At 38.9% G+C, this 115,594-nt stretch overlaps 1 protein-coding gene and 1 pseudogene across 2 annotated transcripts in view; both read right to left on the bottom strand.

The window, feature by feature from the left end:
- LOC146004502 (trypsin-1) overlaps window positions 1-21,193 on the bottom strand; it is a 105,328-nt gene extending 84,135 nt beyond the window's left edge. The window contains exon 1 of the mRNA XM_083143365.1: window positions 20,442-21,193. The gene's annotated coding sequence lies outside the window, so the exon portion shown is untranslated. The remainder of the gene's footprint in view (window positions 1-20,441) is intronic.
- Window positions 21,194-49,174: 27,981 nt separating this feature from the next.
- Window positions 49,175-102,492, bottom strand: LOC146004473 (cullin-1-like; annotated as a pseudogene). The gene is made up of 7 exons (XR_014443929.1): window positions 102,178-102,492; window positions 93,136-93,405; window positions 90,066-90,245; window positions 83,943-84,092; window positions 61,043-61,156; window positions 58,388-58,606; window positions 49,175-49,529 (listed from the first exon to the last, which is right to left on the bottom strand). The product of XR_014443929.1 is annotated as a cullin-1-like (transcript).
- Window positions 102,493-115,594: the final 13,102 nt, after the last annotated feature.

Genomic DNA, 115,594 nt, shown 5'->3' with positions numbered 1-115,594 from the left:
CTGTCTGCCGTTCCTCTCCTCTCACTCCCTCTCTCTATCTCTGTGCATTCTCTTGTATTTCTTCCTTCTCTTCCCCCCTCTCTCTCTCTTTTTATCTGTGCCTTCTCTCCTATTTTTTCACTCTCTCAACCTCTGTCTTTATTCTTTCTACTTCTATCTTTCCCCTTCTTTCTCTCTCTCTCTCTCTCTGTGTGTGTGTGTGTGTGTTTGTGTGTTTTGTCTTTCTCTTTCCTTTTCTCCCCCATCTCTCTACTTGCCTTTACTTTTTCTATTTCTTTCTTCTCTCTAAGCCTTCACTCTATTTTTCTCTCTGCCTTCTGTCTATAGCTTTCTTCTCTGTTAGCCTTCCCTCTATTTTTCTCTCTGACTTCTGTCTATTGCTTTCTTCTCTCTTAGCCTTCCCTCTATTTTTCTCTCTGCCTTCTGTTTATCCCTCTCTTGCATCTCTCTATTTTCTCTTCCTTCTTTTTTCTTTTCCTTCTCTTTGCTTTCTTCTCTTTCTCCTCTCTTCGTTTCTCTCTCTCTGCATTTCTTCCCTTAACTTTATTTTCCTTCTCCCTTGCACTGTCCATTTTCAAAAAAAAAGAAAGCAAAGAAAAATCTTGGTGGCACAATAGCCCTCTGTGGACAAGTCCTGTCAAATGGCTTTTTACTCGGTTACACGTGGACAGTTTATCGAATACCACCTCCTTTGTTTTCTTGCTTTCAAAGTTTTGGGGGGGAGTGAGGCAAGCTCCTTCTCCTACTTCATGCTTAGATAGAGTGATCGGCAGTAGTTGAAAGTGGAACTCGAACCGGTTTGTAACGTTGCCGCTTAGTAATCAAGGAGTCCTGGGTTTGATACCCGGAGGAACATTACACAATGGTTTGAGTCCAACTTTGAACTGGATGTCCTGTTCCGATTAGCCTATCTGTGCATAAAGTGGGCTTAAGACGAAAATTCATAGTTCGAGCCTGTTTCTGCCCCACCGGGACTCGAACTCAGGACCCCTTACTTACAAGGACACAATATTATCCACCCCCAAATAATCACCATTCAGGACACGCTCTCAACGAATTAGACCTTCTGAATAATTGCGTGGGCCACAGATCAATTAATCGAACATATAACGAGTTATCATGGGGAATGTCGTGTCACGTGACATTTGCCAATTGGAAACAGGTTATTGAATGGTAAAATTAGAGATTCTAAAGATTATTTACATTGGTGGCTTACAACACAGCTCCAACACCCCCCTCATTCCATTGTTGCTGACCCACAATTCCTCACTGCACAAGTTTTTACCCTCCATGTATTCCATTAGGGCAGAACAAGAGAAAAGTGGATAGAACAAGCACATGTAATTGGATGATATCATAAAAAAAATAATAAAAAGCTGTACTCGAACAGCAAATTCGGTCAAGCAAGCACATATATGTTTTGGAATGTCTCTTTTTACCCCCTTGCGAGTGTCCTGCTGCGTATGTTGGATGACGTCATGTTTACGCTCTGATGCAGCTCAAGTGACGTGTTGCACACTCGGCGACAGGTCGTAAAGAAATATGATCGACTGTTTCTTGCGCTGTGAAGCAGGGAAGCTGTTCTGTATATTTCATCGGGTTAGACCAATGCCTTCTTACGTAACAAGGGCTTTGCAGTCTCTCCTCGCTCATAGCAACGTCATCATTGGTAGGTCATGGATCGCAACGCGATATCAGCGCCACCGATACAAATGCGTGTCGAATAGGCGAACAATTGCAGTGTCGTGATATCGTGCGACTGTAATGCTAATATCGTGTTGTGAACCATAACCTACTAATGATGACGTTAAATGTAAACAAGAAGTTGCGCAGGCTTTGTTTTTAAGTCGGCGGTGAATCGGTAAGGTCATGGATGCAGTAACGCAGCAAATATTCAATGCAGTTGCGAAGAATCTAATAAGTTTGGGGAACAAGATTGATCTAAACGATATGTGCACAATTCAGGAATTCCCCTAAGATTTGCGCCTATGATTCATTGCTTTAAAATACAATGGACGATATACGTATAGAAACGGCAAATTTCACATCTACAATAATTCTTTTGTTGTTGTACAGTCACGCCAATAAAAATGAGACACCTTCAGAGGCGTATTCTAGGCGTCAATTGTGGGAAACTAATTACTACTTTCTATCACTTTAGATTCAAGAAATGTAATATAAGCTTATTTGAGTGCCCTCGTGTAAAATAAATACTTCTCCTATATGAAGAAATTAGAATGTAGAAATGCTCATTAATGTTGTCGCAAAGCAAGCTGTCGCTTCTTCCCTCCCCTCTCCGCTTCTTCCCCCTCACAATGCGTGAATATCGCGTTGGCTGCATGCGATGAGGTGACAGCTACAGAGAAGAGTAAGCTTGTTGTTTCGTTAAACAAAACGCAGTGGCAGCGATTGATTTTTCTCCTTGGAGATACAGTGCAATGCAAATTTAGTTTAAAGTTTGGGTTATTTTTATCTCTGGGCCCCTTTCAAAGTTCAACATGACTTAGTGCTGTATTTTCGCGAAATATTTAAAAAATGACGGAAAATGAAACAGAGGGTGTGATACAGGACCTAATTAAAAAACCATTCAACTTTCGCTCTTTCTCGGAAAAACAAGAAATCGTTAAAAATGATAGACCTTGCCCTTCTTTAACCCACCTGTGCAGTAATCATAAGGATAAGAAACAGGAGTATGTAAGAAATTTTCAAACTGCGCAATACAAGAAAACTAGCTGGTTAGCAGGTTGTGACATTACAGAGAGGTTGTTCTGTTGGCCTTTTCTATTGTTTAGTGTTGATAGAACAAGGTGTGCACTAAGGATGGATTTAGCAATTTAAATGTACTATCGGTTTCTATTTCAAGACGTGAAAAAACTCTCGGTCATATTGCGAATCTCCAATGTAAATATAAACTGTTTATAAAAAGCGATTTTATAATTTTATGAAGACTTTCACATGAGACATCAAAATGGTGAGTTTTAATCTTTTATTATCCATATTTCATTACTTTATACGTTATGCAATATTTAGTAATGTTAGCATGCCCTTTATGAAAATCCAGGATACGCCACTGGACACTTTGATACTAAAATGCTGGCTTCCCTCAAGACATGTGTGTGTCGCCTAACTTGAGGACGATAAGTGGGTATTAATAGCATTTTCAACGTCGACTTGTACCAACGCCGTAGAGTTATGCAACAAATATAACGCCTTACGGGGAAGCAAGTATTTCAGAATCTAAGCGTCCCATTATTATTGCTGCTGACTGTACGTTCTGTGTTGATTTAAGGAATGAATGTCTGTTGATACGAAGCAGATGTCCTTCGCTTGTGGACGTTTTAATTTCAAATCATGATCATCACATTGTGAATGAAAATTATTAAGGACAATTCGCCTAGTATCACTTTTGCCATTGGGTGTACATGTAGTCAAATGAACACTACATTTCTAAACAGTAGCGTGTCCAGAAATTTGGTAAAACGACGCAATGTCTCTTGCTATTGAGTTTCGTTTTTTTTTTTTTTAGTTTTCAGTTCACTTTAGTTACAGAGAGGCTATTTGGAACTGACCCTGAAGTTTACGGTAGGATCCGAACCATTGCGTATTGAGCCCGGGACCCCTTGATTACAAGGCGACGACGTTACCAACACCAGGGTTGATAAAGGTCCAGGAATTTAAAAAAAAATTAATTCCGGTCCAGTACAGGAAATCAGCAAGTGTAAATGGCTTCTGGACCGTCAAGAACCTTTGCATCTGTAAAATATTTCAATTCGGTCCAGGAACCTTTTTTCTGGATGAATTTAAATACGGTTTAGGAACTTTTCTCCGGATCAATTTAAATCCGGTCCAGGAACCTTTTCCCGGATCAATTAAATTTAAATCCGGTCCAGGAACCTTTTCCCGGATCAATTAAATTTAAATCCGGTCCAGGAACCTTTTCCCGGATCAATTACATTTAAATCCGGTCCAGGAACCTTTTCCCGGATCAATTAAATTTAAATCCGGTCCAGGAACCTTTTCCCGGATCAATTAAATTTAAATCCGGTCCAGGAACCTTTTCCCGGATCAATTAAATTTAAATCCGGTCCAGGATCCTTTTCCCGGATCAATTACATTTAAATCCGGTCCAGGAACCTTTTCCCGGATCAATTAAATTTAAATCCGGTCCAGGAACCTTTTCCCGGATCAATTACATTTAAATCCGGTCCAGGAACCTTTTCCCGGATCAATTAAATTTAAATCCGGTCCAGGAACCTTTTCCCGGATCAATTAAATTTAAATCCGGTCCAGGAACCTTTTCCCGGATCAATTACATTTAAATCCGGTCCAGGAACCTTTTCCCGGATCAATTAAATTTAAATCCGGTCCAGGAACCTTTTCCCGGATCAATTAAATTTAAATCCGGTCCAGGAACCTTTTCCCGGATCAATTACATTTAAATCCGGTCCAGGAACCTTTTCCCGGATCAATTAAATTTAAATCCGGTCCAGGAACCTTTTCCCGGATCAATTAAATTTAAATCCGGTCCAGGAACCTTTTCCCGGATCAATTAAATTTAAATCCGGTCCAGGATCCTTTTCCCGGATCAATTAAATTTAAATCCGGTCCAGGATCCTTTTCCCGGATCAATTAAATTTAAATCCGGTCCAGGAACCTTTTCCCGGATCAATTAAATTTAAATCCGGTCCAGGATCCTTTTCCCGGATCAATTAAATTTAAATCCGGTCCAGGAACCTTTTCCCGGATCAATTAAATTTAAATCCGGTCCAGGAACCTTTTCCCGGATCAATTAAATTTAAATCCGGTGCAGGAACCTTTTTCCGGAATTTGTGCCGAATATAAATTGTGCGAGAAAAAAGGTTCCGGTCCCGTTTCTGAACCCAACTGAACCCATTAGAATTTGCGAGTTCCTGGAACTTCAACAACCCTAACCAATACGCCATCGGGTAGGTCATTTGTGGCTTGTTGTGTAGTAGTGTATGGATCTAATGTTATTTTTCCTATGAAAATATCTTGACCAGGGAGACATGAACCCACCTTTGGACACGCAACTGCCCCTATGCCATTCTATTTAAGCCATTTCACATCGCTGTTCTGTCTTTGCAGGATGATCGCGACGATGAGATGGTTGAAGGGACACAACCGTGCCTTGCCTACTATTCGAACCAAGGAACTACAAGGATGGTACGAAAACCTCTCTGCCACACGGGCTGGGTACAGGAACAAGGAAGATGAAATTATGCATGCCTAGTAATGAGAGGAATATAAGTATAGTGAGCCTCATTTGAGAGAGTAAACGGAAGTGAGCAATTTCCTTGCAACTCCCTTGAGCTTAAGGAGCGAAGTCCACGGTATATAACGGAGACCTAAATCTGAATCAGCACGCACATCGTCACACAATGCGTAACCACGCCTAAAGAGTGTTAGTTTGTTTCGATGGTTGCGTTATGTAATGGTGACGATTGTTTAGCCATGATCAGAAGATGGGGCACTCGGCAGTCGTTAAAATTGGTCGATGTTTATAATAGTTCAGCATTCTCCGTGTATATGTTGTTCTCATTGTATTTCCTTTCTTCTTCATTCCCTGCTTATCCTTTTCTTACTTCCTGCGTTAGGGAAATTTCAGCATAGTTGTTAAAGGTAAAGGACCGGAACGATTTTTTTAGCACAATTTAAATTCGGTCCAATTGCGTATTGTTTCATTGAAATAAGGTTCCTGGACCGAATTCAAATTGATCCAGAAAAATGTTTCCTGGACCGTATTTAAATTCATCCGGGGAAAAGGTTTCTGGACCGAATTTAAATTCAATCTGAAAAAAGGTCCCTGGACCGTATTTAAATTCATCCGGGGAAAAGGTTTCTGGACCGAATTTAAATTCAATCTGAAAAAGTTTCTGGACCGTATTTAAATTCATCCGGGGAAAAGGTTACTGGACCGAATTTAAATTCAATCTGAAAAAGTTTCTGGACCGTATTTAAATTCATCCGGGGAAAAGGTTCCTGGACCGAATTTAAATTCAATCTGAAAAAAGGTCCCTGGACCGTATTTAAATTCATCCGGGGAAAAGGTTACTGGACCGAATTTAAATTCAATCTGAAAAAGTTTCCTGGACCGTATTTAAATTCATCCGGGGAAAAGGTTACTGGACCGAATTTAAATTCAATCTGAAAAAAGGTCCCTGGACCGTATTTAAATTCATCCGGGGAAAAGGTTACTGGACCGAATTTAAATTCAATCTGAAAAAGTTTCCTGGACCGTATTTAAATTCATCCGGGGAAAAGGTTTCTGGACCGAATTTAAATTCAATCTGAAAAAAGGTCCCTGGACCGTATTTAAATTCATCCGGGGAAAAGGTTACTGGACCGAATTTAAATTCAATCTGAAAAAGTTTCCTGGACCGTATTTAAATTCATCCGGGGAAAAGGTTCCTGGACCGAATTTAAATTCAATCTGAAAAAGTTTCTGGACCGTATTTAAATTCATCCGGGGAAAAGGTTTCTGGACCGAATTTAAATTGATCTGGTAAAAAGGTTCCTGGACCGAATTGAAACACTTTACAGATGAAAAGGTTTTTTACGGTCCAGAAACCGTTTACGCTTACTGATTTTCTCTCCTGGACCGGAATTGACTTTATTTAAAATTCCTGAACCTTAAACAACCCTGGGTTTCATATCAACGTGACAGTCGACAAGCGACACGTGTCACTTTGGGAAACAATCTTAAAAAATAAATTTAACATTTCACACCAAAGCGATAATCCAAGCTGTTCAGACTGGTTGCAATAACTATTGAAAACGGACAAGAAATGAATCAATATTATTCCAAATTATTATTATTATTTAAAATATATTATTATTATCATGTACAATCAACAGCAATAAAAATGAGAGACCTATATCCTGAAATACTCGCTTCTCTGCAAGGCGTTATGTGTGTTGCCTAACTCTACGGGGCTGGTAGAAGTTGTCATTGGCAATTTGCTATTAAAATCCACTCATCGCCGTAGAGGTTAGGGAACAGCAACACACACAATGCCTTTCAGGGCGAATATTTCAGGATCTATGTGTCCGATTTTCTTTGCCTCTGACTGTACCTGAAAACTATTTTACTCAAGCCACCAGACGAATGAATAAATAACACACCTGTTTTTCTTTCAATTTTTTTATATTTTATACAGTCAGTGTACGGAAATACATAGTTATTCTTTTTTGTTACTAACATATTCACACAAAATTAGGGCAAAATTTTATTCATAAAGTTTATGCCATGTGGACTTACATAAAAAGTCTTTTGGTGGGTAGAGAAATTTTGAAAACTGTGGATCTATTTAATCCTAAGTTAAATTCCATGGAAACAGAACCTGGTTCCTGTATTGTTAACTCAGCTTTTTCAATCTAATGCAGTTTTTACCCTGCTTAATCTGTTCGAATAGTAATTAATTCAACCTTATTTCTGTTCTTAAGAATAAAAATAACAAGCTTTCTTATTTCTTTTGTAACTTTAACTGAACGATGCAAAATTTCCAGGGGCGTCGGCGGACCTGTTCGACCCTCTCCCCTCCCGACGCCCACGTATTGTACAGTCACGGACACTTCTGGGATGTAACAATCTCATTGAAAAGCAATAGAATTGTTACAACCCAGAAGTGTCCGTGACTGTATATGGCATCCCTCGATCTGTTGGTCTGTGAGTCCTTTCAGAAACATTGGATTGGTCCGTGTCGCTTGCGTGTGTTCCGAATCCAATGTGAAATCAGGGAGTTTGAAGAAGCTGGAAGAATAATTCGTACACAGTTTATTTGTTTCTGAAAGGTTCGTTTTCAAGTGACGTGTCGTTTGTCGCCTGCAAAGCGAAGCAGGCAGACCTAAGCATAATAATAATACAGTGGCGTGCCCAAAGAGGGGTTGGTGGGAGTCATAAACAGGGTTGTTGAAGGTCCAGGAAACCTGTTTTCCGCTGCAGGACAGAACCTTTTATCTCGCACAATTTAAAATCGATACAAGTTGCGTATTGTTTCATTTCAATACAGAACTTTGACCCTATTTAAATTGATCCCGAAAAAAAGTCCCTGGACCGTATTTAAATTCATCCCGAAAAAAGTCCCTGGACCGTATTGAAATTCATCCCGAAAAAAGTCCCTAGACCGTATTTAAATTCATCCTGAAAAAAGTCCCTGGACCGTATTGAAATTCATCCTGAAAAAAGTCCCTGGACCGTATTTAAATTCATCCTGAAAAAAGTCCCTGGACCGTATTGAAATTCATCCTGAAAAAAGTCCCTAGACCGTATTTAAATTCATCCTGAAAAAAGTCCCTGGACCGTATTGAAATTCATCCTGAAAAAGGTCCCTGGACCGTATTCAAATTCATCCTGAAAAAAGTCCCTGGACCGTATTGAAATTCATCCTGAAAAAAGTCCCTGGACCGTATTGAAATTCATCCTGAAAAAGGTCCCTGGACCGTATTGAAATTCATCCTGAAAAAAGTCCCTGGACCGTATTGAAATTCATCCTGAAAAAAGTCCCTGGACCGTATTGAAATTCATCCTGAAAAAGGTCCCTGGACCGTATTGAAATTCATCCTGAAAAAGGTCCCTGGACCGTATTGAAATTCATCCTGAAAAAAGTCCCTGGACCGTATTGAAATTCATCCTGAAAAAAGTCCCTGGACCGTATTGAAATTCATCCTGAAAAAAGTCCCTGGACCGTATTGAAATTCATCCTGAAAAAGGTCCCTGGACCGTATTGAAATTCATCCTGAAAAAGGTCCCTGGACCGTATTGAAATTCATCCTGAAAAAGGTCCCTGGACCGTATTGAAATTCATCCTGAAAAAGGTCCCTGGATCGTATTGAAATTCATCCTGAAAAAAGTCCCTGGACCGTATTGAAATTCATCCTGAAAAAAGTCCCTGGACCGTATTGAAATTCATCCTGAAAAGGTCCCTGGACCGTATTGAAATTCATCCTGAAAAAGGACCCTGGACCGTATTTAAATTCATCCTGAAAAAAGTCCCTGGACCGTATTGAAATTCATCCTGAAAAAGGTCCCTGGACCGTATTGAAATTCATCCTGAAAAAGGTCCCTGGACCGTATTGAAATTCATCCTGAAAAAGGACCCTGGACCGTATTTAAATTCATCCTGAAAAAAGTCCCTGGACCGTATTGAAATTCATCCTGAAAAAGGTCCCTGGACCGTATTGAAATTCATCCTGAAAAAGGACCCTGGACCGTATTGAAATTCATCCTGAAAAAAGTCCCTGGACCGTATTTAAATTCATCCTGAAAAAGGTCCCTGGACCGTATTGAAATTCATCCTGAAAAAGGTCCCTGGACCGTATTGAAATTCATCCTGAAAAAAGTCCCTGGACCGTATTGAAATTCATCCTGAAAAAGGTCCCTGGACCGTATTGAAATTCATCCTGAAAAAGGTCCCTGGACCGTATTGAAATTCATCCTGAAAAAGGTCCCTGGACCGTATTGAAATTCATCCTGAAAAAGGTCCCTGGACCGTATTGAAATTCATCCTGAAAAAGGACCCTGGACCGTATTGAAATTCATCCTGAAAAAAGTCCCTGGACCGTATTGAAATTCATCCTGAAAAAGGTCCCTGGACCGTATTGAAATTCATCCTGAAAAAGGTCCCTGGACCGTATTGAAATTCATCCTGAAAAAGGTCCCTGGACCGTATTGAAATTCATCCTGAAAAAAGTCCCTGGACCGTATTGAAATTCATCCTGAAAAAGGTCCCTCGACCGTATTGAAATTCATCCTGAAAAAAGTCCCTGGACCGTATTGAAATTCATCCTGAAAAAGGTCCCTGGACCGTATTGAAATTCATCCTGAAAAAGGTCCCTGGACCGTATTGAAATTCATCCTGAAAAAGGACCCTGGACCGTATTGAAATTCATCCTGAAAAAAGTCCCTGGACCGTATTGAAATTCATCCTGAAAAAGGTCCCTGGACCGTATTGAAATTCATCCTGAAAAAAGTCCCTGGACCGTATTGAAATTCATCCTGAAAAAGGTCCCTGGACCGTATTGAAATTCATCCTGAAAAAGGTCCCTGGACCGTATTGAAATTCATCCTGAAAAAGGACCCTGGACCGTATTGAAATTCATCCTGAAAAAAGTCCCTGGACCGTATTGAAATTCATCCTGAAAAAGGTCCCTGGACCGTATTGAAATTCATCCTGAAAAAGGACCCTGGACCGTATTGAAATTCATCCTGAAAAAAGTCCCTGGACCGTATTGAAATTCATCCTGAAAAAAGTCCCTGGACCGTATTGAAATTCATCCTGAAAAAGGTCCCTGGACCGTATTGAAATTCATCCTGAAAAAAGTCCCTGGACCGTATTGAAATTCATCCTGAAAAAGGTCCCTGGACCGTATTGAAATTCATCCTGAAAAAGGTCCCTGGACCGTATTGAAATTCATCCTGAAAAAGGACCCTGGACCGTATTGAAATTCATCCTGAAAAAAGTCCCTGGACCGTATTGAAATTCATCCTGAAAAAGGACCCTGGACCGTATTGAAATTCATCCTGAAAAAAGGTTCCTGGACCGTATTGAAATTCATCCTGAAAAATGTTCCTGGACCGTATTGAAATTCATCCTGGAGAAAGTTCCTGGACCGTATTTAAATTTAGCCAGAAAATAGGTTCCTTTGCGGAATTGAAATATTTTACAGATAAAATGGTTCTTTGCGGTCCAGATTTTCTTTCTTGGACCGGAATTGACTTCCTTAAATTCCCGGACCTTTAACAACTCTGATTATAACCCTCCTTGCCCAGTATTCATAAAAAAAATACCGGTAAGATAAATGTTAGGAAAAGATGGGAAAATGAAGACTGACTGCCAAAAAAAGTGTACGTAAACCCTCCCTTTCGAAAATCACGGGCACGTCACTGTAATTATAATAGTAATAATAACTGTGGTTCGGGGAGTCTTGTTTCGTAACGGAGTTCTTGTCTAAACTTTAAATTGTGTTCACTTATTTGCTAGAGAAGCGTCAAGGAACACGTCACGGTTTCGTCGATCTTCGAACTGTAGTGGTTAATGTTTCTTGCGGCCAGATTGTGTCTTGTTCCGTCCTCCAAACACGAGAGAGGTAACAGTTTAATTATCTACCTCGAAGAACAGCGTAACAGATTCTTAACTGTACTTGGGAAATCTTCGCAGCTCTCCTTCTAGAACGAGTGTTCACTTCTTCCCATCTGTCCGGGGTTCGCGGCCAAGCAGAACGACACTTTCAACCAAGATCATGTTCACCAGCGTCAGCCCTAGAGACTGTCTTCCTTTCTCTCTCTTTTTTTCCTACTCTTCCCTCTATTTCTATTCTATTCCTCCTCCTTCCCTCCTCTCTTTCCATATTTTCATTTTCTCTTCTATGTTCCCTCTTTTCAATCATTCTTTCCTTTTTCTTTCTCTTCCTTACCTTTCCTCCTTCTCTCTTCCTTTACTTCTCTCTCTTTTCTTCTGTCTCTTTCCTCTTCCTTTCTTTCTCTTCTTTACTATCTTTCTTTTCTTCCTTCTTTTCATCTTCCTTTCTCCTTCTCTTCCTCTCTTTCTTTCCTTCTCTGTCGCTTTCCTCTTCATTTCTCTTCCTTTCCTTCTCTTTTTACTATCTTTTTCTTCTTCTTATCTCCCTCTCCCTCTCTTCCTCACTTTCTTTCCTTCTCTCTCTTTGTTTACTTCTATCTATTTCCTTCTGTCTCTTTCCTCTTCCTTCCATTCTCTTCTTTACTATTTTTCTTTTCATCATTCTCTCTTCTCTTCCTTTCTCCCTTTTCTTCTGTTTTACCTTCTCTATCGCTTTTCTCTTCATTTATCTCTTCCTTTCCTTCTCATTCTTTGTCTGTCTTTCCTGCTCTTTTCTCTGTCTTCCTTTACTTCCTTCTTTCTCTTTCTATCTGCCTTCCTTTGCTTTTCTCCCTTTCGATCTTTCTCTTTTCTCTTCCTATCCGCCCTTCAACTTCCCCTTCCTTACTTTCTCTTCTTTCTTTCTCTAGAGATCATTGAGTAGACAGGTGAAGGCCGGCTAATTAAGTATACCCTTAATCACCATGCAAAATATATATTTGGACTAAAAGAGCGTTTGTGTGTCTAGTATTTCTTATTTGATAAGGGGTCGCTTTGTAATCTTCAGGATTCTGCACAATAGTTCGGACAGGGGTGTAAGTGGTGACATCTTCTGGAGACACCCAATTGTCAATCTCCCTTCCACGTACTACACCCTGGACCTATTTTGCAGACAAAGGAGGCTCTGACACTACAGCCAGTGCAATCTTCTGTGCGGCTTGCGCGTGTCCCTTCTTCAATTTCATCTTATCATTAATTCTCATCTCCGCGATTACCAAAAAGTGGCGGAAAAACAAAGTAAATTGGTTGATGGATTGAATTGGATATTTTACGTCGCTTTTCTGCCATTTATGGCTTTTCGCGACAAAGAACTACGTCGTAAAATGTAGGTCCAGTCCAGATTAGTTTAAGCGTCTAGTGAACTTACATCGATTGATTTAGTTAACTCTACTTTGATTTCCTTCCATTATTGGCTTAGATTAGAATGAATGGTGATAAGCTCAGATGGATGAAGGGACAATGACAAACATACACGAACGACACAATAGAAGTTTAACAGAGGATTATACAAGGTGGCGCAAAAGTCATCGTGATTTTCTTAGCCTACAGCTTCAGTTTTAAATTAAACAAAGTAGATTTTTTGTGTTAAACTTTTCTTAATACTTGTAAGTTTTATGTCCTCAATTTTTAAAGATAACATCCATTAAATGACCACCATTCGAATTGATGCAAATTTTGGCTCTTTTTATTGCGTTTTCCATGGTGTTGGAAAGAATCTGCGGGAAAATGTTTTCAATTTCATGCTGAATATTGTCCTTTAGTTGCTGCAACGTCTCTGGCTTATTCAAATACACCAATGACTTCAAAAATATCCCGAAAGGAAAAAAAAACTCTGGAGGGGTCAAATCGGGAGACCTGGCCGGCCATGGCACCAAAACGGGATATTACTCTGCCCGAAAAAGTGTCACGCAAAATTGTCACAATTTTTACACGTTCTTGTGGGGTGTACTTATTCATTTTCGCACACGATGAATTTCGTAAGTATCATCTATTTAACTGACAAAACACTGACAAAATAAAGGGAATTTCAGATAGGATGATGCCTTTTGTGCGACCTGTGCGTCCAAACGCCTCGCTAGTCTTCAAAATGCAGTCCAGGGTGGGAGGTTGTCGTCACGAGAAAGGGTCACCCCATACACCAGTGGTTATCAACCCTCGTGAGCCCGGTAAATTCGTTTCTTAAAGTCGATGTCCCAATCCCAACAATTCCACTCGTAAATAGCTTTCTATTTTTTTAACTTCATACGTTAATTAATATGTATCCTTGAAATTTAATGAATCAATTAAAATATGAATTATGGCATAATCATATAGAGTATCAGTTCGATTATGTCTAGGCTTGTTGTCAAATATAAAATTTGGTTTAAGTTGACTGGCTCTAATGGAATCCTTTCGTTTATTCTGGCCAATATCATGAAATTAATTTGGTAACTGCTGATTTAATTGGCATGCTCCATCGAAAAATTCAAATTAATCAGAATATTTCCACTAAAAATACAGGGTGTTCATAAAGTCCCGGTACCATTACCAAAAAAACATAGCTCGGAAACTACATGCAATAGAACAATGAAAACATGGATATACTTCCAGCCAACCATAATATTTCAACAAGATGGTGCACCCCCTCATTGGTCAAGGATGTCCGAGGTCTTCTGGATAGGCATTTCCCTGGCAGGTGAATAGGCCGTGATGGGCCTATTCCCTGGCCACCGCGCTCTCCTGATATCACACTCTTGAATTTCTTCGTCTGGGGGTATGTCAAAGATTGTGTTTACCGTACTCCTGTTCCAGATGTTGCTACTCTTCGAAGAAGAATAACGGAGAGTATCCTAACTGTTACTGGTGATATGCTGGGGCGTGTATGGGCAGAAGTGGGTTGCTGCCTTGATGTTCTGAGAGCAACTAGAGGGGCGCACATTGAGGTGTATGGCATATAAACGTGGAGAGTTGTATCTCATTTTGCAATCAACAGCATTGTTCTATTGCATGCAGTTTCCGTTCTATGTTTTTTGTAGTGTTACCGGGACTTTATGAACACCATGTTAATGAAAATTGTTACGCAAACTAAATTTAACCTTAGTGCCTGTCCGTCAACCCCTAAATTTGGAGGCGGGAAACAACGCGCCCTACAGTCAGATTATCTAGCTTTCCACCAGCACTGACGAGAAACATTTTCTGTTATCGCCGTGGAAACCTGACGAAAATGAATCTTCCCAGAAGGTTGCCAGCTCGGGCTGGTTAAGAAGAACCTCTCGCAGTCCTGTATAATTCACGACAGGGCCCGGTACAGGGCCGCGGCCCGGTGGTTGAGAAACACTGTCATACAAATAAATCAGAATATTTCCACTTAAAATAGTGATTAGTGAACAGGCTATGCCAGGTATTCCCCAAACGTTTTCGTTTCACGGCGCCCCGAGTATTTCAAGACCTTTCCGCGGCGCCCAAGTTAGAATGTAGGCCTACCTAACACTAGCAACGCTCAATTTATGTGGTTACGTTGCTTGCCTTAAGTTAAAAAATTAACATATATTTTAAATTCAGAAACAATGTGTAAAACGGCCTCCTCGATGGCGCAGTCATCGCCTTGTGATCAAGGGGTCCGATATATGAGGCATATAGTGATTCGGATCCCACTTTAAACTGTAGGTCCAGTGACGATTAGCCATAATGTGCATAAAGTGGGCTTAAAACAACAACTCAATTAGTTTTATGTGTAAAAAGTACTAAATAAGCACTTATTTGGAACACTTATCGATTGATTTTTCGTGAATTTCAGAAAAACTTTCCCGACGCCCTGTGGCAACCTTTGGGGGTAAGGCGAGAGGTTCTAGGCCGGATATGGTGGTTGCGGATCTACATAGATAAAGGCGCTTGGATACCGCCATCTCACCACTCCTTTGGTGCCACCCATACGCACCGTATCACTGCGCGCAAACAAACTCGGAAAATCCAAGCACACACGCGTACCGAGCACTAGGTGGGTCAAGTTTTCAGTGACCCAGTCTTGTACAAGAAAAAGAGCTTCTAGTATGTCACAAGGATAAGAGGAGAGAAGAAAAGAAATTCAGACCAAACAGACTTTCACCAGCGCCAAGATTGTACGCAAATCCTGATTCACTTTTGATCTAATCTTTCCCTTTGTTCTGTGCGGGTACTCGAGTAAGATTATTCCTTTTAGATGCTATCCAGCGTTCCCGTTTCCATAGGATTTTAACTGCACTAATCAGGAAAGTAGAAAGACGCCCATTCACTTGATGACCGTGTTAATTGCTGATGTACACTGGTTCACAAGATTGAACGTACACCAACTATTTTTTAAACGAAAAACAAATTAAAAATATGAGTTTCCAAACAACATAAGCGTTAGAGAAGAACAGGGTTGTTCAAATTGAGTTTAGTGAAGCAAGGATATATTTAGGAGGGTCCAGGGGTCCGGACCCCCCCCCCCCGAAAGACTTACCAAGTACTAAAATTAAGTAATGAAAATATTAGCATTTGTTGCATAATCGATAGTTATTAATTTCCTCTCAACTTTTTTTTTAATCAGAAACTTACTTTTCTACAACTACATGCGACATCATTTTTGTTATTCTATAAATATTCAATTATTCATCTATTTGACATTAATTTCATTGCCAGAGCACTTGTTTTTATGTACATTATTTCGATCTTAACTACAGGTAAGCTACGTAAAGAATATGCGTTGTTATGTCTTTATTTTTATAGCTACAGTCTTTTTACCTAATCGTGTAATAATAATATAATATTAACTTATGTATTGTAATTAGTATTAATTTGATTTAATATAATTATTTTAATTTAAACATTATTATTATTATTTTTCCTGGGACACTTGGTTCGGACTCCCTCTCGAAACATATTTCTAATTAAGTGGCTGTTGGGAAGGAATTAGCCTATAGCAACCTTCCTGTGCGTAATATGTTACACAAAACTGAAAGTACAGTTTGAGAACACGTTTATAAAACATACTCGTATGTATTGAAATGAAATAATGAAACATATTTTGCAAAATGTCCATCCTTCAACGATAACTTTCAGTACACATTCTGTGCAGGAATGTCCATTAATTGTTATTTTCTTTATGGAAATAAATTGATATTGAATAATTAGAATAAGTCGTGTTTAATTAACCATATTGCAATTGGTTTAGTTTACTTCGCTTTTCTGCCACTTTTGGCTAACCGCGACGATGAGGATGAGGATGAGTGATGATACGATGAAATTGATGAAGCGACACTCCCAAAGACAGGGTGGCTACTCTCAAACCTAGATAAAATTTAGTATAATTCCCGGTTTTCAAGGCGATCTTTCCAAAAATTCAAGGATACAAATAAGAATTTTCTTTATTTCAACATTACTTATTTCCGCCCCCATACCCCAAACACAAAAATACATGTACAATATAAAGGGTCATTGTGATTCCAACATATCCACACAGATAATTAACTGACGCTAAACTCAGTTCAATTTCCTTTATAATGGAACTCGTAGCTTAAACTCTCGAAAAAGGTTACATCTGGCGTCATCACATGACTTGCTATGTCTGTCAGAGAGATTGTTATGTGAGGAACGTTAACAAAGTATACGGACTGCTTTTGTTTCCACTGTAGCTTTCTTATACTTCCTCGATAAAGACAGAAGCTGAACTGTGAAAAACATACGCCAGAGCATTTATAAATACGTACAAATTCAATGGGATTTGGATTAATTTTACGGAGTAAAATTCCAGCAGAATTCACGCATAATTCCCGGAATTTCCGTTGAGTAGACACCCTGAGAGAACACCCAGGCCGGGATTCGAATCCATATTGCAATACTACCACCCCATCCCCAGGCCCGTAGTTAGGGGGGGGGCCTCAGCTCAGCCTCCCCCCCGGCACGGCCGCCAGCCCCTTTGACATTAGCTAAAACTATTTTGTATTCTAATTTCTTTGATGTGAAGAGTGAAAATGTAGACAGCATATATTATTTTGTTCACAAGTTCACGAGGAATAAATTCACAGAACATGAACAGCAGCTATTAAATTTGTTCATCTTGTTTGTGAGCAGAAGTCTAAGTACTGACAAGTGTTTAGAAGATTCTCTAGACATTAGAAAGTTCTTTCATAGGGGAGTTTCTTTTACTGTAACTCCTCTGTCCATGTTGCAGCCTCTCGTTTGACAAATATCTGGGATTTTAACGTCATCATCCACAGCTGCGTCAAATGACAACAGATTCATGGTTTTGGGAACGAAGAGGAGTTCTATTGCTTCGGCCGAGGTACGGTAGGCACTATGATTGAAGTTAATATTGTACATTTCTACTTGTATGATATAAATACCTGTATCATAAAAAATAGTATAGTGTGTGTAATAAGATCCTTAGGAAAATCTTTGGACCTAAAAGGGATGAGGAGACAGGTGAGTGGTGAAGGTTACATAATTTAGAACTACATAATTTGTATTCATGTCCAGATATTAGAATAATTAAATCAAGAAGACTTAGGTGGGCAGGCCATGTGGCACGAATGGGAGAGGAAAGAGGAGTTTACAGGATTCTTGTTGGGAAACCTGATGGTAGAGACCTGTAGGAAGACCAAGACGAAGATGAAGGGACAACGTTGAGATGGACCTAAGGGAAATCGGTAGGGATGGAAAAGAGTATATAGATCTTGCTCAAGATAGGGAAAGATGGAAGGCCTGTGTTGCTGCAGCCATGAACCTTCGGGTTTAAGAAGGCTAGAGAGTTAGTTAGTTAGTTAGTGTGTATTAAGGGATGGTGTAAGTAGCAGTCAATTAAAACTTCAATAGATGTTTTAGAAGATATAGAAAAACTGAAGTATTTGCATGATATTTCTAAATTTTATGTTTTATAATAACATAATGCACCCGCCCCCATTTACCTTCATTTAATACTGTTATACTTTTGAAAACTGGACTTGGTTTACAAAGCCCCCCTGATAACCCGTGAGTCCCCCCGGAGAAAAATTCTAGCTACGGACGTGCACATCTCAAGGATATACAAATGTGACGGTAGACCGAGAAATGGGGTTAGTTTTCGTGAGACAAAAGCTAAGAAAATACGAACACCTTATTTCCAAATGTGAAAGGCACAAACATTTCTTTGAGCTCATTTAATATGACTGTACCTTTGTTACACTTTGCCATATTCAATTCAAATGTTCAAAATGCTTCCCGTGGACTGTTACACAACGCCGTAGACGGTGTAACCAACTTGCAGTGTCATTCTGAATAGTTTCAAGCGGAATATTGTTCCATGCTCTTGTTACAGTTTTTAAGCAGTCAATGTCTGCCATTCCTCTCCTCTGTAGTTGAACTTGATGTAACAGTAGACCCCATATGCAAAATTTCATTACGTTAAGATCTGGACTTTTTGATGGCCAGTCGTTAGGTTCAATAAAGTCAGGAGTATTGGCTCTGAGCCATGCCACAGTGTCCCTGGCTCCATGGGCCTTTGCTCCGTTCTGTTGCCACGTCCATTCATCACGGTCCCTTACTCTGTTTACGTCGTGGAACATTTGGGTGCACATTTCATCTCTATACACAACCTGGTACACATTACATTACAAATAATTACACATCACATTACAAATAATCTTCACAGTGAAACATTAAAACAAAACAACACGTATAAAATACAAATAACTTTAAATTTCGTGTTTTTTTTTTGTGGGGCACCCTGTACTACATCTTCGAAAAGTAATCCGATAATGTCCCTGCAATAATGGAGAATCAAATTAAGAAATGACCCCAAACATCCAGAACTAGAGGCTGGCATAACCAAGGGACGCCTCAGAAACTTTGCGACCAGCAAGTTGCACCAGAATGCCTCGAAAATGAACGAATTTGATTTTTGTTCCATTTAGTAATAGTAGTAAGAAAAATGCACGAAATTTGGCACGATACATGGTTAAAAGAATGCATAACATATGTATTTTTAACACTTTTGTTCTTGATATACGGTAACTCACCTCTGTGTTCACTGTCTGCAAATATCAATGTACCCTTAGTGAAGATCGTAATTTTATCATACTGAACTTCTATAAGGGTTGATATTCCCAATGTCATTTTGTTTACCCACTACATAATATACACGTACCTAGACTCTTTCTAATGCATTTATTCCTGCATCATTATGAATTTAATACTAACTCCAAAATCTGTAAAACGCATGAATATTTATGCCGTAACAAAAAGCATTCAATCGTCCATGCCGTTTCCACCTTCGGAGAAAGAAAAAACCAATACATCATTGTCAATTATCTTATCTCGCATTCTGACATTTATAACTGTCTCTCGTTGGATTTTATCTTCTTGTTTTTTTCTTTTCCGTATCCTATTTCATTCCCTTTGTGCCTCTCTTTTGTAGTTCTTGTTCTTTCTCTCTTCTGTTTTGTGGCTTACTTTTCTTCTCTTTTCCTCTTTCTCTTCTGTCTATCTGTATCTCACTTTCTTGATAGCTTCCTTCTGCTTTTCTTCTTTCCTTCATCTCCTTTATTTATTCTTTTCTGGCACTTTTTCCACATATTCTTGTTCCTTCCTTTTTTATCCCTCTTTGCAAACGTTCTGCGAGTATGTTTTCACCAAACTCTGATTACAAATGCAATCTATCAGTTGAGATTCAGCCCCTAGATGCATGATTTCCTTAGAATTCGCCCAGTTGTAAACCATACATAGGCTAAACCATAGTAGAATTAAGTGGAGGGGGAGATCACCCCTCTGATACGTCCACAAGTTACAAAGTCGTCAGTTATTACAGAAAATATGATTGCAATCTTTGACACGTAAAGCCTGAGGCCGAAGGCCTAGAAATGCCAATAAGAGTAAATCGTTCCTTTTGACCTCTGAGACAATATTTAAATACTAAAGGTCTAATGAACACAGGGGTGACACCTGAAGGAAGATCAGCACCCACAAGAGGAGTCAATCCCACTGGACTACTCGAAACGTAGAGGTGAGAGAACGTCGGAACTCGGAAGGAAGTTGTAGAATGTGATCGTGGCCTTCACTGAAAGCACCATACAAGTACATACCTACAAAAGAAGGGAAGGATGGCTACCGCATCCCCGAATTCAACCAGTTACTTCTGTACACACCACAATTTCTATCACAAACTCCCAGTTTATGCTCATTTTGGTACTAAATTTACCCCTATATCCCCTAAAACGACCTTCCATTCCTTCAGATGGAAAGCAGTTGCAACCACGCACAGATAACAACACATTACAGGGCAAATTGTTATGTACAACAAAGACGAATGAAGCAAAATTCCAAAATACTTACTCGTTCACTCCGCAAGAAGGCTCTCGATGTCATACCGGTGTCCTGGGTTCGATTCCGATACACGCGAACGCACTAGGTATCACTGGAAACATGTCACTTCGAGAAGGAGGGTATAATCACATTTAGGTATAGAACTTTTGCAAAACAAGACACTTGTAGATCACTTCCTGCATCCACGGTCGAAACAGAAACTTCCTTTCCCAGCCCACAGTTGAAATCACCGGCAAAAGTTTTTCATAAGGAAATCGTGTCAGCGGTTGTCATTGTTAGAGGTCAACAATGGGCGATTCCGTAGGTCAAGAAGCTTGCGTGATACGCCTTTTCCTCACTTCTGAAGACAGCGTGGCATGCCCAAATAGCCTTATTCCCTAAGTTGAAGGTCGTGCACTGAACTAGTAAGGCAATGTGCCAACTGGGTCAAGATCTGAAGATTTGACCTTGATGGAGTGGGGGCTGGTTTGGCAGCATAAATCTGCTTCTGCTGATTTGCAGCAGTTGCTGGGAGTAGCAGACGGTCTGCAGACAATCCAACAACCTTCAGAAGGTACTGGTTCGAGTCCAGCGCGTCTACATTGCAACCGTGCCTCGTCTGAAGCTGCGCAAAGCCAGAAAAAAATATCTTCGTTTGAGCAATGTAGCCAGCAACTGACTGGAAATGTTTACCCGGAAGCGCTTTAAGAAATCACCAACTTGCAATCGACATTGCCTCAACGAGACTGTGACAAGCCGATGTTCTTTTCGGAGTGCGAATCTCAAGCAGCCCGATCCGTGCGCCACCTCGTTGAGTAGGTCACGTGACAGCATAGGAGCCCTCCAAGCCTTCTTCTCGAACTGGGTCCCGTTACCGCAGTGTTGCTAACTCGTGGTTTTCTCCACCGACGGGAAAATGTGTGCGTGTGTGTTCCACTTGGGTGAATGCTGTGGATGCGTTGCAACTGTACCGTGTCTTTACTCTCGAACTTGCTTCAACGAGAAGCAAGTTCGTATTCGATTTAAACACAAGACGTAATCGCGAATGGCAGGCAGATATGTGCTTGGAATCAGTGGCGCCAACTTGTGTGGGACCCGACCCCACACAAGAATTTGTGTTATTACTATTAGTATTTTATATTTTTATAGTGGTTCGTAGTGAATTGCTTATTGAACGCAGTAAATAACAGATTTCTTTTTTTGAAAAAAAGAAATGATGTATTGTTAGTGTGCTTTAATGTCATGATTAGACCTCGGAATTTATGTATTTAACCTATTTTTTGCTTTACAGGTATGTAAGAAATAATAAATTATGTCAGCGTTTCGTTAAAAAACGCAACAACTGTTGAAGCTTTATAGTGCCTAAAAAACAATTTTGCTTGTTAGAACCTATTTTATGTTTATGCGCCAAAATGAAGCCTTTTTTTTAGGTTTTTATATATTTTTAAAGGTTTTACAGGATTTTTGTAGCACACGGAGGTATTGCTCTGTTTGGTACCGAAACAATTCATGGACTACCGTGTTTGAAACATACTTTCAGTCGATATCCCTCCATCCTAATTCCAAAATGTCTTTTTCAAAGCTCCAAACAAGGCAAATTGTCTGGCGCCATTGTCAGCCTACCTGCACAGCTCAAAGTACAAACTTGTGATCCGTGTGGTCTTACTCACTTTCGCGTCAGTTCAGTACTTTCTGGCATTCACGCCTTGCGAACTAACGTTTCAGTATTTAAATTTGCACCACTGACTGTGTTTTTGTTGCAAGATCATTTTCAGCATTTAACATGATCCACACAGACAAAAGGCAGAGTTTGACTGTGGATAACATGAGAAAGATTGTTATGTATTCAGAGTGGCCACTCTAGAATAAAATTCAACTATAATTCCCGGTTTTCAAGCCGAACTTTCCAAAAATTGAAGAGTACAAGCAGATGTTTTTCAACCTAACGTATTACCGCCTCTCACCAACCACACACATACAAACAAATATGCTAACAATATAAAGGGTCTGTGCGATTCCTATGTATTCAAAAATTCTAATTCAATTATACGGTATATATTTTTAAAATATTTAATTTAAGATGCCGAGTTTACATTGGCCATTTCACATACAGCTCACCGCTCACGAGAAGATCCCCAAACGAGGGGTGACGGGGAGCGGGTGTGAAGGAAAGGATCGGTCCATTTGTAGATTTTAGGGGTAGCAGAAAGCCTTCCGCTGCGGCTTTTCGAAGTGCGTGGGAGTTGATTTGTGTCAATCACGCAGAGCGTGTCCGCAGCAACAGTTTGCTGCTTTTCTTTCAGTGGCCAGAACACTTTTGTATTGCTTATCCTGTGCATTATTTAGACTGTATTTCAAAGAAGTTTAAAAAGAATATACGGCAAAGACTTTAGGGTTACCAGTTGACAAACAAAGGCATTTTTAGATTGCAAAATGTTGTTAACTTTAGACGAAGACACACGTTTTGTGCTTACTGGTGTTTTGGTGGGCTTATAGATCACACACCCCTGTAAAATAATTTTACACCGTTTCCGTATAACTAATAATAGGCCTCATTGTAGGCAAATGTCTTAATATTCTAATATTTATTCACTATGCTCCTAATGGTTGTGAAGCTTGGTCTTTTACTTTAAAATTGACGTTCTGCCTCGGAGTTTTTTTCCTTCCAGGCCTAAAGTCAGGAAACCGTTTTTGTAAGACGTCACTAAAAACGCATATGCATCTTGGCATGGTTCAGATTGCTGATCGACAGAATTTCACTTCTCCACTGCCATGTAACAACTAAGAGTACGGCAGTTAAAAAATACTGTTTATTTCTTAATTCTGTCATGAAACTCAAGTCAAAATAAGCCGCTGCGAATTGCATATTCTTAACTATTGTCAGAAACTTGCTGCTCACCAAGAGCCGCGGTAGATGTCACAAATGTTTTGAAATCAAAACCTCACGCGTTGCGGCGGTGACAACAGAAGAGACGCAAAGGTCCAACAATTTTTCTTTGTTGCAAGAAAAGTTTATTTTCTTTGCGCTTGCAACTGAGAGTGTCGTATTTCTTTACTTTGAAATTGAAAACGGAAACAATATTAACAATTGTTTACAAATAACATTTTGTTACTAATCTTGAAGTTAAGCAGTTGTCTATACCACAAAAAATAGGATATTTCCAAATTTTCCAAAAAACCCGCCCGGAGCATTTTTAGTACCCGAAAAACAGGATTTGTCCGGGTAAAAGAGAACTTCTTTTAACCCTAAACGACTTGCGTCGCTGCACCGGTTACAGCGAGCCCACATGTGTTTTTCACTCAGGGTGCAAACCCCCGACCCTAATAGTGGAGTCACCTGCTGCTATGTCACTTTACTTCCGTCAGGGATCTTCTCCTGAGCGGTCAGCTGTACTCGGACTAAGAATACATCTATAAACACAAGTCACAAATGTGAAAAACATGCCTCAGGGCATTCATAAATACGCGTATGTATAAATTCAAAGCGATCTGGATTAATAAAAGGTAGAATTTTTCACGTAATGGAGAAAAATTCACGCAGAATTCCCTCAATTCAAGGAATTACCGGTGAGTTGCCTATGCAATAAATTATTCATGCGTAATTGATTCTTCATATCAACAAAGTAACTTTTGCTAACAACACAAGTATAGTATTACAAAAATTTGTGGATAATTTTGAAAATGATGTTTGCAAATGAAGATTTCGTTAGAAAATTAATACGAGTAAATTGGTTGTAAATATACATACATATTAAGATTTCTTAAGGTTCTCTTTAACGATTATACCTAATCAGTATTTTTCAGGAATTATGAACCGTTTTCAGTTCTTTTGGGGAAGCTACTTTAGTATTTTTCGAGTCTTAATTTATGTTTTTGGAAAACCAATTTTAGAATTTTTAGAACTTACTTTGGGATTTTTAGAACCTACTTTGGGATTTTTAGAACCTATTTTGGGATTTTTAGAACCTACTTAGGGATTTTTAGAACCTACTTTGGGATTTTTAGAACCTATTTTGGGATTTTTAGAACCTAGTTTGGGATTTTTAGAACCTATTTTGGGATTTTTAGAACATATTTTGGGATTTTTAGAACCTACTTTGGGATTTTAAAACCTATTTTGGGATTTTTAGAACCTACTTTGGGATTTTTAGAACCTACTTTGGGATTTTTAGAACCTATTTTGGGATTTTTAGAACCTATTTTGGGATTTTTAGAACCTACTTTGGGATTTTTAGAACCTATTTTGGGATTTTTAGAACCTACTTTGGGATTTTTAGAACCTAGTTTGGGATTTTTAGAACCTACTTTGGAATTTTTAGAACCTATTTTGGGATTTTTAGAACCTATTTTGGGATTTTTAGAACCTACTTTGGGATTTTTAGAACCTATTTTGGATTTTTAGAACCTAGTTTGGGATTTTTAGAACCTACTTTGGGATTTTTAGAACCTATTTTGGGATTTTTAGAACCTACTTTGGGATTTTTAGAACCTAGTTTGGGATTTTTAGAACCTACTTTGGGATTTTTAGAACCTATTTTGGGATTTTTAGAACCTACTTTGGGATTTTTAGAACCTACTTTGGGATTTTTAGAACATATTTTGGGATTTTTAGAACCTACTTTGGGATTTTTAGAACCTAGTTTGGGATTTTTAGAACCTACTTTGGGATTTTTAGAACCTATTTTGGGATTTTTAGAACCTATTTTGGGATTTTTAGAACCTACTTTGGGATTTTTAGAACCTAGTTTGGGATTTTTAGAACCTACTTTGGGATTTTTAGAACCTACTTTGGGATTTTTAGAACCTACTTTGGGATTTTTAGAACCTATTTTGGGATTTTAGAACCTATTTTGGGATTTTTAGAACCTATTTTAGGAACCTAAAAGCACACTTTTAGGACCTAAAAATCAGAGGACTAGTCTAGATACATGGAAGGAGAAGTTATGAAAATTTTTCAAAAAATTTTTCAAAATTTGGCACCACTGCTTGGAATCCTAGGTATTTGGGGGATGGTGTTTTTTAATTCACAACTCTTGTTCTTCCCCCTTGTTTAACAATCGCGACGTTGAGAATGAATGATCGATGAAGACACACCCACAAAAGGAATAACTGGATAGTACTCAAACCCGAAACTTAAGGTGACGACGCCCTTGGAAACATCTGGGAATCGAACTCAGAATCACTTTGCAGGAACTTTTGTTAAATGTAGCAGTGTTTGTGACTTATCTCAAAACAAGCTATATCTCTCGTTGAGTTCTCAGGAAGGAAAATGATGGAAGAGAGATGAAAGAAAAAAGAAGCAAAGACGTAAAAAGGAGATGAAGGAAGAGGTTTTTAACACTTTAAACTGTAGGTCCAGTCCCGATTAGCCTTTCTGTGCATGAAGTGGACTTAAAACACAACCTCAAACCTCTATTTCTTCTCAACTGTTCCTCTTCTGTTTTCCATAACATGTATCTCCTTTCTGGCTTTCGACCTTTTCTCAATTTTAGTCTCTTTGTTCCTGCTCATTTCCTCCCTCCTGATCATTTCTTTTTGTTTACCCTCTCTTTTTCTTGTTACTCTCTCTCTCTTACTGCGCATGTGTCTTCTTTACTTCACTTCTTCCTTCTTTCTCTCTTCTTTATTTCTCTTCCCATCCTTTATGTCCTTCTTCTTCATTTCTTTTATATCATTTTCTCTCTTCTTTACTTCTTCTCTTTTCTTTCCACTTTTTTATTTCTCTTCCCATCCTTTATGTATTTTTCTTCATTTATTTTATATCATTTTCTCTCTTCTTTACTTCTTTCAATTTCTTTCTCTATTCTTAATTTCTCTTCTTGTCGTTTACCCTTCCCTTCCTTTATTATCTTCTATTCCTTTGTCTGTTTCTTCACTTCCCCTCTTCTTGTTATACTTGCTGAATTATATCCCTTCCTCACTTTCTTTTCAAACGTCTCGCTCTTACAAGAACATGTAATCACAACATCAATAAGACACCCTTTTTATGTAAACAACTTTTAGATTTTTAGCTTTCTTGGGATATTAACAGATGTCGCCAGTGCTAATGGGTTACTTTTGAATGAAAAAATAACGTTAATCGTAATGCGTTGCATCCATCTCTTGAGAAAGCAACAATCATAGAGGAGCATCCGTGAGCTTCTAACCTAGGCCAACAAAACAATAAACACTCGCGAGACCAGACCAATGGCAGTTTTGTCAAGCCTGATTACGTCATTCAAAGATGACACTGGGGGTCTACTTTATCGTTAACAGCGCGTAGACATTTTCACAACGCCCTCACTGTCGTGCAAAAAAATCGTGGCAACTGGTTCTCGATCCGTTTCCGGTTCTGGAACATAACACAAACTATAACTTCTTGCCCGGCTGTCCAAGTTCAAAGAGTGCAGGACCTGTTTTTCGAGCGACTAACAATGTCAATGAAATTGTCCCATACTGCACATTAACGTCTCCTGCATTATGAACTATGAGGTCGTAAGAGATGGCGCAAAAAGTCCATGATCGGCGAATGCTTTTGATACTTGCAGCTGTTAATAGGTACCTCACTGGATTTTTGTCTTGGAACACCGTCAACATTTCATCAGCTTCATTGGATGATAAAAAGAACATTGTAATTGACAAGAGTAGATGTTTACAGTTAAAATACTTCGGCGCTTCGTTCGCAGCAGTAAAAAAGGGGAGTTTCCGGATCAGCGAGTATTTAAGCAAGGCATTTCAGTAATGAATTATCTACGGCCAATCAAAAATGGAATATCATGAAACAGTCATGATCAGTGTTGCAACGTCAAGATCCAATTTTCATCCTAATTTTATCCTAATTCATAAGAATTTTGAACCAAGATTTAAATTAGAAATCATTCACAGAGAGTGTAAAAATCAAAGAAAATACAGAAAAGATTACCGTCTTACATGAATTAAATATATATGTTTTTAACTGCGACTTCTACGTCACTTCAAGCAAATTACGACCAACAAGGCAAGACTTCACCCTCCGCCGTAATACAGTGTGTTTCAAAAGTCGCGCAACCCAAATTTTGAAAATTTATATCACGAAAACCGTAAGAGATATTTACATCGGGTTAGCTGCATTATAAAGCCTCATCCTTTGAGATATTTTTGAATGCTTAACATTATCATTATCAATTTATTCCATACAGAAAATTAAATAAATTAATAACTGGCGAAAGGCAGCTTTAAGTTTTTCCAGAAGAACACTTTTGAGTGAGAAAACTATATAAGAAATTATCGAAGAGTCACAATTAGACGTCTGATGACTGATCCCATGTCAATCTGTCATTTGTGACTAATGATGATCATATATAGCGTTGATTGATTTATTTATGACTGGCGATTTTATGGGTTGAGTGAAAAAGTGCCATTTCTCGAACATATCTCCGTGGCTGGCAACACTAGCAGGTCGAAATTTTGTCACCAGACGCACGCAATATGTTCCTAAGTATTGTCCACACATTTACGTGAAAAATCGTAAATCATGATTTTGTAGCGAAATTGGACTCTTGAGAAGATCCTAGGCTGCCCCTGGCTACCCTGAATTTTCTTCGCTCACCCTTCGCCACTACAGTACGTGGTTGATTCAGCATGGCGTATTCATTGGAGAAGCGCGTGTGCATTGTTTAGGAGTATTTACTACTCATTCTTACACTCATGTGCAATAAGTTTTTCAAGATAAATACCCTGCTTCTGCTGTACCTCACAAAGCAACTGTTTTACGGCTAGTGTGTCGATTTCGAGAAACCGGAAGCGTATGGGACAAAACAAGAAATGGTCGCCATCGTTTTTAACCGATGTGCGTACACTCCTGGAACAATCTCCAACCAAAAGCCTTAAGAAACTTGCTTCTTAAGCGGACTTGTCACTTTCCAGTGCTCATAGGGCTGTGAAGAAAGCTACCCTATAACCATATCGCGTTCGCACTGTTCAAGAACTGCGATATCTTGATAAGGTTGTATCGATATCTCATCGAAGAAAATGGCATTGTTAATTAATTCCTTGTTTTTCACTGTTGAAGCTTGGTTCCATTTGAATGGTTATGTCAACAGCCAAAACAGCAGAAAATGGTCTTCTGAAAATCCTCATGCGTTCCACGAGGTACCGCTCCATCCACAGAAACTTGGAGAATGGTGTGCCGTATCCCGACGACGTATTGTGAGTTCCGTTTTATTTGAGTGAACAGTGAATGATATTGTGTACTGAGATATCATCACTCAGTTTATTTCCCTGCTTCAAGAGGATGAACGCGATTGCTGGTTTCAGCAAGATGGCGCTACTTGCCATACCTCCAACGAAACTATGGCATTTTTGCGCGAGTTTTTTCATGAAAGGATTATTTCCAAAAATTTGTGGCCACCAAATCACTATATTTATCCTCTGTAGATTTCTATCTTTGGGGTTACCTCAAAGGAGTAGTTTACAGGACACATCCAACCACCCTCCAATAATTAAAGACCAACATTGAAACTGCAATTTTGAACATTGAGGAGGAAACACTTCACCATGTATCCATGAGAAGGGCACCCGCTTTGAGCATCTCCTGTAAAAGTGACACGTTTGCTATTGTTGTCAGATTGTTTCTCTTTTCCGACTTGACAGCAATCAACAATATCAAACACCAACAAATGACCCCACAAATTGTTAAGAGTTGGTATTTACAGTTGAAGATCAATTCCCGGATGTTTTCTGAAAATTAACAATCTTTATAAAATATTGTAATTGTTTTTGTTTGGATAAATGGTAACAAATTTATTGACGCAGTGATAGCCTACATGAATATGTCCAAATTGTAAAAATAATAATAATAATAAAAAGGTAGACACAAACACAAAAAAGCCTCGACAAATCCGGACGTGTAGTAGCCGCACTTATGACTCGCCCTTACCATTTCGTAGAGTCCAGCGCAGATAATTCTGCCGTGCAATGCGCGACAGAACTAAAGAAGCAGTGTTGCTAATGGAGCAGATAGAAAAATCGCTGCGGTGCGCCGATGCACAGCTGTTACGTACAACAATAAAATTAGAGAATTCAGGTCTATCTAACGTTGAGTTTTAAACGTCATGCATTATACCAGGACTAGGATTAATATGTACTAACAAGTGGCTTTGTATGTAGCTACATACATATGGACTAAAAATTCGCAAAATATGAACTAACACATAAGTACAATTACCAAAAATTCTGCAAAGAAGACTTCTTCATACGATTCCTTATTTGAGTGATTTCAAACAAAATAAAAAAAATATATATACGTATATATTATTTTTCATTGCATTAATGCACTGGTGGCGTTCTAACTTTTCACTCCCAAAACCCGTATACACTGGTATGGAACTGCAACGGCAGATAATAACATGCCAACGTGTTAAACCGCTACAATTGCACCATAACACTCCTCCTCAAACAGTATTATTATTTCCTCTCTGAGATCTGCGACAGTCGGTTGCCTTTGTTGTACATTTACAAAGGATGCCGGCTTCGACAACAATAACAAGTACATATACTGCCACTAGATGATAAGCTGCGCGGCTTTTTCTTTTGTTATGAACCAGGGCCGGCGCTAGTCATTTTGCCTCCCTGGGAGGTGGCAGTAGATGCCGCTCTATTTCGACCCCCCCCCCCGGTCATTACGCAGCAACGGAAAATTGAAAATCAATATATTCCTAACTAAAACATCAAATATAAAATAAATAATGAGACTTCTTATGCTATTTCAATACTATTCAGCGCAAAAGAATATCTCGCTCGATCACAGTTTTCAATAGGCTTACTTTTTTCTTCTCTTCAAATTTTGCCGCTCGGTTCGCCCTCCCCTTCCGCCGGCCCTGCTATGAACTTGGTCACCCATCAAAGCATGGCAATTTTAACACAGAAAACAATATGTATCGCATTAAGCAGCAAAAATGACAGCCTCCTCTATGCAATTTCTACAAGAACACCTGCCGGAGCCAGAGTTGAATTGCTTAGAATTTCCCGAGCTTGGCTATGCAAGGTTTTTGATTTCAACTTCGACAGAACTGGAGGCATTATGGAATTTAACGTTCATTAGCAAACACACACTTTTACATACACACACGCAATACACGCACACAACGTCAAACCGGTCAAATACTTAGTATAAAATAAAAATATGGTGCTTCCAATCCAACAAAACTCACCGCCACTTTACCTGCTTTCCCCTTCCGTGACAGAAATAGTGCTTCATTATTACAGTTGGCAACACTAGTTACTAGCTAGCCAATGAACATGCACTGCATAAAAGAAGCAACGACTACGCCGTGCTATATTGCCACATTGCCGTCCCTGCTGACCGGTGGGAACCGCGAGCTGGAGCGCTGTTCAATTGTTTTCAATGAAGTTTGCGCGAGTGTGTCCAGGAATGGAATGACAATATGGCAACAATAGCGAAGGTTTTCGAGCAGGGTAGAACACGTGATGCTAAGAGAGAGGGAGACGAAACGAAAATTCGTTTCTACGCAACGGCAAATTTACGTGTGTGGCACTCTAACAAGCTCTCGTCAGCTGTGTTAGAGTGGCAGGGTTGCCAGGTGCATAGAAATTCATACTTAAAAGTTAAATTTCGGTGCAAGATTATGATTTTGATTTTTCACGCAAATGTAGGCCCAATATTTAAGCACATATTGCGTACGTATGTTGACAAATTTTCGACCTGCTAGTGTTGCCAGCTACGGAGATATATCCCAAATATGGCACTTTTTCAATCAACCCTTAAAATCGCCAGTCATAAATCAATCAAATGCTGCATATGATCATTATTAGTCGCAAATGACAGATTGATATGCAATCAGTCATCAGATGTCTAATTGTGACTTTCTGATAATTTCTTATATAATTTTCTCACCCAAAAGTGTATTTCTGGAAAAAACGTAACGCTGCCTTTTGCCAGTTATTAATTTATTTAATTTTCTGTATGGAATAAATTGATCATGTTAAGCATTGAAAAATATCTCAAAGGATGAGGCTTTGTAATGCAGCAAACCCGATGTAAATATCTCTTACGGTTTTTGTGATATAAATTTTCAAAGTTTGGGTGCCGCGACTTTTGAAACACTCTGTAGAACCAACGCTTTGGCAATATCCCCAATTTGGAATATGTTTAAAACATTTAATGATGTCATCAAAAGTCAAAACAGTGTGGACTTATTTTGCCCGACCGCAATTTTGAAAAGTTATGTACTAAAATTACATAAATTACGAAGAACCTAAGATTTGTATGTTTGTTAAATGTTTTCTGTCTATATACTACATTAATCTGTGCGAAAAATCAATAATGTTATCACAAAATTATTGTATAATGAACGCCATAAATGGGTAATATACCTGTTGCGTTCAATTTCTGAAATAAATAAAAACGCTCTGAAAATAAAAAAAAATAAAAAATTCGATCATTGCATTTTTCACATGCAATTTCATACTTTTTGGTAATTTTCCTGTTTTGTTTGATTGGCTGATTTGGTTTATTTAACTTCGCTTTCCTGCCACTTTTGACTAGTCGCGATGATGAGGATGATATGACGAAAATGATGAAGGGACACTCTCAAAGAACACCCAGGCCAGAATTCGAACCCGGGACCCCTGGCACAGCGCTAACCTCTCCGCCACGGAAACCTGCTTTGTTCACTAATCTATCAATTCATATAATTACTCAACCAGTAATGGATGTTCTTGATGAGTGTCCCTTCATAAATTTCACGCAATCACCACTTATCCTAATTGGTGCAAGTAGCCAAAAGGGGACAGGAATGCGACGTAAGATAACAAGGATGCATACAAATAATTTCCCCTTGTCGCTCGTGTGGGGAAAATTTTGTCTCAATTTCCCACCGTCGGGGGAAAAAGATCCCTCGAAGCTGCAACACTGCAATGTGCATTGCGTGGTTGCAGACGACGTTGGCAGAGGAACTAACTAGGCCAAAACAACAGCGAAATGTCGAGCGCCTGGCACAAGGAAACTGTGGAAGGCGCGGTCGCGCTCAGGAAAACGCCGCGTGCACTGAAGACGTAACGGATTTCGGACACTTCTGTTGTCGCAGTGTTGCCGACTCATTGTTTGGAATAACTTCCGGTGGGCGGAACGGAGTTTTCTATTTGCTCTCACGTTGTTTTATGTCCGTTAATCTGCTGCAGCTTCCAGGGCGGATGTGTAACCGTACGACGTCATATTTGTGGGTTGAAATGTTTTAAGAGGAGAAAGAAAGTATGGAAAAGAAACCCAAAGGAGAGGAAAACTTGTGAAATAAATAAAAATCGACAGTGAGAGGTAGAGTGAAGTAAAAATTTATGTAAAAGAAGGAAATTTAATAAAAGAACAGACAGAAAAATGAAGAAAAGAGATGCCAAAAAAATGTACAGCAAAGGATGGAACGTAAAGACATGCAAATGAAAGCGAAAATTTAGAGGAAGACATGAAACAGAAAGAGGGAAGAAGAATACGAATATTGCAAAGAAATCAATGGGTCTCTCCCATGACGCAAATGTGTCACCTTGTAATCAAGAGGTCCCGGGTTCGATACCCCATAGAGGCACATAGTGGATCGGTTCTCGCTTTAAACTTCAGTTCCACCCCCGAATAGTCTTTCTGTGCGTAACGTGGACTTGAAAAACCAAGTCAAGATAACTATAGTCTGTCCCAGGAATCTATGGAGCAAAGGAACGAAAATTAGTTCTGTGCGCAGTAAGTCAAGAGGCCCAATGAATTCTTGGGAGGGAAAGGTGGAACTTGGAGGAAGCAACGCGGCAGCCATTAGCGTGCACTGCTTTGCTCCGCCCACTAGTTTCTCCGCTTCTCTGCTGTTATGCGCGTCCTTGCTCCAGAGTTTCCTGATGCATACTATAATCAGTGATGTGCGTCTACGCGTAAACAACGATAGTCTACATTCTACACGTAGACTATTTTATACGCATAGACGTCGTAATCCATGTAAACAACATGGCGAAAGGTGATAACTTAGCAAAGGCCGCCGTGGAATTAAAAGAAAATTATACTGCGTATCAGTTGCTAATGTGTGAACAGAACTTTTCATACTCTTCCTTCCAAATTCGAATCATTTCTCACCTAGGAAGAAACCTAATATAGGAAATATTCTAGCGTTTTATGGGAAGAAGACCACTCTTGCCTCACGACTGCCATCTGTTGTTGTTTTTGCATACTATTTATCTTCTTCCATAGTTGATGATAAAAGAGAAATTTTGTTGTAAATAGGATTCTTTTCATTTCGTTAGGAACCAATATAGTTGAAAATGTCACTTTCCCTTCATGAAACCCTTGAAAATTAATTTTAATGCACTTTATATTGTCTACGTAGTCTATGTAAACTACAACCCAATGTAATATACGCGTAGATTGCGTGTAATCAACGCATGTAGACGTAAAGTTATAGTCTACTGCACATCACTGACTATAATCCATTTCCCATATTCCGGAGGCGGGCACAGATGGACACCCTAGACATATGAAATTTACATTGTCAAGCACACAGCAGAAATTTAAACATTTAATCCATTTGTTGTACTGAAAAATTATTGTCAGTATTTTGATTGCATGCAACCTTACATGGCACGGTAACAATCCCAAGGTGTTTGTATAAATGGCAACCATTTGCGGAAGTTGAACTACAAATCACTTCAATGTTGCCCTAATTGTTGGAGAACAATGCGGGTAAAGCATTGTTCCTCGCGAGGCCTATAAATTATTCGCTAATTATTATCACGTGTGCGTATATTATACGGATAAAGATAATAAAGATAATTAGAGACCGCGTAGAAGATTTTCGTTCAAGGAGAATAAGAATATCCACAACAGAACATTCGGGATAGAAGAGGAATTCAAAACTGTAGTAATAAAAACGAAAATAGAACAGTCTCGGAATTTGAAGTACTAACGGTTCGAAAGAAATCGTGATATGAAAATCACAAAAGAAAGATAGAAGAGAAAGAGAGGGGGGAGAGAACAAAAACTACGAACTATTGATAGCACAAAACATGGAAGTTCAAAATTGTATTATTTTATTATTGCACCCCCTTTTTTGTACCAAGCAGTTCTAAATATTACCATATTTTCCTGAACTAGAAGCTCTTTTTGGAAGTTGAGTCGATGAGGGGCATGACTCCCCCAACCCTCTTGGGCACGCCGCTGGGGCGAACTATAGTGGAACCACAAGGAAAGAAACCTGCGCAGAACCTCATCGCGCTGGCGAGTGGGGAAAAGGACAGGGGGAAGAAGCCTTCAGAGCGGCCAACGTCAGTGTTGCCAGACCTATTGATTTCTCGGGAAAATTCCATAATAAACTATTGCTATGGCACCTCCAACGGCCTGCTCAAAAACAAGTTTCCTGCTCATCTTACTTGAACATGGAGGGGAGAGATAGAGTGGAACTCCACTCTGCCATGAAAAGTGCTGTTTGAACTGTGAAATTATGCCAAACGATACTTAATTGTGATAGGACATTATTATTATTTTATTACTATTACTACATTACTATTTTTAGATGGTTGTATTTTATCCCACCCGAACATCTATTTCTATTTTAGTTATTTTACGTCGCTTTTGTGTCTCTACGGGTAAGTACGACAATATGGATGAATGAAAAACTGATGAAATGGATGAAGTGACACAAACACCGTGAATCGTCCTCGTCTTACTAGGTAGGAACACTGACTTCGTAGCGTTGGCAAATTATATTATACATGTATGTGTGTGTGTGTGTGTATATATATATATATATATATATATATATATATATATATATATATATATATGTATATATATATATTCATTCATTCATTCATTGTTTTCTGCCTAATTGGCAGGTTTTTCACTGCAATCTCCAGCTTTCCCTGTTCTCTGCCTTACGCTTCGTAATAGCATACGACCCAGTTAATTTAATATCATCCATAAGCTGATATCTCTTTCTTCCACGGACTTTTCTTCCTTCAACCATTCCCTCCAAGGCATCTCTTAGCAGGCAGTTTCTTCTTAGACAGTGTCCTAACCAGTTTCTTTTCCTCTTCTTGATGGTCTCCAGTATAGATCTTTTTTCACCAACTCTTTTCAGTACGGCTTCGTTTCTTACCTTGTCTGTCCATTTTACACGCTCCATTTTTCGCCATGTCCACATTTCAAAAGCTTCGAGTCGTTTCTCTTCATTTCTTCTCAACGTCCAGGTTTCTGCACCATATAGTGCTACACTCCACACAAAACATTTCACTAATCTCTTCCTTAGACCTATGTCCATGGGTCCACAAAAAACATTTTTTCTTCTGTTAAAAGCTTCTTTTGCTATTGCGATTCTCATTTTCACTTCTTGGTTGCAGCTCATGTCACTGCTTATAGTGCATCCGAGGTACTTGAAGCTATCCACTTGCTGGATTCTTTCACTGTTTGCTCTCACATTAATATTCCTTGGTTTCCGTCCTATAACCATTGCCTTTGTCTTCTTTACATTAATCTTCATTCCATACTGCTCACATCTGCTGTTTAACTCTTCTAACATACTATTTATGGTTATTTCATCCTCAGCGAATAATGCCATGTCATCAGCAAATATATATATATATATATATATATATATATATATATATATATATATATATAATGTATATATATTGAATACAGCAACATAGAGGCAGCATAACTGACGAATGAAGCATGTGAGTGTTAATAACAAGAAATTTGCTAGCGAAACTTTCATCGGCTTGAAAATACTTAATTTTCTATCCTTAATATACTATTCTTAAATACTTAATTTTCTACAAAATTATATAGCGGCATGGACGTCCAGAGGGAAGTGCAACTATGGTCGCCAGCCCCCCTCACCTTCTGGAAAATGAATGTTGACATAAAAGTACCTATTATTTCAGATGTATCTATGAGTTGATTTCAGTCACAGTAATTTACATCCATTATTATAATAAGGATGTAGGAACGTGATAATTTCAAACTCAAGTGGCGTTTTCTGAGAGGGCAACATTATTGCGGAGTAATATGCCTCGTTTACCCGCCTGATAAAAATACATTGTTTCTCCCTCGCTGGAAAAAATCTGCGGACGTCCCCATGCCCCCAGTGCGCACGCCTACACCGCTCCCACCCCCGCCCCCGAGAACGTCGTTGATCCGCTACTATTAGATCTTCTGGTTTCCCAAGAAACAATCTCCAGATTTTTTCAAGTCTGACCTGGCTCCACTGCGCCGAGCAACGATAACGGCAGGGAAGATGCGCGATCGCTTTTGACGGAAGGTTTTTCCTTGTGGTCGAGCTATAAGACAGTCTAGAAAACTAATTTTACCTGACAAAGAACTGAGGACTAAAAGTGGTAAACGTTGTAAGTGCCAAAAGCGAAAGTGTTGGGAAATCGCATCGTTCCGCACTTCAGCCCGTAAAAATGTGCACACTAGTGACCTCTTTACACGCCCTTTGAACTACTTAGAGGGCTACCAGCCACAATTCACGTCTACCACATTATAAAGCATGGCACATTTCACAGTTTAACGTGGAAAACGGTGTTTGAATTATTGTGGCACTTACAGCGTTTACCAATTTTAGTCTTCAACTCGTGCATTGAGGAAAGAATATATCCATGGCCAGAGACAACGAAGTGTTAAGTTTCTTGCAACGTGGGACAATTTGCAAGAAATGAACTCCAAGCATGGCCGATTTCCAAATACAAGGACAAATACCTCCTTGACACAGGAATGCACATAATTGCAGTGTACTCTCAGCGGGCAAATAATTACCCGTCATGCCATGACACATCAAAGACCTCGTTCCGAGGGCTTAATTATATGGGTAGCCACAGTCCTATCTTCCTTGGTGCAAAGAAAAGGCAGATATTGTTGACAGCATTGTTGAAGTTCATGGTCAAAGCTATTGTTGCACCAACAAAACATTGATGGTTGCACTTGTCCTCGATTGCATTGTAATTTGGTAACTGTGGTAATCGTATTCCGGCAGATTTAATTGAAATTGAAATTTTCAAGGAACCAAAGTTGTTGGCAACGGCAACTTTCAAGATTTTAACTTCTTTTTGTTTTTCAGGTCCAAAAGTAACCACTCATTTGCAGCATTAGATGCCTCCTGAACACTCAAAATCGTTGTCCTTTTAGGTGTTTTTTTTTTCAGATAAGGGAACAGATGATAGTCAGATTGAGCCAGGTCAGGCGAATAGGGTGGATGGGGAAACACTTGAAAGCCTAAGGAGGTCAGTGTCGCCATTGTTTCACCTGAAGTGTGTGGCGAGGCATTGCCATTCAACCGGATGGCGCCTTTGGAGAGCTTTCCCCAACTTTTCTGGAGGTGCTTTCATTTTCACTTTGGTCCTGAAATACAAAGAGAAGTTAAAAGCATAGGAAAAAATCCCGTCCCGATTCCAACTTTTCGAGATCCCGACAGTTGGAAAATTCAAAATTGTCATTTTTAAAAGTGGTTGATTCTCGATGTTTTCTGCATTGTGTCTAGAAATTCTCGGAAATTGTTAGTTTTTATTTCAGAAATGCAAAATTATCACTTAAGGTGAAAATGACGTGTAGAATTTGTAATTTCCAGAGCGTTAGGAAATTTCGAACATTTCCCGACTTGATCGGGAAGTTGCGAAATTTTGCCGTCCCGAACGTCGGGATTTACATAATTTCCCGTCTAAGAAATTTCTGTCCTGCAAACCCCTAGATACCTTTCAGCGGTTCAGGACGGTATGATATTACTTCATTGTTGAGTTCGTTGAGTTTTTGCACTTTGTGCACAGAAAGGTTAACGTCAATCGGGATCCGAACCATTATATGCGCCTCCACCTGCTATAAAACTCGGAACCCTTTAATTACATGGCAAAGAAGTTACCAATGGGCCCCATTGGGGATGCCCAGGTATGGTATTATAATTCATGGAAATCAGCGAGAGCATTTTATTCGCTGATTGGTTGATTTCATTAATGTATTTTGCTTTTCTGCCACTTTTGGATAATCGCAAAGATTAGGATGATTGATGACACTCACAAGAGCATCCGGGATTCGAATCTGGAACCCCTGCCGTCGTAGCACACTGTACTAACCACTCCGCAATGGCTTGTTGATCGCATTTCAAGATGGCGAATTTTTAAACTTATCGTAACAAATTGGCGTAACAGTCCGTGAGGGGCAGGGCATACCTACTGAATGCCGACCTCACCCCCACCAGACGTGGGAGTAATTCAAACAGTTACGGAATGACGTGTGTCAGCACGACGAACCCCCCAGTCGGCGTAGGTTTTCATGACCGGGCTACACTACTCATTCGTAGCTCCCCAATTTCCTCACGATGGTGCGTGGTCCCATGCACCGGCCGAAATCTCAGGAGAAAAGTTGTTACCCTCAACTCGAACCCTGCACGCGTCTCGTAGCGGATCCCAAAGCTTGTGGCCATGGCTACAGTCCGAGACAACATATACTCTCGCCATGGTTATTTATTGGAATTTAGAAGTAAAAAAGCAGTCATTTCACTTTACAGTCAAGCATATATGGATGACATCAATATTATGAACGAATTTGTCTGTCTTCTTCTTCTTCTGGAATTTCATTGCCATAATTTACTCTGTTTATCCCTATTTTTGTTGCCATTTAATTTGTTCCCTTTCCTAACATCGTCGCCTTGTAATCAAGGGGTCCCCGAGTTCGATATCAGATGGAGCCATATAGTGGTTCGGATATCACTTTAAACTATAGGTCCAATCCCGATTAGCCTATCTATGTATAAAATGGATTTAGAAGCAAACTCAACCCAACCCTTTCCTGTACATCTATACCAGGTCGGTAACATGAATATTGTTGCATTCAACTGTTTACCATATCACAACTGGGCGTTACGGAGGAGAAAACACATCAAGGTAAAGCGCCTTTGCCTTTTTCTGGTCGAGTGTGAGCAAGAAAACTACTCGTAAATTGTAATAATTACGTGCAACGAGTAATATATTTAAATTATTCCTTGTAAACATCATTATAAAGCAGTGAAAACAGGACAATTAGAATACAAACGTGTCATGTTATTTCAGAAACAACATTAAGATTATATTGTCGTGATTATATTCTTATAGTACTGTAGGAAAGTGCAAATATTTGTCATTAATTATTGTTTTCTTCAGTAAGGTGAATGTTGTGTCATCTTGTAGCTTGTAAATCTGATTGATATTATAAATAAAACCCAGCCAGCAACTCATCATTGGAACAAGTAGCAGTTGAGGAAGCATCGAAGCGTTGCATTTTTGTTTTTGTTTATTGCACGATAAATATAAGTGGTACATCACGAAACACTTCTCGATAGATGACGTCTTGTTACGTCACGGGAACCTGCCCAATCTTCTTGCGCGATAAAGTTATGAGACTCTCCCTACAATTATGACTGCACTGAGCTTTCCCAGGACGTGAAGACAAAAATGAAAAAATCTCCGAATTGTGACTGTGGTGATTTGAGGGGTGATGTCCAATTCACTCAGAGAAAAGAAAGACTTTATACAAAACATTATTAAAAATTAATGTTCCTTTTCGCATTAATATGACTTCAATGTTGTATGCTCCAGATGTTAGAATTGGATATATTATACATGCTTTTTTGAGAAAAGCTGATATAAAATTATAATATATTTTTGTTACTAAATGAGTTAATGTAGTTATATAAAATTGTATTTAAGAGCGTTTTTGAACTTTGTGTGTAAAATTTATATAAAAATGTATCTTATGTACTTATAATGTATGCTGGGTATAAACAACCTCCTGTAAATCTGCAAGTCCAATAAAACTTTGTTGAGTTGAGTTGTTGGCAAAAATGAAGTCTTGACAATATAAACACACGCGCGGTAACACAATGCCAGTATTAAGTTAGAACAATCATTACTGAAGACTGAAATTTCAGACAGACTGTTACTGCTGCATTTTATCTTGAGGCACTGAAACGTTTGATGCAAGCAATAACATGTGTGAGGCCCGAGTATCGGGATGATGGCAGCTGGCGTCTGCTTCATAACAGTGCCCCAAGTCACAAGACTGTCATTCCGAAGAACTTTTTGGCACTAAATCGACTTTGTGTGTTGTCACACCCTGCCTACTCACCGGATCTGGCTCCGTGTGATTATTTTTTTATTTCCTAAACCAAAATCTGCACTGAAAGGATCCTACTTTTATGCTGTACCAACAATCAAGAAGGCTACGGCATGGATTTTAAAAAGCGTTACACAAAACAAATTCCAGCAATACTTCCATGCACTGGTAGGCATTGCGCTACTATGTGTGGAAGCAGTAGGGTCCTACTTTGAATGATCCAAGGTAAGAAACTTTCTATGAAGACTTGTTTATTTTTTACAGCACCAGTCACGATTTCAAATTGCCGCACTGTGTATATATGCACGCATGTGTACATAAGTGACGATGGAGCCTCCCAGATGGCGCAGTGGTAGCGTCCTCGCCTTGTAATCAAGGGGTCCCGGGTTCGATACCCGGTGGAGGCACATAATGGTTCGGATTCCACTTTAAACTGTAGGTCCAGTCCTAATTAGCCTTACTGTGCATCAAGTGGACTTCAAACACGAAGTCAATCAATCAATAAGTGACGATGGTTGAGGGTGAATGCCTTCGGGCTCTTCCCTTTTCCAGCAAACACAAACCCTCACCAAAAAATGATTCCGCCCTTCATTTTCTTTCTGGTGGTGTTGGCTGTGTAGTTGGTTGATTTGTTTTTTTAAGTCCACTTTATGCACAGTAAGGCTAATTGGGACTGGACCTACAGTTTAAAGTGGGATCCGAACAACTTGTGCCTCCACCGGGTATCGAACCCGGGACCCCTTGATTACAAGGCAAAGACGCTACCACTGTTGGCTGTATATTATCCTTGACAATGACGACATTTTCATACTGTGCGAATGAAGCTTCTTGCTTTGGTGTGTGTGTGGGGGGGGGATGCCCACTGTACTTGTTATTTCATTTGGGGATGTAGGTTTTTTTGGGTAAGCATATGTGCATATATAACACCAGTCAGTGGCGGCGATTGGGTTTCAACATCGGGGGAGGCAAAGTGCCAAAACTGGGGGGGGGGGCAAAGATAGTATAGTTTCCTTTGTAGATAAGATTTAGCATAGTGCGGGAGCAACGGCCCCCTTGCCTCCCCTAATCGCAGCCACACCAGTCGGTAAACGAAACTATTATAGCAGGATAAGATCATAAAATATTTTGATAACATTTAGACGTAATTTAGAAACAGTGTATTTACATCCTGAGTAAACCCAAACCCACACACAAAAAGTGCTATCGAACAAGTAACGCCGAAAACGTAACCAAACTTATGTTAAGTTCAAACTTAACGTGCATCTAACCCACCTACAAGTTTCTTGTGAACACTTTAATTAATACATGTAAAATATCAGCGCTATGCCATGAAAACATAAGTGGAAAACAGCATGCTGTTGTCTCAGCTCCACAGGGCTGCACACTTTCTGGCAGGGAAATCTTTGGTGACGGACCATTAATGGACACGAATGATTTCTCTGTTGTGTTTGTTCCACAATTAAGAAATGGTATATGCTTTCTATTGTATTTCCTTTGAGGGGATCCCTGGCAGGGATAGAAATAATTTTCTTTCCCCTGGGATGTGGGGGGAAATTCCCTACAACCCCCCCCCCTCCCGGTTCTAGGAGAATCAGAAAACACACACGCATAGAAATAAAGGAAACCAGAGAGAGAAAGAGAGACAAAATCAAAGATAAAGAAATAGGTGAGCACAATAAGAAAGGAACATAACAAGGTAGAAGAAAGGGACGATGTACAGTAAAATCTCGTTAATCCGGACAGGCAAAAGGCAAAAGTCAACAAGAGAACTTCCCCAAAAAAAGGCAGTCAACCACTGATGAAATCCTGTTTCCCGCAAACTTTGTACTGTACTGTATAGTATATTTCGGCCTATGCCCTTTAAATAGACCATAATAAACGTGTGTTGTTGCTATAAACGGAGTTTTAATGCACTTTTTACTGTTCTTTTAGGTTATTTCAGTTAATCTGGACTTTCGTTAAACCGGTCAACTTATTAGTCCGGACTAACGAGGTTTTACTGTATATGTAAGTAGAAGCAGGGGAAAATGGGAGAGCGGGAACCGCAAGAAGAAAGAGAGAGACAGAGACAAAGGAAGAAATAAACGGACAAAGAAGAGGGGAAGAAAATATGACAAGAAGACAAAGAAACTAGCACGAAAGAAGCGGCACTGAAAAAGAGGGAGGAAAGAAGACAATGAGACAGAGAGAGAAAGAAACGAACACCAAGAAAGAAAGAAAGAAAGAGAAGACGGAAGAAAAGACACGAACAGGAGAAGGAAACAGATATAAAGATAATGAAGAAAGTGAGAGAGAACAAACAGAAGTAAGAAAGATATATGGAGAGTGTAGGAATGAATCTTTGCAGTAATAGAGTACACTCTAACAAAATCCTTTTACGACGCTGACAGAGAAGGAGAGAGAGTTAGGCTTACCATGTTTTTTTTTGGTCCAACCCAGGACATACGTATTCGCGATCAACTCGTTACTGCTGAATTTTAGTGTTTTTTTTACAAAAATAAATTGAAATTACTTAAAACTTAAACTATAAATTGTACAAAGAAAAAGATTAACATTATTTTCTAAAATCAATTAATTAATTTTCAAATGTTTAATTGCTGATGTTTAGGAAGCCTCTCTGTTCTTCGTTCTGTTAGTTGACTTTTCACTAGACATGACTTTTTTCAGAAATGGCTTGTTTGTTTTAATAACATCATAAAATTCACAACACGAAAGTTCTGAATTCATTTTAACTTTCAGCAGATGTTTAACAGTGGATACTAGAAGTCTACCGCTTTCTGCAGACCAAATCTACCCCATAATTGAAAATACTCTCTCAACTGGAGCAGATGTTTCAGGCAAAGACATAGCAAGCTCAACCATTTTAGAAATGTTGTTACGTGAAATATCAGCCTTTTGGAACACCTTAAAAATTGCTTGCCACATCTCTTCAATAATATCTGGTACTTTTTCAGAACTTGAACCACAACCTACCTTTTGGTTTTGAATTACCTTGTTCATCAAATAGGTTATCAATATTTACGGCATCTTTTACAATTACAATAATAAGTTGTGCACTCTGCCGGTCATAAATTTTGGTCGTGAATATTCTATACCGGTAGATATTTTCATGTTCAGATATTCAAAACCCAGGAAATTTTGTAATCAAGGAACTTAACCCCGGACAGCTCTAAAAAACCAGGACTGTCCGGGCTAATCCCGGATGTATGGTAAGCCTAGAGAGAGTGTGACACGCAGCTAGACATAAACCAAAGACACGGAGATGAACTTATGTATATAATTTATGATATTATCAGAGGGTGCATGAGAATTTTTATCCCTTCATCCCCTTTTCATTTCAGTTTTGCTTTACGTCCAACAAGCCTCAGTAGGGTAGCAGTGTTAGACAGCGCCACCTACACCTTCCCGACAGATCCATATGTGGGGCAAGTGTGTGTGGATGTGTGTACGGTTGTCTTCAGAGCACACACACACACTCAACGTAAACTGGAGTACGAGCTTTCATCTGACCCACTTGGTACTGGAAGGAGGGAAAACAATGCATCCACACAATTGCCCTCTGCAAAGGACTCGCATGGTGCCAAAACAGTGTTTCCAACTACTTTCCAAGGGCGCCCGCAAGGATGGTCCAAAGGGGGACTTTCCCCCTTCAGATGTGTAAAACGCTCATGTAATTTGAATAATAAAATTGTATCCATATTTTCTCACCAATAATAAGTTACAGGCTGTAAGATACAGCAATTAATTGACATGTCCAACAAAATAATATTTTACTTTATTTTACTTAGCTTTTTTGTACCCCTTTTGGCAGGCACGTATCTAGAAATATGTTTCGGGGGGATCCGAACCAAGTGTCTCAAAATAATAATAATAATAATGTTTAAGTTAAAATAATTATAATTATATTAAATTAATTAAAATAGTACATATTCAAATTAATTAATTAATATCTTGTGCAAGGTCCCTCTAGTGCACTTCTTAAAATAAACTTATACCACGGCTACAGATATCTCAATCTCAGGGGATAGGTTCTTTATTCGAGAATTCCAAATAAGAAAGCGTTTTATAGCCAAGAGGATATAGTTAAATGCGGATCTATAATCTGAAAACTTTACACAATACAGAGAAAATATATAACGAAGCTTGTATATACATTGAAATATATATATATATATATATATATATATATATGTGTGTGTGTGTGTGTGTGTGTGTATATATATGTTGATTCCAGATTTACGTCGGTTATATTCTTCTTAATTATATATTAATAATAGAAAGGAAATCTTCTTCTTCTTTCTTCTCGTAATTCGGAAAAAGGCTTCATCTTCTTTTCTTCCTTCTATTATGGGAAAAGGCTTCTTCTTCTTCTTTTCTTCCTTCTATTTTTGGGAAAAGGCTTCTTGTTCTTTTCTTCCTTCTAATTTTGGGAAAAGGCTTCTTCTTCTTTTCTTCCTTCTAATTTGGGAAAATACTTCTTTTTTTCTATTGTTCTATTTTGTTAACAGGCTTCTTCTTCTTTTCTATCGTTGATTAATGAAATAGGTTTCTTCTAATTTATTGTCTTTCTTTTTAAAGCGTAATCTTATTTATTATATATATATGCGCTCGTTTTCCCCGCTTCTTTGGCAAACGACACAAGCTATACTTATAGAAAGAGTAGGGTCGACTAAACTGACAATAGCGCCACCTCCTATGTAACGACCAAAAGGGGAATAGCCCAGGATCGCTAATAGCAAGCGCTGCCTATGGCCCAGTGCGTCTAATAAGAAGCGCAACCGTAAGTGCTTCGGGGCGTCTAATTGAACACAGCGCCACCGAGGGACGAACAAATACAAAAACTGACGATGTTCTCCTCGTCAGAGGTATTAAATCACATTTTGATCACTAGGATCAAAAAGGAGAGAGATAAATTTCTAAATTCATTTGCTCACTTATTAACTTTTTTAATTGTTTCATATACGAGCATATTCTTAATTATCTTAATTGCCTATATACAACATTTTATTCACTCCTTCTATAATTTTTATACACTTCCTTTATATATTTTGCATTTACTATAATATATATAATCGTTCTTCTCCGCTCCAAGTTTCTACAATGAACTCTGCTCTTCTTTATATGGTGTGCTGCCATCTGTCGTCGCTCTCGGGAAATATTTCTTCCTTGCGTTTTTCATTCGTCGGAACTGGCACGTGACAATTTTATTACATGAATAGGTAAAAGGACGGTATAAGAATAGCGATATAAAAGCACGTATTCATTATCTAGTTTACGTGTACTTAATGTCGGCAAAATTTGCCAAAAAGAGGTCCTGGCAAGGAAATAAATGTCAAGTAGATAAAGAATTTAATGTTTGTTGAATAAAAAAAAAATTACATCCAGTTGAAAAAATAAACTTCTTGGTGATATTTTATGAATGTTACGTTGTAAGTAGTAAAAAAAATTGCGTGAATCTTCTGTGGTACTGTCATTCAAAGTCGTATGATCACAATATAATCCTTGCCTTCCGATGAGTTAGGCGGAAGTAAGATATTACTCGATTAAACAACAAGTATATTTTCATTATTTAATTTTAGTAATTTTATTATTTCATTATTTATTTTTTGTACTTAGTACAAATAAAAACTGTTAATTTCAAGCAATTTCAGTCAGTTCTAGTGAAGAAAATAGCAAAAATGAACCACTATCTTTGGAATTTCTCGACTCTTTCGGATCTCCAAATGTGCTCTTCTTTATATGGTGAATGGTGAATGGTGACCATGACAATTTCACGTGCCAACGAATTTAATTATTTTTTTATTACGTACCCTACGGCGCGTAAAAAATTGATCAGGTAACATGAAAAAGAGTACATTAAGTAGTACCTGTTTCCATCGCCAGAAAGTACAAAACGACGAAGAACATTAATAAACAATTTATAGATGTTTATGGAAAGTAAGCCTTGAGGCAAATTCATTTTTTATTTAAACAGTGAACTTAAGTCTGAACTTGTCAACAATGTCAAACTATCAATAATTTGTAAAATAATATTCCTTGCATATATCCTTGTAGGGGAAGGATCAAGCTTCACTCCTGACGAACGTTGACACTTTCGCGCCAAAACTGAATTTTCTATTCAAACTTAAAAAAACCGTTAAAATCTAGAACTTTAGCCGAATTTCGAATGGAGAATCAAACTTTTCCCGTGACTCGAACCCTCGATCTCCCGGTTACCTTACCGACATGTTACCTTCCCTGGACCTTCCCCTTTCACCAAAAGTTGGGGCTTGGCGATATCTTTCCTCTAAAGTTGTGAAAAGGCACTTTTCTGCCATAATATTAATAAAAAACAATAATTATAATAAATGGTGAAATATGAGTTTCTATGATTTAAGTGTTGCTAACGAATATTAAGAGGCTTTGTCAAAATTTCATCTTCATGTACCTAATTGTTTCTGTGAAAAAGGAGCATGAGGTTACGACAATCTAACATTGTCCAGATATGCAATTCCCCTTAAGGGGGAGAGGGACAATTTCCCCTAGGTATTTCTCGCTGGGGCAGCTGCCGATCACTGTTGCCAACTTCGCTCTTTGGGAGCCAGATCTGGCTCTTTCGTGCACTCGTTTGGCTGTGAACTGTGGCACCCGCCCCACCATGATGCCACCACTGGCTCCGACCCATAAAGACCAATCTTTGACATGAGTGTACATTTTACACGTGAAGTGATATTCATCCTATAGGCTGCGTCACCCATCCCCTCTTTCCTGCCCAGGTATTTTTATATACAGCGATGTGGCTAAAGTGAAGATGGCAATACTATTATCAGGGAATCCTTTATTTTCGATTTCATAGGAACATCATTAGATTATTGAGATGGGTGATGCCGCTTGCCATCACTTTAAAGCTAAGGGTAATAGCAGCGCCCCCCCCCCCTCTGACAACTAAAACTACCCTGGGAGGCACTTTATGCAGCCTTCGTTCATCTAGCTACTTCAAAGTCATCTTTAGCTCTATTAATGGTGAAATGTAGCTCTTTTATGAACACCAGGTTTGGCAACACTGCCAGGATGGCCGTATGAGGCAAGGAGAAATGCATTAGGTTTATGGGACCATTATTTTATTCGTTCTCTCGGGAATATCAAACATCCAATGTCGTAAAAAAGTATTTGGACGGAAAAGGGACACGTTGAACTATGTCATAGTAGAAGGAAAAGTCGAAACTTCCATGTCATTCGTCGTAACTTGAAGTTGATTTCCCATAAGGAATACATGGGATTCTGTAAATACGTAGTAACCGTAATTTTCAAGCATCGTGTCTAGCTTATGTAACGCTTAATCTCAGTTTGGCAAGGTTGAAGACTCCGGCGAGGGAAATTTAGAACTAAGACAAGCATGTACAAATCACTTATTTTGTATCGTCCTTACTGTGCAATACAACTGGAAGTGCACCAGATTGTTCGACCAGCAAGAAGGACACAAGCCCTTGTATTCCAAAATGGGACCGAACGGAATTGCAATAGTGCTTCCGTAAATCATAGAGTAAACCAAAATCTTCGCAATTAAATTATTCCTTTAAGCCAAGTAAACACCCGTTACTCAACTACTTTATTTCTTATGTTAATGTTTTCGTTCTTTCAAAAACGTAATTCAATCCTACATGCTTGTGCATAACACTGTCATATCAAATACACAAAAACTTACACTTACTAATCAACTTCAAAAACAGTTTCCACTTGCAAAATGGAGAGAATCTCATACTCTCTTGCATACTAATCCCTTTCTTAAATAGAAGTGCCAAATCCGACGATATTGAAATAAATGCACAACTAGTGAATAATTGTCTCTCCTTGCCTTAAGGCACCTACAAAATAAAGAAGTCTGCGCATGCCAATGATGCTAATTCATTATATTATAAATTTCCCTTAAGTAGTTAGAAATCTACAACGAATAAACAAGGACATGTGCCAATGTACTGATTAGTACCCATGGAGCATATTACGGTTTCAGGGATCAGTTCTTATATGTATATTTTACCTAAATATCAGAACAAATTTGAAATCAATGGCGTTGTTGAGTCGTCACGAAAACTGTCCGGTCAAGGTCGAAGCGTCCCCTTTCCTCCTCTACACCCTTGGTCCTCCAGGGTTGCCACAGTTCTTCTAAGCTGCTCGGTCGACACTTCGCCCTCTGTACGTATGCGGCCGATTGTGTCTTCGATGGTGTATTGTGTACGGATTATTTGATTTTGCGTTCATTGTGAATGACATTGAGGAACAGCGTCCTACGTGTGGTAAAATAGCACGTGGAAGTGATGGTACTGTACATACCTGGCGAACGGACATTTGAAAACAAAGTAAGATAATCCTTCGAAACGTTTACAACTTTTTCAGAAATCTTGCATATAACGAAGAAGCAAAGAAGAACAACTTTGCACAAGTACAAAAACTGACGGAAGCTTGTGGGGTTTCTGAAAAGTCTGTAGAACGTCATCAGTACTTTAACTTCGGCAGAGGCTCGAGGTGTGAACGGTGTCTTCGAGTTACCAACAAAGAGTTACAAACGGGAACGCAAAACACACAAAAAATCCCTTCCTTTATTCTAGTGTACTTACACATGGAAATTTTTCCTTCAAACAATGAAAGCAACACAATTTTTGTCCATCAACTTAACTAAGTTTTTCAAAAGCTAACTTGATATGAAGTGGAGGAAGAAGAATCACATGTGACTTGACTAGTAAGGGATATACAACATTTTTCTGTCCAGGCCTATGTGATTCACGCTTTGGTCATTCTTTGATGTAATTATTATTCTTGTCCCTGCTGTCCCATTCGCACACAAAACAGCAAAATTTAGTATATCTGACAGCTGATTTAGGACTTCTGCCACAAGCTGCTGGTGCTTCAGAACCTTCCTCATCTTCATGATTCGAACAATTGCGGTCTGGATGAGGAGTTTCCTATCCTCCTCAGTGTCCTTGTGGGTGGTCTTCTGTTCAATTTTCATTTCATTTTCAATTGGAATATTAATGTTTACCCTCAGTTTCTTGCTGCAATCAGAAAGTGAACATTCTATATTGATGAACACTGAATATAGTGCAAATTAGGCAAAATTGTGTGATCCACAACTATGGAAACATCATTATAAAGAGAAAAACCGTGATAAGTACTGTCATGCACTTTTGAACACACACATCAGGGAGTATTCAGACCAAAGTAACATGCTACATGTGTCATTTGGATATCTGCCTTCAGAAATACCTTTCATACCGAGGCCATGAAACAAGCTGCACATGCTGATTGAACTGTGCAGTAAATGCTTTTCTACAGACTAGATGAGCCCCATGTCGCTTCGGTCTGAAAGCTCTTTTCAACGTTGTTTTAGAATGCTCAATACAGACAAATAATATTTCGGTTACAAATTAATTTTTTGACAAGAAGCCAAATTTCAAATGAAATAATAGTGTAAACGAATTACTAACTTTAACTGCAAGATTTCCAATGTTATAAAATTACATTATTGAGACAATTATAAAACCACATCTTTTATTGCACAAACATGAATATAAATCAAACTAAATTAATTATTATCAGGCATTATGAATAAAACTGGATTAAAAGTAAGAAAGAATAGAGATAAAATATTCATTACTAGGACTTCCTGTCTGATATTTATAAACTTACATGTAACTCACTCAGTAAAATATAAGTAGAGAGAGGATTTATATGTACTAAAAACTAGCAAAATATGCAAATAATAATAATAATAATAATAATATTTTTTTATTTCCGTAGACCCATATCCGAGTGTTGAAAACATCATAAAATACAAGGTAGAATCAAAAAGTAAGGTAACAAGTTTTTTTCCACAGAAACCTTTATGTCGTGGTAGCCTAAACTGTGACAGGGTATACATGACACTGCACACTAATATTCCACATAGTCACCATATTTGTCTAAGCACGTGTTCCAGCGGGTGACCAATGCATCAATGCCACGAGTGAAGAAATCAGTGTCAAGGCTGTCCAACCAGGTTTTCACTGCATCCTGTGCCTCTTGCACTGTGTTGAAGTGTCGTCCTCGAAGATGCTTCTTCATTGGTCCGAACAGATGGAAATCGCTGGGTGCAAGATCAGGGCTGTATGCGAGGTGTTCCAAAACCTCCCAGTGGAAACGTGTGACATGGTCACGGGTGAGCTGCGCTGTGTGAGGTCGAGCGATGTCATGTAACAACAATACACCCTCCCCGAGTGCTCCAGGTCGTTTCCGACGTATGGCCTCTCTCAATCTGTCCAATGTCTGGCAGTAAGTCACAGCATTGCCAGTGGTACCACGTGGAAGGAATTCCAGGTGAATCACACCAAGGTGGTCCCAAAAGATCGTGGCCTTTGTTTTCCTTGCACATGTTACTGTTTTAAACTTTTTGGATGGGGGCGATGATGGATGTTTCCACATCACGGAGGAACATTTGGATTCCGGTGTCCACAATGGCACAGGTGTCTCATCACCCGTAATGATGCGATACAGAAATGACGACCCTTCTTGTTGATAACAGATCAGGTGGTTCAGACTCATGCCCATTCGTCTGCCTTTGTCATAATCAGTGAGATTTCTTGGTACCCAATGTGCACACACTTTGCGGTAGCCAAGCGTGTTGTGCACAATACTGTACACAGAACCATAAGAAATGTTCAGTGCATCTGCAATGTGTGACAGTGTGATTTGCCTATCCTCCCTAATCATTTCCTCCACCTGACAAATGTTCTGGTCGGTAGCTGAAGTTGACGGTCTGCCACTTCGCTGATCATCATTAATGTCAGTCCTACCATTTTCAAACTCCTTACACCAACACCACACTTGTTTCCTGGATAACACGTTGTTTCCATACACCTCCACAAGTTCCCGATGGATCTCGACTGGTTTCTTCCCCATCGCATGCAAAAACCTGATCACACTTCGCACTTCCACATTTGACAATGTTTCCAGTAACCCTGCCATCTTCGAACTTCGATTCTCTGCAACTGTGTCACCATGCTGCTCTCTAGCGGTCACCAGGGATACTATCCATCAATACCTACAACACACACACACAAAAAAAAGTTACTAGCATATCGTTGTACATTTTCAGGGCACTTGTTACCTTACTTTTTGATTCTACCTTGTACTAAATATTACAAATGGAGTAGGATTACAATGAAAAGAACAAAATGCAAACACAAAAATACAAATAAAGCATATGGGTTAAACAGTTATAAGTGTTACATACTAAACTTGTAAAAGAGAAAATCCAATTATAAGAGACATACAATATCAAAATAATTTAAATGCTTCAATTTACTAATCCAGTTTAACTATTTAAATTCATTGAGATTATATAGAGGTATATCTGTTAAATACTGTTTAATTGCCTTCAGTTTCTTGTGAGTATTTGTAATTTCTTTGATGTGTGTGGGAAGTTTGTTATGGTATTTTATTCATGCAACATGAGGTGATTTGTCTGAAGGAGAAAGTCTGTGTGCTTGCATGTGGAAGTTCTCTTTTTGACGTGTGTTGTGCTGATGGACAGTCGAATTTTTATCTAATTTACAGTGTTTTAGTACATATTCAATTACTTTATAAATATATAGCAAATATATGGTCATAATTTTATTTTCTCTAAATTATTCTCTACATGAGTTTCTAATTGGTATTTTGAACATATACTGTATTGGTCTTTTCTGTAGAGTAAGCAATCTTTGAGTGTATTCCTGCGCAGCTCCTCTCCATGCTATTATGCAATATTCTAGGTATGGATATACAAGTCCATAGTATAGATTTGTGTTTATTTCAGACACATGACATTGTGTTAGGAGTTTTAGGAGATATAAGATTTCCCTACTTTTTTTCATACATGGTCAATATGATATGCCCATCTTCATTTGTCATCAATAACTAAACCTAAAAATTTAACTGGATTTTCATTATTGATTTCATTATTATCTATTTGTAAGTTTATATTATCAAAATTTGGTTTATTTCCAGGATTGAAAGCCATATAATTTTTTTTTGATAGTTTACATTCAAGATATATGAATTTAAGTGCTGAGTTATTATATTTACTGATATGTAGGTTTGTCTTTCTAATTGTTCTTGTGTTTTTGCATTGCAAGTTATGGTTGTGTCATCTGCGTATGTTAAAATATTTGTATTGTCTGGGGTGGGTAAGTAGTTGGTATATAGTATGAACAGTAGCGGGCCTAGTATGGAGCCTTGAGGGACTCCTGTTTTTGCATATTCAGTGTCAGATATAATTTTGTGAACCACAGAGTTTTCAGTATGGAGTATCTGGGTGTAGTGTGGTCTATCCATGAGAAAAGATTTTATCAGCAGTTTGTACGTGTTTCCTCTAATGCCAAGATTGTATATTTTTTGCATGAGCATAGAGTGGTCTAAGCAGTTAAAGGCTTTGGACAGATCCAGGAAAATAGCACAGGGTATCAAATTATCTTCTAATGCATCTACAATTATCTCAATAAATTGAGAAGTAGCTGTACTTGTCGATTTACCCTTTTGGAAACAATTTTGTAGTGGACTAATTATGTTATATTTGGCACAGAATTCATATATATTTTATTACAAATGATTTTCTCTAACAGTTTTGAGAAAGATGATGTGATCGTTATACGACTATAGTTTTTTATTTCTGTCTCCAGTCCTTTTTCGAGTATTGGTTTGATTATACTTTTCTTCAGTACTTTTGGGAAAATTCCACTATTGATAGAGGCATTTATAGCATACTGTAGTGGTAATGTAATGTATTGAGAACATTTTTTAATTAGATGATTTGACCAACCATCTGGACCTGCTGATTTCTTATTATTTAATTTTTTTATCGTAGTTTCTAGTTCATTTGAGGTATTTCATCTAGATAAATGGAGTTCAGTACAGTATTTCATTCAATTTTAATTGTTTGTACACTTTTGGGGTCAATGGGACAGTTTACATAGGAGTTTGAGAAATACTTATTGAATGTATCCGCAATGTGTTTAGGGTTAGTTATTTCTATTTCATTTTCAAATAATATGGCATTTTCATTACGCTTATTGGGTTTTTTGCCTCTTTGCTCATTTATGATATTCCAAATTGCCTTCGATGTATTACTATTACTCGTATTTCTGATATTATCTTTGAGGTGTTTGGATTTTTAATCTTTTATTAGTTTTTTATATTCATTTTTCTATATTCTATATGACTCACAAAGTTTGTTTTCCTTAGTTATGCACATTTTGTCATAAATATCCTTGTGTATTATTTCATTTGTGACCCAAGTTTTTGTTTTTTTGTTTGGTTGAACATGCTTTATTGTTAAGGGGCATGCAAGATTTATGAAGTAAGTTAGTATGGTCATGAACTTCTCCCATATGTTTTCGGTTTCACTTTCTTGAAATACTAGAGCCCAATTTTCTTTACCTAACAGGTGTAACAAATAGTTTACGTTGTCTTCCCTCATGTTTCGGCTTTCTATTTGTATAGGTTTTCTATGCGTTGTAATGTGGTTTGATTATACTAACTTCAACAATTTGTGCTGTGTGATCAGATATTAAGTTGTGTATCACTTCTGCCTGTATTGTGTCAGAGGGGAGATTGGTGATAACATGATGTATTAGACTTTCGGAGTTACATGTTATTCTAGGTGGATCTGTGATTATCTGTGAGAGTACATAGGACCTAAGGAGATCAATGAATTCTGTTTTTTTTTATTATTGCTCTGAGGAGGTCAATGTTAATATCTCCTAGGATAATGATTTTACAATTCGATTTTGTTATTTTTGTTAACATGATTTCTAGCTTTTGGTAAAAGAGTCATACGTCAGTATTTGGAGAACGGTATACGGTTATTATCTTCACAGATAAATTTCCCATATCAATTCCCATACCTGCTACTTCAAAGACCTTTTCGGTGCATAGTGATTCTAACCAGTGTATTTGTTTCCATCCAATTAGTTTTTCTTTAATGAATATGCCTATACCACCACTTTTGAACTCTTTTCTTGTAAAGAATGAGATCAATTTGTACCCTTTTAACCTACAGAATTCTGTTTGTTCTTCATTTAGTCATTCAGTTACAGTAAATACATCTGGTTGTAATTCCTCTAGAGATATTATTATCTGATCTAATTTGTTGGTAATGGATTGAACATTGTTATGCATAATTTTTAAGAAAGTGTTATTTTTGCTCATTTTTTTACTCTCACTTACCATAAAAAAGAGTCCCTTAGTTTGATTGGCTTTTTTATATTCCTTTTCAAAGGCATGTCTGTGTCCCTGACACTAATTTTTTCTTCACCTTTTACCTTATCATCATTTTTGTTTGGAGTTACGACGTTAGTATCATACTGCACTTCACACACTTCACTTTCCGGTTTTTCCTTAAGAGAGTGCACCGATTCATAATCACTGCTTGCGCAAGGCAATTCTGTGGACAATTTCTGATTCCTCTTGGGATGTTCTCCGGTAACAGACATCTGCGTATCATTTTTGTGGGTGTTGCTATCGTTCCAGTGAAGGGGAATGGGCACGGGATTCTCATCAGTGCTTTTGTTCACCATGTTCAGAATTGATGAAGAGATTAGTCTCTTTCCACCCTTCTTTAGGTGCATGCCATGATTTGTATGGTATGCTCTTTGCACTGTATGGAGTGCTAGTATTTTTGCATTTGGAAAGACCTTGGTTAGGATGATTATTTTTTTGTTGGTTATCTTTATTGCTTTGTTCACACAAGATTCCTCAGTGTGGTCATGTTGGTGGGGTTGGTTGCAACTATTACATTAGTGTGTTTAAGATGTTCCAATTTACCTGTTAGAGCTTTCATCACATTATTTCCTTAGTTTCTGGCTAAGTCATTTGCACCTGATATAATGATGACATGATCGCTTGAGCAGTGCTCGAAAAAAATCTTCAAAGCTAGGCACCAGCTCTGAAAATCAGGCACCCGGAAACTACCTACTAGCAATTGTGCTAACTACAGTGTGTTTCAAAAGTCGCACAACCCAAACTTTGAAAATGTATATTATGAAAACCACAAAGATATTTACACAAGGTTTTCTGCACTAAACTAATCACGTACACTATCACTGGTTAATAAATTTATGTTAATATGTATCCAAATAAAAGCAATTACATTATTTTAAAAAATGTTGTTAATTTGCTGAAAACATCTGAGAATTGATTTTCAACAATATATATCAACGTAGAAATTTTCAGCGAAAAATGCAGGTTCAACCAGGACTCGAACACGGGTCTCTGATACACTGTGCCATTGCTCTAACCACTGAGCCGGCTTGGCCTCGCCTGATTTTTCACTGTCGCTGTTTTACCTGCAGGAATCTTCTCTGCCAATACTTAGGTACATGTGGCGTGCATCTGTTGACAACATTTCGACCTGCTAGCATTGCCATATATGTCCCAAAAATGGCACTTTTTCACTCAACCCATAAAACCGCCAATAAAAAATCCATCAAATGTTGCACATGAGCAATATTTGTAGCAAATGACAGTGACATGGCGTTGGTCATCAGACATCTAATTATGACCCTTCGATAATTTCTTACATATTTTTCTCGAAAATTTTAACGCTGCCTTCTGCCAGTTATTAATTTATCTAAATTTTCTGTATGGAGAAAACTCATAATTTTAAGCATTGAAAAAATATCAATGGATGAGACTATATAATGCAGAAAACCCGGTATAAATATCTCTTACGATTTTCATGATATACATTTTCAAAGCTTGGGTTGTGCAACTTTTGAAACACACTGTATAAGAAGCTGAGCATCACGGTATTCAAAACATCGCTAAATCATTCGAGAAAACAGGAAATGGGGTGTTGGGGGACAAAGAGTAAGAAATTATTACTGACACTCTGGTATGTTCACAATGTTGATTTAAAAGAAAAAATCATTTGCTAACTTACTCTGTACTGCAATTTGAACTTAGAATCATCAAACTTTTGTACATATTGCAGCATAAGATCACAGTCACCAGGCTGAAATTTTTAGTCACCATGGCGACCGAGCCCTGCACCTGAGCTTAATTTTTTAGAGCCTTTCAGGAGGGTGCTTGGCACTTCTTGTGACAAAGCACCTGGTTTCACAATTGCACTACACAATTTATTTGAGTCGAGTCTGCTGATTATTGGGGCTATGTTTCGTCCGTAGCTGTCTGCAAATATAGCAATGTGTTTCATCCTTGCGTTTGTACTTGTAGTATAGACACTTTTTTTACGTTGAGAGTTATGGTTTTTTTGGACGGAAGGAGAACTACTTTCCTGGTCACCCCAAACTTGCACCTTGGAGAGAGAAGGGAGATAACTTTCACTGTCACCGTGAACTTGCTTCTTGAAGGAAGGAGGAGATTTACTTTCACTATCACCGTGAACTAGCTTCTTGAAGGAAGGAGGAAATTCACTATCACCGTGAACTTGCTTTGAATTGTACTTGTGAGCTTGTTTTCTTGCATTTGATCTTTTCATGTTGAGTTCTGTTGTATTGCTTCTATTTATTTCTACCCTTTGCTTGCCTAATATTCCAAAAGGGTTTGAATTCTGGAACGGGTTGACTAGTGAGTAATTTGTGTCTCGATCCTGTGCTTCTGGATGGGTGTTAATTTTCCCTCTCCATGTTGATTTTACAACTTGGCTCCAGGTTTCTTCTCGTTGAGCAGCATGTTGTGTGAACTGTCTTTTATTTGCTTTTCCCATTACTTCTTTTAGGTCTGCTTCTAGTAGCTTTATTATTTCATATTTTGAAGAGATTTCTTGGAGGAGATTTTTGATTGACTCTAGCAGTTCTTCCCAGTTTGAACAGGTTGACATTTTGAACACGTGAACAAGTAAAAACTGCAGCTTTCTCTCACAAAATAACTGCAGGGGGGTGATGCTTATGATGCTATGTATGTTTAGAAGTCTTCATTTATAACTTTTTGCTTACAAATGTTCCTTTTTCCACTTGCCTAAGTGAATTTTGTCTGGAGATCTCACGCAGCCGCCATGCCAGAGAAACCTTTAAAATGTGCACTAAAAGTAAAAAATAAAAATTAACATTTCCTAGTAACTCTTCTTACCCATTACTCCAGTAGTCGTGGACATCAAGACTCTTAATGGTCTTCAAATGTGAATGCAAATTAAAAGTGTTCTTATTTTGTTGTACTATTGAAACATTTCAGTCTATTCATTTTTGCATATCTCAACTCGGATCACTTTTCTCTCATTTCCTGTTGGAATTGAACAGAAATCAAATAACTAAATAACAGCAATGATCAACTAAAGAATTACCCTACAATCACAAAGTGCTAGCCATTTCAATCAGTTAACTTCATGGTAGTTGCTAGGGTTTAATTAAATGAATTTTAATTAACTATTGGTTCCAAACTGGCAAAAACCTATTTGGCCAATGACGAAAGCTTCCCCCAAAAATTTCAGCACAAATTTCATAATAAAACAATTAATACAGCCTGCACTTCAGGAAATGTTAACCCTGGTTGTAATAATCATACTGCTTAGACTGCTTGACGGTCTAAGGTATCATGCTTTGGGCTTCGGCTACGAGATGCATGTAGGTTTGAGTCTCCTGGGGGAAGTGTAACAACTTTCTCCTCAGATTTTGGCCTGTGTATGGGACCGGTGGCTACCCAACATCGTGAGGAAATTGATGAGCTACAAATGAGTAGCATAACCCAGTCATGGAAATCTACAACAACGTTATGTATAACAAATGTGGGAAAATGTAAAATTGGGGATCCACTGTATAATAACAATACACAGCTAAGTACATCAACAATGTAACCAACCATACAGGCTTAATAGACAAGATTAGAAATATAAATTCACATTTTAATGTAAAATACCAGTCTGCCGGTTACAAGTACTTACTTTTTGTAGCCTGTGAACAGTGACACAATGGAGGTACTCTGGAGGTCATTTTCATCATCAGACTGTAGCAGTTTTTCCTTGAGCAGAATCTGCAGCACCTGTATCAGGAAATCCATCTTTATCTGGGTGGACTCGTACAACTGTTGAACAGTCCATGTGTCTCTACTATTGTACTGCAGGAGCACAGCCATCTGGAACGTTGAAGCTTCTAAGGTGTACCTGCAAAAACAGATGCATGTTTGCCAATGTAATATTACTGAACTTTACATTTATTACGAAGTTTAACGTATTAATGTGGCATGCAGCAAAACCAAATCCCACCTTCTTTCTATCCAAGTGGTGGGGATGAAAAACAAGATTCCTGTATTGCTGATGTCAATAGTCTCGTGTAGCTTCTTATTTTCATACTTTGTGATATGTTGCAGATTTATCTTGTTATTAACATAGGGTTTTTAACAGACTATCAGGGACTATCCATTTCTTTTGGCAAAATAATTTCTTTTGCTTTCATTTTTCCCTGGGCAATTTTAAAATAGATTTCCATATCATTTTGTGGTGCTCAACTAAACTATATCATACATTTTATTATGAACACAAAGGTAATTAATTATTCTTGATTCTTGTCTATCAGAATCACAGCCAGGAAGCAGTAGCTAGGAACTCCAAGTATTACTGAGAAAAGTTGTTACATCAATTTAGTAGGGCACCAAGTAACAAACAACTTAGAGGAAGTAAAGATGTACATCGACCTTGTATTTACAACAGCAATCCTTGGAGGATAAATAGTGTGTATTCTGATAGAAGGGGATCAGTTGAGATCAGATCAGTGAGCAGAGCATTATAGCAGTGGCGTGCGGTGATAAATAAGGTAGGGGAACAGGTGACCTGCACTTGCCACCTCCCCTCCCATACCTGTCGTAATATAATACAGTAGACCAAGTAAAATTCAACCCCTGTTGAAATGAACCAAATAAACATACGATACATGCGTTACAAATTGTCAGAAGTCAATACATAAAGCATGTTAAAATTATAACAATACCAATATTAAAGCAAATATGATATAATGTAAAAGAAACATTAAAAACAAAATTGTTGATATGCAACAAAGAAGAAATTAATAAAAGCAATTTATGAGTGATCAGAGGAAAAAAATGCTTTGTTGAAATCTGTTTCATCTCTCTATTTGAAGATTCAGTTGACATTTTTTTTTGTAGAGTTGAGCATTCTTGTAAATCAAACGTCCTCAATGCAATAATGGCAATCAGATGGCCGAGTTTTTTCATGACGTCCGCTAGATTTGTAGAAATTGTGACAAAACCCGAACTGTTCCCAACTCCCTTCTTGGGAACAAAGAAGGACAAGAATAATTTGCCGCTGGAAGAGTATCCAGTTAATCATTTTACAGAGTTGTAGTAACTTGTTTGAAAATGCCTTGTGTACGATTTAGTTTTAGTTTTTAATTCGGTTAGGATAGGTGTTAGTTTGCTGTCTTTTCTGTAAAGTTCAATGAACTAAAAGCTTTCGTCTTCAGCCGGTCGATCATACAACATTCGCAACCCTACGCTCGCAACATTCGCTTCCTTGTACTGCTGCTGCGTGCATCTTGGGGCTGTTGGAACAGGTGGATGCGAGCTGTTCCCTCGGAAGCTATTTTGCAGCGTTTAGTCAAGGCATTTAGCAGACGCTTAGACAGTAGAAGATTTTTGCAGTTTGTTATGACTGGCAGACACCATTTAGCAGACGCTTAGACAGTAGAAGATTTTTGCAGTTTGTTATGACTGGCAGACACAATTTTGCAATGATATTAGGAAACTATAGACTTACTACACTCAAAACTATCACTACGACGCAATTAAACTTTAGCACAAAGCAAAAACTTGAAAACGAATTTGCTATGTCTCTCATAGGGAACAGCTAGAGAATCAGCTTCCGTGGCACCATGAGATTGTTTACCTTCGCACGTGATTGGAAATACTCGGCATCAGACAGCACAGGGTTGGACGACGAGGGTAGATGAAGTAAACAAACTTCCAGTCAGAGTGAAAGTTTTTCTTCGGTGTGTTGATTTCGGAAGAAAGAAGTGTTCTTATTATGTAATCATAGATAATTTAAGTAGCTGAAAAGGGTAATAAGTAGAAGGGAACAGCCTGTTCCCTCTGTTCCATGGAGGGACCGCCACTGCATTATAGACACTACTAGAGAGAGAGTGGTCTCTCATCGCATGTCGGTCTGAAGGCCTGATGCTGGTCTGACACCAAGGTAGTGGTCTTCCTACACTTTGACGTCAGTAAGAACAAGTCTATGTTCTTCTACCACTCAGCGAGTCTTCGGAGAACATCAGCTTCATGTACACACCATGCTTGTGTTACCTGTATTATACTGACACCTGTGGATAAATCTACAATTGCACGATTGAAAGTGCAAACTTGGAGAGATACTTTCTGTACTGATATACACCTTTTTGCTGTATGTGTTATAGTTCTTGTACTATAAACATTCGAAATCCTGCAAGGCATTATGAATCACCCTATACATGTAAGCGAATTAGTAACTTTATCCGCGAGACTTACTTACAATGGTTCTATTAATTTTGGTGGCCTCATGTTCCAGTGTTGCATACCCTGCGAATTTAACAAGGAAGCCAAATCTTACCGGTTCTTGAAGCAATTCGTTAAGAGTTCTCCTTTGGACATGTTATGTAGCCAATTCAGTTTCCTACCACTGTTCTCTGTAGAATCCATTGAATCAATGCACGCCTTTTTCAAGCTGTAATTAAGAAAAGCATCAAGTTAACATTACCACAAAATCAATACAGGATTCAATTATTCTTTGCAAACATAATAGAATTATTGCTTTATTTATTCCTTTGCTTAAATCTAAACACTGCTGTTATTTAACGATAAGAAAAATCTACACTTTTCATTGATTGAAATTACAGTTGATTAACTATTAAAATGGTAATAATTACATCAAAATAAATAACAACAAATATCCTTGTTAAAAGATATCATGCTGTTTATTTGTTTTGTGTGGTTTTTAACAAGAATGTTGCTTTAACATAAGAAGTTTTTAATATCAAATAACAAATATCTTCAGATGAAGATACTAAGGTTAAGAATATGAACAAAAATACTAGATTTGGTAAAATCATTTTTTGAAAAGTTAAGAAATTATTATCTTCTGTAGTTTTCATTTCATAAAAAAACTATCCATTTTTCTTTTTGTGCAAAATTTTGTATTTATTACAGAATTAAAGCACAAACTTCACATATTTTGAGTGCCTCAATCAAGAAATGGTAGAGAAAATTTGCAACCAATCTATCATAATTTCATTCAAGGTATACACAGAATTTACCTCTATTTCTAAAAATGTCTGCTATGTACAAGTGTCACATAATGCTGAAAACAGCTTAGATTGCTATAAAAACTCTACTTGGATTATAAAAAATTTCATGTGTTTAAATGTTTTATCAATGAGATCTAAACATAACTAACTAACTAACTAACTAACTCTCTAGCCTTCTTAAACCCGAAGGTTCATGGCTGCAGCAACACAGGCCTTCCATGTTTCCCTATTTTGAGCAAGTTCTATATACACTTTTCCATCCCTACCGATTTCCCTTAGGTCCATCTCGACGTTGTCCCTCCATCTTCGTCTTGGCCTTCCTACAGGTCTCTTACCATCAGGTTTCCCAACAAGAATCCTGTAAACTCCTCGTTCCTCTCCCATTCGTGCCACATGGCCTGCCCACCTAAGTCTTCTTGATTTAATTATTCTAATAATATCTGGACATGAATACAAATTATGTAGTTCTAAATTATGTAACCTTCTCCACTCACCTGTCTCCTCATCCCTTTTAGGTCCAAATATTTTTCTAAGGATCTTATTTTCAAATACTCTCAATTTATGTTCCTCTTTCAATGTAAGGGACCAAGTTTCACATGCATATAATACTACAGGCAAAATTACTGTTTTGTATATTTTAACTTTTAGTTTCTTAGATATTAAACGAGAAGACAAAAGTTTATGAAGAGAGAAGTAACATGCATTTCCTGAATTAAGCCTACTTTTTATTTCCTCTTTAATATAATTTTCATTTGTTAATATTACTCCTAAGTATTTGAATTTGGAAACTGGTTCAAACGAGTTGTTATCAATAATTAGATTTTGATTATTACCTAACACTTGGTTTCGGCCTGTAAGCATATATTTAGTTTTCTCTTTGTTAACTTCCAAACCTATCTCTTTAGCAGTTTTGAAAAATATTTTAGCATTATTCTTAATTGTATTCACATCATCCCCCAGTAAGTCTACATCATCTGCATATGCTAACAACTGAGTCACACCATTTAATTTTAGTCCTTCTTTAGTTTCTTTTACCTTCCTAACAGCATATTCTAAGGCAAAATTAAAGAGCAATGGAGATAATGCATCTCCTTGTTTTAACCCATCATGAATTGTAAATTTGTCAGACATATTAATACCCACACGAATTTTACTTTCTGTTTCACTGGTGCATACTTTTATCATACTAACAAGCTTCTTAGGTATTCCAAACTCAACTAATATATTATATAGTTTATCTCTTTTGACTGAATCATATGCTTTTTTGAAATCAATGAATAGCTGATGGACATTTTGATTATATTCCCACTTTTTTTCAAGTGTCTGTCTGATGTGAAAAATTTGATCTGTAGTTGATCTGTTACGTTTAAATCCACATTGATAATCACCTATAATTTCATTAGCATATGGGGTTAGTCTTGTTAAAAGAATGTTAGATAATATTTTATATGTTGTTGAGAGTAGAGAAATTCCACGGTAATTATTGCAGTTCATTTTATCACCTTTTTTAAACACAGGAACAATTATGGATTCTTTCCACTGTTGAGGGATTTCTTCTTTATTCCATATTAAACAGATTAATTTATGAATTTGATACATTAATGAATTTCCACCATATTTAATTAACTCAGCTGGTATTAAATCAATGCCAGGTGCTTTGTTATTCTTTAGCCTTTTAATAGCATCTTTAACTTCAGTCAAGTTGGGTTCTGGAACTAAAGGTTCTGCTGTGTGTACTTCATTCACTTCTGATTTATCTCCTACATGGACATTTAAAAGGTCATTAAAGTAGTTCTTCCATCTATTTAGAATATCACTTGGGTCAGCTAGAAAATCACCGTCTTTATCTTTTATCAAGTTTACTTTAGGTTGCCACACCTTTCTAAATTCATTTACACCTTTATATAAATCTCTGATATTTTTATTTTTGCTGTTTGTTTCAATTTCGTTAATTTTGGTTTTCAAGTAATCTCTTTTTTTACTTCTAAACGTGCGGTTAACTTCTCGCTTTATTCTATTATAATTGTTTAGATTTGTATCATCAGAGTTATTTAACCACCTAAGTCTAGCCTGATTTCTTATTTCTATTAGATTATGACATTCATTATCAAACCATGGCTTACTTTTTCTCTGTTTATGGTATCCTATACTTTCTTTAGCTGCTGATTCTATTGCATTACGTATGTGCTCCCAATTCTTATTTACGTCTGTTTCATTTATATTTTCATCATCATTTAAATCCTGCAAAACATCAAATCTATTTGACAGTTTAATTTGGTAATCTTTCTTAATTCTTTCATCAGTAAACTTTCCTGTATCAAATTTTAGAACTTTTAGATTTTGTTGCTTATGATTTATCACTGAGAGTCTTTCTCTTAATTTAGCAATTACTAAATAATGGTCACTAGCACAGTCAGCACCTCTATGTGTACGAACGTCAATTATACTAGTATGCCTTCTCTTATCAATGAGAATATGATCTATCTGATTATGAGTTTTACCATCTGGAGAAGACCAGGTATATTTATGGATATCTTTATGTTTAAAAGTGGTACTTTTCACAATTAAATTCTTTGAGGTTGCAAAAGTAATCAATCTTATACCATTATCATTACTTAATTCATGAAGACTTTCTTTACCAATCGTGGGTTTAAATGTCTCTTCTTTGCCAATTTGTGCATTACAGTTACCTAACAGAATTTTCATATCATACTGAGAAAATTTATCAAAGACCTGTTCTAACTCTGCATAAAAATCATCTTTAGTATTATCATCTTTATCTTCCGTTGGTGCATGTATGTTTATTAAAATAATTTTACACCACCTACCCTGTAAAACTGCATATGATATCCTATCATTAATAAATTCTACTGTTTTAAGAGCCGATATAATTCTATTATTTATGAAAAAGCCTGTTCCAAAATTATGATTTTCAGTACCACCATAGAAAAAAGTATAATTTTTAGTTTTACAATTCCCTTCTCCTGGCCACCTAACTTCCTGGAGAGCTACTACATCTAATTTATACTTAACTATCTCATTAACTGTACACTGAAATGCCCCAGGCCGGTAAAGGCTCAGAACATTCCAGGTGCCTAATTTAATATCCTTCTTCCTAACGTAGATCTTATCCTTAGTCCAGAGACCTCCCAAAGTAGTCCCCACCCGGAGATCCGAACGGGGGACTATTTTACCTCCGGAATATTTTACCTTGGGAACATCCATGGCCTTAAGTAGTACAGGTGGCCCGGTTCTAAATAATCATTTGGGGCTCGAATCATCATGTGGGGCTCGTCGTAGCCTTTTATGATGTATATTTTGAGGGGTAGAGTTGGCAACACTGTGGGTTTACTGTAGCCTTTTATGAGGGGGGTCTATTGCTTTTTGTTTACATCTGGCAACACTACCGTAGATTTTTTGACAGTGTTGTTAAACCTACTGGGTTTTTTCACTGAGGCTCGAATTATTATTTGAGGCTCGTCGTAGTTTTTTATGATGTATATTTTGAGGGCAGAGTTGGCAACACTGTGGGTTTACTGTAGCCTTTTATGAGGGGGGGGGTCTATTGCCCCCTGTTTACATCTGGTAATACTGCCGTAGATTTTTTGACAGTGTTGTTAACCTACTGGGTTTTTCACTGTAAATTTTCATCAAAGGGCCTGAGGGGTTTATGTATTTTTTATGTTTGGCAACACTGTTGGGGGCCTAGTGTTGGCTACACTGTGGGTTTTTACTGTAGCTTTTTATGAGGGGGGTCTATTGCCTTTTGTTTATATTTGGCAACTCTATTGGATGTTTTGTTTGAGGCTTGGGTTTTACCAACCCATCCGAAGAAAATTCCACTATATGATCTTTTACTGGCTAAGCTAACCTACAAATAGAAATTGGTAACACCGACGAGCCTCAAATAATAATTCAAGACTCGTCGGTGTTGCCTACCCACTCTACAAAAATTCCACTATATAATATTTTGAAACCTTTCACGGTGTATGTTAATTTTACTAGCAGTGTTTCCTACTAGCAGTGTTTCCAACTTGTTGTAGCCTTTCACGGTGTATAATTTTTTTAGCTTTTTGTGTGTGTGTGAGTGTACGCGCGCGTGTATTGTAACAAATGCACTCTCTCATCCTTGAAGGATGAATGCACCTTATCGTAATTTTCCAACTGTGGGACCAAATGTTTATATATCGTGACCTTTGTAAACCTCTTTCGGGAACAATGTGTCGCACACACACACGCGCGCGGGTGCCTGTATTGTGACGCAAGCAAACAAAAAAAAACTTTGCGTGTCATTACAAAAAAAAAAACTTTGACCGTATTCTTAAATAACTAACAAGGACAATGAATCTTTTTGGCTTCCGCAAACAGATTAACATGGAGACTGCACCGCCAAATTCCAATAACCTCTTACCTTCCATGTTATCCAAACTCAATGGTTTACTGATTGTTCATCTCAACAGCATTTGGACGAAACTGGACGACGATGTGGGCAAGATGTTTTATGTTTTTAATAACAATTTACATTTCTACGAAATTCCGATCGACGGGAAACTTCAAATCACCGTGAATCCGGTGAACGCAGGCGAAATCAAAATTTCTACCGGCAAGAACATTTTTCGAATCAAGCACGACAAGATGCTTTCTAACATTACGTACGATGTTTCTGCAGGAGATTATCTTTACATGGAACTCCTCGGAGATTACGACAAACTCATTCCTCTCTTTGTAGAATTACGAATCGTTTATCCTATTATAAATAACCGTTAACCAAAAATGCCTAACGACATTTTCGGCAACACCAAGCGTGTAGACCACGCAGAAGAGATTCTCATGTTGGAAATACACGAAGACGAAGATCTCACCGTTTTCGACGTGAGTGCCGGCGATAAGCTGATTATTCAAAACACGAGCGAGGTGCCACCATCTTTGAATCCCATCACGCTTGTGCTTCTCTTGAAACGTAATCTCTAAAAAAATGTCTAGGCAAGCCATCGTCGAAGAATTGCATAAACCTGCACGCCGTAACTACGAACGTTTGGCTGTGGTAACCAAGGGCATCGACGACCTCTGGCAAAGCGACCTCGTGGAGATGAGTAGCGGCAATTTGAAAAACGTACATAAATTGAACAAGGGCAACAAGTACCTCCTCACCGTCATAGACACATTTTCGAAATTCGCATGGGCTCTACCTTTGAAGGCGAAAACGGGAACATGCGTCACGGAAGCATTCAAATTAATTTTTCGCGAAAGCGGCGGCAGACAACCACGGTTTCTGCAAACGGACAACGGTAAAGAATTTTACAACGCCGTATTCCAAAAGTTTATTCAAAAACACAAGATTCAACATTATTCGACCTTCAGTCACATCAAAGCCAGCATCGTGGAAAGATTCAATCGAACCTTGAAAACACACATGTGGAAACGATTCACGCTTCGGGGAAATTACAAATGGGTCGACATCCTGCCGGAACTCGTCGACACCTATAATGATACGGTACACAGAACGATAGGCATGAAGCCAGCCGACGTTACCAAGTCCGACGAGCAGCGTTTAATTTCTACAGTTTACTGTCCAAAGTACACACCCACGACAAAAAAAGCTAAATACAAAATTGGAGACCAGGTGAGGATCAGCAAATTCAAACGCACCTTCGAGAAGGGATTCACAAAAAATTGGAGCACGGAACTCTTTACGGTGGTTCGAGTTCTACCCGGAAACCGACACACGTATATAATAAAAGATAGTAGCGGCGAGATTTTGAAAGGAAGATTTTACGAAGAGGAACTCTCTAAAACAAAACACCCCGACACGTACCTCATCGAGAAAGTATTGCGTAGGAAAGGTGACAAACTGTTTGTCAAATGGCTGGGACTTCCGGAAAAAAGTTGGATCGACGCGAACGAAGTGATCTTGTGAGTACGTGGAACGTGGTGAAGCGTCTACCGGATCCGGAAAGTCAAACGAGAAAAAAAAAGAACGGCAAGTTGCTTCCCGACAGCATCCGCTGTCTGATCGTAGGTCCTTCGGGGTGTGGGAAAACGACACTGCTCGTGGACAATTTTCTCCTCGCACCGAATTGGTTAGATTGGAAGAACAGGCACCTGTACGTGTTCTCGAAAAGTTTGGAGCAATCCAAATACCAGCAACTGATGAAACTGTACGATGGTCTGGACATTGCAACGTTCGCCTCGGAAATAAAACCACTCGACGATTGTCGTGAAAATTCAGTCGTTGTGTTCGACGACGCCATCCTGGAAAATCAAAATGAAATTCGCAACTTTTTTACGCAAGGTCGTCACAAAGAAATGGATTGCTTTTACCTAGCTCAAACGTTTTCCAAAATTCCAAAACAGTTACTACGCGACAACGCTAATTTCATATGTTTGTTTCGTCAAGATCACACCAACCTCAAGCACGCGTACGATGACTACGTAGGCGGAGACATGAACTACAATCAATTTTCGGAACGCTGCTCTTCTTGCTGGAACGGTGACGATTTCGGATTCGCGACGATCGACATGACGAGGAAACCCAACGACGGAAAATACAGAAACAAAATCAACGACTTTCTAAACGTTGCAACGTTGTGAGAAACGACGTGTATAAATAACGTCATGACGAAACGAAAAATCGAAGACGAAAATCTCAAGCTTCGCGATTACCTCGCGAAACGCTTCAAAGGTTGGAAATCCGAGAATCGCGGATTCTACGAAGAGAAGAAACGTCAGGATCAACCCGTGATCGATGCCATCAGCAGTCTAGGTAAAGAAATTAAAAGTGTCACGGAACAAAATAAAAATTTGATCAACGAACTCGTACCGCTCGCAGCTAAAAGTTACGCCGTACCCACACCCATTTCGAGCATTCCTTCGACGCCGTTCGAACTGAAGGATGCACCGGCACGACGTCGAGTCATAGGCACGTCTTCGGATAAAATCGAGTTGGGACCTTTGGCACGAGACTACCTGAGCACGGGGAAATTCGACAAGGATGAAGTGTTCGGATTGTATCCCAGCATGGAAACCAGCGAAGGCGGCGGTGTGGTGTGGAAGATTGGGAAATCGAAGGTGACCTTCGAAGGCAACGACATTAAAGTCAATTTAGGCGAGAAGGATAGTTGGACCAGGTATCCGGGTACGGTGGGACTGTGGGAACTCGTTGCCAAAAAGCAGCCGAAAGATTACACCACGAAGATTACCAAAGTTACAAGGAAATTCTGATCATGACGGATGCCTTGTACCAGAACAACGACGCCTCGCAGAATAGGGTGAAATCGAGCAGCGGCGAGAAGTACAGGAATCTCATCAAACCGATTTGGAACCAGGTCAAAACAGGCAGCGGCGTCAAACGCTACAACACGTTACCCAAAGAATTCGTTTGGGTGGACGACGTTAGGAAACTCGTGGACCGATTGTTGGTGATAGCCGGCGAAGAGAATGCAGGCAACCGTAATTTCTACAACGAGAAGGTTGGCATCGTGGACATGATCAGCACGAAACTTTCCAACTTCATCGTGAACGACGACAAGGGCATAGGTTACCTGATCAAAATCATCAACACGCTGCCTCCGAAATTTTGGAACGTGGCCGAAGGAAAGGGACTCGTGAACGACATCATCAACAAGTTACCTTTCGAGATGCATCTACCTGGCTACCAGTACTGCGGACCGGGTACCAAACTCGAGAAAAGATTGGAGAGAGGAGACAAGGGTGTGAATCCGTTGGACGCGGCATGCAAAGATCACGACATCGCCTACAACACCACGCAGACGGATCTGGACGCACGTCACGAAGCAGACAGAAAGTTAGAGCACGCAGCTTTCGAAAGGTTCGTGAGCAGAGACGCATCGCTGGGTGAACGGGTCGCCGCACTGGGTACCACCATCGCCATGAACACAAAACAAAAATTGGGGTGGGGTATATAAATAACATACAGTAAAAAATAAACATGGCTTGCATAACTGATTTGCCGCACGAACTACTATCTAAAATATTCAAAAAGATAGTTAACGGAGATGTTAATAAACTTGTGATCATAGCTAAAACGACGCCGGCATTTCACATGGGATGCGAAATAGTTCTCAAGGACCGTCTTCGGGAGATCAGTGGAATGAGGTGCGGTGATCTCGACACTCTTCTGTCGGCCGCGGGGGAGAAATTGAACGAGAGGTTGGACGAACTGCACGAGGCGAGGCAGGGAAGAAGACGATATACTGATGATTGGCGTAAGTCCAAACAGGAAACTGAAGAAATCATCACGCAAATCATCGCGTTCTCCGAAGCACGAACTTTCTTCCTCTGTTAAAAAAATCTTCGATACAAATCGTGAAAAAAAATATATATAAATAACACACATCGTGAAAAAAAATAATCTTCGGTATATATAAATAACACACATCGTGAAAAAAAAATTAAATTTCTCTAACACACACACTGAAAATTTCTCTCCTTCGATATGACAACTGAAAAAATGAGTGACCTCCAAGCATTAAAACAAATGCTAAATTTGTCAGTCGAGTATGTAAAAATTCGGGAATTGGAAGTCGACAAGCCTTACACGATAACTTCCGGTTCAATCGTTTCTACCCAGTATGGTCCCAAGGTACGCCTGTTGCTCAACGCACAATACAGTCTATTTTTACCAGATCGATACGCTAACATGTTATCGGACGAGAAGCTATCTATTTTAATCGAGAACAAAACTCGAATCGTGTACAAGAGGACAAAGGAACTTCTTGGCAAGAAAACGAAGCACGTAATAGAATTTGTGTAGCGACTGCGGGGCCGTGAAAAAAAATCTCAGAATATTTATATATAAATAACATACCGTAAAAAAACTACACAAGAAAAAATATCAGAATATATATATAAATAACATACCGCGAAAATAACACATAGAGCATCAACATGAAGCCCAAGGGTGTCGTGTACCAGATACCATACTCCAATCTGAAAAATCTAGGTGCCCTCGATGGGTTACTCACCAAGAAACAACGCGAGAAGAAACGTTCTTGCTTGTCGAAAGGACACGGAATGAAATTACTTCTCAGCACACCTCAATTGAGACGCTTGCAGCGTTCGCGGAAACAGCAAAAGGTCGGAGGTTTCATATTCAGCATCCCGGCCATCCTGGCAGCATTGGGGGCCGTTGGAAGTTTGGCTGGCGGAAGTGCCGCCATCGCGAAAACCGTCATCGACTCGAAGAAGAACAAAGCGGAATTGGAAGAACAGAAACGTCACAACCTGGCCATGGAGAAAAAAGGAGGCAAGGGCGTGATGAGAAAGTTTAAAAAAAGAAACAACGGCACTCACCAACCGAGACATTGAATCTCTGATCGGACCGTTACAAATCAAACACTTCAGAGGAGTTTTCATGTCCGACTCGTTACCTTCAAGCGTGAAAAGAAGAGAATGCGGAGTAGTCAACTTGGACGGTCAAGAAAATCCAGGCACGCATTGGATATGTTACCACAAAAATGATGATAAAGCATTCGTTTTCGATTCTTTCGGAGGTGTTCCACCTACAAATTTAATTCATTATCTGAAAACGAACAAAACCTCTATATACTACAACGACGAACGCATTCAAAATTTCGGAGACGTGAACTGCGGTCATCTCTGCCTCTCCGTGCTCGCGTTTCTCTCTAAAATAAATAACCCTATGATCGAGGATTTCCAGAAAGCATTGTGGAACCTCAAACAGCATCACTAGGATGGGCGTGTTCCATCTCACGAGCGAATCTTCAATCTTGAAACTCACGCTGCACGACGACATCGTCTATCCTAAATCCGTGGCTCTGCGTGCATTCTACAGCATGTACCTCATACCTAATGTTACGCAGCACAACAACAAAATTAGCGTCGGAAGCGAACACATCGTCGTCACGCCAGGACAATACAATCTTTCCACTTTGCAAGCTCAATTACCCAAAGGCACGTACCTTTCTCAAAATTCGGTCACGCACAGAGTGGAAATCCTATCCGCGACGGAGATCGTGGACCTGGGCACCATGGGAGAACTTTTAGGTTTCGAGAATGACACAAAACTCGAAGCTGGCATCAAGCACGTAGCAACCAACATTCCTAAATTCTTGGCCATAGAGACTCTGAACGTACACTGCAACGTGGCGGAAGGCATGATCACGAAATCTTTGGACGGATTATTAGGAAGTCACAAGCAGACGGGAATCATAGCCACTTTCAAACCAAGTTCCGAGTTCATGGAACCGATCATCTACACGCCCTCTTCGCCGATCTATTTTCCAGTATGTCGCAACCGCATAGACGACATAGAGTTGGTGGTGACGAACGAGAAAGGAGACGTGGTGGATTTCGCAGGTGCCACTACGACGGCCATCGTGGAGATCAACATATAATAAATAACCATACATGTAAAATGGAGCAAATCGAAAGTTACGAATTGCAATCTTTCCCTCCCAACCGTCGCACGTTCGCCAATCTGAACGAAGCGAACAGGGAGATCGAATACGACGTGGACGTAGGCGACGGGTTCATTCATCCTCACAGAGCGGACCTCTACCTTCAATTCGACGTGGTGAAGAAGGAAAGCGGAGACGCGTTTCCCGCAGCAGCAAACTTGATACTCGTGGACAACTTCGTGCCTCACCTGTTCTCGCAGGTGGAGGTGAGGAAACACAACACCGTCATCGACAGAATAGATTATCCAGGCATCACGTCGACGGCAGTGGGAACGTTGAAATTATCCAAAACGGACGCCGCGTACTACCAGGCCGGGGGATTCGAAGCCGGGACCAAAATATCGACGAGAAGTCACACGGTGCTCTTTCCCATGCGTCTGCTGCCTGGTTTCTTCTCGGACTACAAGGAGATCATGTGGAAGGGAGGACTGAGGATCACGTTTCGAAGAGCGGCCAACGACAACGACGCACTGATGCGATACGCTACTTTGGGTCCGGACGGCACCACGCCGATAGCCAACACTTTACCCGAAGCAGCGAAATGCGTCATCCGGAGCATGGAATTGAGAATGCCGGTGGTGGAATACGAAACGAATTACGCCCTCAAGTACAAAGCGGAGATCTTGAAAAGTTCGCAGGTGCCGATTCACTTTCACGGTTACCAGTGCGTGCAGAAGATGGCGTCGGGAAGTCACATGGAATTCGACGTGACGACGCAGTTCAACAACATACAGTTCGACATGCCAGATTTCGTCGTAGTGCTTTTTCAGACCGGGAGGGACAAGAATCAGGAAAAAGATTCCAGCAAGTTCGACGACTGCAAGATCAAGAACATTTATCTCAAGAATGGACGCAACGAAGTGTTCCCGCGCGAGAATTACAACCTCGACATGACAAAAAACGATTACCTCAAACTTTACGAAGCGTTCTCGGCTTACAAACGCGTGACCGAGGGAAGCGTGGACATGTACTACACGCCCAGCGAATTCAAAGCGCGGAGACCCATGACCGTCATCAACACATCTAAGAGAAAGAAGGTTGTGGTCAACGATCGTACCAACATCAAGATTGTATGCGAGTTCCACGATGCCTTGCCTGCAGATACTCTGTGCAGTGTCATTCTTATTGCAGAGAAAACATTTGTGTATGACGTCAAGAATGAAAGAGTGACTGAACAGTTTTAAATAAATAAAAAAAATAGCACACAATAAGAAATGTGGAATTTTATATATATAAGTACAAATTGCAATTAGCAGTTTCCAGAAGTTTAATTTTGCTGTGCCATGCATGCATGTAATCGAGGAAGTGGAAGTAAATTAAAATTGTTTTTTTTCGCATTGCCTATTACTTTTTGTTGCACTCTGGGCAGGCCTTACTAGTTTGGAGGCGATAGTGGCCCCACGGAAGTGTATGGACCCCACATTCAAGAATACACCTCTTGTCGTCGTGTGCATCCAAAGCAACTTTCCTAACAATATTAGTTGTAAGCACATGATCGACGCTTTGGATACGATGCTCTTTTTGTAGAATGGGCGATTTTGTTCTGAGGCACTCGAGGTAATCCTCAAACTTGAGGTGCTCCCGAACCACTTGCCTACTTACACCCTTTGCTTTTTTTGTTACAGAACCCTCAGCCCGGATCGCATAGGCTTTGGCACGAAGTCCAGCAAACTCCACAATCACATCCCCGTCTTTCTCGTCCTTGAGTTTGCCGGGTATTTTTTTGTTCCGGGGCAGAATTCCATACCGGTTTAGCTGGGGATAGCCCGATGTGTCGAAGAGCTTGACAAGAGCTGGAACTTTGGCTATATCACCATACGCATCGGCCGTGCGAACATGGTACACCAAGCTGTCTGTGTCTGTGTAGAGGAGCGAGATATTGTGGTTGTAGTGTGCACGTAGTATGCCGTAATATGTCTCGAACATGCACAACTTGCTCAGATCCAAAACTGCAGCTCCCACATAGATGGGCTTGTTGAGTAGCATCTTGCCCCGGTTCATGTGAATCAGAGACATCTGTTCGTTGTAAATTGTTCGAGACCTGAACAGCGGGCTTGGAACAAGTCGACAACACTGTGTTTTCTTCGTCACCAACCTCACATCAACGCGATTTCGCACATTCTCCATGGTCTTCCCAAATACCGCATTGTTCATTAATTTGAAAAAATCGCGATCAAGTTCCGAAGTGGCATCAGTGCGATGTTTGGTGTTCAGTTCGATGTACGGCTTCAACCATGGAGACTGCCTGAACAAGAGCACGCGGTAAACTGCTTTGACCGAGACCCCTTGCTGCATTAACCACTGGAGGTTCCGGTAGTGTAGCACATAACGCTTTTTGGGCTCCAAGTCCATGACGAGCTTCGGTTGATCCGAACCAGGTGGACACTTGAATTCCGGAGCAGGCGAAAGGTCACAGAATGTATCCTGCAGCTTCTCGGGGAAGTCAAGGTCCACCTCGGCAAAAAACCCAAACTCGTCGCACTCTTTTTCGATGTCGTGGTATAAAGGATCAGCCCACTCAAACTGTCCTGTTGGGAGTGGCTGCATCATGGAGTGCCCGTAAAGATTATTCACATCAGTGTACATGATGTAGCTTGATGGTTGGGAGGGGTCGTAACCAGTGGCCATGTGGTGATTGTTGGCGTGTGCGAAGCGTTGCGACACTTGGACCATGCCGCCCCGGATAGCTCTCTCGATGAAAAGCATGATATCAATATCGGAGATAAGTGAAAGTTTAACTTTAGTCAGCAGGAGCATGGCCGACCATGCCAGTCCAGGAAGGCTGTAAAAATATACAGGGTCCAGGTTGTAAATGTTTATCGCAGTCGCCCGAAACGCCTGGAACACATCGGCAAGAAGCGTCACATCAAGCTTCAGGTATGCATCGTGGTAATCACCGAAAGTTCGGCAACCCAACTCGACCCACATAGACTGAGCATGCTTGTACTCCTCGTCGGTAATACCTGAACCTCTCAGCTGGCTGTAGAACTTATCCTGGGGAGGCAGCAACTCTTCTTCGAACTTGGAAGGGTCGGTGACGTATTCGTAGGGGTAGACCCCTTTACGTCTGATGAGTGTGACATCTAAGTTCGGGAAACTTGATGTGGTAATGGCTAGTTGGTCGTCTCTGAGCTTCCCAGCAAGAGCATCGAGGCTTGCCTGGAGGAACCTCAGAGAGTCGAGGAACCGAAGCTCGATGCTGCTGCTTTTTGAGTCGGGGATCGGCACCCACTTGCTGACGCTAATATAACGCTCCTCGTTCTGTGCCAGTACATTGATTCTCGCATTGTCGTACCCTAGATGTGTGACCAAGTGATGGAAATCATATCCCGAGCCATTGTGAAAAAAGACCGGTATGAAGCGCGGGTCCCTGGCTCTCAAGTTACATCTGTTGCACCACGGGCCAATGTAGCTTCCGGTCCCATAATGGTCATGGTGGTGGACCTTTTTGTTATCGTCAGTGAAGACCGAGTTGCAAACAGGACAATTTAGAGCTATTTCGTGCTGATGCTTGTCTTCCGGAGACAGAGGCAGCATGGGCTTGGGGGCCAACAGCACCTTCCCTATCTTGATGGCTTCCTGTTGCATTCTCTCCAGGAAGTGTTTGACCGGGTCGGGACCGCGATACACATAGGGCTCGGAGGCAATATGTTGGTTTCGCCACACCACAACATAGGAGTAACTCGAGGCCTCGTGGATTTGGAAAGGAATGGTAGAGGATGTTTCGGGGTTGGGCTCGCAGTTAGACAGAGGTTGAAGAAAGGCCTCGAAGTCTGCTACAATATAGGCAGGATGCTTCACCATAGCACTGTGCATGCGAAAGCACTCTACTGCACCAGGTTCGGGCAGGATAATTCGTGCAGGCTTGTTGGTACCACAGTAGTGGCGAGCTAGCTTCTCAGCAGCAATGTTGGGTCCTCTGATGCGCCGGTAATCCCGCTGTTCTCGATTATGAAATGTAGCCAAGCACCTGCGACACACCTCGACGTGGTGACTATCACTGCTCTGTTGGGTCGAAACAAGCCGAGAGAGGGAACGGATAAGGGTGTAATGGTGATGGGTTTCGTCCTTGATGAGCAGGAGGTTGATTTCTCGTACCTCGTTGTTGTTGCTCACGTTGCTCACCCGGATGGGGTGGACCTCATTTTTGTTCTCGGTGAGACCGTAAACATTGATGGCTAATTGTAGGCCCAACAAGCACGAACCTCAAACTTGCGAATATGCGAGACTTCTACAGGGTAGGCAATCCCGGCCATTGCATCCTCCAGTTCCGACTCATACTGCTTGTAGTGTGAAACATAGCGTGGACTGTTTTCCCAAGGTATAGGGTGTAATGCTGCCAGCACCGACCAGAGGAAGCATTTGGTGTCTTTGTTCTGAATATTGAGAACAGCTTTTCTTGCTTCAACCTCGGGTGGCAGGGCAATATAGCTAGACCCTGCCAGTGGCAGGGACTTGCTAAGTTTCAGACAAAGTTCGTGGGGGTCGCCACACAGCGAACCGCCCGAGCCTTCAGCCTGATGCTCCTCGTGCTTTGCCACAAACTCCTCGACAAACTTGTCGTAGATGCTGTCAAGATCAGTGATATCTGCTTGATGTAGTGTTTTGGCTTTTGTGGCATGGAAGAATTTATATATTTCATCAGACGGTTTCTTATACTTGCAGCATAGCACAGCATAGAATTTAGTGGAGTATGTAGCCAATGCATCGTTGAGGATGGATATTATCTTAGCTCGCTCGCTCTCCAGAAAACTACGCACATCGCAGAAGCTGTCTGATGTTATGTTAAAGTCTTCTAATAAATGCTCAAACGCAAATCGGTCTGCTTTCTTCGCCAGCTTGACGCGTTTGGCGGGTGGCGATGCATCGAGGGAGGTTACTTCTACCTTTCGCTTGGAAGGTTGCGGTAGAGATGTTCCAGTGCTCTTGCAAGTAAGCTGGTGTCGCTTGAAGTTGGCAATAGAAATATTTTTTCCACACTTAGAGCACAGTTTGGTCGCACATATTCGCTTTCCCGGCACACAAGTACGACAGTGTCTTTGAAAATGTTTACTTGACACAGCAATTTGGCACGTAGGGCAATTTTTTACAGAACGCATAATGCAGAGATTTTTTGGGGGTATGTTATTTAATATCCAATGCTGTGCAATGCAAAATATAATTGTTCACTTTTTTTAACTATTCTCTATGACCTTATTTGGGTTTTTTTTCGTCAAATTATATGCTTCTAGTCTCCTATACAATACAATATACGTACAATATTGTCAACAGTATCATATTTGAGCAGGCCGCTTGTCACCTAAACACTACAGCTCACAGGTTGGCAAAATCTGACATGAAAGCAGATAATACGCTTAAGTCTTATTTATATATAATTTTCACGGGCGTACAATATTGTCAACAGTATCATATTTGAGCAGGTCGCTTGTCACCTAAACACTACAGCTCACAGGTTGGCAAACTCTGACATGAAAGCAGATAATACGCTTATGTCTTATTTATATATAATTTTCACGGGCGTACAATATTGTCAACAGTATCATATTTGAGCAGGTCGCTTGTCACCTAAACACTACAGCTCACAGGTTGGCAAAATCTGACATGAAAGCAGATAATACGCTTATGTCTTATTTATATGTAATTTTCACGGACGTACAATATTGTCAACAGTATCATATTTGAGCAGGTCGTTTGTCACCTAAACACTACAGCTCACAGGTCGGTAAAATCTGACATGAAAGCAGATAATACGCTTAAGTCTTATTTATATATAATTTTCACGGGGGCGTACAATATTGTCAACAGTATCATATTTGAGCAGGCCGCTTGTCACCTAAACACTACAGCTCACAGGTCGGTAAAATCTGACATGAAAGCAGATAATACGCTTAAGTCTCCTATACAATACAATATACGTACAATATTGTCAACAGTATCATATTTGAGCAGGCCGCTTGTCACCTAAACACTACAGCTCGCAGGTTGGCAAAATCTGACATGAAAGCAGATAATACGCTTAAGTCTTATTTATATGTAATTTTCACGGGCGTACAATATTGTCAACAGTATCATATTTGAGCAGGTCGCTTGTCACCTAAACACTACAGCTCACAGGTTGGCAAAATCTGACATGAAAGCAGATAATACGCTAATGTCTTATTTATATATAATTTTCACGGGCGTACAATATTGTCAACAGTATCATATTTGAGCAGGTCGCTTGTCACCTAAACACTACAGCTCACAGGTTGGCAAAATCTGACATGAAAGCAGATAATACGCTTATGTCTTATTTATATGTAATTTTCACGGACGTACAATATTGTCAACAGTATCATATTTGAGCAGGTCGTTTGTCACCTAAACACTACAGCTCACAGGTCGGTAATATCTGACATGAAAGCAGATAATACGCTTAAGTCTTATTTATATATAATTTTCACGGGGGCGTACAATATTGTCAACAGTATCATATTTGAGCAGGCCGCTTGTCACCTAAACACTACAGCTCACAGGTCGGTAAAATCTGACATGAAAGCAGATAATACGCTTAAGTCTTATTTATATGTAATTTTCACGGGCGTACAATATTGTCAACAGTATCATATTTGAGCAGGTCGCTTGTCACCTAAACACTACAGCTCGCAGGTTGGTAAAATCTGACATGAAAGCAGATAATACGCTTATGTCTTATTTATATGTAATTTTCACGGACGTACAATATTGTCAACAGTATCATATTTGAGCAGGTCGCTTGTCACCTAAACACTACAGCTCACAGGTTGGCAAAATCTGACATGAAAGCAGATAATACGCTTATGTCTTATTTATATATAATTTTCACGGGCGTACAATATTGTCAACAGTATCATATTTGAGCAGGTCGCTTGTCACCTAAACACTACAGCTCACAGGTTGGCAAAATCTGACATAAAAGCAGATAATACGCTTAAGGCCGCGTCCGAATCAGCACCAGATGTCACCTAGAGCACCGTTCCATCCGGGGACTTAGCCAACCTCCGTTGTCCGAATTCGCGGCAGACGTGGAGTCGGAGTGGAGAGCAGAGAGGCGCGACAAATGCACGCTTGAACTCGCTGTGGCCCTGCGCTGGCAGCCATATTCTAACTTTCACTTTGTACAGACAACATTTATTGATTAGACGATGTAAAACTCAGTTATACTTTAACATTTTATCAATAATACTAAATGTAGAAAAATTGTAAATGATGAAATAGCATGTTACATTTTTAATATGAGTAGTAAATAGGTGGAAATCATTGTGATGTTTGTTTAGCGTCTGCCTTCTGCTTCCGTGCGGTGTGCCTGCGCCCCAGAGCGCGGTGGGTGAAGTTCGGGCTGACACCTGGCGGAAAAAGTAACAACCGTACTACAAGGGGACATGCAGATTCGGACAACTTGAACGTGACTTCGACGGCACTCGAGAGCAACAGGAGAAAACGGGACGGAGAGCTTGCCAATCCGGACACGGCCTAAGTCTTATTTATATATAATTTTCACCAGCGTACAATATTGTCAACAGTATCATATTTGAGCAGGTCGCTTGTCACCTAAACACTACAGCTCACAGGTTGGCAAAATCTGACATGAAAGCAGATAATACGCTTAAGTCTTATTTATATATAATTTTCACGGGCGTACAATATTGTCAACAGTATCATATTTGAGCAGGTCGCTTGTCACCTAAACACTACAGCTCACAGGTTGGTAAAATCTGACATGAAAGCAGATAATACGCTTATGTCTTATTTATATGTAATTTTCACGGACGTACAATATTGTTAAGAGCACCAGTTTTTGTAGAGCTCTCTTTTTTTTATTTTTTTTCTATACAGTGAAGCTGTAGAAGACACAATTAGCTAACCTAGCATACAACATACCTTTCTAATTAATATGGATATTATCACACATTTTTCTTATTTTATACTGTTGTAAATGGAAAAAATTATGTATGGTAAATGTTTTGTACATTATAGGGAAAAAATGCAAAATATCCCCCAACTTTAATTCGATCCACCTCTGAATCGAATTTTTACATATTCTCACGCCGCCATATGTTGTTCTATTTTGCTTCTTTTACTTGCCTTGCTTAATTAACTCTCGCTAATTAGCATTTTTTTGGAAGAAGTCAAATAGAACAACATATGGCAGTATGAGAAATATGCAAATTAAAGAATATTTTAGTAATATAAGGGCCCTAGCAATTAGCTTCGTCGACTAAGAGTACTCTTTTAAACATCTTCAGCTATCGTATTACTACGTGAAGACGTTTAAAATGTTTGGGTGTTGAAAAAGTTTGACCCTACTTTTTATTTCTATTGTTTGCTAATAGATGGCGCTAATAGTACCCCCTCCCCTCCCTCCCCTCTTCTCCTCTCCCCCCCTCTTTCTCCTCCTCTGCTGTATGACAAATAGCACAAACATAAAAATCAAGATTTTGGAGAGCAAAACATAAAAAACTTGCATGCATCTCATGTCGAACTAGGAACTTTTATCTTTCGGGGAGTCAATATTATTTTTTTACTCAGTCGTCATATAACATGAACACACGCAAATATTCACATGTGCTTTTTATTATTTTGTGTTCGGTAAGTACAAGTATATTCTTACATAAATTATTGTTTAATTTAATAAATTGTAAACTCGGAGCCTGCTATACTAACATTCCTTCTGCCTATTGAAAGCGAATATTGCGTGCATACGGAAATAACACAGAAAAAAAAGCGGATGGAAGCAATTTAAAATCAGTGGAGCAAGGTTAGTATTACGAGAGCGTAAAAACATGTGCTTTCATTCAACTTCGAAAAATAAGAATAAATGTGTGCATACAGAACACATATGCTTTCTTTTCACAGTTGTAAAATCATATAAATTGTACATGAAGTAAGTTGCGGGAAGGCTCTCTCTTTTATGTCTGTGTATATGTTGTACAATTAGGTACAAGTATTGTACAATTAGGTACAAATTGTTGTACAATTATTTTCCCCAGTTGTCCAGTTGGAGTTGGGGGCATAACACTGGTACTATTTGTACCCACAGTGCTTACTCATGTATTTTGTTTAATATTTTATTTCAAATTTACTGTCAGAAACTAGTGTTGCCAGTTCCTGGATGTAGGTTTACCTACTCTGTTGGTTGTCACTGTCAAGCTCCCAGTATTCGTACAGCATAAAAAGCCATAACCCCCTTCTCAAAATATATACATTGTATACGCCAAGATGCTCAATAGCCTAGCAACACATCATAAAAAAACATGCCAAGAGAACCCAGTGGGTTTATAAGTCAGTGCTGCCAACTCCTATTTGTAGGTTAGCTTAACCTGTAAAATATCATATAGTAGAATTTTTGTAGAGTGGGTAGGCAACACCGACGAGCCTCAAATGATAATTCAAGACTCGTCGGTGTTGCCAATTTCTATTTGTAGGTTAGCTTAGCCAGTAAAAGATCATATAGTGGAATTTTCTTCGAATAGGTTGGTAAAACCCAAGCCTCAAAAAAAACATCCAATAGAGTTGCCAAATATAAAAAAAGACAATAGGTCCTCCTCATAAAAGGCTACAGTAAACCCACAGTGTTGCCAACTCTGCCCTCAAAATATACATCATAAAAAACTACGACGAGCCTCAAATAATAATTCGAGCCTCAGTGAAAAAAACCCAGTAGGTTTAACAACACTGTCAAAAAATCTACGGTAGTGTTGCCAGATGTAAACAGAGAGCAATAGACCCCCCTCATAAAAGGCTACAGTAAACCCACAGTGTTGCCAACTCTACCCCTCAAAATATACATCATAAAAGGCTACGACGAGCCCCACATGATGATTCGAGCCCCAAATGATTATTTAGAACCGGGCCACCTGTACTACTGCCTTATATTGTTGTTTCTTGACATGTGTTTTTACAGTGCAGAGTTGTCAGCTCTACGCCTAACCCCCAATATGAATGGAGGAACTACTACACAAGACAGACACAAACATATTAGACAGCACAATTACTACACAAGACGAACACAAACACATTAGACAGCACAACTACTACACAAGACACACACAAACACATCACAACTACAACAAAATATAAACACAAACACACCCCAACTACTACACAAGACAAACACAAACAAATTAGGCTCAGCACAACTACTACGCAAGACAAAACCAACATACTAGACAGCACAACTACAACACAAGACACATACATACACACCACCGATACTACACAAGACAAACAGAAACACATTATACAGCATAACTACTACACAAAATAAACACAAACACACTAGGCACTACAACTACTACACAAGACAAACCCAAAAACACTACACAGCACAACTACTGCACAAGACACACAAACACATAACAACCACTACACAAGATAAAACACAAATGCACAACTACTACTACACAAGATTATATATACACACATACACACACATACATACATATACATACATATGTGTATATATACATATATATATATATATACATATATACACATATACACACACACACACATACACACACACACACACACACATATATATATAGGACTGATGAAGCATTTAATTTCTGGATGAGAACCACCGACGCATGAACGTCGCGATTTAAGCCTTATCCTGACTTTTTCCTGACTGCAGTCGAGACCTGAAAATGTTCCGATTTTTGGGGTAGCACACACATATTCAGGCATATTCTCTCTGTTCGCTGTAAGAATTAATGCTGATACTTGTCAAAATTATTAAATTTAGATGATACTTGTGTTTATCCAATAGTCGTCCATTATTATTATTATCCAAACGTTGTTAATTTAATCGAATTTCAACAATAGACAGGCAACAATCTTTATATTAACTGATATAATATGTTCATAAATATTATATGGATCTAAACATAACAAACAATGAAATGATTAAGAACTTGAATTTTCTAAGTTTTAATAAAGAAAGTTAATTAAGCATATAAATTTTACATATTTCTTCCAGGTAACTGTAAACGTTTAGAAAATGGACCCTTGTTGAACAACTCTACTTGGATTATAGAAAAATGTCATGTGTTTAAATGTTTTATCAATGAGATCTAAACATAACAAACAATGAAATGACTAATAATAAACAAAATTTATTATGCATGTAAATTTTACATATTTCTTTCAGGTGTCTATAAAAGTTTACAAAATGGACCCTTGTTGAACTATTTTTGATTAGATCTAGATGGTTTGAAATAATCCGATTTTTTCTACAAACACAACATTGAAAAGTTTGTCAACTTTTGGGAAAAATGTTTTACAGGATGGTTTCAATCTGTTTACAATTACACGAAATGATGTAAAGTGAACTGCAAAATGCAAAATAAACTTTAAACACAACATTTAGAGTTTATTTACCGGCACAACACTTTCTGAAGTCTGAATTATCCTGTGAGTTACGCAAAGCATGGAAAATTTATTAATTCTATTCTAAATATTTGAGAAGCAAAAATGGACTCCTTTATATGAGAATAAACCTAATACTCTGTTAGCTACATAAAATGTACTATTACAAGGGAAATGTTTACTTTGTACAATAAGTGTGGTTTTTTAAAATCAAATTTAGGGTAACGTTTACCACTTATAACACTGAAATGTAATTTCTAGTACCACTTTTTGTACCAAAATGTGCCCAGTTTGTGTATTGAAATCTTGATCTATTATTCACCATAAATATGTGGCTCTAACAATAATTGGTGTGCATTTATATACAAATATAACATACCTCTGTAGACAAGGAAAAAGAAAAGGGCTGCTGGAAGGGCCATGAACGTGATGAAAGAACATGTATACTAAAGTCTATGCCCAATGTGTCATTAGAATTAACTGGATGTTTCTGGAATTGCTCGTTTAGATCCTTCGACACAACAATGTCCTGGAGAAACAAAGGACATATATTCTGAAATCACTGCTCGAATATAGGTGTACTGCAAATACTACTGTCCTTGAAATTTCTGATCATAATCTTAGGTTATTATGATTAAATACACAACAGATGATGCTGAAATGACCAAAACAACAATTATAATAAATACAGTGGAACCTCAATTTTACATTTTTCAAGGGGACCAAGCCAGAAAACCTTAAACTACATGAAAATGTAAAATTGAGGAACTTAAAATCTGGGTTACACTGTAGTAATACTCTAAATCTGAAGCATTACGGAATCACCTGCCTATAAAAAATGAAATTACTGGATAAATTATATATTTGAAAACCAGAAACGACGAAGCTGAAAAGATACCGATGCCGATGTACTCACCGATAAATTTTGGAACCGATACCGATGCCGATATTTAACCAATTCCGATACATAAGATTATTCAACAGAAATGGGATGTTATTTTCAGCATGGCAAAAATAAATTTGCTATACCGGGTGGGGTACCTAAAAGTACCACAGCGAAAAGTTCTGAAACATGAAGGTTTACTGCAGTTCTGACGTCACCGACGTAAATGTGGTCAAGGGGCCCAGTGGAGAGAGCACGTCTGGTCTTTAGTCGCCACCTTGAAGTCCGCCATCTTCGATTCAGCTCAAATTCTTGAAATGGGAAGGGGGTCATGTGATACACGATTTCAGGCTAGAATTGACTCAGAAACACGAAACAGAAGTTGGTTTCTACATAACTTCAATCTGAAGAAAGTTAGTACTGACTGAAGTAGGATTGTCAGCAATATAATGGCAGGGTGTTATCCTTGTTCCAGGTGAAGCAGCATGTCACAAACTCATCAAGATCGCATAGAAATAGTGCTGCTGGATGGTGGCCTCAGGGTGAGTGTGGGCATCCGCAATGCCCAGCATCCAGATTTGTCACAGACATCACAAGAAAATGTGGACCAAATTCAGGGAGACCACCTAGAATAAGAAACGAGAAGTGCCATTGATGCATGGTTTTCACACAAACGACAAGCAGAATGCGGGTCACAAAAGTATCATACGTATTCGGGGTTCCGACAATTATCCGAAAGTCAAATGTCCCGAACAAAGGGGCATGTTTTGAAATGGAACGGGCCTGTGTTACATGATGCAAGTACAAATGAGGATGGAGATAGGGATTGACATTGTAATTCAGACTGCCCCACTTGACCGCCAGTACTGCTATGACCCACATTCTACTTGTCGTTTGTGCGAAAACCGTGTATCAGTGGCACATCTTGTTTCTTATTCTAGGTGGTCTCCCTGAATTTGGTCCACATCTTCTTGTGATGTCTGTGGCAAATCTGGATGCTGGGCATTGCGGATGCCCACACTCACCCTGAGGCCACCATCCAGCAGCACTATTTCTATGCGATCTTGATGAGTTTGTGACATGCTACTTCACCTGGAAGCATGCCATTACATTGCTGACAATCCTACTTCAGTCATTACTAACTTTCTTCAGAATGAAGTTATGTAGAAAACAACTTCTGTTTCGTGTTTGTGAGTCAATTCTAGCCTGAAATTGTGTATCACATGACCCCCTTCCCATTTCAAGAATATGAGCTGAATCGAAGATGCCGTACTTCAAGATGGCGACTAGAGACCAGACATGCTCTGTCCACTGGCTCCTTGGCCACATTTACGTCGGCGACGTCAGAACTGCCGTAAACCTTCGCGTTTCAGAATTTTTCGCTGTGGTACTTTTAGGTGCCCCACCTGGTATGCATATATATTATGTGAACCTTTAAGAACATAGATTCTCATAGATTAGTACACAAACAGTTCTTTGAAATGTAAATGAATTCCTGTTCTTAACGTTGTAAATTTAATGCTGGCAGATTCAACTTCAGACACACGAGTTTTTGAAGCACCTCTGGAAGTAACCTACTTCTCTTATTGCAAATCTGTTATCGCAAATCTGTCCAGCAACACTGAATACTGATGCAGCATATATGCCCAAGTATTTTCTCACCACTTACTTCAGGTTTGGATACTCACTTTTGAATTTCCAATACAAGAGTGGATCCTGGTCACATGGAATAGTTGCTTCAGCAATATACTGTTTTATTTCTGATTTTAAGGTAGGTTGATCCTCTGAATGGGAGTGTGACAATTATTTTGTCACCTAGGTTTTTATTATTTTATATTTTGCGTAACTAGGTAATTCTCTTGATGCTTGTGTAGAGAAACACCATTTTCTGAACCTTTCGTGCTTCTTTGCCTTTTCGATTTTTCCCTGTTCTGTCATAGGGGCTGAGAAAACAATAGCATGCCGTGGTATTCCTTGACCGTTAGGGCGCGACTTTTGTACATTTTGCGATGGAAAGTTCGACCTAAGAGGCCAATTAGTGGATGGAGTCCAGGAATTAGAACTATTCATCTTTTTCACCCCATTCTAATGCAACTCGTGCCCATTACAACTTTACCAAGGAGGATGTTAGACCACCAATGATGGAACTTTGAATTTTCCACGTGTAGAAGTCTGTTACCATTTGAAATTTCGAGATTTCTTTAATTAGTGGCCAAACTAGAGTCAACAAAACAGTCTACCGCCAGTTTCTGAATCGACGACACCTCTGCGACACTCAGAGTAAGATTTCGGACTTTGTTCTTTTTACAGAGCTGTGTGATACTCGTTGTGAGTGAGCGGGTGACAGTTAATTGATTCTAATTGATTCGCAGTGCTAATTCATTAGTTACATGTACAAGGTGGTTATAATTAAAGTGACGGTGTTCAGAGTGGTACAGCACGGGCTGTAATGAGAGTAGCAGTCTGAAACTTCGTAGATATGCTAATGAAGCAATGCGCTCGCGAATTATGCAAAAAAAAGAAAAAAAAATAGTTCCAATTCTCGCCACCAGGGTAAAAAATGGCGCTGTAAGCAGTCAAAACTTGGTATAGTTACAGGAAAAACACTATAAATCGCAGAAAACAATACTCTTTGTAATAAAATATCGCTACAATTTCACTATTCGAATTACATGAACATTACTAAAGGAAAAAGCAACAAGCGTCACCAACAACAACCAGGAAGCTCACACAATGGTTAGGCAATTTCACCGACTTTGACGTCAGAGTTATGGAAAATTCCACGTTTTGACTGCTTACAGTGCCGTTTTTTACCCTGGTGGTGAGAATTGGAACTATCTTTTTTTTTCATAATTCGCGAGTGCATTGCTTCATTAGCATATCTACGAAGTTTCAGACTGCTACTCTCATTACAGCCCGTGCTGTACCACTCTGAACACCATCACTTTAATTATAACCACCTGGTACATTAGATTTGTTTTCTTTTTTTGTAACTAGGAACAGTGCTTCGACTATGGCAGGCTAGAGCAGAAGAGAAGAGGGGGCCTATACAGGTCTTCCCCGAAGCTATCCTGCATGAGGCCGATGCAGCAGTATACCACATCATGACGCCGCACCGCTAAACCAACACCAAGCCACCACATCGCCACGGCAACTCCACATGATGCTACAAGCTGCCAGCCCGAATCACCGTCTTTTGAGTACGCCGACGCCGACGTCCAACAGTAATTCTATAGAGGGATGGAGAGGAATGGGATGAAGCTACATCAGCTCACACATATACCATTTTTTAAGATGAAATTGAGAGATGAAGCGACTTTTGCTATGTCTTTAAGATGCCGCCGGCGACCAGCATACGCCGAACATTGAGAAGAAGCCAAGAGGACTCCATTACAACACCTTCACCCATTTCGCCATCTCCGAATAGCCAAGAGGGAGGATGGACCAAAGCCAGGTCACGACGCACAGGGATGGCAGTTAGTCAGTTTCCCCCCATCGTCGCCGCAACTTCAAGAGGAAATGAGTCCATGTACATAGGAACTTGACAAGCGCAGCTACAAGGAAGTAACGTGGTGAAGTGTTAGTGCCACAAGGAGGAGACGCGCGAGCACCGCCGATTGACGTCACGCCGCAGTCAAAAGAAGTGCAGTAAACATTGCTGGAACGTCTAGTATGCCGAGGTGGTATAGTATACTACAGTTATTTTTTCTATATGCATTAGTGATCATCAACCCAGGACTCAAATGATCAGCTGTTAGACGAAAAGATACCTCTTTTTTTTCGAATTAAAAGTCGCAAAAGTATTAATTATACTTTTTGTCCAACCTAACCTAAATTTCATAACAACAATTTCTAATTTCATAAGATCGTTCACAGTATACTATTGTTTTTCCACACTCTGCGCTGAGCCGTTTTAATAATAATTATCCTTATGTCATATTATGTGTTTACTCTGAAATATTTCATTATAATTGCGTAACTTGTCTCCCGTCCAGAGAATTTGTGTATCTCTTGCAGAGATCACCTCTCAGTTTAAGTTAAAAATGTAATTTAACTTCGTGCTGTTTTTATTATATTTATGCATCAGATGTTTTCATTTCCATTCAGTAAACGTGTACTTGCCTTGCGTTCGACATTTATGCTGTACGAGTTGTGTGCCCTGCCTAATGTTATTAAGTTCGAAGGCACATTGTGAGAGTTGGGTAATAATTAATTAATGTTTAATCAATTGCAATATATATATATATATATATAAATATATATAAGATTACGTGCCATGCTCATTGGCAGAATTTAATGAGCATGCGCAAATGAAAGCTAAGTATCTTGGTTTCTACAAATTAACATCTGCAGGCATGAGTTCGTCTCCGCTCATAAAATACCATCAATGTTGCTTATATCTAATGAAAGGCTAATGTATTGAACTTAATGTATTTTTACACCTGCAGTATGAGTGTGAGTGTGAATGCTTAAATGATAGTGAGGGTTTGTGTATTTGTCTATTTTTATGTGTGTTATACAATATACATTTACGTTATTTTACAGATGACTATGATTTATGTTTATATATATACTATATCCTTATTATATTGGCATTTAGGTTTGTTCAACATTAGGTCTTGTTCAGCTCATTTCCCCTAATTTTTAGAACTAAACATCAATTATTATTATTATAGACATTATTATTATTATTATTATTATTATTAATTATTCAACCTACACTTTATGCACGAGTTGGCTATGCGTCGTGGTAAAAACCGATCCGGTTACATGAATCCTGGCACCTAGATAGGGGACTTCGGTCTCCCGATGAAGGATCCAGTGAGATTTGGCACCCATGAAGAGGCACCCACTGGAAATGCTGAGTGAGAAGAGTTTGCAATAATTGTATTACAAAAACTCTACAAATGATGAAGAATCATAACCTAATTTTCAATAAATCTTACAAAATGAAAATATAAAACTTATTAGAAGGTAAACTCTAGTATTATCTGTACTGGTTTAAATATCGGATTTTTGCCGATGTCAATTTCTGCTGAATTTCATACATCTGTAATCAGCTTCAGTACATCCCTATTACAATCAAAAGTTTTCTATTGTCAATCTATATCAGCTGGGAAGGACCCAAATTATACTATGTTTAGGACTCTTTGTGAATCATTTAAGATCATACTTCACAGGATAATTTCTGTAGTATGATTGGTTTACTCTTTGTGAATAAGCATATGCTATATAGCATGTCCGAGCTACCCTGCCATTGCACTTGAACACATTATGTCTTAGCTTCACAAGAATGACATATTCGGAAACGTATGACTTGTTACATTATCTGAAAGGTTCAGGAAACATATTTTTATCTTCAATTTAGGAGAGAAACTGTTCACTGTTTGGTGAAAATAGCATACACAATCTTCCAGTGTGAAGCTCAGGACAACCAAGTGACAAATGAAATTCTCTTCGTAAATATTCCTAGCATAAATCTCATATGTTCCACTACACAATGCATTTGTTGTAAGTAACTCGTTATTTAGAAACATCAATAATAATACAAATGATTCAGTGATTAAATAAAAAGCAGTCACTGTGATGTCCCCGATTTAAAATGTCAATTCAACCCACCTGGAACATTCGTTGAAGCTTAGACGTATACTCAAAGCCGCAAGCCTGTTTTAATTTTGAGATCATGGAGGCTTCAGCGTCATCACTGGCAGACATACGTTGGACCAATCTCATTGCCAGCATTTCGCTGTAGAATTTCTGAAACACATCCTTATCTTCTACGTACTTGAACACAGCCATCTGGAATGAAAAGCACATTGAACCATAATCAATAATTAAATGTTAATGTATCTTCTGCTGGGACATCATCTTCAGAAGCCCCTTAATTGAGCTTCAAGGTGTAAGTTTGCACAAGGAGCTAAGTCTGAGATCGTGAAGGAGTAACTTCCACTTTGCAGAAACGTGGCAAGCTACCAATGACGAATTCAATTCCTTATGCTAATTCCTTGGTTCATAAAAACTTTAAGAAGTACTGAAATTATTATTTTTAGTAGACAGGCAGACAGGGCAATAAAAATATATATGTTGCACCAAACTTCTTTTTTCACAAGATCTTTAACTTTAGGAAACTTTACATATTCACATCTATTAGTTTCTCAGTTATCGATAGATCATTGTAGACTACCGTTGAGCTCGTACTGATTTATTGGTATTGGAAGTATCAGTTGAAATTTGATAGCAGATACTTTTCCAGAAAATTTTAACAAAATCACACAATATTGACTAAATGATAAGATATTTACAGATAGATCAGATCGATAAAATTATTGACTGATAAACCGATATGCATATCGACTGATACTGATAGAGTACCAATTAATCTGTCCCATCCCAATTGATTAAAAGGTCAGGCAGACCTTTATCAAGAAAATGACATAGAAATCCTACAGAATTCTTGGAATCCCAGGTCAGTAGCCATCCTGTTCAGACTTTGAAGGAAAATGATTAATGAATTTAGTAATGCAGTGTTATGCACAGAGTGTAATATCAGTCGTATTGCATCCTTTGCAATTATGCTGTATAAAGAAATGAATTGCTGCATTATTAAGAGGAGTGTCCCATATGCATCAAACTGCATTTGAACTAATGTGTTCTCCTTCTTGTGAGGCTCAGTAGGTTCTGCGTCAATTAAAAATGAGAGGAAAAAATGTCTGCTGGGCAGCAAGCAGTGGTTGAAACCCGGAGAAGAAACTCACATGCAGATACTGTTACACCACATTTCCGTTGCAACTGATTAAGTTTTCTTGAAAAGAGTCGCTATGAAAAGTTTTTATTTTGGTGATTTGTAGAGCCCGGATTTCCATGCACAAACAAACAGCAAAATATGCATGCAAATATGCACGAAAAATATCAAAAATATGCACTAAGATATGCATGAACAATATACAATTTTTTCCTAAACATCTTACCTTAAAAAATATATCAAAAATATGCACTACGATATGCATGAACAATATACAATTCATTTTTTTTCCAAACATCTTACTTTAATGACCTCTGTTGCAATGAACTATGAACGTCTTTCTTAGGTTTTCTTCTGTAAACCCTCTGCGTTTATCAGTGAGAAACGTTTTGTAGATCGAGTAGTTCCTTCCTACATCAGCAGAAGTCACTGGTGCATGTGAGAAACACCAAACTTTCTCCTGTGTTAGGTCCTCTTCAAAGTCCACATTTTCACCATTCAGTAAATTTTCAATGTCACAGATTGTTCTGTACCCAGGATTTTTGTCTAATACTTGGCGAAGTTTTTCTGATGCTATTTTGTCAACACCGTGAGTTTCACTGGACAAAGTTTGCGATACTTTGCCCAACAAGGACAGTGAATGCTGCAAAGGATTAGCTATTATGGGACTCTAAGTGTGTAATAATTGCACACTTCTAGATAAACATTTCTGTGACACACAAATAGCGGCTGCATCTTCTGGTTTTAGTGAGTATGACTGCCTTCACTTCATTGAAATTTTCTGCATAATACGACACAGCTTCTAGCCACGAGCCCCATCGTGTTAATACCGGTTGCAGAGGTAATGCAACATTTTTCGCCAGTTTGCGAAAGAGACGTACTCGCGAAGGAGCTTTCACAAATACTTTCTTTACATTTGATACAAGTGCATCTACTTCCGGGTATTGGTATCAGATTATTTCTGCTACGCGATGAAGACCGTGTGCAAGACAAGTCAGATGGACTAATTTAGGATACAATACTTTCAAACCAGATGCTGCTTTGACAATGTACGGGGCCGCGTCAGTAACAAACATTAACACATTTTCATACTGGATGTGATCTGGCCACAACAAAGTTAACGAATTGTTAAAGAATTTGGCAATTGTGGAATGATTCACTTTCCCAAACACCTCGATATTCAGTAAGTAGGGTTTACCACTCGCCTTCATTGCACCAACAACAGCATTGCAAACACAACATCCTGCCGCGTCAATAGTCTCATCGATAGACACCCATATTTTCTCCCATGACCTCATTAAAACAAACAGGTACATAGTTTTTACGTAGCGTTGATTCATCTGGCACCTTCTTTCCCGTGTACTTTTCAAGGAAACCTCGTAGATGGGCATTGCTCAGTTTCGACAAAGGAATATTAGCACTCACAAACGCAGAACACAGATCTACATACAATGTATCACTTACTGTGCATTCAGATCTTGAATTAGTGGATGCGATAGTAAGCAGTTGCTGTTTGCTGCGTGATCTTCTCTGAAGGGCTTCCCTGTGTCTTGCTGTATTGACATGAGTAACTTGAAATTTCTTCTCTGCTAAAACTTTTTTTGCACACCACACAGAACAAAACTGACCAATCTTCTGTGAATACACCACTTCCAAATTATTGTATGTATTTATGCAACAATACCGCCTTACTGGATTTTTCAGATGGCATGTTTAACAGAACACAAAATAACATTTACACTTTCTTGCCAATTTTGACTTATCGCGAAGATCAGGATGAATAAGGATATGATGAAATTGATAAAGGGACACTCACGAAGAACATTCATACGTAAGCTAGGATTCGAACCTGGGACCGCTGGCCACTCTAAATCCTATGGTTACAAAAAAAATTGTGCAGGACTTTGTGACCATACCACTTAAAAAAAATCTAAAAAAAATACTCACCACTTGATTCAATGTGTCTTCAAGCTCAGCTTGCTCAGGGTTATTGCTGCTCTTCTTTAATAAAATATCACAAAAGTTTGCTAGCAATTCAGGGTATTTGGAAGAACTATTGGCTTATTTCATCGCAGCATTAATAATGCTGTTAATGAAACGTTCACATGCCTTGACAAGTGAAACCACGAATCCAGAGTCATTGTTGAATGCTGTAAACACCAAATCATTGTACTATTTATGGACTTCTAAAATAGTATTTATATATACCACTGGATCCTGAAAGAGCATATATAAATATTTCAGGACAATAATGCAAGTAAATGAAACTCAAAATAAATGAAGAAACTTCTCGACAGTACTTTAATTGTTCTTTTATGTCACACAAGTATGTTATACTGTGTGTATGCTGTTATGACATGAAAGAAGAACTTTTGTACAAAATAGATAATCACAGTTGCAGTTAAGCAAAATAATATAAAACAATTTGCAGGTCAGTTTCTGTACTAGTAAACTCTCAACAGCACTTGGGCATGCATGTTTAATTTTTCACTAAATAACTGCCTCAATAAGGGTGAATGTTTCAATTTTTAAAATTATGATAGCATCTGCACAATGCCTATTTGCATCCATCACAGAATACAGGGACTAGCCCTTAACAGAAACAATATAGTGGCCAGGGCTCTTACATGCTTTTACAATGTATTCATTAAAGCTACTACAGAGATTATCCTTATCACTGACTGAAAACAAGAAATACATCTCAATACAAAATCTCTATACCAATGTTAAGAATTATTTTCCTGTAGTTTACGGTTATTACAAGCATAAGAAAACCGTTTTTCATTGTGACATTTCAGGAGAACACACTCTCCCTTCATCAGACATTTATTTTCATTTTCACTAAAAATACAGTTACAACAATGGTTAGCAATTTTTTAAACAAAAAGAATCCCTTATATAATGATGTTGTCAATGTTACATTGTTGCAATTTAGCAACTTAACTGTGAAAAAAAGCAGTCTGTTTTATTTTTATTTCAGATAAAAGAAATTAGATCACATTATTTCTTATTTAAAATTATGAATCCCAAATATCATCAGGTAATTCAAAGTCATCATTGTTTTCACAAAGTCTCTTGATGTTTTCAGTTACATTAAATTTTAAAGATGGGGGCTTACTCCATTTGTGAAAAAGAAAACTCTATACTGGATCTATGTTACCATTTTCATTTTTTAATTTATTCCATCCATTGTTGTAGCTGTATCTTTAGTCAAAATGAAAATAAATGTCTGATGAAGGGAGTGTGTGTTCTCCTGAAACGTCACAACGAAAAACTGTTTTCTTATGCTTGTAATAACCGTAAACTACAGGAAAATAATTCTACAATGCAAGCAATGCGTACACACAAGAAAAACTATCAATGTTAAGAAGCTGGGGCTGTAACAAGGCATCCAGATACAACCTATACTAGTTGTGGGTTCCGATGCCAGGGCCACGATGGTCTTCAAGCATGCAGTTCCAGGAATTACAATGTTCAAGAGAGGTATCATCATCATCTTTCGCCATTTCCTGCCTCTGGCTGGGTCGACATAGAAGTCAAGCCATTTTTTCCTGCTCTTCTACCACTCCTTTCTTTCCACAGAGATGTAATGCTTTTCAATTCCTCCGTAGAAGGTGGCCCCTTGCAACCCTGAATGACTATAACCAGGCTTTTATAACAAGCTAAATACAAACACTGTCGTCTCACTTGGGATTTAGTCATGAAAAATCATATTTACGCTTGCATAAGCCACATTTTTTTTAACCCCAAAACTGAACTGGAAAATGGGGTGAAGCTGTTATTTCAGATTACAAAAAAATATTTATTTTTAAAACAACTTATTCTTCATTTACACTATAAATCTTGTGAAATGACCAATACAACCAATATTTTCAATTGACTTATTGTGCATCAGCTGAATCTTCATTGTCACTCTAAATTGAGTCTTCAGAGAGGAGATGCATGTGTTTCACTGAAGAGAGAATTCAAGAAGTAATGATGGAGAATATAACAAAATTTCAAACCTTTGGTTCCACCCTGTACCATAAGAGTAGTGGGTGTGAGTTTAGGAATTTGCAAGGTTGCAATATTTCTCAAAAATTTCGTTTCTTATTTCAGCCTTGAGCAAAATTAGGGGAAAACTATTTTTTCAAAGGGAACAATTAAAAATGACAGAAAACCACAGAATGGAGGTGGTTTCCTATTTGCAATAATGTAGTAGTTCTTTCAAACAAACTTTTCTCCACAGTAATGATAATGGTGTTTCGTTTTGTGTATAGCCTGCTGTCCATCTGACAGCAAACTTCCATAAATTGTACACTATAGAAAAACGTGCTGTGTAAAGTACAAATCCTGTTGCTAACACATGTGATAAGTGGCAAAAATATTGTATAACTAAGGATTGGGGGGAGGGGGGATTGTTTTCGTTTGCATGGAAGACAGTTCGTCTCGGCTTCAATTGCTGTGATGAGTAGTATTTATGTTTTCAGAGAAAAGCCATGAAAATGATATTTTTAAAGTTACATGTTGTTTGGAAAAAAAAGGTGAAAATTTCAGTAGGGGAACTGACATGTAGCAAAAGCAGCAGAGACTTTTAATATGTTATTTAGCATTGCTTTTCTGCCACTTTCAGTAATCGCGGCAATGAGGATGAGTGATAATATAATGAAATTGATGAAGGAGCACTCACAAAGACCCCTCCAGGCAGCGACATGCGGTGATGTCGACACTTGGGGTAGTAATCAGTGTCGTGCCCAAGGGAGGTTGGTGTGGGTCATAATCCCCCTCCCTCTTTAGGGCCCAGTATTCCTAGAAATACGTAGAATGCCAAAGAAAGGAAAGGATTGCAAAATGAGGAAGGACTACTGAAAAGAAGCACACGTTAATCTCACCCACTTTCGAAAATCCAAAACATGTTGATTTGACTATTAAGCCAGAGATCCCGGGTTCGAACCTCGACCTGGGCATGGGTGTTATTTGTGTTTGTCCCTTCATCAATTTTATAATATTATCTTGACGATTAGCCAAAAGTGTAGGAAAAGCGAAGTAAAACAAACCAAAACAAACAATCAATAAATTATTTGATTTGATTTATGCTACTTAGCGTCGCTGACACATTTGGTTAATCGCGAAGATAATACAATACAATTAATGAAGAGACAAACACAAATAACACCCACGCCGAGGTTGGGATTCAAACCTGGAATTCCTGGTGTTGTAGTGTGCAGTGATAACCACTCCCCCGCGATCGGTTGATTTGGTGTTTAAGTTCACTTTATGTACGTACATAAAAGCTAATCGGGACTGGACCGACAGTTTAAAGTGGGATCTGAACCACTATGTGCCTCCACCGGGTACCGATCTGGTGCCACTTGCACTCCTCCACGGAGGTCGGCCGACAACAAACATGAGTGGAAAGCTCTAACTATTCGGATACGTGGGCATCGGTAAAGCAAACTGCGTATTTACTCAGTGGTACATAAATTAAAACACTACTAAAACAAGAGCGAGAGAAAGAGCGTGGGCAAATATTTGTTATTTAATCACTATATATTCCATATTTGAAAATAAGATAAAAGAAACCATAACATTTTTGTCTGCACATAATACAAGTAAAACTACATCCCATATTATACATACATATTGTACAACGTTTAAAAGGTTGTGTAAATACAGGGAACATAAGTACTGCAAAAAATTTTCTCCTGAGTTCTTTAGAGGATGTACAAAGGAATCGAAGGGAAACCAATCCCCTATCTGTCCTATAGGAGATAGACTGGAGGACATGAAACCATGGGCTTTGAACCATTGAAGCGGGGGGCAAGGGGGCAAGGGAGGTACAGGCAGAAATCTTCCCTTTCCCTTCGGGCTGTTGTCTATACCTGGATCTGGTAAGGCGGAGGAAGAGCCAGCCAGGGTATCCAGCCTTGCAGTTGATGACATCGAGGGACGAGAAGCATGTGTTGTATATGAACTGAGGCTTCAAGATAATAAATATTGTGATTTGAAAATAATTAGAGACATGAGATTGATTGATCTATCTCTGCTAGACTAGCTACTCCTCAGTGCATGTCACTGCCTCCAGGGAACATTGCCTTAAAGTAGCACTGGCCATTCTGGCAGAGGGGTTTGCGTGCTTTGTTGAGGCTGAGAGCTATGTCACCGGTAGATTTTCTACCAGCAGGGTCACCCAAGCTGGACAGGCCTCAGAAGAGAAGCCAGACTAAGGCATTCTGCATCATCCCATCTTACCTGTTATATCCTATCCTAATATTCCTACACAGTCCCAAACAGACAAATGTGAATATCTGCATCTGTGTCCCACATTGTGGAGTTGAAAGTGTCAAGGCCTAACGATGGCAGCCAAAAGAGAACTTTAATAAACAAAGCACAAATTTTGACACTGGAAAACTACAGCACAATAGTGTAAAACAGGATTTTAAGTTGGAACTTGAAAACAAATATCAAGAACTAGGGGAGCTGGATGGTGATGAGGTGGAACAACACTGGGAAAAGGTGAAAAATACATTTACAATGGTATGAAAAAAAGTTTTGGGATATACAAAGGCTGTTGCAGAGGTGAGACTAATTCCTGTAGAGGACAACAGCGACCTCCATTGGCTAGCAAATGTACTAGGGTGAAAATTTGGTCCATTATCTGCCAATTGAGACCAAAATGAGTGCAATAGGTCAAAAAGTTGTAACTGCATAGCAGTTTAAAAACAAGCATGTACATGGACCCCTCCAAGAATTATTAAAATGAAACAAAAAAATTACAAACCACAAAATTTTTATTCAGAATCAGTCATATCGAGTAGACGTACATATTTTTCAAAATAGGCACAATTGGCAGCTAAGCAAGTGTCCATACGCTCCTGCCACTTTGTGAATGTCTTTCAAAATTTGTCGTCAGGTAGCGAACTGAAGAAAACTTGCGCTGCGATGATCACTTATTTGTTCGTCATGAAATGACAACCACGTAAAGCGGCTTTTAAAAGTAGAAATAGCCAAAAGTCGCAGGGTGCAAGGTCCGGGCTGTATGCTGGATGCAGGAAAATTTCTATTTTTCTCTTCGTCGCATATTCCTGAAAAGCCCGCACGGTGCAATATGATTCGCCTGATTCGCACCAATCTTCGAACAACTTGTGCCATCGGTACACTGTGGCTCTACTCAGTCTGTCTTGATTGGCATATGCCTGTTGAAACATTGCATATGTTTCAGCAGCACTTTTCCATAAACGCCAACAAAACTTTATGGCATGTTGCTGTTCATTTTGAATACTCATCACGAAAAGCAATGTTATCCACAAAAACCTGGAGAGGTAAACGAAACACGTTCCACGTAAATCAACACAGGTGCTCACTAACGTGGTTTCGCAACATGTGACAACCTGCTACGGAAACGAATGAGTCATCCTACATGACGAGACTAGTGCCGAAACCATAGGCAGTGTTGCCAAGCCAGGAAAAAATCTGTCTCACCTTCTCTGCGACAGCCTTTGTAGAAACCCTAAGAAAGAGAACTGGATGTTAGAAGAAACTTGGAGGAAAATAGCAGAAAGGAAACACATTAAGGAGAAGATGAATGTGTGTAAAACTAGGAAAAAGAAAGCAGAACTACAAGATGAATATAGGAAAAAGGATCATGAAGTGAAATATAGAATGAACCAGCGAGTTAGCCGAGAAGGCAGAAAAAGCAGTAAATGAGGGAAATATGAAGGAAGTATACCAAATTACAAAGATCTTGTCTCAAAAGAAAACCATATGGAATCGCCCAGTGAGAAATAAAGATGGAGCACTCCTTACAAATAAGGAAAATCAGATCAAACCAATCCATAGAAGGGACAGAACATTTGCTTGAAATACCGGAAGAAACACCAGAATATGAAATAGATGATGAAATAACTACTAAAGAACCAACAAAAGAAGAAACTTAAAAAGCCCTGAGATAACAAAAGAGTGGAAAAGCACCTGGAATTGATAACCTTCCATCATAAATTCTGAAGGAAGACATGGAGATGACAATAGAAATATTACAACCACTTTTTGCAAAAATATGGAAAACAAATCAATACCAGAAGATTGGAAAAGAGGTTTCCTAGTAAAAATATCTAAAAAGGAAGATATTACCAACTGCAACAATTGGAGATGCATAACACTACTTTCAGTTCCTAGCAAACTTCTAAGAAGAAATATTTTAAACCGAATTAAAGGATGTGTTGAGAAAAAGATCTAGAGAGAACAAGCAGGCTTTCGAAACAAATGTTCCTGTATAGATCAGATAAATACACTGCGTATTATTATAGAATGGAGAATGGAATACTTCTCTAATCTGTACCTTATATTTGTGGACTTCCAGAAAGCATTTGATTCTGTAGAATGAAAATGTGGACAATTGTAAAGGAATATGGCATTCCAGCATATATGATTGATCTTATTAAAAACTCCTATGATGGTTCCACATGACAAATTGTGCATGAGGGAATACTTACGGATCCAACACCAGTTATTTCAGGAGTAAGGCAAGGATATATTTTATCACCAACAATATTTCTGATGGTAATTGATAAAGTAATGAAGTGGGTAACAGAAGGAAAAAGGAGAGGTATAAATTGGAGTCTCACAAAACAGCTAGAAGACTTGGGACTTTGCAGATGACATTTGTCTGCTATCTCACACATACTATAATATGGAAAAGAAATTAGAATATTTGGATAAGGAAGGAAAAAGAGTTGGTTTAATGATAAATAGTACAAAAACAAAATAATTAAGAACAAATGTAAAAAAGATGGAAAACTTCCACTTGAATGGGGAAAATATTGAAGAGGTTAAAGAGTTTGCATATCTGGGGAGTTTGGTGACAAATACAGGGGGAACAGAAGAAGATGTTAGATCGAGAATTAGGAAAGCAAATGTGACATTTACTCAGCTGTAGGAAAGCCAGAGAAATTTCAATAAGAACTAAGCTGTGAATTTTTAGAACTAATGTGAAGTCAGTTTTCCTTTATGGATGTGAAACTTGGAAAGTAACAAAGAAAATTACTAAAGACCTACAGACATTCATAAATATATGCCTAAGGAAACTCCTAGGAATATATTGGCCACATATTATCTCAAATCAAAATCTATGGAAACGTACAGAAGAGGAATCGGTGGCACTACAGATCAAAAGAAGAAAGTGGAAGTGGATTGGCCACACATTAAGGAAAGATCCATCTGCAATAGAAAGACAAGCATTGAGCTGGAACCCACAAGGACAACGTAGGAGAGGAAGGCCAAGAATGAGCTGGAGAAGGATAATCCTAACGAAGCGTGAGCCTGTACATTTTCTAGAAGCTTCAAAGCTTCAACCTGACCAAGGGTCATTCACTTATTCTATCAGCCAGTTGATCCTCTTAGGTATGTCAAAAATGCAAAGTCAAGTGTAAACAGACTTCCTGGAGTATTGATGTAGCAAACAGCTCAGGTAAACAGGAAGTAATTCTGCTAAGGGAATAGGAAGTCAAAACTTGACGAATTGGTGTGGAGGAAGTCTCCACTGGCAACAGCGACAGAGCAGAAAACGTAGAAGGATTACTTTTTGGATTCGTCGAGCATAGTCAAGACCTCTCTTCGATTTTGGCTGCCAACAAAGTCAGTGTTACTGACTTACCCTGACAAGCAAGCCTTTAGTACAGGCTTACACTTCGTTTTGAATTCGACATCACACTTCACGTTAGACAGGTAATTATCCTAACCTCACATGTATGATTAAGGTTCGAAGGTTTTTAAAATTGAAGTGTTAACTGTTTGCCATTTATAGTTATTTTCTAATATAACTTGATTAAGTAGTACCTCTTGGGCCATTACCATCAGGCCAGCCTTTAACGAGTAAGACTCTCCTCTGAGGATGAAGGAGATTTTATTGAACATTCCCAAATAATTATATCAGGGGTGGCTAGTTCAATCCCTCATACCTAAGGGTATGATACACAATAGAGCAAGAAATATGGGAAGCAGGAAGCTACGAGATAAGGAAGATGGCTGGAAACAGAGTCAGTTGGCGATGCTTCGTTGAGGCCCTATGCTCTGTAGCGGAGTAACAGAAAATAAGTCAAGTAAGTCAAGTCACTCACAAAGAATACCGAGGATTCGAACCTGCAACATCATGTTAGCATGACGTGCTAACAACTCTGCCATGAAAGTCGGCAGTTGGAGAGTAGGAGGACCTGGGACTTTATGTTATAACATATTTTTCATTGGCTTCGGATCTATTATTGGGGTGAGATCTTTACATATCTGATGAAAATCAGCCAAAATAGACAAACTTGACAAAGCATATTTTGACATATTTCTCCAATTTCACGTTTTTACAAGATATTTCTTCAATTTTGTTGTAATAAGACATATTTCTGTACTATTTTCGCAATTCTCTCGCACATAATCGGTTATTTCATATTTTTTTTCTTCGTAATTTTAGCACAATGGATAGTTCATATTGTCGATGGCAGGATATGTAAATTAGGGAGGAAGTAGGGTGCTGTCTTTTCTTAGTACAGAACAATATAATACCCCACTTTTTTATCCCGCCGACAATTGATAGCCATGCAAACATTATTGAGGAACAGGAAGTAAAGAAGTTTCATTCTCATTTCTTTGCCTTTTTTGCTTTTCACAAAAATCAGTCAAAAGTAAAAATAACATTAGGTACATTACAGCCCCTACTCTACTCTATCGGGTATGGGAGAAATTTGAGAGTGATGTTGTGCATATTTTTGGTTTTACTGGGAATATTTCTGCATTTTTCTGACATATTTGTAATTTTTCATGACATATTTTCCAATTTATATGACATAATTACATACATATTTTACAGTTTTATAGGACATAAAGTCCCGGGCCCTAGTCATAACAAATACATGATACTGGATATGTTGGACTTATTATTTTCACAATTTATGATCATGAAATACATGCAAGGCAAACAACGAAGAGAGAAACAAAAATTAAAGGTTCCGTTATGATACTTACGTTACTTGCAGCTTCACCACACTTTTCTATAGCTGCCAAATCTTGATTGCAGATGTGGCTTTCCAACAAATTCCGAAGTACTAATAGTCCATTTGGTATTCTAGCAACCGGCTGGTACATTTGTCCCAAATCCTCATTCTTATCATCATTTAACAGATTCTGGAATTCTGAGTGGAAAATCTGTAAATGCTTTTCAATTAGCACCTTTTCACAAGTCATTGCAAGTCTTTTAAGCATTGTTTCATGTAAGTACGCCTGCACTCTTTCCTGCTCTTCAAGTAACCTGTGTTCAACCTGTTTTGAAAAAGAATACATTCACAGAGGATACAAAACAACTTATGGAAAAATCATGTGAAAATTATGGATTAGGTTTAGTTGAACCAAGCCTATGAAAACACCATAAAGAGGAAGTAAATCCTGTATGCTGTTTAGGGGTGTATTCATTGTAACTGTACCTAAGGGTGGATTAGAAGGGGATGGGGGCGATTGCCAACCCCCACAAGGTACTTGTGGGGGTGTTGTGAGCGACTTCCACCAAGAACCTGTTTTATTTTTTCATATATTGATAAATAATTTACACAGTTGGAATGAAATATGACATACACAGGGTGTAAGAAACATACAAGAGCGGAATAAAGGGGGATGGAAAGGGCACTCTACTGCTCGACAGGCGTCAGATCCTTAATGGCCTTATTTAATTTATTTGATCAATAATATGCATGGTTGAAATGCAATAAAGCAAATATTATGGTATTTTACGAAGAACTACTGTTATAAGGTAGCAGGAAGATTAACAGAGAGTGCAGCGAGTGACTAAAATAGGGGTGACGAATGATAAGGAGGAAATGAGAGACAGGGGGTGAACATAGACAAGAATGATGAAGGATAGGGGTGAAGAAAGATAAGAATGACGAAGGATAGGGGCGACGAGAGACAGGGAGCCAACAAAGATGAGAATGACAAAGGATAGGGGTGAAGAAAAAGATAAGAATGACGAAGGATGGGGGCGACAAAAGATAGGAGGTGACAAGAGGCAGAGGGCGACGAGACAGGGAGCAAACAAAGATGAGAATGACGAAGGATGTGCCGACGAACAGAGATAAGAATGACGAAGGATAGGGGCGATGAGAGACAGGGGGTGAATAAAGATAAAATTGACAAATGATGGGGCGATGAAAGGTGAGGCAACAAATAATGAGGAGGTGTAAAAAGATAAGAATGACGAAGAATAGTGGTGACGAATGATATACAGTGAAAAGAGGTAAGAATGACGAAGGATGGGGGCGACGAAAGATAGGAGGTGACAAGAGCCAGGGGGCGATGGAGACAGGGGGAGAACAAAGATGAGAATGAAGAAGGATGTGCTGATGAACAGAGATAAGAATGATGAAGGATGTGCCAACAAACAGAGATAAAAATGATGAAGGATAGCAGCGATGAATGATAAGGGGGCAAAGAAAGATAAGAATGATGAATGGGGGCCACAAAAGATAGGTGACAAGAGACAGGGGGCGAACAAAGATGAGAATGGCAAAGGATAGGAGTGACGAGAGACAGGGGGGAATAAAGATTAAATTGACGAATGATGGGGTAATGAAAGTTATGAGGCGACAAGAGACAGGGGCGAACAAAGATAAGAATGACGAAGGATAGGGGTGACGAATGATAAGATAGCAAAGAATGATAAGAATGACGAAGGATGTGCGCGACGAAAGATCTGAGGCAACGTGAGACATGGGGTGAACAAAGATAAGAATAATGTAAAATGGGGGTGACGAAAGACAGGACGAGACAAATAGTAAGGGGGCACCGAGAGACAGGGAGTGAACAAAGATAAGAATGATGAAGGATATGGACAACAAAAGATGGGAAGTGACGAGAGAGAGAGGGGGGGGCGAGGAAAGATAAAAATGACGAAGGATGGAGGCAACGAAAGATATGAGGCGACGCATGATAAGGTACGTGAATGAGAGACAGGGGACGAACAAAGATAAGAATGATGAAATAATGAAAAACAGGATGCAACAAATGATAAGGGGGCAACGAGAGACAGGGGGCTAACAAACGTAAGGATGACGAAGGAAGGGGAGTGGCAACAAAAGATAAGCACGAAATGAACTGAAGGTAAAGGACTAATGTAATACTACTAGGGTAGATCAAAGAAGTCATGAGGTGTCCACCCCTTCACAGAAGATCTAAAAATATTCCCGCCCCCTCTGCTTCCTCACTTATTTTTTTTCATGTGCAGTCACCATGGAAAAGCCGCAGCCAGGGAGAGAGAGAGAGGAGCTAACATGTACCCCCAGCGCCACTAGGGTGATGACGGAAAAAATTAGGCAAAGTACAACTAACAATCTTAATGCCTTGCTGTAATGGTGAATTAAAGGCTTGAAGGGGCGATCCTTCTTCTCCTGTGCCCCTCACAAGCTCTGTTACTTCCCTTATTCTTTTCTTTAATATTTTCTCATACACCTTTGCTGAGTGGCACATAAGTGTTATTTCTCTGTAGTTTTTACATTCCTTTCTGTCATCCTTCTTGAATATGGGAACTATTAGTCCCTTTGTCCAATCTATTGGCACTTCTTTCTCTTGCCACACTGCTTTCAACACTCTGTATAGCCACTGCCATTTCCACTAGCACTTCATCTATTCCAGGTGCTCTACCTTTCCTTATTCTCTTTAGAGCTTCCTCCACTTCTTCCCCTGTACATTTTAACATTTACCTTGTTTTTCAGAGAAGACTTTTTTTTTAACTTTATTGTAACACAGCCAAGCCGGTGTTGTCTTTCAAAGGCAAGCGGCAGGCTCCACGTTCTTGCCACAATCGCCGACCCGGCTCAGGACAATACTGTACATTCGAAACAAAACATCGGTAATTAAAGCAACAAATTAGTAAACTAGTTCCAAGCCCTGCTAGCTATCTCTCTTAAGAAATATTCTTCGGTAACTTATATTTACAATACAACTACATTAAGTCATTCCATTCGTGTCTCTGGAGAAAAAAAGAGGCAATCCGAGAATTAAGTATTCATTATAAATTAAAAACAAACAATCGTGCCGCCCCTACCAAAGTGCCACTCTAGGTCCGGGCCTACGAGGCCTATTGGGAAATCCGGACCTGGTTGCCACTTGTGTGTTGTCATGTACACCCTTCTTTTCTGTCAGGGTTCCAATTCCTTTCTGGATTCCTCCAGGCCCACAAGGCAGTGGGGGGCAAACACTTTTATGGCGGTGTTTACACTGAAAAAAATATTGGTGTTAAAACAACACAGACAGTGGTCCCAGGAAGTCCACACCCCATTTTGGTCAACGTTTAACCTCAGTGGTGTTGAAATAACACAGACAAAAGGCAACGATCAACACCTTTTTAACACCAGTGAGGTGAAACGTTAACCAAAATGGGGTGTAGACTTCCTGGGACCACTGTTTGTGTTGTTTTAACACCAATATTTTTTTCAGTGTATTCGCCATGTCACAAAGCTGTCGATGGGTATCTGTGGTATTTACTGAGTATGTCCATGCTGCACACCCTGATAGCCCTGCCGCCTTGATCCGGTACTCCTTATTTGGGTTTCCCATTATTTGCAGCTCCCCTCATATCTGAGGGAGGTCTCACTGTCTGCCACCAGTGACCTGTCCAGTAGCTGAGGCTCGCACTCAAAGTAATTTGTATTAATATTTTATACAAGTTTTTGCTTAGGATAATTGCCATTGGTGTGAGCAGTAACAGTTCGATGTCCAGTCAGTGCTCAAAGTGAGAGGGGCGGATACAGGAAATGGAACACCCAGCTAGCAGAATTTTCATAATACATACCTCCCTTAACCCCAAAGCTCAACCAAACATCACCTCTGCTAACACTTCAAGTGCTGTTCCCAGTAGGAGCTACCTGTAACAGCAGCAGTCGCATTCTGTTTTTCATTTCAGTTTCAACATTCCACATACAGTGGAGCCTCGATTTTAATTTTTTTCAGGTGAGCAAGCTGAAAAAACTTAAAATGCGGGAAAATGTAAAATCGAGGAAAATTTTATTACATTTTGCTATGTTGGGTCCATAAAGATTGAATGTATAATATGGGAAAACGTAAAATCGGGGATCCAGAGTATATTTATGAACATACACCCTACAAAGTATGTAAATAATTTACAGGCATGACAAACTGTGCAAACGTATTAAAGTAAAATCAGTATTTACATTAACTTGTTTGCAACAATGAAGTCGGGAGAATATTTATGCTTATGCAAAATAATAAACTGCTCGCCATCAAAAATGCAACACCCAGAAGGAGTAATCGGAATCGGACGAAATGTGCACAGTGTGTAGAGGAGAGGTGCAGAAGGAAATGATTAGGTGTTCAAGGCCGTCATGTGTCATGTGCGCCTGCCACGCCATCTGGTAAGTGGTACCTGTTGCAGGTCAGATAGGTGCAGAAGAGCAGTGAAAGTGCATGGTCGTGAGTGTAGTGTGTTAAAATCGGTCAGCAATGCCACGTCGTCGAATACGGCAGCGATTCCAGCAGGTTTCCCAGTTCGATCGCGGCCGAATTGTTGCATACCGTGAATGCAGATTATCCTACCGTGAGATCGGTGCCCGTGTAGGACGGAATGCATCCACAGTGATCCGTGTATGGAACCAGTGGGTCCAGGAAGGCACTGTAGAGCGACGTAGAGGTTCACAACGTCCGCGTCAGACGACGGAACGAGAGGACAGACGTCTGATATGCATGGCCCTTACAGACAGAACGGCCACGTCAACGAGGATTGCGCATGAAGTACGGGATGTTTTACAATGTCCAGTGTCCCCACGAACCGTGCTTCGTCGTTTGGCGAACCGGGGATTTTTTTTTCCGGCGCCCACTGTTGCGGATTCCTCTGATGCTAGAGCATAGGTGTTTGCGTCTGAGATGGTGCCAAGACCGTCGTGCATGGATGGCGGAGTGGAATCCCGCTTCTGTATACAACATCATGATGGACGTACACGCGTGTGGCGGCACCGTGGCACTAGGCTTCATGACGCCTGCATCATGCATCATCACACAGGGCCTTCATTGGGTATCATGGTATGGGGTGCCATCGCCATAGGTGTTCGTTCGCGTCTCGTACGCATTCAAGGGACATTGAACAGCCAACGGTACATCACACAGGTTCTCACCCCTGTTGCTGTCCCATTAATCCATGCACTGCATAATGCCACTTTTCAACAGGATAACGCGCGCCCGCATGTTGCAAGGAATGTCCTCGCATTTATGGAAGCTAACCACGTGCCCCTGCTTCCTTGGCCAGCACGTTCGCCGGATATGTCGCCAATTGAACATGTCTGGTCCATGGTGGGTCGCCGGCTGGCCCAACTCAGGTTTCCGGCACGTAATGTTGAAGACCTCTGGCACCATGTGGAAGCCGCTTGGGAAGCCATACTGCAAGCAGACATCGATATACTCATTCTGTCCATGCCTCGCCGTGTTGCAGCAGTTATTGCTGCCCGTGGAGGCTGTACACACTACTAGCTCCTTGGGGTTATGCAACCATGTTCTACATGTCACATGTCACACCACCGAGCTCTAACTGTAATCATTTTCTTATTTTATCTTATTATGAACTACATATTTGCCAAGTTTCGTGTTTCTATCTCATTTCCTTCTGGGTGTTGCAATTTTAATGGCGAGCAGTGTATTTAGGAAATTAAAATATTTTTAATAAACCTCCAGTAGCAAGTTTTTTGAAAGGAACATGACACCAAATGCAGAACATCAGAAAACTTGAACTTAGTGCCATCACATAGTTTGCTGTGTGTGCTAGATGCTTGTAAAATCATAGCTTTGTAATCAACTGACGAAATAGCCCTGTTTAATTAGTTGCACTTTTGACACAATTATAAGTGTCTACCCAGTGAAAAGCTAGTGCAAAGAAATTCTGTTCATCCTAACAGGCTCTGTATGCAAGAATTGCAGTGTTCACTTTCGGAAGATTCAACAAATGCCTTCCTGTTGCTTGCAATGTTCCATTGATTGGTTAGCAGGTACCATGTGACGTGACAGTACAGAGCACTGTACAGAGCAAGTACACAGCTCCAGAAGGCAGTGCAAATGGTGCAGACACCAAATCAACGAAATAGATGCCTTGGTGTTGCACTTTGTAACCAACTACACACATGAGTGCAAAGAGTCAAAAGTGCAGCAAACTAGACGGTGCCAGTAAAGGTTGTGATATGAAGCAACCTGTGTAAGATAAATGTGACTGAAATGTGCAATAACATCTGAAGTAGAGTTTATTCTTATCAGAATTGCTGATGTCTCACTGGATGCCACATGGAAACTTTACAGTGTTGTTGCCTCAGTTCTTAAGTTCAGTAAAATAACTGGATTCCCCAAGTTCACAAGTCCATTTGTTTGAATTGTGTGTTTTGTGAGTTAAGGAATGTGTCTTTTGTTTTCAACAGACATAATTGAGAATCATTAAATAATATTCTCTACTTCCTATTTGAAATTAAACCAAAACAAATGTGACAAACACCAGTATCTTTATGGATGTCTAGATTCCATAGAATTTTCAAGTTCGTGAACAAAAATCATGTGTAATTTACTGAAGGAAACCCTGTACTCATACTTATTAGTTTAACTGTGATGAGCTCTAAAGCTAAAGGTTCTGGATTCAATTTCAAGCTAAGAAATTCTTGGGTGTTGTTCTCTCCTGAATTTCATCAGGAATTCACATGTAATCAATCCATGTAACAGAGTGGACAAAATATAAAACTGATTGGCCATAAAAATGTAAATGAAATTACTTAATGTCAAATCATCAAAGTATGTAAGAGTCCTTCCTTTTTTTTAAAAAATGAAAATTTTTCATCGGATGTATCAGCACCAGAATTGACAGTTGCAAAAAAAAGAGGTCACAAAAACAGTAGTTGAAGATGCAAAAACGCTGGGTACAAAGGATAATGTGGTCATAATAAGTGGTACAAATGACGTCTCAAGAAACAACGCAGATGCCATCATCCCAAATCTGTTAAATACTTTACGAAGGCTAAATCACACTAACATAATCATTGCAAATATTCCCCACCGCCATGACTTAATGAAAAGCTCATGTGTAAATTCAGAAATTACCAAAGTAAACCGTAAATTAGAGAAAGTATGTAAAGCCTTCAAAAATATCAAACTTTTGGATCTCAACTCAATGGACAGGGCACTCCACACGCAGCACGGCTTGCACTTTAACAGAAGAGGAAAAAATCGCATTTGTCAAAGGATCATGGATATAGTAAATGAAGATCATACAGACTGTTCTACCATCCCTCTCCCTTGGAAACAAACCCCCTCTACAGTAAACGTGGAATACAACACAGTGCTAATTACATGCAACAGTGGTGATAGTGATACAGAAATGTTTCAAGAAATGCCAGATGCAGGCAGTGGTGATGATCATTATATGGAAATATATCATAAAGTGCCAAATGGATGCAATAGTGTTAATGGTGGTAGTGATGTAGAAAAAATTCAGAGTTCAAAGATAAATACACCTCGTACATTAAGATCCTCAGAAAGGATAAAGCGTGTGCCCCAAAAATGGAATGAAGATTTTTTATGGTAAGTCGTAACAAAAGTGAAAGAAAAACTACTAAAGAAAGCAAATGCTTCTTCAAACTAAAAGGTAAAACGACAAATCCAGAGTGTTTAACGCAGCCAAGTGGCAAGTGGCTCATTGTAATGTGCGGTCTCTTGTACCAAAAATTGATGAACTACAGTGTGTTACATTACTGCATGATTTTGATATTGTCGCAATCTCTGAAACCTGGACTGATGCCTACACGCCAATGGCATCTATCAACCTACCAGGGTATCAGATCGTGAAAATTGATCGGATGCATAAAACCGAAGGGGGCATTGCCATTTACATGAAAACAGAACTGAACTTTCGCATTGTAGGTTATAATGACTTGGACAATGTTGAATATATCAGTATTATTGTAAATAATAATAGTAAAAGAATAGGTGTGTGTATTATATATAGAGCACCAAACATAGCATACACAAAACTCTCCATTGTAGAAAATCTACTCTCTGAGCTATACCCTTGTGTAGACACCCTATTGCTGATGGGTGACGCAAACTGTGACTTCTTAAAACGCGAATCAGACACCATGTATTTAAAAGCAATTTTTAACACATTTGGCCTGACTCAAATAATCGACAAACCCACTCGAATCACAGCAAATAGTAGAACACTCTTAGACTTCATAGCAATAGATAATACTGAACTTGTTCACAGGTCGAATGTTGAAAACCCTATAGGCACCTCTGATCACTGTCTCACATATGTATCGTTGGTTTGTGAGAAGCCCATAAAGCAGATGAAATACATTACATATCGTGACTTTTCTAATTTTGATAGTGATAAATTCGAAAATGATATGAAAGCCGTAGATTGGGAATTGCTGAAACCTATTTATGATATTGAAGACAAAATAAACTATTTTAATTCAAAAATCATCAGTGTCTTTGAAATTCATGCACCTACTAAAACGGCAAGGGTAGGTAAAAAATATACTCCATGGATCACAGATAATGTAAAACTAGTAATGAAACTCAGGGATAATGCCTTACGTAAATTTAAACGAACAAATAACCCACACGACTGGCTACAATACAAGGATCTGCGTAACTTCACAACGTCAATTACAAGGCAGGAAAAGAAAGCATATTTCACATCCCATATAAACAGCAGAAATGTGAACACACGTGGTACCTGGCAAAAATTAAAAGATTTAGGTATTGTTGATAAAACTACAAATAATATTGATGCCCTTCCATCTAATCTTAGGGATGCAGATGTTATAAACAACCATTTTGTTAGTGTAACACAGAATCTCAATTTTTCTGAAACACTTATCCAAGAACAGTACAATTACTTCATGACAAACAGGAATGAGAATACCACGGATTTATGTTTCACAATTAAAACAATAACAGAACTTGACATATATAAGGCAATACATAGTATACACTCAAATGCAGCTGGAGCTGATAAAATCACAGTTAAAATGTTAAAGTTATCGCTTCCCTTTGTACTACCTGCACTAACACAAATCATCAATTTCTCTATTTGCACTGGAGAATTTCCCTCCGTATGGAAGGAAGCTCACGTAATCCCACTAGCAAAGAAGAAGAATATTCAAAGTCTTGATGACCTCAGACCAATAAGCTTGCTGCCTGTTGTCTCCAAAATTATTGAAAAAGTAGTGTGTCAGCAACTCACCAAATTTGTTGATGCGAACAATATTTTACCAAAATTAGTCAGGTTTTCGCAGTAAACATAGTACAGCCACTGCACTCACAAAAGTAGTAGATGACTTCCTTCATTTCATGGATGAACGGTGTGTAGTCATACTAGTCCTCTTAGACCTCAGCAAAGCCTTCGATAGTGTACGGCATGATCTACTTTTAGCTAAACTCAGATATTATAACTTCAGCCCATTAGCAATCAAGTGGTTCAACTCTTATCTTACAGACAGACACCAGAAAGTACAAATGCCTGGCACTCCACTATCATTTTCAAAATCTGTGCCAATAAAAACTGGGGTGCCTCAGGGATCAATATTGGGGCCACTACTGTTTACTTTATACACAGCAGACTTATCGAGAGCAATACAAACATGTACATATCATTTCTATGCTGATGACACACAGATATACCTACCTACCACGCCAATTACAGTTAGACGTGATGTTATGGTCCTCAACGATGAATTAAAAAGAATTTCCACCTGGTGTGACTCCAATGCACTGATATTAAATCCCAAAAAATCCACATACATGTTACTGGGGAACAGACAAACAATTACAAACGACAAATATAACGACATAGTCTTGAAGATACGTGGGACGTGCATACCGCATAAAACAACATCTAAAAACCTGGGTTTGGTGATTGATAGTTCTCTCACTTGGACAGAACACATCAATGGACTGTGTAGAAAATCATTCTACATTCTGAGAAATTTATATAGGTCTCAAAATTATCTAACAGAAAAAGTTAAACTGAAGCTCGTTGAGCTCTTATTGTGGTCACTCTTTGATTACTGTGATGTAGTTTATGGTCCTGGGGTCTCAGAGATAAAAGGAAAATTCAGGTGATGCAAAATTCTTGTATACGATTTGCATTGAACATAAGGAAATATGAACATATCCTGCCTCATTTGAACACAAAGAAAATATTAACAATGGGCAGAAGAAGGCATCTGCACTATATCACCTTCATAAACAAAATTTTGAAAGTAAGTAAACCAGATTATCTATTTAGAAAACTTAAAGTAGGCACTCAAATACACTCACACTTCACGCGAGGGCATAACAAACTTTTTACATGTCATCACAGTACCGCCTCCTTCAAATCATCATTCTCGGTAAATGCAGTTTCAACTTGGAATAAATTGCCCATAACAATAACTAACCAATCAACACTGCATGCTCTTAAATGCACAGCAAAGGACTATCTACTATGTAAACAGTTTGAATCTAGAAGCACACACGAATAAAAATACATCCCACAATGTATTAATGTCAATGTAAGAATTTGATATTACTTCATGTCAAATATTTCTATTCTTGCAGCCTTCAAACATTAACAAATATGCATTTATGTGTGCATGTGTGTGTGCCTATATATATATATATATATATACTTAAAATTGTATTTAGAATTTAGTTTTATGTATTTTTTCTTTTTGTGTATACATATACTCATTAATTGTATCTTTACAGTTCTTATTTGATTTCAAATTATCCATGCATTTTTTTCATCTTTCTTACTTATTTACTATTGTTTGTATTATTATTATTATTATTATTATTATTGTTTTTCTTTCTTTTTTTCTTATGGGATATATATACCGTTTGTAACTGTAGACTGTATTCTGACAAGGGTTAGGTGGGAGAACAGCATACACTGAACCTCGCCCGCTCAATAAAGATATATTATTATTATTATTATTATTACCTGATGGACTTGTATCGGTGCTAAACTAAAAATTACAGTCAGAACTCCTTATTTTGAACATTAATTGCATGAATATACTGCCATGTTTTTAATGCATTAGTCAAAACAGTAGAATTTGCTAAATGTGCATATTGCTGCTCTATTTATTATATACCCCAAAAAGTATTTAAGGCACAACTTACAATGAGTAATTCTGATATCCTTATGATGCATCTGCTTTTCCTAAAAAGCATAGACTTTACACCACAGCACACACAATGAATTTCTGTCAGAACATACAATCTTTAACATGGAGTTCCCCAGTGAATGCTTGACATCTACAACAAGCTTTTTTTTTAGCATGAGATGATCTGCCATGGTCAAAGTGACCTTGAGACCTTTCCAAAACATTTGCAGCTACATGTCAAACTCCAAACTGTTGGACTATTTCATTTTTATCTTTAATGAACATTAGCCAAGTAATTTCTTAATGTTCACATAACAACGGTTGATAATTATTAGGGATGGGACAGATTAATCAGTTGGCTGATATAGGAATATCGGAGTAAATTACAGATTATTTTACCGATCCGATATATCTATAAATATCTCATAATTCAGTGCAATATTCTGATATCTTGTTATAATTTTTATGGATAATCTTCATGGCCTACTTTTAAAAAAAGTAAATGTATAAATATGCAACTTTTTTTTGCACTGCAGTCAACTTGAAACACACATTTATTAAGGTCAATGAACCATTCAGGTTCTTCAAAGACCATTTGGAATTTTATATCGGATTGGTAGAATATGAGTTATCAGTATTCGTCAATTTTGGCCGATACCGATAACACTGAGGAACAAATTTAAACTTTTTGTTTTGCCGCTGGATGAAAATGGGTGATCTTTAATAAATCGGGTGCGCTTATTTAAAAAATCATAACTAAAATGCTCTATCACGTACCATTTCTGGCGGAAACCATTTTGGAAAATGTTCACCGCATATTAAAAGAAGGGTAAAATATAGCATTTTGCTCCAAACCTTAATGTGATAATGTGAATTTTAGTAATACATTGGGTTCATAGAATACCGAATATGATTGTAAATGATGTAGTTATGACATGCACTAAAATTTGCAGTTGCAGTAAAATAGTAAATATTAAAGTAAACAGTAAAAGTAACGCACGTTCAAAACATATCCCTGTATGATTTCCGCTTGTAGCAGGCGTGTTGAACATCAGAGACTGTGTTCCAGCAGTAATCCGCTAGTAAACTGGGAGACCATCTGCCTTGATAACGTTTTTCCATTTCTGTGATTTGTTGGTGAAAGAGCTAGCCCTGCTGTCACTCACTACACCCAGATTAGAGGGGAAAATGTCTAAATGGGAACAGAGAAAGTGTATCTTGATAGACATATTGCATCCCATTTCTTTGTATGTTGCCAGCATACGTTCTACAAGTTCAGAGTAATTGTGAGCCCTATGGCTGCCAAGGAAATTGCGACACACACACTTGAACGCACCCCTTGCTGCTTTCTCACATTCACTTAACAGTTCTTTAAAATTGGGATTGTTCATTACCTCCCAGATTTGAGGTCCAACAAAAATCCTTTCTTTTATTTTAGCATCGCTTACACCTAGAAATTTGCTTCGTAAGTACCTTTTCCTACTTTGTTCATGGCCTTCACAAAGTTCTTCATTAACCCTAACTTGATGTGCAGTGGGGGGGAGTAACACAATGTTGGCGTTGACAAGATGTTTGTGAGTGACACTTTTTTCTCCAGGTGTGTAACACTCTCTGTGAGGCCAGTGTTTAGTTTTGTAATGCATGTCCTTTGCTCTGCTGTCCCATAGACAGAGGAAACAACAGAATTTCGTGAAACCTGATTGCATCCCCAAAAGAATTCCCAGTACCTTCAGATCAGCACAGATTTTCCACTGGTGTTTGTCGTAGCTAACACTTGTGAGAATCAAAGCAATGTTTTCATATGTTTCCTTCATTTCACTCGCATGAGCAACTGGCACTGAAGGTTTCTCATTTTCATTATGCGGAAGGACCACCTTCAAGCTAGTTTTTGACGCATCGATGAACAACCTCCATTCGTCTGAGTTATAGTTTTCTCCCAACTCCTGCATTAATCCAGTGACATTGTTGCAGTATACCAGGGACCCATTCATAGAAAAAAAGGAAGAACATTTTAGTTGACGTTTTCTGAATGTAATACTTGTCCCTGGTTCCAGCAGGTTCCACCCTGGCAGTCTTGAACCCAGCAGTTCCGCTTCTTTCTTTGTAAGGTTCAAATCGCGTACTAAATCATTTAATTCTGGCTGGGTGATAAGATCTCGAGGTTCGTGCCATACCATGGGAACAGCAAAGGGTATGGATAGATGGGTACCATGTAACCACTCTCGTAAATATTGCGAGCATCTACTGCAACAGACATG

This window comes from Lepisma saccharinum, chromosome 21 (genome assembly GCF_977018435.1).
Source record: "Lepisma saccharinum chromosome 21, izLepSacc3.1, whole genome shotgun sequence".
Taxonomy (NCBI): Eukaryota; Metazoa; Arthropoda; class Insecta; order Zygentoma; family Lepismatidae; genus Lepisma; species Lepisma saccharinum.
Note: the sequence above shows the minus strand (reverse complement) of the source record. Positions and strands in the feature narration are given on the sequence as shown.